Source organism: Misgurnus anguillicaudatus, chromosome 8, assembly GCF_027580225.2.
Source record: "Misgurnus anguillicaudatus chromosome 8, ASM2758022v2, whole genome shotgun sequence".
In the NCBI taxonomy this organism is placed as follows: Eukaryota; Metazoa; Chordata; class Actinopteri; order Cypriniformes; family Cobitidae; genus Misgurnus; species Misgurnus anguillicaudatus.
Genome location: NC_073344.2, coordinates 24,993,388 through 25,137,566, shown reverse-complemented (window position 1 = coordinate 25,137,566; position 144,179 = coordinate 24,993,388). Strand labels below are relative to the sequence as shown.

General features: G+C 37.5%; 8 protein-coding genes across 12 annotated transcripts in view; 6 read left to right on the top strand and 2 right to left on the bottom strand.

Moving 5' to 3' along the window:
* The window catches only part of LOC129450564 (uncharacterized), a 3,607-nt gene extending 1,195 nt beyond the window's left edge, over window positions 1–2,412 (top strand). For both annotated transcript variants that reach the window (XM_055213422.2, XM_073870535.1), the window contains exon 2: window positions 1–2,412. This exon is cut by the window's left edge. In XM_055213422.2, coding sequence (XP_055069397.2) covers window positions 1–2,232 — 2,232 coding nt within the window. In that variant the 3' untranslated portion in view covers window positions 2,233–2,412.
* Window positions 1–7,366, bottom strand: part of snta1 (syntrophin, alpha 1) — a 25,050-nt gene extending 17,684 nt beyond the window's left edge. The window contains exon 1 of the mRNA XM_073870536.1: window positions 7,000–7,366. Within this exon, the coding sequence (XP_073726637.1) occupies window positions 7,000–7,285 (286 nt within the window). The 5' untranslated portion in view covers window positions 7,286–7,366. The remainder of the gene's footprint in view (window positions 1–6,999) is intronic.
* Window positions 7,367–22,009: 14,643 nt separating this feature from the next.
* Window positions 22,010–62,409, top strand: cbfa2t2 (CBFA2/RUNX1 partner transcriptional co-repressor 2). 3 transcript variants are annotated; one of them, XM_073870533.1, is made up of 11 exons: window positions 22,010–22,116; window positions 47,037–47,180; window positions 47,800–48,041; window positions 48,128–48,217; window positions 56,696–56,877; window positions 57,015–57,259; window positions 57,337–57,422; window positions 58,703–58,910; window positions 59,332–59,400; window positions 59,567–59,763; window positions 61,116–62,409. In XM_073870533.1, the coding sequence occupies exons 1-11, from the start codon at window positions 22,089–22,091 to the stop codon at window positions 61,401–61,403; spliced, it is 1,779 nt and encodes a 592-aa protein (XP_073726634.1). In that variant the 5' UTR covers window positions 22,010–22,088; the 3' UTR covers window positions 61,404–62,409. The 3 variants fall into 3 exon arrangements, with proteins under 3 accessions (XP_073726634.1, XP_073726633.1, XP_073726635.1); XM_073870532.1 differs by having other exon boundaries at window positions 57,012–57,259; XM_073870534.1 differs by lacking the exon at window positions 22,010–22,116 and adding an exon at window positions 35,514–35,793 and having other exon boundaries at window positions 57,012–57,259.
* Window positions 62,410–65,628: 3,219 nt separating this feature from the next.
* On the bottom strand, window positions 65,629–93,167 carry necab3 (N-terminal EF-hand calcium binding protein 3). The gene is made up of 13 exons (XM_055213001.2): window positions 92,883–93,167; window positions 88,539–88,563; window positions 78,814–78,922; window positions 75,060–75,085; window positions 74,096–74,193; window positions 71,702–71,838; window positions 69,026–69,147; window positions 68,857–68,936; window positions 68,644–68,697; window positions 68,045–68,157; window positions 67,512–67,589; window positions 66,792–66,883; window positions 65,629–66,633 (listed from the first exon to the last, which is right to left on the bottom strand). The coding sequence occupies exons 1-13, from the start codon at window positions 93,012–93,014 to the stop codon at window positions 66,605–66,607; spliced, it is 1,095 nt and encodes a 364-aa protein (XP_055068976.1). The 5' UTR covers window positions 93,015–93,167; the 3' UTR covers window positions 65,629–66,604.
* A 1,163-nt stretch (window positions 93,168–94,330) lies between these two features.
* On the top strand, window positions 94,331–108,154 carry itcha (itchy E3 ubiquitin protein ligase a). Its single transcript, XM_073870531.1, has 24 exons — window positions 94,331–94,487; window positions 96,132–96,196; window positions 96,316–96,458; window positions 97,077–97,200; window positions 97,390–97,521; window positions 97,855–97,903; window positions 98,116–98,276; window positions 98,543–98,765; window positions 98,857–98,952; window positions 99,142–99,316; window positions 100,520–100,589; window positions 100,704–100,788; window positions 100,932–101,060; window positions 101,283–101,355; window positions 102,125–102,196; window positions 102,306–102,394; window positions 103,734–103,893; window positions 103,983–104,116; window positions 104,193–104,333; window positions 104,418–104,538; window positions 105,859–105,963; window positions 106,069–106,165; window positions 106,332–106,404; window positions 106,547–108,154. The coding sequence occupies exons 2-24, from the start codon at window positions 96,172–96,174 to the stop codon at window positions 106,644–106,646; spliced, it is 2,577 nt and encodes an 858-aa protein (XP_073726632.1). The 5' UTR covers window positions 94,331–94,487; window positions 96,132–96,171; the 3' UTR covers window positions 106,647–108,154.
* Window positions 108,155–108,413: 259 nt separating this feature from the next.
* Window positions 108,414–110,698, top strand: snrpb (small nuclear ribonucleoprotein polypeptides B and B1). Its single transcript, XM_055214236.2, has 7 exons — window positions 108,414–108,574; window positions 109,287–109,438; window positions 109,527–109,638; window positions 109,725–109,877; window positions 109,961–110,093; window positions 110,315–110,440; window positions 110,519–110,698. Exons 1-7 carry the CDS (start codon window positions 108,572–108,574, stop codon window positions 110,554–110,556), a joined length of 717 nt encoding a protein of 238 aa, XP_055070211.1. The 5' UTR covers window positions 108,414–108,571; the 3' UTR covers window positions 110,557–110,698.
* Window positions 110,699–112,123: 1,425 nt separating this feature from the next.
* Window positions 112,124–121,088, top strand: ddx27 (DEAD (Asp-Glu-Ala-Asp) box polypeptide 27). The gene is made up of 21 exons (XM_073870530.1): window positions 112,124–112,316; window positions 112,770–112,919; window positions 113,223–113,282; window positions 113,407–113,584; window positions 113,726–113,775; window positions 113,855–113,938; window positions 116,288–116,395; window positions 116,551–116,722; window positions 116,850–117,000; window positions 117,084–117,183; window positions 117,408–117,549; window positions 117,631–117,784; window positions 117,867–117,948; window positions 119,171–119,348; window positions 119,429–119,535; window positions 119,617–119,713; window positions 120,007–120,098; window positions 120,226–120,346; window positions 120,428–120,524; window positions 120,611–120,682; window positions 120,999–121,088. Exons 1-21 carry the CDS (start codon window positions 112,233–112,235, stop codon window positions 121,012–121,014), a joined length of 2,295 nt encoding a protein of 764 aa, XP_073726631.1. The 5' UTR covers window positions 112,124–112,232; the 3' UTR covers window positions 121,015–121,088.
* Window positions 121,089–122,236: 1,148 nt separating this feature from the next.
* On the top strand, window positions 122,237–136,500 carry znfx1 (zinc finger, NFX1-type containing 1). Of its 2 annotated transcripts, XR_012370779.1 has the most exons (16): window positions 122,237–122,391; window positions 125,193–125,272; window positions 125,347–126,827; window positions 126,908–127,194; window positions 127,593–127,839; window positions 128,167–128,281; window positions 129,545–129,693; window positions 129,889–130,032; window positions 130,832–130,940; window positions 131,041–131,291; window positions 131,451–131,590; window positions 131,849–132,149; window positions 132,296–132,406; window positions 132,495–132,590; window positions 133,145–136,324; window positions 136,356–136,500. XR_012370779.1 is itself a non-coding variant. In XM_073870529.1 (15 exons), exons 2-15 carry the CDS (start codon window positions 125,212–125,214, stop codon window positions 135,584–135,586), a joined length of 5,934 nt encoding a protein of 1,977 aa, XP_073726630.1. In that variant the 5' UTR covers window positions 122,237–122,391; window positions 125,193–125,211; the 3' UTR covers window positions 135,587–136,500. The 2 variants fall into 2 exon arrangements, 1 of the variants encoding a protein (XP_073726630.1); XM_073870529.1 differs by having other exon boundaries at window positions 133,145–136,500.
* The last annotated feature ends 7,679 nt before the right edge of the window (window positions 136,501–144,179 follow it).

Genomic DNA, 144,179 nt, shown 5'->3' with positions numbered 1-144,179 from the left:
TTGAGGATGATTAAGATAACAGAAAACATCTTTCCTAGCCTTGAGTCCATGGACTTGTCGAACTGTTTCTACCAAGGATCTTTGGAGTGGGTCGTTTCAGACAAAGCATTTCTTAACACCGTCAAGACTCTTAATTTAAGCAAAAATTATATTTCGCAGGAACAACTGGGTGGTATAATGCAGAGTTTCTCCTCTGTTACCTGGATTGGATTAGATCATCTGAAGGGCTCGAAAGTACGGCAAACTTTACAGGAGGCTTGTTCTCCGCAACTGAGAGGTCTTCACTTTGAAGAAAACAGTTTGTCGGTAATAACTAATGACATATTTAGACCATGTGCTTTCCTGAATGAGTTACACATAAGAAACAATAAAATATCAACAATGTACAGATCATCTTTTGAAGGTTTACAAAACCTGACAGAGTTACGCCTTCAAAATAACAAACTGATGCAACTGAACCAAACTCTTCAACACCTTCCCAAGTTACAAATACTCGATCTTCATCTAAACTACTTTGACAACACTCAACCAGTCAAATGTTCTGATTTTGCAAATCTAACACAATTACGGGTACTGTACCTGTATAAGAACAGAATTGTGAGGATCAAGGCATGTCTATTTAAGGATTTAAAAAATCTAGATGAGCTTGCTATGGACAGTAACAGGTTGATAACAGTCAAGAAGGTCTTTACGTTTGGCCCCCGAAATCTAAGGTACCTGGATTTGAAGAAAAACAAGTTAAGTTTTATCGAAAAAAACGCATTCAAAGCATTACGCTCCCTTCTGGTCTTAAACCTTGCAGATAATCAAATATTAAACATTCATCCACGTGGTTTCGCAGGAATGATGAATTTAGTAGAGCTTCAACTTTCATCAAACAAAATCAACAGAAAAACATTAAACAACTCGATCTTTTCTAATTTAGGCAAGCTACAGAAACTGAATTTGAACAGCAATTATCTCTCATACGAGAGTCACGACGAGCTACCAAATCCACCGTTTGTTTCTTTAAGTGAACTGAGATTGTTGCTTATTAACAGTCAGCGTCGAGGTTTACAGCACATGCCTTCGAACTTTCTGAAAGGTCTGAAACATTTACAAGTCTTTTTTTCTGGTAATCTCAATTTAGAATACTTGCATTACGACACATTTAGTCACACAACCAATCTTAACATTTTGGATTTGTCTAGTAATAATTTTGCAGACAGAAACGCCCTAACAGCCATGCTTTTTCATCCAATACCTGGACTAAGTAAACTTACACTGAGCCAAACTCATCTTCAGACGTTGGACTTCTTAATGGAAGCGAATCTCAGCAATCTTATGACTCTACAGGCCGGCGTGAACGACTTACAGCTGATAAACCGAACCGTGATCCAGTCCCTTCCTCAGTTGAAGATCCTCAATCTGCAGAACAACAGCTTCGCTTGTGAATGCAATAACGCTTGGTTCATCGACTGGGCCATCAGAAACAATGACACTCAGGTGGTTTACCTGAACAGGTACAGATGTCGTTACCCTCTTTCTTTGAGCGGTTCGACTCTGGACACTTTTGATACGGAATCTTGCAACATCAATTACGACAACATCTGCTTCATCTGCAGCTCTTCTGTCACGATTTTCACTCTGGTCGTTTTATTCATCTACCACTTCCTAAAATGGCAGGTTGTCTACGCGTATTATCTCTTCTTAGCTTTCCTCAATGACAGAAAGAGAAGGCAAACCAAAAATCAACCCCGCTTCCAATTCGACGCCTTCATTTCCTATAACGTTCGAGAGGAGCCCTGGGTTCTGGAGGAGCTCGTACCAAACCTGGAGGGTCAACATGGTCTGAAACTGTGTATACATCACAGAGATTTCCAACCGGGCAAGCCCATCATCGACAACATCGTAGACGGAATATACAACAGTCGCAAAACCGTTTGTCTGATCACACAGAACTATCTGAAAAGCGTTTGGTGCTCACACGAGATTCAGTTGGCCAGCTACAGGCTTTTTGATGAAAAGAAAGACGTTTTGATTTTAGTTTTCCTCGAGGATATTCCCATACACCAACTTTCCCCATATTACAGAATGCGGAAGCTGGTTAAGAAACAAACTTATCTGCAGTGGCCCAAACCGGGAACAGATACGAGACCCTTTTGGCAGAAACTTAAATTGGCCATCGAGACAAAAGAGACCATGGAGGAAGAAACACAGATCTTGTCTGGACAAGACAAAGGTCATTTTTAGAGATCAAAGCATGAGATGTTCTCACCATTATAACAACAGTAATGTCAATGCAAATAAAACATTATTTCAACTTAGACTAATCATCAGGTCTTGTTATGGTTTGTTGTCTGCATTCAATTTCTGTTTAATAAAACACAATTAAGTTTTTAACACAGCCCCACATTTATAATGTATGTAGACACTTTGAGCATCTATAGTGATAAAAGAGTTAATGAGATGTTAACTTAGTGAACAGTCTAACCATTTCCACCAGTTCTACAAAACCAAACTAGTTTGTGCAGGTATATCGAACAAGTCGTCAGATTGCTACATTGAGTTTTAAACATTTTAAAACAAACTAATATAATATAAAATACAGTACGTTAGTTTGGTTTGATTTACAGGCTGTATAATACAATGGGCGGGCTGTCCGTGATGTCACCCATGAGTTTCTGAGGTGCATTTATGTGAGCGAAGCTGACTGTGCCATCTTGGCAGCGCGTCATCACACGTTACTCACGGATAACCACAAATGGGCAAAGAGGCGGGGCATGGGTGGATCTAAGGTGACTGGTTGCTGAAATTATGACCACCTAGCTCGACGATAGCGACAGCAGCAGCAATCCACCTGTCACTCAAGTGGCCACGCCCTTAAAGGTGAAGTGCATGATTTTTGAAAAACACGTTGGAAAAGGGAATCGGGCTGAGTACCAAAACACACTTGTAGCAAATCAGCAGTAAGGGGCGTGTCTACTAACCAACATTGTTGCCTGGGTTGTGTATATGTGGGGCGGGTCTATCAAAAGAAGGTCCAGATTCTATTGGGGTAGGGGCATGTTTGTTAAGGTGATTTCAAATGTCAAAATTGGCTTTCGGAGATCATGCACCCCGCCTTTAATTATGCAGAACTTTAAGACTTAATATAATTTTTTTTAAAGGGTTATATTAGGGTTTTTTTTAACTTCACCCCATCACAGCTGTACAAAATTACCTATATAAACAAAAAACACTTTTTGTACCAAGCTGTAAACATATTTTTTCTATTGTCAAGTTAGGGATGCACGATATTGAGAAAATATGCAATTCTACTGTTGATTGTTTTGGTAACGGTATTTCATGCTATATATCATTCACTTTCCTAGATAAATGCTATTTTATAAGCTAATATTTTTAATCATTTAGATATGTAATTATCATACAGAAATAACCAGGTAATGCATATTCTTCTGATGTAATTAAATCTAATTTAGGCAAAAAAAAAACTATTTCAGGAGTACCGTGTTTTTTAGGCATAAGTTGGTCGCTGTTGTTTTCCTCGCTCGTCTCTGCCAAATTTATTTTACTGCTCTCTGCTTTGAGTCCTTAGGTTCAAATTTGCACCTGTGTCAATTGTTAAACAGTATAAGACCTACTTGGCGTGTATTTATTATTAAGGCCCCTAATTTGGACAATCTAAGCATGCAAACACACAAATGATATTATGCAAAATAAAGTTATTACAACTCTCTGCAATATGGATATTGCATATACTGTTATCACGATAACTATAATTTTTTTTAATATATTGTGCAACCCTATGTCGAATTGGGCATTTTAACATAAGGGGTCTATGGGATTGCCTGTCTCTAGTGGCCAGTCGATGAATTGCAATTTAAGTCACTTCCATGATGGATTCATGAGAGAGAGAGAGAAGTTGGTATTGCTGCTCATAATCTTACTCTTATATTATAGTTCAAGGGTATTAAAAAACATCCTTATAATCAAACATGCAAATATACACTGTAAAAAAATTCTGTAGAAATTACAGTATTACTGGGTATTACTGGCAACTAGCCAGTAACTTACCGTAGATTTTACATTTATGTTATTTACTGGCAACATTTTGTTCAAAGTTTAATGAACATAAAAACATTTTTAGACTTTATCTTCTACAGTAAGTTACTGGCAACCAGCTGCAAAATTACAGCAAATTTTTTACAGTGTATTAACATGACATTGTCTAATTGTCTATTTCCTTCGAAACAGGAAGTTGAGTCAAAACATGTCTAATGGTTTGGCACTCCTCACCATTAAGCTCTTTTCAGTGACCTTTGACTTTTAAGGACACATGTGTGACACACATGCGATGCGGGTGGGTGGTCGACTCCTGACAGATATTGTTGGCAACCCTTTTGGTCTTTGATTGAGTCTCAACACGTCATCAATCAATCATTTTTTACTCTTCAGCCCCTGCCGGGACATCCAACACAAACACACTAAAGCCACAATGTGCCGACCTTCAACAGATTACATCATTCATCTGCAAATACATCGCTGTGTGTCACACTTTCCATAGAAACACTCATGTGTAAAAGTCCTTACTCAGCACATTTACAATCGATCCGGTCTAACCATGATAACCAGGAGCCTACATCACACACAGGCTATTATTTCAATAATACTGCAATAATCCAGCACTACTATGTTTTGTAAACTAATGAATGAATTAAATTAAATAAATTAAATGATGATTTTAGGTTAACTGCTAAACAGCCTATTCAATATACAAATAAATAAAAGAGAAGAGATGTTGTCAAGAGTTTTTTCTAAGGGTGTTCACAAGTGAAAGGGCGACAGGCCTGAAGACTCGCACCACAGTAAATATAGACTTAGAGCAAGGTCATCTTTCTCTCTCTCGTTCCCTAAAATAAACAGCACCATACTTCTCCCTCTGCTCTCATTCTACAGCTTTCATCTTAAGCCAGTGACAGGCCGCTGAGCATGATGGGTAATTCTCTGGTCAGCTGTTGGTACAGGGGTGCAAATGCCCTCCCCCAGCACAAACCAACTAGTAAATTTCACCGCAACTGCATGTATCATAGATAAGAGGACATAAAGTATGCATTACAAATTTTAAGACTTTATGTTGTAAAATCACCTTATATTGCTTAGCAAATCACCATTTTGGAAAAAAACTGACACTAATTGTACCTGTGTTGAGGGATTATATCATTTAAATCACAAGAATCTCAGCTTTCCAAAGATATGTGACATGTTAAGCTTTTTGTTTTTGAGTTAGGGTTATTATTTGTCAAATAATTTAGTGTTCCTTCGACATTGAAACGCTAAGGGGTTAAAGTTTCTGTTGAAGTCTTTTCAACTGCTAAAAATGTCTAACAACCGTACATTATGTCGAGTTATACCACGGGTCTGTTGAATGCTTTATTCTGATTGGCTGGGAAATGTTCCATGTATGTTGATTATTTTTCAGTAAACCGCCCACCTAACTTGTCAAATGTCTTAAAAATAGGCACCAGAGCAATGTTTGTGGTAACCGAAAAGAAATAATAGACTCCAGTCCTTTAAATTATTCGAAAATAATGCACACCCACGGATACCACCTTGGGTGTGCATTATTTTTTTATAATTCAATGGCCTGTCGTCAATTATTCCTTACTTATCTCACACTTGCACACAGACATACATACATGTTGAGTTTTACATGTAATTAAACAGCTTAAAGGTGCAGTGTGTAAATTTTAGTGGCATCTAGTCGTGAGGTTACGAATTTCAACCAACGTTTCAGTCCACTGTTTACCCAAACGCATAGAGAAGCTACGGTAGGCGCCACCAGACAAACATGTCATCTTCGGAGACAACTTAGTAAAAAAAAGTTTGTCCGTTAAAGGCGGAGTCCACGATGTTTGAAAAACGCTTTGGAAAAGGAGACGGGCCGACTGCCAAAACACACTTATAGCCAATCAGCAGTAAGGAGTGTGTCTACTAACCGACATCCTTGCCGGGTTGCGTATGTGTGGGGCGGGTCTATCAACAGAAGGTCTAGATTCTATTGGGGTAGGGGCGTGTTTGTTTAGCCGATTTCAAATATCAACATTGGCTTTCAAACATCGTGGACTCCGCCTTTAAGGGCTTCTGTAGAAATGGCGAATTCCATGTTAAGGGGACCCTCGGTGTATATAGATAAAAACATCTCTTCTAAGGTAATAAAAACATAACGGTTCATAGTAAAAGGTCTTTATACACCACTGAAAATATAGCTGTGTATTTTATATTGCATTTCTGTCAAAGGATCCTTATAAAAGTTACACACTGCACCTTTAAATATCCTTAATATTTGCATGTAACAGATATGACAGAACGATTGCGTGTGTGATGGCAATGCCATGAATAACTTTTAAAATGTCATTTTTGTTTCTTGACTTAATGATATTCTTGACAATGATATGTTGACACTTAATTTGACAGCTGTTTGTGTGACAGCTGACTTTGTTGTCTGTATAGATCCTCCTGTCTGCCATACAGCACAGTTTTCTCTTACATGTACAAGTTTAAAACACTTAGAAGTCATTATTCGGAAATGTGTTTAAAAAATGCCAAACGTCACAATATTACTAAAAAACACAGAAACACATTTTTGGAAAAATCTTGGTACAGTGATAGTGTCACTTATAAATCATTTGCTATAGCCTATGGCATGATACTGAATTACTCTTTTCGTGTAGCCTGCAGCTGCTTTTACACATAGTAGCTTATGTACTCCATGTTATAAAAAGAAATACTATGGTACTCCATAAATGTCTGAAAGAAGCCATGTAATACTTCTGAATAACAATGAATAATTTTAAAGGATAGGCTACACCCTTATCATGAATGATTTGAGCTTTAACCAAACAATATGCTTGACCATTCTGTATTGTTGTACAGCGTCTGTCTGTACTGTTGTGTTACAAAGTATCACTTCAACAAAAGATTAAAGGTTAAAAGTTACAAGTTCAAAACTTTTTCCACCTTTAATACTTATTCCGAGTCCTCCGACTTCTTGTTTAGTTACTTTCACGGTTCTCTTGACGTTAGTGATGGTGTCCGGTACCAGGGAGGCGCTGAGATTCGCCGGATCCCCGTTAAGCGCCCCGCCGGGCGCGGGACCGCCGCTTCTCGCGCATTCTTCCGCATGTTCCCCGGGGCTGACGGTGAACGAGTCTCCGCTGAGAGTCGCGAGGACGCGGATCCAGTGATCGACGGTAACGCGCAGCTCCAAGAGTCCGCTCTTCACGGGCTTCACAGCGGCCGCCATGATCAACACATTCCTGAAATACCAGCGGACCGCACCGAGACACTTCACTTCAGTCACCCCCTCCTCCACTCACTAACTCTCTCTCTCTCTCTTCACTCCCTCCCTCTCTTAGTTTTACTGGCATGGATCTTTAGTCTTTACATTGCCAAAGAATAGAAACATGTTAAAGGTGCCAAAGAATGCATTGAAATAATATGATAAATTGTTCTTTGATATCTACATAGAAGGTTTGTGGCTTTATTAAAGGAATATTCCATTTTCTTAAAAGAAAAATCCAGATAATTTACTCACCACCATGTCATCCAGGGTGTTGATGTCTTTCTTTGTTCGGTCGAGAGGAAATTGTGTTTTTTGGGGAAAGCATTCCAGGATTTTTCTCGTTTTGGTGGACTTTAATGGACACCAACAATTGGCACTTGACTCAACGCGTGACAGTTTTTTTCAACAGAGTTTGAAAGGACTATAAACAATCCCAAACGAGGCACAAGTGTCCCATCCAGCAAAACGATTGCCACTTTTGACAAGAAAAATAACAAATATACACTTTTAAACCACAACTTCTCGCACAGCTGCAAATTATCAAATTTTGGCCCATTACAACCTTGGGACTTGCACTTAGATTGAAATGATCTATCATTACCTTATTTGAAAGGGTCATGAATAATAATGTTGAGCTCTGCTCTGATTGGCTGTTTCTCCTTCAGTAGCTCTGTGTGTGTGTGTAAACAGATCTTATGTTTGAGTCTGTATCAGATGAAGATACAGATTTTGAGAAATAATCAACGTTTCTGAGTGCTGAGTTTTGTTTTTTTCAGTATGGACCTGCAAAACGTAACCGTAACGTCAATAGTAGAACTTCAGCCTAAACGCTAGCATATAGCATTAACTAGCATGTAATGCTAACTCAGCAGTCTCAACTTTGTTTGTAGCATTGTAATAACATTGTACTTCATGTAATGGTTAATTTAATGTTGGGGGTACATCTTAGAGGTCTTCACGGGTACACTTAGATCCGAAAACCCGAGGTCTGACCCGAGACCCGATCAGGTTCGGGTCTTAAAGTTTCACATGTGCCTCGGACACGGTTCGGGTACAATAATAGCGACATCGGGTCTCGGGTAATTTAAAATGAATGTGTTTTTGCTAAACGGACCCGAGAAGATCCAATTTCTTTGCGTGTGTGTCCTTTTCAAACCTCTCATCTGTTTGGCAAGAGTGCTTGCGATATTGTGTGGCTGGCGGTAGGTACATTTTTCGTCGAGACAGACATGTCAGTCAATTTTAAATGTACATTTTAGAGGTTACCTTGGTGTCGTCATCAGATAAGTAAAACAAATGGAGCAGCTTCCTAAATGGTTGCTAGGCCACCGGAGTTTCTTTTTGTCTGACTGCTGCATGTGGGTCTGCAGAATGCACACACGTCAGTGTCGTTTATATTCGGGTCCAGTCGGGTTAAAATAAAATTGCCACTGGTTCGGGTCGGAATCGGGCCTTTCTTTAAAAAAAATTATTTATGCACGTCTGGTTCGGGTATAAAGTGTTTCAGGGCATTTCAGGTAGGGTACATTGGAAGACCTCTAGTACATCTCAAGATTATGTTGATTATGTTATGTTGAGATTGGTCTGTTTTCCAGCGGTCCTTTGCATGCATGAAGTTTACATAAGAAGGAGGAAACATCTGTGTTTGGACTCACTTTATTACCATATACAGAACTCTTATTATTCATCTATTCCAAAATAAATACAGTTTTACATTCTACGGCACCTTTAAAACAAGTACATGTTAAAATAGATATAGGCCTAAACAAAAATGGCAGAATCTTATCAATTTTGTTGTTGTTGTTTTCTTTATCATTCATTCTTAAATCAGCTTTAATGTTTAATCTCAAATATTTAAAATAAATATGACAAATTTCAATGCAATTGAGCTTTATTGGCATGACTAAAATTGTACATTTGTACTGCCAAAGCAGTTGCAGCTGGGCTGTGTAGTCCAAATAAACTTAAAAAAGTAGGCCTATATAGTGCCGACTTAAAAGTGAAATAGTAAGACCATAAACAAAAATCTCTTTCAATTCTCGAGTTATTTAAATTAGAAGGATGTAATGGGAAGGTTAATCCCCCCCATATTAAATTAAACCAAACTCTTACTGTAAACTCAGTGTCAATGTTTTATTCTAAAAGCACTTTACATACGAATAAAAAACTGTCAAGGGCTACCAGGTATGATGTAAAATTATATTGAAGATAAGAATTGTCTCTCAAAATACCATATTACAAAATACCATTTTAAAGTTAATGATGTTAACTATAAGAACAAGTACAGTGATGCTAGTAGATGTTAAAATGACTTGTTTTGAAGCTATAATATTTTGTTAAGAAGGATAATATTTGTGGTAAATGTTTTTATGGGTATATGTTTGCTTTAGAAGACATATGACAGGTCAGTTGCCAGAGTTTTGTTTGAGTTGAAAACAACAGAAAGCTGTAAAAGCAATCTATCTGGAAAGTTTTGGTTTTCCAGACTCCTGCTAATGTTGTGCAGGAATTTCATGTTTACAATGACACCAGTGCGAGACCATTTGACTTCATTATGAGACAGCGTCCCTAATGAGTAGATTTATGTGTGAAACTCATTCACATTCAGTCTCATTTGACACTATAATGACTTAAACACTGACCTAAATACACACGAGTAAAAGTCAAACACACACAAAGCCACTTATAAAGATCAGACTACAAAGTTTCTTTAACTTATAGAGTTTCAGTACAGATATGGATGTGTTTCTCTTGACCGGGTCAGAAACTTTGTCATTTAACCGGATAGAAATAAAGTACTAAACTTAGCACATTACTCAGTACAGGACTGACAATTAAGTCACATGAGGTTATTAACTTATATTTGAACCAATGTTTATATTATCATCATACCAACTAGCATTAAGGCACTGGATGTTTAAGATGTTTAAAAGTCAGACACGCCAACTAAACCCACAAAAACATCACACAATTCCTCAAATACGATAATAATAATTATACTACAATTAATGGTCTGATTTGTTTTATTTGACATGATTATGACAGGAACATATTAAAGCAATAATGTGACCCGACAGCCTTTCCCATACAGGGACCGTTTTATAACATCACACGGCACATTTAATACCTCACTGCCCTAATTAGTTGGCTTGAGAGTTTATGACTCAAAACCATGATTTTGTTCAACCATTTCTTCCTAAGTAGGTTGTCTCTAATCCCTTAAGAGCAAGAGATGGTAAAATACTCATTTATGGTTTACCATGTTGGCCTGCCATTGCAGCTACATTGTACTATGGTTTTACTATTGTTACTGCGAGATGGTCATATTTGTGAAGAATGGTATATTTTTGTAGCACTGAGGTATATGTATGTGATAGTAAAAAGTCTCACTGAAGTGCCTTGAAATGGGCAGCATTATTTAATGTGGTGATGTCAGTTAAATAACAGAACTATTGAGAAGACCCGCCCCCTTTTTTAAAATAACCAATAGCATTTAATTTATGACACAGTCCAGCAAAGACTTATTTGCCTGAGAAGTGTTGGTCCCTTGAAAACTTGCCTGGCTTACAGGATTTGCGTATCTATTTGGTTGATCTAAAATAGTTTTTGTAACAAAACGTAGAGGGCGGGACACTTCATCATCTAAAGAGTATTTGTTTGGAAATTTGTTGAGAAGTTGAAGTGTAAAGTGATTTAATAAAAATCAAGACTTTTTATGTGCCAAATGGTATGGTTTTGAATGCTTATATCTTATCTTATCTTTGATATACTTACATTTTGGATCATACCAATATATTTATTATTATACAAAAAAAACAGTTTCATTTAAATTTCATGGGGGCTTTAACATTTCTGTTTCAATCTGATATGAAGCATCCACTTCTGCACACTGCTTCACTTTTGTGTTTTGTAGACATCTGCTGTTTGCACTCAGATTCCTCTATTGAATATATTTGACTTTGTCTTTATCTACTGTAAAAGTTTATATATTATTTAAAGTCTGTCTATGATTTTTGGTTAATATTAATTAATATTAAACAAATCATATTATTTAGATGTTTGACAAGTACATTTTCTTTCCAGTAGATGGCACTGTCGTTTATGATCAGGTACAAAACTCTGTTGATTTCATTTCAGTTCAATTCAGTGTCAAACTGCTTTATTTGGCATGACTTATTAATAATAATTAAACTATAAGAATAAGAAAACAATAATTGTAATAAAACAGAATTTATACATAAAATATAATACAATCTGATCATGTGTAGAGTACCAGGGGTCTCCAACCTTTATTTGAGCAAGGGCTACGACATTAGATAGCTGGATAGCTACATTTTTGCTCCTCAAAATGTTTTTGTTTTACTTTTATTTATTTTATTTTATTTATTAATTTGTCTTATCATTCTTTAAATGTTAACATGAATTAAAGAAGCCAAGCTAATATAAAAAATATGTAATAAATATTTTATTATTTTATTTTAAAATTGAGCCTATTGACAGACTCTGTGCGGGCAACCATGTTGGAGGCCACTGGTATATAGACTGGTATAGATTTACACCATATGAGAACATTTTAATCATTTTAACATTTTAATCTCACCTGATGTATAAATCTTGATGCTCAAATTTGGCTTTGCTATTAATGACCAAAGACACAATTACAAGTTGAATTGTGGTGGTACTATGATACATTAACAGATAATAATACCATGGTAAAATATATACCATATACATCATATGCCACTGTTTACATGGCCTAGAAATATTATGCATATTTGCATAATTGCTTACACCATCTGTTCTTATAATCCTTTATGTCTGTCTGGCCTCTTAAACTTCTCTGTCTGCTTTTGTACATTTGTTGTGTTTTGTGTGTCTGCGTGTGTGCATGTGGTCTATTGCATTTGTATATGTGTCTAAATAATTGTTAGTCTATATTTTGGTCATTGAAATTTACACTATACACGAACCTCTTTTTTAACATTAAGATTGTATGTAAAATGTATATGATGTTATAATGGGTATAATGGGTCAATTTATCTGTTATAACACAAAACAATCCTGTGCTGTAACAAAAATGTGAACATATAAACTGCATGTATGAATATAAAAATTCTGTACTAATATGATATAACGTCGCAATGAAGGACAGGGACTTTGTGTATTTCTGTGTATGTGTGTGTGCTTGTGCATTTCCCTGATAAAATGTAAATATATGTATTTGTGTCGAAGTGCTGTTTTTAAGTGGACACCGTCACTGGCTGCCATCTGCTCATATATAATCTTAATGTGTAAGTGGCGCGTGCGTGTATGAAGATGTCTTTACCCTGGAGGGTTAACCAGGCGTCTGCCTGCTGACCTTTGTGACCTCAGCCTTTTGCTTAGATCTCAGGAGAACAGCAGGTACACAATCACACACACAACACAGAAACACAACAGCAGGAAAAGCAGTTGAACAGGCCGCAGAGGGAAGCAGACGGTCCTTTTGTTGTGATGCTGCTGCGCGCGCGCGCGTGTGTGTGTGTGTGTGCCATTCTCAAGCTGTTGCATTGTGAAAGACCTACTTGTGTGCTAAACCGACCAGTGACTACACACACACACAGACTGAGACACAAGCCCAGCTGTCACACACAAACACACGTTGCCACGAGTCATATCAGCAGGGTAACTTGTGTCACTCTGCCTAATTCATGCCTGTCTTTGTTGATGTAACACATGCTCACCCTCTCAAAAACGCTGCTTCATTTGCCCGTTACTAATTATCATGACAAAGACCTGATGGGTGTCATACAGAGGCTGTGTGTATAGACGGCACACTTACAGCTCTGTCTGTCTGCAACGGCCTTTCATTACATTTGTCTGAATCTTCAAAGTCTTGCTGATTTAAAACAATAGCAGTGAAACCGAGAATGAAACGGTGTCACTGTCTCATCTTCCCCGGACAAAATATCATTGCATTACATCACAAACTAGAATTTTACATTTATTGTCAGAGTTAAAAGGAGCTTGACCCTAAGTGTGATGAAGTCATTTTTAATTTGCATTTATTTGCATAGCGCTTTTATGATAATTGTTATTTCAAAGCATGAAATAACGCATGCTTCTACATTACAAATAAGATATTGCATTTCTCCTCAAGTAACCACAGGTGTAGTTTATCACATTAACTATTTACTAACATTTGACAACCACAATATCTGTCTTTATTTACATTTATGCATTTAGTGGATGCTTTGCAAGATATACATTTTTTATCAGTATGTGGGTGCCCTGGGTTCGAACCCATGACCTTTGGCACAACTAAGCACTATTTTTAGCACATCTATTGTTTTATTACTTAAAACAAGTTTTTGTCATTTTGCTTGCCTGATGTGTGCATGTGCTGCATTTAAAATAAACAACTTTTGCATTGATATTTATTATTTGTTATCAATGACCACGGTGTGATTTGCTGGGTGGGACGGGGGGATTAATCCCCCTCTGGTCTTTAAATCCCTTCCTCTGATGAATTATTTACAAAAAATATGTATCCTCCATGATCAATGGTCATCAAACGGCCTAAAATAAACATAATTTAATATAAGCAAAAGCACTGTCAGCGCTTCCACTCCTGTGACTAGGTGACAGTGCATCTAGGAGGTTATGTCATGATCCCTTTTAATCCATGCCCAGATTTTCCAAATGTCTCCAAGCACCAATTTCAGCGCGCAAACAGCCAAATAATACCCAGACAGCAGACAATTTCATGCTGGATTTGCACCGCAACTGCTGACTTCGGTGCAGATCTGATGCAGTTCTGGCCCAGAGTTGTCTGCTGTCTGGATAAAAGAAAAGTTATTCAAGCAGAATATCAGACATTATGATATTGACTAACCATTAGTAGACACAAATGCAGCAGGTATGAGGAAAGAGCATCATTGATAAAACGGCTCCCAGAGGAGGAGGAGGAGGAGAATCCCTCTTCACTCCAGGACGATGGGTGGGTGTTAAATTGTTCTTGCCGGTCAGCAGCTGTGTCGCACACACACGAGCAGGTGGCGACTCGTGAGGGGACGCAAGAAAAGAACGCGTGGCATGTGTGAGTGTGTGTGTGGGGGGGTGGAGAGTTTGGGGGCAGGGTATCATCCTGTTATAGACATGAACAATGTACAGACTTCATGGATGGAGACCAAGATACTGATGCTGAATGATTTAGACCTTATAGAGTCATGTTAATATAATGTGCTTTTACAGCAGCCATGTCATGACAACGTTTCTTGATACTGTATAGTCAAAATAATTATAAAAAATTATATAAATTGCATTCTTGAAATCAGGTTTAGGAAGAAGTTCCTGTAGTTCAATTGGTAGAACATTGCATTAAGTTTGTGGGTTCGATTCCCAGGGAAAACACATTGGATGCCATGTAAGTCTAACGTGTCGGCCAAACGTGTAAATGTACCATCATGTACATGTAAGAAAGGTTATTTTTTCCCTGCAGTGCCTGTTTTTTTACATGAATGGGTAATTGGGTAAATCTTACATGGATTATATGGGTCATTAACCACACATCATTGTGCAGTTACAAACACCTGCCTCTGTTTGAGTGTTTATGCAAATATCCTGTAACTATCACTCATCTGTTTGCCTCACTTCAAAATGTTGAATGTGTGATCTAGAATAAAGAAATACATCTTTTTTCAGTGTTTTCAGGGCACTGACGTATTTAAAATCTAGAGTTCTTCAACCTTTTTCAGACCAAGGACCCCTTAATGGATAGAGAGGAGGAGCAAGGACCCCAGTACATGTATCACATTAAGACTGGATTTACATTCCTTGTTATGATGGTTACTTTACAAATATATAAAATTATCTTTTTTTGTATACACAGATACATACTGTTAACATACTAAATACATTTTACATTTACTGAATAGATTTTTTAACAGGGGAACCTTCATTTAAATCAAGTTTTTTGTCATTTCTGTTATTAGTCTATTAATGCATTTCTGTTGGATGCCTAATTTCATTTTTCTCTGATCTAGACCAGGGGTCTTCAACCTTTTTGTGAGCAAGGGCTACCACAAAACAATTTGGAGGGATTTTTTTTGGGTATAGTCTACTTTCAGCTTTTTTGTTTCATTTTTTAATATGTTTTATGATTGTTTAAAAAGTTATGTTTAATGCACACAAAGCACAAAGAACACAAAGTTTACAAGCGCAGCCAAAAAGATTTGTCAAATAATTACTAGGTATCATTCCTATAAGGCAACAAATATATTTTCAATTATAATTTAAAAATAAATGTATTTTAAATAATTGGAAAACTTACAAACCTGTAAACATAATAGGTTTGAAAAGATTAAAATTAAATATATTTTCAACTGCAAAAATACACTCACCTAAAGGATTATTAGGAACACCATACTAATACTGTGTTTGACCCCCTTTCGCCTTCAGAACTACATGAAAACATCCCCCACACCATTACACCACCACCAGCAGCCTGCACAGTGGTAACAAGGCATGATGGATCCATGTTCTCATTCTGTTTACGCCAAATTCTGACTCTACCATCTGAATGTCTTAACAGAAATTGAGACTCATCAGACCAGGCAACATTTTTCCAGTCTTCAACTGTCCAATTTTGGTAAGCTCGTGCAAATTGTAGCCTCTTTTTCCTATTAGTAGTGGAGATGAGTGGTACACTGAAAAAAATGATTCATTCAATTTAATCAATTTTTTTAAGGTAAGCGGTTGCAATAAATTTATTTAAGCTACATTTAAACAAAAAAATGTGTTGAACTTAATCAATTTTATTTAGTAACCCTGGTATAAAAAAGCGTAGTAATTTCTGCCATATTTAATTATGCTACATTCTCGTATATTATTTATTTATGACTGATGAAAAAATTATTAATTGAATTTAATATTTTTTTTTAAGGTAAGTGGTTGCAATCAATTTATTTTAGCTACATTTAAATAAACACATTTCATTGACTAACTTTCAACATTTTTAAGGAAATTGTTTGCAATCACTAACCTTAAAAACAATATATAAAAATGACCCTTATGGCTTTGCAAATACACCAAGTGGTAAGTTTAATGTTATTTTTTAATGTCAGCAAATGTACAATAACAATTTCTTTGTGTGTACAAGTGTTTAAAACAAGTGCTCACTGCACATTCACAAAATATAAAATAAAAAAAACACAGATGAAAAGAGGCCACAATGTTTGTGAATCAATAAAACAGCACAAAAGTCAAAAACAGTAGTGCCGACTTCACACATTGCACAATAATTATTTAAAAAAAAGTGTTACATTTTTACAGACAACAGTTATGAATCATTAAAAGCATTATTAAAATGTTTAAAACTACGGATTCCCAGGTCTTAAATGATAAACAGAGTAGACTGTGACATCTGGACTAACATTTCATGCTGAGCATGCACATACATGTCTCCTACAAAATTTCAGTATTAAAGGTGCAGTGTGAAATTTTTAGAAGGATCTTTTGACAGAAATGCAAAATAATATACAAAACTATATTATCAGGGGTGTATAAAGACCTTTCATAATGAACCGTTAGCCGTGTTTGCACTATCGGGCTTCAAGCGGGCGTGCCAGTGCCTGCCGAGGCCTGTCGCGTTTGCATTGTCACTTCCGGGGCATGATCGTGCTTCACTGGTGCTTCGTTGGTGCTTAAGGCCCCGCTTTTCTGGCCCGCCGAAATCGTTGGGCCAAAGCGGGCTTCTCGGGGCTATGGGAGTGGTAAAGGTCTAAGGCGGAGTTTATCTGAGTCTCTGGCAAGATGCGCATCCATCTGTCTGCAGATTTAAAACTTTAAATATAACCGGGATCACCAGTAATTGACTGTTTCACAGAAGATGCCTGCTATATTTGTACTTCGGGCTGAAGAAAATGATCTGCATATGTAAAAAAAAAAAAAAAAAAACGCATTAAAACGCCGAAAACGCCATGCTAAGGATCCGGCGCACACCGCTACCGGTTCGGGAGAAGTTTATACAGTTTCGGGCACAGAACAAAGTGTTTAAAGTGCAACAGTGCTGAGAAATTAAAGATGTGTGTTGAATCATCATTTCATCGTCCATCACTCCATGTATTAAAGCGATCGAGTCACCATGGTATCTACAGTCGGTGAGTTAACATGCTACATAACGTTTGCATACAAAACACTTAAAATACAAATACAAATGCTACATTACGTTTGCATACAAAACACTTAAAATACAAATAACGATTGCAGAAGTGTCTTACATGGGTGTTTGTTGTGTTTTTTGTGTTATAGTGTCATCTCTGTTGAATTTTTAGTCAGCCCTTAGAAAAAGTAACCATGGTCTTATTATAGTCATAGCCATGCTTTCTGGTCTTTTGGAGATTAATTAAACTCTTATATGAATGTAGCAAACTTTATATGTCGGTATACTGTATGTGTGTATTTACAAACCCTTTATACAAAACGTCACATGTGCTGCTTTCTTTTGTGTCCGTTTTACAGAAAAATGGCAACGTAAAGCTTTCAGTTTGTCATCCAGGAGTTTTTATTTTGTATATGAGAGATGATACAGCAACAGATGCAAGAGCAGGAGATGAAACGAAGATGATGATGATGATGAGACGACAGGAGCCATGGATGTTGAAATCCGTCCGGAGAAGATGTCTTTAAATACACTGTTTGTGCACTGATATAAACTTCATAGGCTATGTAAATAAATTACCGCGTTATTACTACGGCTGCTTGTCAGTTTATTGAAAATGATTGCTTAATAATCACATCTGAAACACAGAAATGGTAAGATGACACAAAATGGTAAATATAACCATCATTAACTTAACCACTGTAACATAGCTTTTTAAATACATGTGAGTATATTCAGAGTTGATTCTTAACGAGTACATTTTCTAATGATTTCTCAAACGTTTTGATTTTTGAGATGCAAGTAAAGTGATTTTCAGTTCTATTCAGCTATTTGAGGCAGTTCTTTATAGACAAAAGTGTTTATAGATTGACACATTATTGAAATAGCTATTAGACAGTTACCTTGTGTTTCATGTGATGCTCAACTATTAACGTTTTCATGATTAAAGATATCACACCTCTTATAATGTATGTTTACATCGCCATAGAACTATAATTACAAACTTACGTTACATATTTAGACACACGTGCATACCTGTATTTTAAAAAAAGATTATTTTACATAAATGTAAAACTAGGACTCGTTATATTCTTTAAAATATTGTATATAATGGCACATTAGGTAGATGAACGCTTTATTTGTAATTATCCTACTTCATAAAGTTTACCCATGCTTATTGATCTGATATTGTCTTGTCGTGAGATCGCTCGTGTGCAGCCAACATAAACTTCAAGAGTAACACCGCGGATGGAGCAAACATCTCTATCTTCTCATCTTGGCTTTCACCGTGCAAACAGCCGCCTCAGTTATGTTCTTTATGTTTGTTGTATGATGATGCGATCTCACTCCCGTCTCCTGTCAGATTGAAGTGACTTCCTCACGGTAAAACAGGCGGAGTTGTGTGACGTTACATCCAGGTAGGCGTATTAAGGGCGGGGTTTTCTGAAGCGCTGCGGCGCTATTGGCTTGACAATGCAAACGCGTCGTGATTTTGGCTACACAGCTGGAGGTCTTAGGCTATTGGCTCCGTGAGGCCCGTTTGAAGCCCTGGCTCGCACAGGCCCGATAGTGCAAAAGAGGCTGTTATGTGTTTATTGCCTTAGAACAAGACCTTTTCATCTACATACACCGAGGGTCCCCTTACATGGAAGTCGCCATTTTGTGCTGCCATTTTTTTGCTAAGTTGTCTCCAACGATGACATGTTTGTCCTTCTCTATGTGTTTCAAAAGCGAGAAGTGAGCCATGGACTAAGCCGTTGGTTGCAACTCGCAACCTCACCACTAGATGCCACTTAAATTTACACACTGCACCTTTAAAACGTTTTTCAGTCCTTGAATTTTTGGGGAGAGCTTTAGAATCCATCTGCATAATGAATTTCTAAAACATGTCAAAAAAGTAGTATTTTAGTTCTTTGGGGTACGCCAAATTAAGCACATAGATTGTACCCAGCATCAATGCAGGCTTGTGCCACAGATTTGAGCTGCTCAAGAATCATCACTCCAACAACGATTCCAATATCGTCATAGTCGCCAAGAACACCTTCTTTCTTTTTGATTACACATATGTCCATGGTGATGTTTTCCAGGTCTTTCAATAAGTCATCTTGTTGACTGTCCTACATTTAAATAAAAATAAGCTGTTATTAGAGAATGTTCTGAAGTCTACAGGCAAGGGTAATTACAAAAACTATGACACCCCTGTTGCCCATATATTATACAGTGCCCTCCATTAATATTGGGACAGAGTGCACACTTTGAGCTGTATTTAGAGGGTATTCACAAATTCCAATTTGTCTTTAGGAATTACAGTCGTTTAAATGGGCCAAACGTAATGGGACAGTTGAGCTGTAATGGACATGCATTTTGTATTTGTTAAATAATTTCCTCATATATGAAGCATGTTGTGATCTAAAGTTGAAGTTTGGCATTTGGACGCTGTGGCTGTAAACACACATCATGTACACAATTCACGTCCATAAAACAACTTTTAAGCGAACTGTCCCATTATATTTGGCCCTGAAATACACTGAAATACATTTTTACATATATAATAACATATCCCAATATTTATGAAGGGCACTTTGTGTGTGTATATATACAGATATATATATATATGTGTGTGTGTGTGTGTGTGTGTGTGTAAGCAACTCCGAGAAAGCGAAAACATAGTGGAACTGCAGGTAAGCACTGCAGCTTTTAAATTTGGACAATTGATAACGAATTTATTGTGACGTGAATATTAAAACATGTTATGAGATATCGCCACTGATATATAAGCAGCATGCAAAAACATCTCTCTGACACTTTAAAAAAAACTTTTATATAGTACTGACAAGCACAAAGTCTAATAATAAGCGAGTTAATAACAGACAAGGCCAACATCAGAGCCAGGGAATTCCGTCAGAGATGTAGCCCAGAGAGGGCGGTGGTCAGCGGGGCGAGTGAACACTGACGTCCGCTCTCTGGTTCTCACGTACCGAAGCTTCCTTAAGCAAACGTTCAAACAGGCGCTCTCTTAACTTATCGACTGCATATTTGAATATTATACATATATATTCTCGACTGAACTAATCTTGAAACTACATCTTGTGACAAAGAAACGCTAATATTAAGAAACGACTTGATATGAGATTCAAAACAGCCGAGTGAAATCCGTGGCGGAAGAAAGTAGTTCCCAAACAAAGAGGCTTTTAAAATAACTCTGTTGTTGTTTTCTAGTTTTCGTTTTTCAAACATGTGCCGTCGAACTGTTGTATAAAAGCAATTTCGCTCTCGGAGTCGTGTGGTATTTGTTTAACTTATATCGTCACGCCTGGGATTGCCTCCAGCACTCTGCCTGGAGGAGCTATCTTATAAACGGCGTATTTTAAGTATATAAAAATATTCACGGTAAAAAAAAAGGTGCTGTATTACATGAAATATTACTTACTGTGCAAATAGACCGACTGAGCAAAACTCCGGGGCTGAAATATCCCGTCTTCCTTTCCCACCGTCACCGTGAACCTGACTGGAAACTCCTTTTAGCACCAGGGAAAATGGGCATTTGTGCGCATGCGCAAAGAACCAAACTATTTTTTTAAACTGAATTAAATAAATTATAATGACTTGGATTTAAAGCACATATAATTCGCTTAAAACCTATTAATATATACTAATTAAAATCAAAAACTGAAATAAAATAATTAAAACTAGCTAAATTGAATTGTGCTTCATTTAATTGGGGCCATAATCATTTTTTTCAGTGTACCCGCCTCAAGATGTTGCGTGTTGTGGCTTCACATATGCTTTGCTGCCTACCTGGGTTGTAGCGAGTGGTTATTTCAGTCAAAGTTGGTCTTCTATCAGCTTGAATCAGTCGGCTCATTCTCCTCTGACCTCTAGCATCAACAAGACATTTTCGCCCACAGGACTGCCGCATACTGAATGTTTTTCCCTTTTCACACCATTCTTTGTAAACCTTAGAAATGGTTGTGCATGAAAATCCCAGTAACTGAGGAGATTTTTAAATACTCAGACTGGCCCATCTGGCACCAACAAACATGCCATGCTCAAAATCGCTTAAATCCCCTTTCTTTCCCATTTAGGAGATTGTCTTGACCAGGACCACACCCCTAAGGTATTTAATTGCATTCAATAAATTATTTAATTGCATTTGAAATTGAACAGGTGTTCCTAATAATCTTTTAGGTGAGTGTACTTATAATTTGACATTTTATACATACTTATACATTTTATACTTTTTATACAAACTTTAATATTTTGGCCAGGAAAAATATATATTTTTTGCCATATGGGTTGTAAAATTAGAAATGTATTTGTTGCCCATGAAATACATTTTGAAATATATGCTAATATATATAAAGGTTAAAACTAAATATTTAATTAAGCCTTACTTTCTACAAAATGTATTTACCATATATTAAAACTCTTTTTTTAGGTATGGGTTGTCATGTTGTTCCATAAGAAGTCATTTGAATCAATGGTAAATTAATATATAAGCTCCACCTCCTGTGGACCCCCGGCGCACACACACACACAGAGAGAGAGAGAGAGAGAGAGAGAGAGAGAGGTGAAGAAAGAACAAACAGACACAGACACACACGTGAGCGGCGCGTGAGGAGTATGGTCGGGCTTCCAGTGTCTTCTCAGTGTAAGTGCACGAGTGTTTGTTGTTTATTTTTTATTACAGACTGATGTTGTGTGATAAGAAACAAATCTTAACAAAGCATCATGACCAACACGTGTGTCAGCTAATATAAATGCACGTGTTTGTCGAAATAACGTCAGTAGTGTTGACAGAGAAGCATCGTCACATTTTCTTTAGTATTTCATTTGAATTTAACCAACGTGCTGCTGTCATCTAAACCTTTAACCACATGCTTATGTTTACTAGTTTATTATTGACTGATAGTTTATTTAAAATGCTTTTTGAGATGTGGCATTCAGTGCAAAATCACCTTAAATTGAAACATCGTAAAGTGACAGTGTCATTGTATAGTAATTGTATCATACGATGTCTACGGTCTATGTCTGTATGGTAATATGCATGTATACTAATTTATATGTTCATAAATGTGGTGGTTATTACAAGATTACGGTCATGCGCAAGTTGTGTTGAGTTTATCTCTGAAGAAGGACAGGATCATATGATGGTTTAAGGTCGATGGTAAACTTCCTCCAGTGTTAGTTTGGTTCTTCTCTGTCTTTTAAAATAATCCGTTACTGTTTTTATTGTGATAAACTGCTGCAAACGATTCAGTCAGTAAAAGTGCGTCAGAGTGATTCAAACTGAATCGCGAACCATTCATTCACACCGTTTTGCTCGCATGTTCAACGAAAGAACCGACTTGTAAGTTTCAATTATTCGCGAATCGTGGTGATTAGTTCTGATTCTAAACAGTCGTCAGAAACCCACCTGACAGGTAACGTTCCTTATGCAAACGACTATTAAACATCTTTATGATGTTAATAATATGTGAAGAACGTCCTCAAAATTATACAATTGTTGTTCCTAACCTTTTTGTAAAATATATTTATAACGTTTCCAGAATGTTGTGTTGATAATACGTGGAAAGAAAGAATGTTGCAGGAACATCATGCTAACCTTCAAATAACGTTTTAAAGTAATCACGTTTTTAAAACATCACAAATGTTCACGCATCCAAACAGAATGTCTGAAAAACATTGTCAGATTAAACATGTGTTTGAAAACACAAGAGGAAAAATTACCATAGTACTATCATGGTATTTTTGATGATGGTTTACCTTTACTGTAGGTTTTCAAAGATCACAGTGTCATTACAGTAACGATATGAGTTTAGTAGTCATGAATGTCATTAAAAGTGCAACCATTAACCAAAAATACTGTAGCGTATTATGATATTACCAGATGGTAGGGTTGTGTTAGTGTGGTTATAATGGTAAACTGTGTGTTTTAATCTGTCTGAGGGTCCGGAGACTCACGCCTGTCTCACTGAAGGATTTAATGTCTTGTCATCAAATATTTACATAATCTGGAGTTTATTGTGTGTGTGTGTGTGTGTGTACCTGGTAATTATCACGCTGTGGGGACCAATTGTCCCCACAAAGATAGGAATACCAGTATTTTTGTGACCTTGTGGGGACATTTTGACGTCCCCATGAGGAAACAAGCTTATAAATCAAACAAAATGATGTTTATTAAAATGTGAAGTAGCAGAAGGGTTTCTGTGATGGTTGGGGTTAGGGAATGGGGTAGGTAAGGGGAATAGAATATACAGTTTGTATGGTATAAAATGCATTACGTCTAAGGAATGTCCCCACAAAACATGGAAACCTGTGTGTGTGTGTGTGTGTGTGTGTGTGTGTGTGTACAGGTTGTCTATTTGTGAGTGTCAGATGATGGTAAGCACACAGCTGATTGTACTTGTTGACTTTCTTAGTACGAAAACAAATATTCCAACTATGGATGTCAATGGTTACAATCAGTTGTGTGCTTACCATTATTTATTAAAATCTCTTCTTTTGTGATCAAAATCAGAAAAAATAAACGTATAAAGGTTTAGAACAACATGAGGATGAGAAAATGATGACAACATTTTCATTTTTGGGTGAACTATCTCTTTAATGTGATGTTGGTTTGCACCACAAGATGGCGTCACAGGCCATGTACTCTCCACTTACTCCAGTTATCATCACAATTTCTTTACACAGAACCACCACAGTGAAAATTACATTAAATAATTACTGAGTAATCACTGTATTCATGCATTTTAAGGCAGATAATTTTTTTATTTAGCTATAAAACACCTAAATATAGTCTTACATACTAATAAAAAAAGTATAGCCACTGTAATTGGATATACGTATCTGACAAATAATGTAAATATGTTTCTTTGTTGTAGCCTCTTAATGTTTTAGGCCTCACAGTGGTTAATACAGATAAACTATGGTAGCACTATCATACTTAGTTATTTATTTGTGTCAAGTAGGGCTGCATAACGCTTAATCACAACTAATCATTTGCAGAATAAAAGTTTTTGTCAGTATGTGCATGTGTACTGTGTATAATTATTTATATATAAATACACTGCACACATGCATGTATAACTTTAAGAAAGAAAATATTTATATACTAAGTATTTATATAGAAGTAATTTCTTAATATATACATGCATGTGTTTGTATTTATATATACAGAATTCTTATACACATAACACACATATATGATGTAAACAAACACTTTTATTCTGCAAATGATTAATCGTTGTGCAGCCCTAATGTCAAGGAAATTTTCTGCGTTTGTGCATCTGAACAAATTTCAACCTCTTGCATGGAGGCTTTTGGACTTTCGGCTAATTTTCCTTCAGCTTTGGCCGGTGTTCTTGAAAGAGATGAAGTTTGTGTGTTTGTTGGAGTTGGGGGTGGTTAGATTCCTATCCTCTGATTCGAAGAAAGGAAACTCAGGACAAAAGGGCCCTTCAGGTTTGAATTAGCACTTTAATTGGTCTTGGCTCTTACTGCTGGGGTCTCCAGCGCTGGCAACGCGGCGCTTGGGTCGCGTGGGAGAGTTTGTGCACGTCAGAAAGAGAGAGTATGAGAGCAGGGTATGAAGTATGGATCTCATCTCTGGTTTTAGCAGCTGTTAGCGTTTAAGCGAGCCCCAGGCAACAGCACTCATGACCCGCATCGGCTCCACGGTTCTCTCCTTAAAGCAGCAAAGATCACCGCTGTGTCCTATTAACTATTAACCAAACAACATGAGTCGCAGTCATAATAAAGTAAATGGTGACCGCACGATCCATACTGTAGCTATCCTCAAAGTACAACGTTTGCATTGGTGGAGAGTAGGTTTGTTAATAAAGTTAAACACGAAGACTCTGAATGCGATTGACCTCGTTCTTCTGTTTAGCTGCTCAGCAGGCCGCATGTTCGCAGTCCTGGGTTTGTGTGCATGTGTGTGTTGGACGGATTATCTACGAAGGCAAACACAACGCAGTAATTGTCATCAGCTCGGCCAGATGTTTCTCGTCGCCCACCGCTGTGTGGACAGACCGAGGAAGATTGAATCCAGATGTCGTGGCTCCAGAGCGAGCAGAGCTCTCACCGCCGGCGAGTGATTGTTGCCCAGAATGTCAGTTTGCTGGAGACATGGATTATTATGAGACTGGACCTCCAGGAGGCGAGTCTCTGACCCTTGTTTAAAGAAACTCCATTCCAGATTTCCATATATGCCGATGGCTGGCTCCAATCATAAAATTTGGCTTTTAGTTAACCTGATGAGCTTTGGCTCTGTTCAGATTAGGGTTGCAAAGGGACAGAAAGTTTCCAGTAAAAAACTTTCCATGGGAACTTAATCTACGGAGTTTTGGAAATATTCCGATTTGGATTTTTTTGGGGACTTATTTGAAAATTTACGGAAATTTTGAAACTGCAGCAAATGTTGTTTTAAACAAAATTATGCTGCAAGATTTTTTTAAAGTTCCCTGTATAGACAACTTTGCAATTTTTTAATAATTGCCAGTTTATTCTTGTTAATTTCCATATAGTCCCATCAATTCCCATGTATTCTCATCAATTCCCATGTATTCTGTTAATTCCCAAAAGGAAAAACAAGCCAAATGGCCCTTCCATGGGAACTTAATCTACGGAGTTTTGGAAATATTCCGAATTGGATTTTTTTGGGACTTATTTGGAAATTTACGGAAATTTTGAAACTGCAGCAAATGTTGTTTTAAACAAAATTATGCTGCAAGATTTTTTTAAAGTTCCCTGTATAGACAACTTTGCAATTTTTTAATAATTGCCAGTTTATTCTCGTTCATTTCCATATATTCCCGTTAATTCCCAAATATTCCCGTTAATTCCTGTTAACTCCCATGGAAAGTTTTCAGCCTTAAAACTTTCTGGATTTTGCAACCCAAGTTCTGATAACAAAAATGAAAATTCTTTCATCGTACTCACTAGGGCTGGGCAAAAAAAATTATTTTTCGATTAATCGTTTTTTTTCCCCGTGGTTGATTCAAAATCGATTCTCACAGGCCATGAATCGATTTTTTCCAATGTTATTTCCGCAAACACTGAACGCAAGATTAACGTTAATCTAATTAATAGTCTTCTCCACTAGATGTCACCCTTTTTTTTGCCTTGCGCGATGTTACCAAGGAACGAGAGGTGTGCCTGATTTGATAGCTTGTGAATCGAAATCGAAATGATCTGAAACATCTGAATCGATACCCAGCACATCTTGTTATTTCAAACTTGTGTGTTATATTTATAGTGGAGTATGAAAATCTCACTTTCAGGATGTGTAAAATTCCTTTAAAGGCCTTTTGGCTTGTTTTTTGTTAGCAGACGTGCCCGCAGGGTTGAAGATCCCTCGAGCGTTGATGCGTGATGTCTTTGTTTGAATTGTTCGTCAGATTGGTTCAAAGTGGCTGATGGTTATCGGCTCGGCCAGCTGAGCCTAAAAGACGCTTTGGAAACAAGAGATGAATGAGCAGAAGCATCCTGATGTTTGGAGTTTTGAGTGCGTGTGATTGGTGGGTTTGTTTCGGTACGGCTGATTGGCTCTGAACCGTCTGCTGCTTTCTCCAGCGGTGAGAGTATAAAGAAGGACAAAGACGCAGTCATGGAGTCTATCCGAGGGAGGAGAGTTTAAAAGCTTGTGAAAGAAGCTTATCACACCATCAAGCTTTTAAAGACCCCCACCATTTATACACACACACAAACCCCTTCCTCAAAACAAGACTGTATGGGTTCTATGTGGGTTAGCAATATTTACAATAAAGTTGCGTTTGTTAAAGGGATAATTCACCAAAAATGGAAATCCTAACATCATTTTCTCCCCATGAAGTTGTTACAAAGTTTTACATTTCTTTGTTCTGATAAACACAAATTAAGACCTTTTGAAAAATGTTCAAATTGATCTGGGGCACCATTCACTTCCATAGTGAATGGAAGTAAAAACAACATTTTATGCATTTACTCTGTCTCTCTCTCAATATCTATCTCTATCTCTGGTTGATGGGAAAGCCAGCTGTTTTGCTGCTGTCAGTGGTCGGTGAACTATAAAAAAGGATCAAAATGTCATTGAGTGCAGACTGTGAGAACCTCAGCAGAGCGTTGACATTGAGACCTGATGTATGTGTGTTCACAGTGTTTCCCAGGCTTCAGGCCATACAGTCACATTAAACTGAATGTCTGTCACCATTCAGTGATCCACTATAGATTGCTTATGTAAAAGAAAGTCGCCAGTTGTGCTTATGAATGAATGAATGAGATTCTCTTTTTCTGTATTTGTAGTTTAGCAGCTATCATTTTTCTCCCATGAACTTCTCTGAATATATCAGCCTTTGAAGTCATTGTTTGTCTATCATGAGAGCAGAACACTTGATCCCACAATGCAATGCGCTCAACCTGACCTTGTGACAAATGATTTTTATGTCTTTCTTGACTCATTATTTGATCAGACTGCAAGAAGTTTTTTTTTTTATTGTTTTTAAAATGCAAAATAATCACACTGTGTATAAACAACCCAAACTCAAGGCATTTTGTGTTATAGTCATGAAATTTTTGATTTATTTAGTAGTGTTCATTCATGGACATGATTATCTGCTCTTTTTCGCATCAATGAGCACAAATTTCTATAAATAGTTTTTGTGTCTGTGGCACGACTTTATTTTTTGTGTCATTTTATGTACCGTATTTTTTGGACTATAAGTCACGTTTTTTTTCATAACTTGGCTGGTGCTGCGTCTTATAGTCAGGTGCGCCTTGTAAGTCAGTATGAATTATTTTTGACATTTATGAGGCAAGAGACATCATTACTGTCTACAGCCGCAAGAGTCCGCTGTACGCTGCTTCAGTATTTATGTAATTCAATGGATTCAGTAATGTGGAATGACAAATCTGCGAACTTCATGCTAATTGGCTTGTTCGGTTAATTTAGCCTATTCAACCTTCCAGGTAAGTTCTGTATGTTATGGTTTATCGTTTAAATAACTGATAATATTACTTTAACATACAGACATTTATTTAGACTGCTGTTCTGTCTGCTATTGTTTAGTTGAATAACTCGCCTTTCCAGATTAAATGTCTGTTCTTTGGCTTGGATTTTGTGAAATACTTTTCTAAATAAACGCGACTTATAGTCCACTGCGACTTATATATGTTATTACATCTTAATGACGCATTTTTAAATGATGCGGCTTATACTCCGGTGCGGCTTTTCAGTTCCCCTAATCTAACCCCAACCCCAAGCGACAATAGTTAAACAATCGGAAGAAACATTTAGAAATCAAAATTACATCCTAACCCAAACCCCAAATCTAACCCCAACTGACAATGATTTAAAGAAAAAAAAATGAGAAAACAATACATAAAATGACATGAAAAAGAAAGTCATGAAACGGACATGAAAAACGATTTATAGAAATTTGTGCTGAGTGACACGAAAAAGACATTTGTGCTTAATGACATGAAAAAAGTGGAAAATCGTGTCCCTGAACACGAATAAATAAATCAAATATTTTTTTAAATAGCTTGGTGTGAAAGTAGTAGGCAGTATACAGTGTAGTAAGCTTCTTCCCTGACGTTACCCCGGACATCCCAACGCTAGTAAACATGCCAGAGGGATTGTGGGAATAAAAATCCCTACAAGCCAGAACAGATCCTGCAATCCAACCTCAGGGAATGCATGCCTACACACACACACACACACACACACACACGCACACACACACACACACACACACAACACAGTGATATCTCCTTTCGCTCTCTTATCTGCACAACTATAATTAAGTCCTTAGTTTACAGAGTTTAGAGCCCCGTGGGTTTGATCCCCTCTCTCTCTCTCTCTCTCTCTCTCTCTCTTTCTCTCTCTCTCTCTCTCTCTCTCTCTTTCTTTCTCTCTCTCTCTCTCTCTCTCTCTCTCTCTCTGTCTCTCTCCAGGTGTTATCTCATATAGCAAGAGAACCACCTGCAAACACAGGTGTGTATGACTCTGTGTGTGTGCCAATAACACAGCTGCTCTCTTGCCTCGAGGTCGTCCAAAAACGGATTGAGAGTTCAGAATAAAACACAGGTGTGGTGAAAGAGAGCGAGAGACATGACAAGCAACATACGCTGCCCAAAACAATCTTCACCCCCTGTTTTCAAGCAGTTTTCCCACTGAACATATTGATATTGGTTATAATCATAATATCAGGTTCCCTTTGTTTGACATTTAAAAGTATGCAGAATATATTGCACAGTATGCATCATGCACTTTTGTCGTCGTGTATTAGTTTTCCTTAAGCGTGTGACGTTCAAACACATCAAGCTCTTTGTATCTTCCCAAGTGCTTACATTGTCCTTCCTGTGTTTTGTGGGAAAAATATACCCAATACAGGCGTGTTTTCTTTCCTGTGCTTTCATCCTACTTCGATATCATCAACAAACTCCAGATTCGATTCATTCTGAAAGCACAGATAACTCGGGGGAAAGATTAAGCAACCAATGAGGCACAGGGCATTAAAAATCATCTACCATACACCTGAGCATTTGGACACCAGAGGCGCTTATTAAACTGCCTGAATGTCACGGCGTTAGATATCAACATCAAGTGATTACTTTACATTCTGTCTTCTTTAAGAACGCAGCAGGGTTTAAGGTGATATTTAGTGCATGAAGGTGTTTTGTTATGTAATCAAATGATTTTCGGACATTTCTACATGAAGTTTAAGTGTCTTCATACTTTTGGTGTCACGTATATTGATTATTTGTAAATGAAATGAGGCTGTGTGTATGTTTTGTGTTTATAACCAACAGAAAGTTTAAATATAGTCTGGAGCTTGTTTACACTTCACCAGATCTGGTTTTGGATTTGACCTCTTCGGTATGGAGCAGTGTGTGCTTCTCTCTGTCTCCTCCCCTCCTCGAAACGATCTCTCTTTACTTCCGGTCATATGGTGTGGCAGGTGGGCGGAGCTTGGGAAAAGATCGCAGCGATTAGCAACATGACCCAACTTCAGACCATCCAATCAGTTTTCAATGGACAAATTCAGGTCCACCCCTAATTTTTCACCCCATTTCATTCACCACGTGGAAAATAAGACAAGTGCCACTTCCGTTTCATGGCGATTTAATTATTTGATCAGACTTGTAAGTTTAAAGCACGGTACACACTAACCCTATTTTTTGGCTATTCACTGTTGAATCGGCAGTGGCGCTTGTATAGGAGTCGGATCATAAATGGAAATGATGAAGCAAGCAAACGACGAAGTCAGGAGGGAACGCGCAAGGATGCTCTTATTTTTGCATTTCTCATTCAAATACGTGAATATTTTAAAAAGATACGACTCATTATACAAAACAGATCTATCACAAATTCGTCTGTGGTGAGCGAGATTTATGTGAAAATGGTAAGCGAGAGCTGCTTTGTTTATGTTTTGTATCTTTGGAGTCACTTCCGTTTTGAGTAATAAATACCAACTACTGCCACCTGCTGGTACGAAAAGTTATCTCACGCAGGCGCACAACTGATGTGATATTTGTCTGCCGTACATTTGGTGTGCCAGTGCGACTCTGGACCCATACGCTGCCAACACACGGGCAATGTGAGATGCTCTACTATGTTGGCATCGGTTTGGTGTGTCACTACCCTAACATTCAGGACTAAAGCTGCGGTCACACTTTGAGCATGCAAATATTTGTCAAATACGTGAATATTTTAAAAAAGATACGACCCGTTATACAATACAGATCTATCACAAATTCGTCTGTGGTGAGTGAGATTTATGTGAAAATGGTAAGCGAGAGCTGCTTTGTTTATGTTTTGTATCACTGGAGTCACTTCCGCTTTGGAACTACTGCCACCTGCTGGTATGGAAAGTTGTCTTACGCAGCCGCACAACGACGTGATATTTTTGTCTGCCGAACATTTGGTGTGCCAGCGCAACTTTGGACTCAGACGCTGCCAACACATATGGGCAATGTAAGATGCCCTACTATGCTGGCATCGGTTTGGTGTGTCACTACCCTAACATGCAGGACTAAAGCCGCGGTCACACAGCATGCAAATATTTGTCGGACGGGATGCGGTCTTTGGCTTTGTCCATTTGTGCATTTCAGTAGAGAGAAAGATCACAACGCTCCACGCGATTGGAATTCGCACATGCAAAATATAAAAATACATGCAAAATACCGTCGCACAAGCTTGCGTTTCCGGTCTGATGCATTCGCATGCATATAAATTAAAGGCAATGGATTGAAAAGTCTAGTGTGACCGGCCCTTTAACATGAAATGCACTGCAGTAAGGTCATGTGACTTTTTCACAGTATGACTGTATTTAATTTCAAACACAGCCCTGTTATAGTTTTTGTTTACTAATTTACTCAAGGGGACAAACTTGAAGTCAAATAATAGCATTAACAAACGTGACGGTCACATCATGTTTTCGTGTCGGTAATGTGTACAGTTACTGTATTACGGTTCGCTTATATCACGGTATATATAAAGTGTTTGTGTGTGCGACGTGTCGTCTCACCTTTTGGCTCCAGTACTGGAAACTTTAGGGTAAAGTTGCCAGAGAGCTCGTGACACGACTCAAATAAATTGTAAGTACAGACTTGTGTGTACACAAACTGCACATACAGATGGACACACAAGTGTTGGGGATGAACTAACCAAGTGTAGTGATGCTAGTAAGCTCACATTAAAGTCATAGCACTTCGTCTCTGTTTATTAACGTCACAAGTCTAAATGGTTTTAATGGCTCATTTTGTGTAAATTCCTTTCAGTATTGTGTCAAAGGTACTGTGCCAGGTAAAACTGCTATCATGGGATTATAGTACCCAAAGTAAACCCCTTCCTACACACACACACACACACACACACACACGATTTCATGCACTCTCTCCCAAATCACACACAAACACACCCCGTCTGTGAGTTCATGTGTGTGTCGGGCTTTACTTAAACTAATGGCTCCCAGGCGTGCAGCGGGCCAGACACACTGGAGCCGAGAGTCGGGCCGAGGAATGCCACTACAAACACACACACACACACACACACACACACACACACACACACACACACAGAGGGAGAGACATGGAGAAGTGGTTGGAAAGAGATTTTGGTGTGGAGCAGATTGAATGTGGATTTGAAACTATAGTGAAACTATAGTTCACTATAGTTCAACAAGAGTGAAGATATTTTGAGGAATGTTTGTGAGCCCCATTCACTTCCATAGTATTCTTTTTTTCTACTATGGAAGTGAATGGGGCTTACAAATTTTCATTTTTGGGTAAACTATCCCTTTAAACATGTTTACTACAGTAATCATGGTTTAACTATGTTTTTTGATGTTTTTTTGCTAACCAAAAGAACCAGACTCTTAAAGGTGCAGTGTGTAAATTTTAGAAGAATCTCTTGACAGAAATGCAAAATAATATACAAAACTATATCATTAGGGGTGTATTAAGACCTTTTTATAATGAACCATTTTGTTTTTATTACCTTAGAATGAGACTTTTTCATCTACACCGGGGTCCCTTATGTGGAAGTCGCCATTTTGTGCCGCCACTTTCTACAGAAACTGACAAACTTTTTTACTAAGTTGTCTCCGACGATGACACGTTTTCCAGTGGGGGCTACCGTAGCCTCTCTATGTGTTTCAAAAGTGATGGGTGGGCAGTGAACTGAACCGTTGGTTGCAATTTGCAACCTCACCACTAGAAAAAACGCAAAAATTACTCACTGCACCTTTAATGGATTCTGCCTAAAAACTGTATTTCTGAATGGCCTGAGGGTGGGATTAAGCGGATTTGATGGAAAGTTTTTGATGAATGTGTATAGTACGTGTCGGGAGCATTTAGTTACAATCATTATTTCATGTTTGACGCAGGTGGCGTTTAGCAGCTTTTGCATCCGAACTCTTCATTTGGCTTGTAATGCAATGTCCCATACGCCAAAAATATATATTTTCAAATATTATTTGAATATATTTTAAAATATACAAAAAATGGCCAAAAAATACATTTTTGGCAATATTTTGTAGCTATATATTTTAAAAATAAATATATTTTAAAGCATTTATATTTACATCGCAATGGAAGAAAAATGAAATATATTTTTAACTGCAAAAATTAACTTATAATTTAATATTTCATGCATGCATATACATTTTATACAAATATTTTGGCCAGGTGAATGTATTTTTTGGAATGAGTTGAAAAATTAGGAATGTATTTGTTGCCCCTCCTGAAATACATTTCAAAATATATTCTCATATATGAAGGTTAAAACTAAATATATTAAGTTTTACTTTCTACAAATTTATTTAGCATATATAGGCCAGAAAAATTTATTTTTGGTCGTATGGGGAAACTCGCTTTGGATAAGAGCGTCAGCCAAATTTATTAATGTAAATGTAGTAAGCATTTCTATACATTACTCCTGTATAGCTCATTGGTAGAGCATTAGGTAAGCTGTGCAAAAGGTCATGGGTTTGAACCCATGCACACATACTGATAAAAATGTGTCGCTTGTAATGCACTTTGGATAAAAGTATCTGCCAGATGTGTAAATGTAGTCAACATTTCACTACTGTAGAGTCTTCTAGCGTCTCTCTGTATGTGGTGTAATGGACACTCTCACTCTTTTCACATGCGTGTAGTGTTTTTATAGATTGTATTTAAATGCAAATGAAGTTGAGCTGGTGTTCACATTCATGCACTCAGTTGGATGCAAAGCACATTCACATCACTCTTTCTACCTCTCATGTGATATTTGAGATGTTTAAACGTTCACAGTTGGTGTGATGATATTATATTGATACAGACATAAAACAATTGGACCACATTGGTTAATCGGTCAATTCCACTGTAAAATTCCTTGTTGCGCTTACATTTTTAAGTTGAATTTACAATTAATGTAAACTTTCTTGACTAGTGATAAGTTGCTATGAATTGAAAAAATATTTAAGTTACTTAAGCTAATACAACTTTATTTTTATAATTTATAGCAACTCCTGGCTAGTCAAGAAAGTTTAAAATGAATTGTAAATTCAAGATTATTAAAAAAGAAATTAAGTGTAGGATGATATATTGGTCTGTTGCTTAACATGATGAATTATCAGCAAGATTTTTTATGCATTATTTATAAGCTCACAGTTTGGCTATGGCTTCTTGGTTTCCTTTCGAGGGAACTCGCGCTGCGTCACCATAAAGACACTGTGGGAACACCTCCAGGCGTAAGTGCGTCTGAATGTGTATATCAAATTCAACCAATGATGGGGCGTGATGTCACCGGCGGGGTGCCGTGGGAGCCAGGAAGTATAAAAGGTGACCTATAAAATGCCCCCGCTATCTGAAATATTGCCGAAGACGGCTTAACAGGTACGCAGGAGGTATGCGAGGGAGACGCAGCGTCTCGTTCCCTTCTCCGGGAATAAGGGTTACATACGTAACCAGAGACGTTTTGCGTTAACAAATAAAAAATGTAATCTCACCAAATGTGTTAATTCTGTTAACTATGACTGCAGCCGTAGATCTCTTACAGTAACTGATTCACTCCTCAAATCAATGACTTTATTTAATCTAGAAAAAGGTCATTTAAACCCTTTTTTTGAGTGTATATTTTTTTTAAAGCGTTACTGAGTGGATACATAAACTGTGTGTCAGCAATTGCCTCATTTGTGTTAAATTTATTTCCCTCTTGGGATTTATGAGAAACATCTGAGACAAAGTTAGCAAAAGCATGAATGAATCTCCCGAACTATGTAAATATTCAGTAGGGATTCGAGCACCAGCACCTTAAGTTGTAAATAAGTCAGACTAGTAGCGTGAGGTGTTATGGATAACTTAATCCCTCTCAACCCATCACTTGGCATTTACTGTGTTTAGCCTTTGACTGCCAGAGCAGTTAGTTATGTTAATGAGCAACCTTCCCTGCCTCGATGCATTCAATAGCTCATCAGGTGATTGGCCAGAAGCCATAAAGTGGGCGTGACCCGGGGAGTGACATCAGTCCTGCAGACAGCACTAACAGAGAGAGCGAGAGAGAGACTATTGATATGCAGCAGACTGTGAAAGAGAGAGAGAGAGAGAGAGAGAGAGATGGAGGCGTGGAAGACTTTCTAAATCCCTGATCCCATCTGGAATCCATCTGTGTCTCACTGGCAGGAGGAAGGATTCAGACTGCACAACTCACATATGTGAGGGAGTTTAAGACACATGCCTCACATATGAGACACACAGAGAGAGAGAGAGAGAGAGAGAGAGAGAGGTACAAACAGACCAAAGGAAAGTGATTTACATTGTTTGGAATAAGACACGAGCGAGAGTGAATCGTCACTGAGAAGAGGTGAGTGAGCTTCATGTGTGTTTGAAATCTTTCAGCTCTCGGTTTGTGGAGGTTCAGGTTTCTCCGGATTTTGTCTGGATGTTTTCTGCATGCTTGTATGCAAAGCTTTGTGCATATAGACTGACTGCAGCTATGGGATCGTTGCGTTTGTACCTACACTAGTCTCTATCTATCAATGCATTTAGTGTGATTGTGTTGTTTTTAACACATTCGTTTTAAGAGAGATAGATAGATAGATAGATAGATAGATAGATAGATAGATAGATAGATAGATAGATAGATAGATAGATAGATAGATAGATAGATAGATAGATAGATAGATAAACCATGTTGAAACAACCCAGCAGTTGGGTTAAAACAACCCATTATTTGGGTCATTTTTAACACAGAAACGTGTTCTGTCCAATAACTATATCTATCTATCTATCTATCTATCTATCTATCTATCTATCTATCTATCTATCTATCTATCTATCTATCTATCTATCTATCTATCTATCTATCTATCTATCTATCTATCTATCTATCTATCTATCTATCTATCTATCTGTCTATCTATCTGTCTATCTATCTGTCTATCTATCTGTCTATCTATCTGTCTATCTATCTGTCTATCTATCTGTCTATCTGTCTGTCTATCTGTCTGTATCTATCTTAAAAGGGATGTGTTAAAAACAACAAAATCACACTAAATTTGTTGTCTTATAATACAGAAATCTCTGCGTTATTATTAAAACAACATATTTTGTGTTACTTTTAACACAACTTGTGTTTTATTTTAAGCCAAAGATGACATGTATGTTTAAAAAATGAACACATCTTTTCTTGGAGTGTGGAGGGATATTTCTGTCGATTTTTTGTGCAATACTTTTGTTTAAAAAAAATTATTTTTATAATATTTGAATATTGTATTTATGTAATAATCATGAAATATAAGAGTTAAACTTTAAAATAATGATAAATCATGATAAGGTGTGTGAACGTTCACACCAAATCCACGTGGCAAACACTTCAGAATGTAGAGCTGTGATAAGATGCCAGCTGGAGGAGAGGATGGAGAGGTTTGTGTGTGTGTGTGTGTGTGTGTGTGTGTTAGACTTTCTAACTATTGAATAAACTTGAAAATATAGAGAAATGTAGGTTTTATGAAAGAGAAACGTGAGCAATACTGTCTCTTTAAAGTGTCAGCATTGTCTGCTGGTCTTCTCATTTGTCTATTTTTATTTCTCCTAAGCAAGAACTTTGTTGACATACAGTAAAAGTATAGAAGTATAAAATGAACGTGGATAGCACAAATACTCAGATCATTCATGGTTGGATGAATTTGAGAAGAAATGTTTGAAATCATACACTTTGCAAATCTGAGAATGTGGTAAAAACGGTTGAGGTTTGTTGATGAGACCGGATCATTTTCTCTCCATATCATCTTATTGCTGTCCAGAATCAGCAGATATGAAAGAGATTTTGGTGGATTTGCTTTGGATGTCGTACTGTGTTCAGAGACTAATGTGTGTCTTTGAGTGTTGGGTGTTTCTGCAGGTCTGCTCAACATCACCTTAACACAATCTACAGCTAAGATCTGACAGACACACCAGAAAACACAACTGCACAACATCACACTGACAGTATAGCGTGTGTGGGTGTGTTTCTTCTGTAGGCTTGATCTTCTTCAGCGTTTTTTACTTCCATGGCACTTTTTATTTCAACACAGTTTTAATGGTGTACTTAAATACTTTGCCTAGTATGTTTCAACAAAAATAACTATGGAAGTACCACGTTACAGTACCATAGTACTAACATGTTTTTTTAGACATCTAGTACCATGTTTTTTTTGCGTCCGTGTAACGCCGTCTTTGGCAATATTTCAGATATACTTCCTGGCTCCCGCGTCACCCTGTCTTTGTCATTAAGCCTCACCATTGGTTGAATATTATATACACATTCAGACGCACTTAACCCTGGAGGCGTCCCCAAAGTGTCACCGCAGTGACGCAGCGCGAGTTCCCTCAAAAGTGAACTGTAACAATGTATCTTAAAAGGTAACACGATGTAACTTTGCTCTCACGGGAAATGTGTCCCCACATTGAATTTGAGGGTATTGGATCTGGAAAGTCCTTGAAAGGTCCTTGATTTTGAAGTTAACTAAGGTGTGGGAACCCTGGCTAGGTTATGATCCTTTATTAATCCATGCCCAGATTTTCCAAATAATAAATAAAAAGGATTCCAAGCAGCATATCATCGTAGTTTACAGGACCGTCACAAAACAAATCCAAGAAATATAACTGATACTATCACCATACTACAATACTGTCACAGTAGCTTTTAGCAGCCACACAGACACATCCATAGAGCAGCTGCTGAGGTCACATTCAGGAAGTTCTAGATTAGCCAAAGCTACGCTAACTGTCGTCGTGTCATCAAGACAGCGATTGATCCAAGCGATTAGCACTAAAACAACCGTTTAACTGTTTCGTCTGACGGAGGTTTGTGTGTGTGGCCCGCGCTCAATCAAACCATTGTCCCTCATTCTCCCAATGGCTTGCCGTTAAAACCTTTGACCTCCTGTGTGGCCGGGTAATAAGGGTCTGTTGGACATCATAGCACACTATGAAGTCGTAGCGATGGGTGGCTGAGGCTCAATGACCCCTGATGGCACTTTCTGGTCCTAACTGGGGTCCCATGAGAGCCCCGGAGCGTTCTAGATAGAGTCGTTTAATCTCAACATCCAGCAATTGGGGAATAAATGTGGCTCTCATGTGAAACTACTAAAGTGGTACATAGTGCTGTTGTGCTACTAAAGTACCATGGTATATACTGTACAAATTCCTCTAAGTTTTGGCACGTGTTTAATATAAGGACTGAATGCAGTTGGATGGTTTCGACTACTAAACTACACAGAGGAAAGATCAGTGTTGAGAGCTTCAGCAGCCCTGTGATCATTTCATATGAATATTTCAACAGTCTGTTATCATGTGATGCAGTCTTAATATAATGAAGCTGAATGAGCCAATCAGAGCAGCTGCTGAGTGATTGATTAGTCAGACAATCAATTATCAGTCCCACTGAGGTCAGAAGGGCAACAATTCATTGAGTGGATAAAGCTATTGATGAGCGAGACTACACACACACACACACACACACACACACATACACACACACACAGACACACACACACACACACACACACACACACCGGATATCACTTCACCGGATGTTGCTTGACCAATATTTCAGATAAATGTGGCATAAGCTTCAGTCTCTCTGACCTTTTGTTCACACAACCTGACCCAATTCACTTTACAAAGATCCCCTAATGAAGTTTGTTTGTTTGTTAATTTTGTTTTTATTTATTTAGTTTTTGTAGAGATGCACGGATGCCCATGGCTAATTATTCAGTCTGATATCTACCGATGCCGATAGTTTGGTGGATATATTTACCAAATTCTAAAGATTGAATTTTCTGAATGTTATTTATTAATAAAATGACCATAAATAATGTAGTGATGTGATGTTTCTTTACATTTTCTATACACAGAGCTCAAATTCATTGTAATTTTTTGATTGACAGGTTATATCGGCCATCATTTTTAAACTATCATCCGATACCGATTAGTGGCCGATATATCGGCGCATCTCTATTTTATTACAGTATTACAACATTACTGCGCTCTATTTATGTTACAAAAAATAAATAAATATAAGTGAAAAAACAAGCAAACAAATATCTAAAGCTGGACAAAAAACGTGGTGGATTAAAAATCGATTCTCAAAGGCCCTGAATCTATATATATTTTTAATAACCTGATCCTGTTTGATCAAGGAATGCGACTGTTTTGACTTTTTTCAGCATTCATTTTGTATTTAACAAAATTGTATGCATTTGAAAATTATAGATGGGTTCTGTTTTAATTTACCCAAGTGTACCTAAAATAAAAAAGTGTAATATACAAGTTGGTGGCTCTTAAATTATTTTTATTAATCACCCACTTGTAAACTTATGTTCACTGTTTTCTTTTTATAAATAAAGTATTTGTATTAAATCTATAGTCATTGAATTGAATTGAGCTTAAAAATCGCTCCGAGAATCGGAATCGAACCAAGAATCGAAATCGGATAGATTCGACATCTGAATCGATACCCAGCCCTACAAATATCTAAATACGTCAACCAATCTGAAGGTCACATTTTTTCAAAGCATTCTATAAATAGGACGTAAACTTAAAGGACATTAAAAGCAGTTCTTGCATGATCGTTAAGAGAGCTCTTTTAATATATTTCCAAATGGCAGACCATCTAGGGTGCCCATACGTGCCATTCTTTCCGGACACATCCTGTCCAGGATTTCAGTGAATCTTCCGGAAGTCGTATTTGATGACCGCATACGCCATTCAGTTAAAAACATAAAGACATACAATCGTAGTTTCATTCTTGCCTTAAAATGTAACGTTTTTTTTCTGTTATAATAATAATAATCCTCTATGTAGAATGCAATCGACAAATACGACTTCCAGAAGACGCACCCGAAATCCTGGACAGGACGCGTCTGGAAAGAATGGCACGTAGGTTTTGAAAAGGTAACCATGTAGTAATCTGTGAAATCCACATTTTAAGAGATTTGATTTTGTGGTGGAGACCAAAGTAACAAAATGCATTTTTTAGCTAAAGCTGCATTACGAATTACTTTTTTAAAACGTTCACGTCGTCTTAATTCTTAATCTTAATTCAATAAAAACAAAGCTGGGATCATATAAATGTTTTTATTACATGATGCATTTTCATCCAATATGCCAAAACTGTGACAACAATGAGTAAATGTAGTTTTATCTTTTGCACTTGAAGCACAGTCCTGTAGCATTGATAAACATCTTAATACGCATTGGTGTAAGGTTTATCCTAATAAAAAATTGAAAGTTGAGCTCATGGGTCTCCAGGGATGTATCCTTAGGCTACACATGATCACAAACAACCCAGTCATTTTCTTCAATGGTTTGATTGAATTGCGTTCTCGTGGACATGCTCAAAGGGTTTAACCTGTTGCTGACACACACACACACACACGCACGCGCATGCATGCACACAGTGAGAGAGGAACAGATGTGTGTGTATTGTCAGCGTGTGTTTGGACTGATAGGCACCAGGTGCAGCTTTTGTTTTGCCTTCCTTTATTTTCTCTCTCGCTCTCTCTGATTCTGTCAAAACTCTCTCTTCCTTTTCCCTTCCCAAAGGAAGATTTTATTGCTCTTTCATAGCTCAGGAGACGCAGTGGAGATGTATCAGTTATGTATAGGTTTAAGTAACTAGTTAAGCAACTTTGTCCGGGATTATTCTCATTTGCATGAATTAAAACAGACACAAACAGTAAAAGTAAAAATTTATGGTATCTTCAGTTTAAAATGCTGTTGAGAGATTTTGCTCATGAGAAAAAACAAAACATTTTTCTTTGAGATCAAAACAAATTTTGCTCTCTTTCTATGAATTTCTGGTGTCTAATTGAGATATGAAATGGATGTCATCATTTTTGTTCTGCTGTGGGTCTGGACCACAGGTGACTGTTGGAGAATCCAGCTGTCCTCTGGCACCCCATCAGCTCCATATGGTGGAGGAACAGAAGGACACAACACACATAATGATCTGATAGCTTAACCCTTTTGTATCCGTGACTCGAAGCATCTTTCTCAACCCCCACGTCGGTCTGTTTCGCTGCTGTTGTGGCCAGAGGCGGGACGATGCTTTCAATGCTTTTGTTCCCCGGCCTTCCAATGATTTCTAAACACTCAGCCGAGCTGCATTGAGCCGCTCTTAATGGAAATTCATATATCATTTTAAACAAAGACAGGCCGGGCTTTTAAATTGATCCTTTGTGCTTCAGCGTTTAATGTTTTTGGGGGGAGTAAACTTTATTCAGATGGGTTTGGTTATATAGTCAGTCACAACCAAATCAGCTCGGGTTCATTTATGTGTTTCTGGAAAAGTACAAGTAAAGGTTAATACAGTGTCGATTATCTCCACCAGTGATGTGATATTTGCCGATATATCAAACATTTCTTCGATGCAATTATGATTTGATTGATTTATCAATACTTTAATATTACAAGCCCATTTTTAATACCTCACAAATGCATCCAAAATATATAACATGAACGTAATTTTCCGAACATTTACAACAACAAACTAAGAAAAAAGACACTTATTTAAAATAAAGAAAAATAAATGAGAGAAAAAAATGTCATTATGAAATCAATCTTATGATGGCAACAGTCAAAGTCTTTATTGTTTCAGCTGGTGCTGGCAAAGGTTTTCTGCCAAACTGTTGGTCCAATCCATTTTCCAAATGCAAAATATTTCCAAACCCACAATTTGCATCCAATAGCAGTAACAATTATTATTATATTATTATTTATTTATTTATTTATTTATTATTATTATTATTATTTAGGGCTGCACGATTTGGGTAATTTTTCCCAATGCGGTTATTGATGCTAATATTGCGATGTGCGATTGCGATTATACTAAATGGTATCATGGGTCAACTTGATGGGTTTTAAGGAAAATCCACACACAGTTTAGCTAAAATGTGTATTTGTAAAACTAGAAATGTTTTCGTATTGCCACGTGATGTAGCAACTGCTCAGTGTCAGTAATCCTAAATCCAAAATACCACCATACAACAGACAGTGTTTTTTTTTAGCTACCAGATCACTGTCAACCTCCTCTGCATCCATCTTCGCTCTGGTATAAGTGACGACGCACACACGTGCACTGCCTTTTTTGTTCGTTTTTCTTTCTTTTTTTAAACAGCTAGGAAAATCATCAAACTGTTATCAGAAAGTCCACACATTTATTTATTTAATATAATTGCAACATTTGGCTGTCATATAATCGCACAGGCTGACATCGCGATTGCAATTGCGATGCGATTAATTGTGCAGCACTATTATTATTATTATTATTATTATTTGTTGCTGCATTGCATTCATTTGCTGACAATAGCAGACGAAAATAAACGAAAATGCGCACTTTAGCGGAAATACCTAGATGGGCGTTACGTCAAAGAAGAACGAGGACACGGGGAGTGTCAAAATAAAGGTACCTCACATCGATATTTTATGTGTGGCATTGATGCATCGTATCGTAAGAGAAATGTAATCAATCGATTTATTGTTACACCCCTAATTAATTTGGTTCCAGATTTTGGCAGTGATATTTTAAGCTGTCATTTCTTCGGCTTCTACACTGAATGCATACAGTATTATGGTTTTGTGACAGGTGGTGATCTTTAGGTAAGGCCGCAAGTCTGCTTCATGTCAGTAAATATCGATCTGAACAGATATCTTCTAGCTGTGCTAACAAACCTGTGTACTCTGTCTGACTCTTCAGGTTAGTGAGCACACATCGCACCTGCTCAGATTCGTGCCGCAGCTGCGTGTTTGCAACTGTGTTTACTGCGGTGCGCTCGTCTCCCAAATGTGATGGTCACAGGTGGAGAGCAAAAATGATTTTTGCCTCATGGGCCGTATTCAGTGAAGGATAACCAAGGCGTTACACCTGCCATATGTCTCCAAAAATGGTTCATTTTCATGGACATGGAAACTACAGGCTAAAATTGGTTAATTCATTCTAAAATGGCAAATGAGCATTTATTGCCCATGAATAAAACATGAATCTAACATTTAATACATGTGTGGTCGCAGCCTGGTCTCACTGGTAATACATAGTCATTTAATCGTAGCGTTATTACGTTTCTACAGCTACAAAACGTAAAACATTTACAAATCTTTCATACAAAAAAAGTTGCTGTATAATTTCCCTTTTAAGTATTTTATTTGTAATGTTACGACCCTTCCCCTTCCCCAAACCTTACCCTAAACCCAAATACAAAAATATTCTGTAGTGTAATGGACAGAAATGTATAGGAAATGTTTAGTAACAATATAGCATGTAAAAGATATTTTAGCCGCTAACAGTCTTACCCATCTCTGGAATTTGAGAAATTTTTAATAGACGGATAAGTTAATCCAGCTTCTCTTCATCAAGGCGCGCATTTCCAGCCCAGTCTAACGAAATTTTGTGATATAGTCACGTAACTTTTTGATTCTTTTTTCGTGATATTGTCACAAATTTATGTGGGTTTTTTTGTGGTCTAGGGATTAGATTTACATAAAATGACATCCTTACCCAAATCTCAACTCTAACCCTAACCCCAGGTTTAAAAATTGTTTAAAAATCAGAAAATATTTAAAAAATTCTGAATTTTTTTATAAACCAATACTTAAAGTGACATTTTAACGCAAACACCAAATCTAACCCTAAACCAAAGTGACAATGGTTTGAAAATAGGAAAAAGCAGTTGAGTAACCAATATGTGACAATTACACAGGAATAGAAATTTGTGATACGATCACCAAAAAAAAACGAAAAAAGAATCAAAAAGTTACAAGACTATATCACGAAATTTCGTGAGACTGGGTAGCTCATTTCAAATTTCAAAAGTACATTGATTGAAAGATGGCAATGTCGCAAATCTGTGATGTAGCACATGAGCTTTGATATCACTGCCATAAAGAAATGTGTCGTAAAGCTTCATGAGGCGCAATATTTAAAATTGAATTCATAACGAACGTTTACGGTCGCTGATGAATGCTTGAGGATGAAAACGTAAAAATATTTTATTGGATGTGCCTTTCGTTTACACGGCGACTGTGTTTTGGGGGCTTAAAAACGCAAAATGCACGCAGATTTCCCCCTCAAAACGCTTGTATAAACGCGGAATAAAAAGTGATAATGCAATGCCACTTTTGCGTTTTCTCTTTAGATCGTTTCCATGTAAACATAGTCTAAAACACCTTTTTTTGAATCGCAAACAAACTAAATATTACAAAATGGTTAATGATTACAGAAATGTTATTGATCTTAAGGTTTTAAAGTGTAGTCTTGTTTAATATTGTGTAATTATCTGAAAGTCATGAACATTTCATTAGGTGAATGAGTAAACTGTCTTAAATAAATAAATACGACTGAAAACATGTCATTAATATGAGTAAGAAACGCCAATGCCTGCGAGTTTAATGTTTATGAATGGGAATTCATACAAATCTGTACGTCTGCAAAGCTGTTAATATGTAAATAATTAACATATTAGTCCTTTCAACACGTCGATATTATACGTTTCAGTGTGTATGAAAACATAAGTAAATGTATGTGTGGTACAACCACACTTAACGTAAAAATACACACGTATTTTCATGAGATCAACAGTATAGCAGCTATTTTGCAAACATAACATGGCCTTTGAGTCAGATATTTCATTTCTAAAGTATGTGTTTTGATCACAAGCTTCACAATTCTGCACTTATTAGTGAATAAGTAGAAGCTGTATATTGGCTTTCTATGATAAATCTGTTGGTTGTGCTGTAGATCTCGGCAGGTTTAATCTCTGCTAACAGAAGGCGGATGGAGAGAGTTTGTGTACATCCTACGGTGTGGCATTAACCCAAATGGCTCGCTTTCCTGTCTCCACATTTCTCCTGTTTTCTCGCCGTCCGTCCGTGTTCTTCTCTTCCTGCCTCCTAGGAAGGAAACAGGTGTACATAAAAAAAGATGTCATGTGATTTTTCAGTCAGGCGTTAAGAAGGTGCGCCTGAAGGACCCAGAACAGAGGGCTCAGGTGTTACAGCCAACCACAAGATTTGTGTGTTCGTGTCTGCAAAAGTGTGTCGCACCTGTGACTGCGGCCGTTTGGGATATGAATATGATTTAATTTGGCCTTTTTGTTTGGAGTTCATAATAAGAAATATCGGTTTTGTTTATAGGTGAATCTTGCAAAACTCACCCAAATAATTTTAAAGGAAAAATAATTAGCATGGACATACAGCCTGTTTTGCATTGTGTAAATTACTGTAATGTGAAAAAACAAACATATGCATATGACTGCAATGTGAATATGTATAAAATATAAATAGAAAATGCCTTGATGCATTGAATTTGGAGGAGAAATTTGTATTTTTAATTAACACCATGCTAAAAATGTGTTTAAAATAAGCTTTTTGTTTTGTCAAAATCAATATTTTTCTTGATGTTTGGGTGAAATGATTCGGACATTTTGTCGTGAGATTAATTGTCTTCTGTCGTTGTATGCATGCCGTTTCTATCGGCTGGAATGAAACATCTCGGTCTCGGTCTGGCTGGGGCGCCTTTAACAATCCCATTAAAATCTGCCTTGCATTTCATTGTTAAGTTAAGAGGCCCATTTAAAAACTATAGGCATTAATCCCTCAAGAAGAAACACATTCACTGCATTAGCTTCCCATGAATAAACATTAAACAAAACAGGCCTTTCACCGAGAGAAGCCCGTCCGCGCATGAAAAGTCGTCCCGTAAGAAGCGTTTCATGACCTTTGACAACTCGATCTGTGTGGGTATATTAGTCGTCTTTGTAAAAGTAGTTTCGGCGGTCTGATATACTCAGAATGAGGCCGATAGTGCTCTCACGGCTCTTTTTTGAACAAAAGATCCTCTGATCTACGACTTTTGGGCCCGGTGGCCCATTCACAGGCGACGAGTATTCGTTTAGCTCTTGACGGCTTTTGTGAAGGCTAGTTAGCGAGCGTGAAATGGCCCGATTCTTCCTTCTCAAACCGGCTCAATGATGATCTATTCTTCCCAGGGACAAAACCTGCTTCATTTGCACTTCAGCTGTTTGGGAGTAGAAAACATCTGGTGTCCGGCAGAAAGGAGATGATGGGTTTAGTAAGGGAGGTCTCTACATATCGGTTAAGTCTCTGGTTTGGATAGCCTGACAATGTATGCAGATTTTAGGCTTTGGATTCAATTGGATTGTCTTGCTTTCTTTAAAGCGGAGCTGCATATCAATGCATCGATTGCATATCAATGCGAAGCGCCGTTAATTGTTTTGCCGGAGACACAATGGCGCCGTTTGTGTGCCTGCATATATCTCAATTCCATCTCTGTTTTTTGTGCTTCTGGGAAAGTTGGAAAAGATGATAACGTCATGATGCAAACACAAGATGGATCTGCTCAAGGAATTATTAGATTGTGATCACATGCACTTTTATCTGTGGCGAGGTTTCGTCAGGCTAGATGAGATCACAGATTCTTCTGCCCTGAATGTATCGCAGTTTATTCGATTTTAATGGAAATTTCCAAACAAGCAAAACGAAAACGTTCATGATTGCAAAGAAAATAAGATGTCAATCTCTATCTCCTTGTCTGGCTCTCATTTTCAGACGGCGTAGAGAAGAAGGTTCCTGCCATGCCCGGTTCCCCAGTGGATGGAAAGACTCATTCAAGACCAACGGTGTCCGTTATGCCTCCATTACCTTCAGTAAACCCCAGCGGCCCGCGACCTGCAGTGTTTTCCACCACAGCACGTGAGCATCGCACATACACGCTCATATCTGTATCCCAAAATTTATTTGAACCTTCCTATATATATATAGCGTCTGAGATTGTGAGTCTTGGACTAAACTTAAGCCCTTTCCAAAAACTGCCCCTTAGTCATTTACCAGACACAAGTTGACTTACAAACAAAGATACAGCAGGTTTCCTATATATGAGTGACATCATTTGCAGTTTTAATAGTAAACTAAAGTAGTATAAAAGCCAGTACTTTTTACTATTTTATAAAAACAAGTTGAATAATAATACAAAATAGATACAAATGTATGAATTAGGATGTAGCTAAAATATTATTCATCATCTACTTATCTTCTGCAATATAATTAGAATTTTTGCATTCCTGAATTTTAAAGAGTCATCTACTCACACACTTTAGAGTAAATTGATAAAAAATATCTTATTTTACAGAAAACTTTGTGCTCCACAACTGATCATATATATATATATATATATATTTTTAAAAAATTTCATGATGCAGTTTATGACCCACTGGCGGTTCGCAGAATGTAAGGGGTTAAATAATGTTTTTTTCTTTCTATGATCGTGCTTTTATTAGTACTCACCTTTAAACTCATTTCTTCTTTCCTGAAGTGACCCATGGGATGAATAATTCCCCGCCAACCCTTAACGCAATCCCATCCCCACCTCAACGCTACAGTAATGGACCATCATCTTCATCTTCCTCATTGCTGTCCAATCAGCAGCTCCCAGCCACCTGCGGCGCTCGACAGCTGAGCAAACTGAAGAGATTTCTCACCACGATACAACAGTTTGGCAATGACATCTCACCTGAGATCGGAGAAAGCGTTCGAAATCTTGTGCTCGCTCTGGTGGTGCGTCTCTCAGATGTTACGAGTCAAGTTCAGATGTGTAGTTTGTTCAGATTTAAGGTGAATTAATTTCTTCTTGTCATCTACAGAACTCTACAGTCACCATTGAAGAGTTTCACTCCAGACTGCATAAAGCCACAAACTTCCCATTAAGACCCTTCGTCGTTCCCTTCTTAAAGGTAAATGACTATTTATTTAGTACTCGGAGCTCTTCTTTATGACGACATTTTAAAGAAACTTATTTAGATTTTATTTGAATTGTGCTGAACAAGATCGGTAACATGAATCAGAAAGTTCATGTTTAACTTTTCATCTTCTTTCTGGATTTTTGAAGAGGTGGAAATGATATAAGTAAGCGGGTGATTCTCACGAAAATTTGGTTTTAAAAATGTCAAGCATGAAAATATAAGAATTGCTTAAATTTACTTTTTTTCCCACCACACATTGAAAAACAAAGTCTGGAGTAAATGGGAACATTAATTATAAAACTTTTACTACTTATTTAACACTTTTTGTAACATAATTTAAAAAATTTGTCCTAAAAAATCTCATTACCGCAACAGTCAGAAAACATCAACACTGACATATTTTCAAAATGACATGACAAACCTGAAAGAACATAATTTGGAGATTCTGCACATGCATTTAAAATCAAAGTATTATGCTTCTATTAATTAAATTAACATTTAATAAGCATCTGTTGCGGTAATGATAATCAAAATGTCGTGTAAGCATTCTGACAAGACAATATTTCAAATTAACTGTAAAAAATGATCTTACCTGGTAGCCATCTTGAAGTAACTGGTCCATGTGCTTGGTCACTCAAAATCAAACTTTATAAAAATTCTGTATGTGTACTTAAACTGTTTTCAAAAAGTGTTGCGGAGGATGAGAACATCAGGCATGGACACATAATTTTCCTTATTTTTCTTCATTATTATTATACATGAATATTCAGTAAATATTTTTTCTGTCATCTAAAGTAGTCTAGCAAAACATCCATTTATTTATTTTTCTTAATATTTTTGTGTTCATTTGATTAAATTACAACATAACGCATGTTCAAACACAGCCGGACACATTGCGGTAATGAGAATTTCAGCAGAAAATGAGATAAAATTTCCAATTATAAATTCTTATGTTGAAATCACACATTGTGCAAGGTAGAACACAGTATTGTGTTAATTCTGATGCTTTTTAATGTTACTATATTACACATTTTAAAGCTTAAATCATTAGTGCTGTGGTGTTTCAATGGTTTCGTGAGAATCACCCAAGCAAGCATTTTGCGTTTAAAAAACATCTAATACGCGTCCAAACACAGGCAAGATGTCTAGGCTAAAACAAGTCAAAATCTGGGCTGTCAGTAAAAATGTATTAAACGTCTAAATGTAGCCCAAAAATAAATGAAATAAACAAATAAAAGCAAACAGTTTGTAATCACTGTTAACTTTGCTTACATGATTGAAAATCAGACCGGTCATCTTAAGTTATTGTCAAAAATCACATGTAACCAAATTCAAATTTATTTTGGCTATAGATTACTCATAGCAAGACTATGAAATGGCATAAATGAAGACCTCGCTTGATTCTTGATTCACTTCTTTATTCAAGGTTATCATCTCATCATTTATTTCAGTCAGTTTGTGACGGTTATATCATGGTACAAAATGTAAAAGAGTAAAAGGAAAACATGCAGGTCATATTTCTGTCGGTAATTTATGACGGCGTGTCTGTGAAGTTTAGTGTTTCTTTTCTCAGAAACGTTCAGGCGGTCAGAAGTGTGAAACACGACTATAAACACACAAACTCTTTTATGGGTCTGTGTGAAGTCGATCACGATTAACACGGCTGTCTGGATATTCTGCAAAGTTAAAGATTGGGAATGACAGGCAACATATGTGAGAAAGAACAGGCTTAAGTTAAAACTAATAAATACTGATCAAATGCAAGACATAAAATAAAGGATACATATACATAATTTAAAAAATTTGGGGGGCATTTTCTGTATATTTTGAAATATATTTTAAAGCATTTATATTTGCATTGTATTGAAAGAAAATGTTACAAACCTTTAAACATAACAGGTTTGAAAATGTTAAAATTAAATATATTTTCAACTGCAGAAATATACTTATTTTATATTTTATACATAGGCTACTTTATACATTTTATACAAACGTTTATACTCTTTTGGCCAGGAAAAATATATTTTTTGCCGTATTGGTTGTAAAATTGAAATATATTTGTTGCCCTGAAATACATTTTGAAATCTATGTTAAGATATGAGGGTTAAAACTAAATATATTTAATTAAGCTTTACTCTCTACAAAATGTATTTGGCACATTTTTTTTCCCGTATGGGTGTTTTTATAGTTTAAAGCTCTGTTTTGAAACCATGCTATTAAATCCTGTATCCTGTAAATATCATTCATATAAATCACTGATACTAATTATTAATATGACATCAGATACACAAATAAATCAGAAGATAAATGTATCTGGATAAACAAAGTGACAGAATTTAACTAAATATTTAACTGCAAAAAATGCTTAAAAATTGAAAACTGCTTAAGGATGTCTGGCAGTACTTTTGAGCGATGACTATAAACAAATCAGTGAGTCAAGCTTCACTGAACCTGTTCAAATGAACTGATTCATTCATATGAATCAGATGTAGATTACTAAAGAGAAAGAGGTTTTAAAGGAGACTATCATTTAGATTTAACTAGGTATCAAATCACCTTTCGACAGCTTTTCTGTAACCTGTCAACTTTAGCCAAATGGTTTAACAAAACGGTCTGTTAGATGTATTATGTGTGTTATTAATGTTTAGATTCACATGTTTAAAGAAGTGACCTCTGAATCTGTTGCGTTTTAGCTTTAAGTCTTGAAAATCATTTCTCATCTCTGGCCGAATGATTTACAGACCATTTCGACGGTGATGTTAGTAAAAGCCGAAGTCTTGGATTTAATAGCAAACAGAAGATTTAGTGATGTGGAACAGATGCTTTAGGTTTGTTTGGAGTGTTCGTGTGAGTTAAAGCCTCGGTGGGTCCGTAGAGAAATGAACCCTGAGCTGTTCTTCATCTGAGCTGATATCTGAAGAATGCAAAACATGTCCTGGTCAGTCATTAGTCAACTGCATTGAGTTTAAGCCACATGATGAGTAAATCTTCCTATAGTGAATAAACGCTTGGCCACGTTCAAACCGTGCCATTTTACATTGTCAATATAAAGTACTGTATATGATAACCTATCACGCATAGCCACGAGGGGGACTGGGTGGGACTTGGCCCCCTCATTTACATGTCCGGCCCCCTTAGATTTCCAATTGCTTAAAATGAAATAAGAAAATGTTGACCAATCAAAATGCTACGCGGTAAAATGCAGCTATTTTCAAACTTGATTGGATTAGCTCATGTCACGCATTGTTGTGCGTAACTTACGCTGTCATCTTTGCATGAGAGTTCATAAAAATTCGGTGACAATGTGCCATCTACATCTTTTATATGTGTATATATATATTTGTTATATAGTTGCCCCCTCATTTTAAGATAGGACCCCCCAAAAATAAAATTTTGGCTACGCCCCTGCTATCACGTCTCCCAAAATGGTTTCAGGAAACAAGTTTCCAATGACTTAAACTTTGAAAAGAGCCGTATGGACTGACCGACTCTTAAGTGCATGTACGTGAGGATGCTATGGACATAATTATAGCAAAACTAACTAAATTTGATAAATACACAGTATGCAAATTTGAAATATTCATCACCCCAAATCAAGTCTTCCTTTTACTTCAGCGCAGATTGGTTGCATTTGTCTCATATGTTATTAAAGAAACACAAGTGTTTACACTTAGTATTTGTCCAAACTACTTTTCAATCTCAAAACACAATCTGTCTCTAACGGTACATTCACACGGGACAGAAGCGTTAACGCTTGACAGAAGGCTTGTCTTATGCGTGGCCAACAGCCAATCACAGTGACCGCTACACCAGGGGCGAAAATTTCATCTAAATGTTGGGGGGGACAATAAACATAAAATTTTTCAAGAACAATTTTTGAAGGGGACACCAATAATACAGGCAAAATTGTACTTGCAAGGAAATGTGTACAGATAGAAAACGTTTCTCTTTCTCTATAAACGGACGCAAATTTAATTTTAATGAATGCAGAGGTGAAAAGAGTAATAAAATATTCCACTTAAGCAAAAGTAAAGTTACTTTAATTATATTTTACTTAAGTAAAAGTAAAGTTACTGGTCTAAAAATCTACTCAAGTAAAAAGTAAGTCATTTTAATTTTAAGAGTAAAAGTTACTTTTTTACAGCGGGGAGAGGTTTCTAGTATAGCCTAGTTCACAAAGGAAGGATATATACATCTCAAACTATGTTTTTAATTGTAAACATCTCTACAATTAAAGTGCAATAACAAAGGTTAATAAAATAAAAAGCTTTTTTAAGAAACATTTGTGGAATTATTTAATGATTTTTACAGGTGAGTTATGCACTTTTGAAGCAAAAATAATATGAGGTCAGCAGCTAGTAAATACAATCACTATAGTAAGGTTGTAATTGATGTATTGCTGGTAACATACATTATGTTATTAAACTATATACATAAATGAGCGTATAATGAGATGAGTGCCATGGCTATACACTATACATCCTTTACACGTTTATTGTATTCTAGCTCCCAGACCTGTGTGTGTACCTGATGTCTTTCAATCTCTCTCTCTCTCTGCAATGTCTAATCATCTGCGCATTCTCGAGGACGTTCTTAACTTGTTTGACTTGACGCAAAGCTGCTAGACCTCGGAAGATAATGCGCATGTATTAAAAACGCGTCGTGCAAATTAGCGGTTAAAACCCGGTCGGCAATTCTCAAACTCCGTACTCAAGAGTAGGGATGGGCATAATTAATCGACGATCGATAATTGATTGTTAAGAATTTCGTCGATTTCGTAATTTGTTATCAATTAATCAAATGCATTTTTTTTATTTTACTCCTGTTTCACAAATACTCCGTATGCAGTGCGTTTGCGTATGTGTGCGGCGAATCCGTCAAGCACTCGTTGCAGTGCGCTGCTGACCGCTTATTCTCCATATAAAACGTTCATGTGATTGACACTTTCTGTGAACACTTTTCCGCATAAACAATAGAACAAAGCATCATTTTTTTTACAAAACAATATATTTTAGATATTATTTGACAGACTAGTAAGTGTGTATTAAGGATGTTTAAAATCTCTAGCCTGGTGGTCAGGATCTGAATGGATCAAATCAGCAGTTTTGCAATGGTTTATTTATCTCCACATATATCATAAATAAAAATAAGCAGAGTAACTTTGCAAGTCTACCCTTCCACATTATATATTTCCTACTATGTATGTATATGATTTCCAAATAATAAACGAGAGTATTCAACGACAAAAAGCGTCTCATATGGAAATAAATCCTCACAATATTATTATTTCTCAAAACTTTATGACAAAAATAAGCAACTGTATTCCTACAGTTATTCAAAGATGCACATTATTCCGCATATCATTTGAATATTATACAAAAGTATTCATATAACGGCACGTTTCATATGGCAAATAAATATCCTCACATTAACATAACAGCATAATGAAATGAATAAACAGACAATGAAACAGGATTGAAATATAAATTGTATTATTATTACCGGAAAAAAGCAATATTACTAAAATAATCTCTGAGGTAAATGCGTCAAAAACGCAGATACCCGCACAATAAGTTGAAATGAGCACTAGAAGTGAAAAAAGCAATATAAGGCCATGTCTAAAAACTTTATATGACAAAAATATATTTAAAATTATAGTTATTCAAAGATGCACACATTATTCCATATTACTCCCGTTTAGGAGCACGTTTGTCTCTGGCCTCGCTCTGTTATGTAATAGATTGACAGGTGCGCATCTCCGTCTTTCAAACATATATAATTTTGTAATTACTACCTTAGGAAAATTAGCCATGATTTTATCATTGTGAAAATGTTTTTTTTTTTTTTGCAGATTAAAAACGATTTGTATTTCCGCAATTTTACTACAAATAACATGGTTATGGTATATTGTGGAGTTGGAGACCATAGTAAATTTGTGTCTACTGTTGTTTTACAACAAATAAAAACTAAAAGACTATGTTAGTATAATTATACAATGGTAAATGGGGCTCACAAAACGCACGCTGTTTCACACATACTCTGTATGCGGAATAAGCCAAGTTAGCGCTGAGGTACCTGTGCATGCCGGTCAGTCTCCTAGGAGCGGGTGTTTTCGGGGGCGGCTGGACTGACGGTCACCATGGGTTGCGGTCCCGTCTGACCCCAAAACATGCTTTTATTTCTCAAAAAAAATCAGTAGACTGGTGCAGAAGTTTTATGCGAGTTACTAAAGTTAGTTATTTTTCACGAGGCTTTAAGTAGCCTAATTTGTTATAGCCTAATGTTAGGAAGGCTAATATCTTGCACTTTCTTCTGGCTTGAATAATTTTGAGTTACATTTTGACAAAACCTTTCAGATCTAAGTATTATTTTTTTGTTTAATTTAATGTTAAACATGAATCTGTTTTTTTTTTTTTTGGAACTAATGAGGTCTCTTTTTAAGAACGCTGGCTCGCAGCTGCAGGTTCCGCTGCTTTAGAGCACCGCACATGCACGCACATATATGTTTGAAACATAGTTTAACTGTCTGCCACAAATTGATCTTGTAATAAAGGTCTCATCGAGGAAAAACACGCTGTATATTTGTATTCATTGCATTTTTTAAGTATAAAAGTTAAATAACAAATTTTATTATAAAAATATTAATGATTAATCGATAGTCGATCGTTAATTCTCCCGACGATCGACAAAGAAAACTTAATCGAATGCCCATCCCTACTCAAGAGCATGAACCCTACCTGAATTAAAAAACAATCGCTTTGCGTCAATGGCCAGGGGTTTCTTTCGTAAGAATTGAATTGAGGGTCTGCATAAGCCCGCGCCTGTCTCGTCCCTCTCCATGGTTCTTTATGCGCGTTCCCCCGCCCATCAATCAATCATCCGACCATGGCGCGTCTTTATCACCTTACTTTTTTATTTATTTTTAATCAGTAACGGATATGATTTAACATGTAGCGAAGTAGCCTACAATACTTTAAACATACTTAAGTAAAAGTAAAGTACAGATTTTAAAAACTACTCAAAGTAAAAGTACACAAAAAAACTCAGTTACAGCAAGGTGAGTAAATGTAATTTGTTACTTTCAGCTCTGCCTCACCTCTGCATGAATGCATAAAATGTTTTCTTGATCGTTTATGCTTCTGTTCTCAGAAAACGAAATATGTTCATGTTTATATGTCAAAATAGTCCAATTTTAAAACATATGAGGATAAACTGATAAGTGATGGGAAACGTTGTATTGTAGGTATATAGCTGATTAACGCGTCGGCTCGGTACACTTCTCTACCACCGGACTGTGTGTCAGTGGTGAGGTAAAAGGGGCGCGGGCAGTGGACCAAACCATTGTGAGGCAAGGGAGGGGGAATCAAAATGTTTAAAACGTTTTTTGTTGTTGCTCCGTTTGCATTTGTATTGTTTCACTTCTTACACAACTATTTTAAGTATTATAAATCATTAAATTATTTTCAATACACATATTTTAATGATATTTTAGGGGGGACAACCCTCAGATAGGGGGGTCCTGTCCCCCCCGACCCCCCCGGGATTTCCGCCCATGCGCTACACATGCTCCGCTCTTCCATTAACCTAATTGGCTGACTCTGCCTGAGTTATTTGAATAAGGCGATCTGATTGGCTGACGCAAGCGTTTCCGCTTGAAAAGTTGAGAAATGTTCAATTTCTGCCGCGAGCAACGACAGTGATGGGGCGCCCGACGGATCCACAATTCAGTTCGGCAACGCATGACGTCACCCATTGAAAGTGAATGGGAAGTGTTAACGCTTACACCACGTGTCAACGGACCATTATTGCGTAATTGATGACGAGCCGTTGAGAAGGTGGTAATGCTGTTATACAGCGGATGTGCTTTATTTTTAAATAATTCAAAGGACCGGAGTTAATTATGCCTCTTATACCACAGTTACCGCAAACATTGCATCTGGTGGTTATTTTAAGTTATACCACGGGTTTGTTAAATGCTGTATTCTGATTGGTTGAGAAATGTTCCATGGGTATACATTATTTTTTGATAACCGCACACCTAACTTTTCAAATGTCTTAAAAATAGGCAACAGAGCAATGTTTGTGGTAACCGGGGTATAAGAGGAATAATTGACTCCGGTCCTTTGAATTATTTAAAAATAATGCACACCCGCGGTGTAATGATACTCCGCCTCGCGTCGTGCCGCATTACCACCTCGGGTGTGCATTATTTTCTTATAATTCAATGGCCCATCATCATTAATTATTCCTTACACATTTGATAGGTCAGGTGTGCGTTTACAGAAAAATAATCAACACCTTTTCTTAACCAATCAGAATGAAGCATTCAACAGCCCTGTGGTATAATAAGCAATAATGCACATGGGTACATGATGCATACAGAAAATACATAGAAAGTACACGCTGTATAAATGCTAGGATTACTATAGCGGTATAATATTCATGTATTCATTCCTTGATATTTTTCAGGCTAATCTGCCCTTACTGCAGAGGGAGCTGTTGCATTGTGCCCGGGCGGCTAAACAAACTCCAGCTCAATATCTTTCTCAACATGAACACCTCCTGCTCAGTACTACAGCACCGTCACCTCCTGACTCGACTGAACTACTGCTGGAGACCAGCGAGAGCTCAAAACGACACAGCCCAAACAGGTACAAACACATCATACACAAACATACACTCCTTCATACTGTATACTCTTACAGTAAAGTACTGAAGCTCTCCAATGATACAATGAATGTAGAAACACATGCCAAAATTCCAGTTTTGATTCCTTTCCCATCAGAAGTAAAGAAAATGGTTTTCACGAGCGACCCCCTGCCACACTCGAACCACCGGCCAAACGAATCTGCACCATTAGCCCCGCCCCCAGACACAGCCCGGCCCATCCCCTCCAGATCCCCGCCCAGATTCACCCGACTCCGCCCCCTCTCCAGCACTACGCCCTGGATGACGTCACCACACCTCACCTGTACAGAGAACCGCACCGTTTACTAGAACTGAGAGAGCTGAAGGACCGACCGCGACTGCCAGGTAAACAACAGCACATCAGATATACACACCTGTTGTGTTTGTGTTGTGTCTGACGTGTGTTGTGTTGTGGTTTTCAGGCACTAACGGCAGCTACCGGGAAGAACCTGTGGACCACAGACTCACGGAGAGAGAATGGGCCGAGGAATGGAGACACTTAGATCATGTAAGACTCAAAAGTCAAGTCAAAGTCAAGTCAAATTCCTTTATTCAGCCATGATGTCATCACAAAAACAAAACAATCACATCCAAAACAAAATAAAAACTTTCAATGCTGAATAGGAGCATGAGAAAGACATAGTTTTATATTTTATGCCCCTTTATTCATTAAACTAATATAACACAAAACAGATAGCTCACTGTTTTTTTTCTTTTATATACTTCCCTAGTTCGAAGCACAATAATACTTCACATCTAATAATTAATAAGTTCATTTTTATCAGACATTAATTCTTATGTTTCACTTTGTTCATATTTCACTAGTACATTTTTTTATACATTTTTTTAAATTGAACAATCGTGTTACATGATTTTTGCAATATGTCCAAAGAGTTCCACAAACTGATCCCAATTACCATAAACTATTTTTGTTTTTGTGAGGTGCGTGAGTATGGTACACAAAAATTGCCTTTTCTTCTATTATTACTATCCGTTATTAAAAGTCACAACACGACTGTATGCATTTACATTTAACCCTTATACTGGCGCTGTCCTGTGAGCGGGACACCTGAGTTTACTTCAATATTTTGCATGTAAATTTTAAACCTTAATGAAAAATTATATATTGTTAGAAAGGTCTAAGAATGTAGTTTTCATATTTCAAAACCTTTTTGCTGTAATAATAATAACGCAGTGACAGTAATTTATTAATTTGTGACAAGAGTATGCAGCAAACCATTGGCACCTAGTGGTCGTTGTTGGTAAAACCAGTGACAGTGTAACACACATTTTTTTGTGATAATTTTATGTATAAAATATATACTTTATTGCATTATTTTTATTTATACATTTAAATTAATTATAATAAAAATTAAATGAATAGAAAAAAAAAAAATTAATTAAATAAAAAAATATTTGTATTTATTATTTTCAGCTCCAGATACTTCTGTGAAAATCTTAAAAACTTCTTCTTTTAAACAAGACCAAGATTAGGCTTCTAGACCAAAACAATTATATTCATTTGAATTTGTACTTCACTTTTTCACCCCCCCCCCCCACCAGCTAAGGGGTTTTAAATGTATGTGTAATATGTCACGATATACAAGTAATACAGGTTTTGATTGCTATTAAAACACCATACGATTATTTTCAGTATTTTTAAATGTCTGGCACCAACATTTATAAACCATTCCAGATTATTACTATATTCACATATTTAAATGTACATAAGATTAACATGGTTAACATGTTTGTCAGAGATGTTAAAGGAGTGTTTCCTGTTCACAGGTGTTAAACTGTATTGTGGATATGGTGGAGAAGACGCGTCGATCTGTGAGCGTCTTGCGGCGCTGTCAGGAGTCCGATCGCGAGGAGCTGAATTACTGGAGGCGACGCTCCGGTCCACACGACGACGGTCGCAAGGCCGGAGCAACGTCGGGAGGCGTCCCATTCGCCAAGACGCACAGCCCGCTGTCCACAGACGCCATCCACACAGGTGAGAATATTTACATTTTTCGTTTTATAAAAAAGTGTGATTATTTTGTCCTTTTAATCTCAGTGTGTTGGGTTGGTGTGCTTCACTGAGCTGCTGCCCCCTTGTGGTGATGATTGTTATTTCCTCAGCACCACAGAGCAGAAATGTTTTTGTGTTTATACACGTGTGTGTGTTTGTTAATGTTGTGTGTGTGTGTGTGTGATTGTGAGCCTGCTGATAGAGCAGGTGTCTTGTATTTGGGTCCAGACTCCTAGAGAACGTCAGAATGTTGTTTTAAAGCCGAGCTCTGGTCGTGTTTCTCACCGCCATCTGTGTCCAAACGCTTCCCAACCCTCAAACCAAACACAGCCCATCAGTTTCTCACATGCATCCCTCTTTACATCTACATTTGCTCATAATAATATGTTTGTGTTTCTCACAGACTCTCAGAGAGAAGTCCCGCCGCGTGCCGGCTCTGGATACGTGCCTGATGAGATCTGGAGAAAAGCCGGTAAGGTGCACCCCATGAAACCTGTTTTTCTCCCGAATACCTTTTTGGTTTTTATTAATCACACTTTCGGTGATAAAAACAAGCTCTGTTAATATCAGACAGAGAATAAATGCACACAGCAGTCCAGAAAAGTAATAAATTAGTCTTTATCATGTGATCTCTGCAGAGGAAGCTGTGAATGAGGTGAAGCGTCAGGCGATGGATGAAGTGCAGAAGGCCGTGGCTGAAGCCGAGCAGAAAGCTTTTGAGATGATCACAGCTGAGCGAGCCAAGATGGAGAAGACCCTCGCTGAAGCCAAAAGAAAAGCAACGGAGGACGCCATACAGGTCATCAATGAACAGGAGGACTCCAGTGAGTGTTGTCTCTCATACACATTAACAAATACACATTAACATGAGTAAACTTTACTCTCTCTCAGACAAACATATTAACATGATTAATGTCAGTCAAAGCCACTGCGTTTGTTTATACTGTAGTATACTTCATTTACTATAGTAAATTGTACAGGGTTCCCACGGGTCCTTGAAATCATTAAAAGTTTGTGAATCTGGGGGAAAAATTCAAGGCCCTGGGAAGTTTTTGAAAATATACATACATAGATACAGGTCATTGAAAGTGCTTGAATTTATTTTATGCAAGAAGTTTTCTGGAAAAAAATCCATATTATTCCTTGTGTAGTGTAGGATAATATCATAAAAATTCTAGAATTTTAAGCACACGTGCTAAACTGTTCACTTTAAATGCTTATATCTTCTGTATGCGACTGTTGATTCATACCAAAATGCTTTTTGCATAGTTGTGTTTGACACATGAACGTCTCGGGTAATGTATGTAACTGAGAAGGGAACAAGACGCTGCGTCTTCCTTGCCATACTTCCTGCATCCCTGTAATGCCGTCTTTGGCAATATTTCAGATAGCGATATACTTCCTGGCTCCCGCGTCAGCCTGTCTTTGTCGTTAAGCCTCACTATTGGTTGAATTTGATATACACATTCAGACGCACTTACTCCTGGAAGCGTCCCCAAAGTGTCACCGCAGTGACGCAGCGTGAGTTCCCTCGAAAGTGAACTGTAACAATGTATCTTAAAAGGTAACACAATGTAACCTTGCTCTCCCTTGAAATGTGTCCCCACATTTAGTCCTTGAATTTGAGGGTATTGAACCTGGAAAGTCCTTGAAAGGTCCTTGAATTTGAAGTTAACTAAGGTGTGGGAATCCTGATTGTAGTATACTATAGTATATTATAGTAATTACTACACTTTAACCCCTAATTCGCAATGCAAACACGTCCTGTAAATGTTTTAGGATTGCTCACACAAAAAGGACCTAGAAACATTGCCGTAACATTCATGGAAAGCATTTTGTGTTTTGTGTGAGGACGTGCGTGTCATCGCAACAAGAAGTTATGGTTCAGTGTGAATCACAGACAAATCCCGGATAAATTTTCCGTATATTTTGCGTAATCTCTGTGAAAGGGCTTATGATAATGTATACCACAATATTTTCTACACTAGGATAGTAGTAAAAACTGAAGTATACTTGAAGATTTACTATGGTAAAGTTAAAAGACACTGTAGTATCTAAGAATCATATAAAAGTTTACCATAGTAAATACTAAAATATACTACAGTATTTTTGTTAGGAGCTTATTGCTTTATAACTTTGTGTCCGTTAAACATTAGCTTACGATGTCTTTCTCGTTCTCAGTGTTGTTGGAACTGCGGACGCAAGGCCAGCGAGACGTGCAGCGGATGCAACGCGGCGCGTTACTGCGGCTCTTTCTGTCAGCACAAAGACTGGGAGCGACACCATCTCATCTGCAGCCCGGGACTTCAGGCTCAGCCCAAATCCATGTCCGCCCTGAGCACCCGGATCCTGGCCAAAGCTCCGGAGAGCAGCCCGCTCCTGAGTCCCAGTCTGGAGAAAACCTCCAACACGTCCAGAGCTTCTACACCGGCAACACCTGCGTCCTCATGCACACCTGACGCCAACGGACACTAACACGATGGACCCGATAAACACTCAGATGTGAAATACTCATGAAAGACACTGGATGTGATAAAACTATGGGAAGGATATCAAGATCACAGAGAGATTGGATGCATGATGTTGTGTTTATGGAACAGTTTACCCAAAAATATAAATTGTGTCATAATTTATCAAAATTGATCTTATTTTCTCACCTTGTTTGGTGTCATATGATCAGTGTTTTTGGGTGAACTGTTTCTTTAACATTATTTCCTGTCGGCCGTCCATCAGCTGCAGTAATAAATGCGACAGACACATGAGGACGTGCTTTGGCGTCGCTTGCTTATTTGCTGCAAGTCTTCTGGTGTTGCAATCTGTTCTCTACACGCACAAACTGTTTTGTGAGCGTGTTTATGTGTACGTGTGCATGCTGGTTTCTGCGTCCATGTGGTTTCTCTCATGTAAATATCAGAGCAATACAATAACAGAAAACCAATGGATTGAAATCACCAAAGCTGTCAATGTGTGACATCTTTACTTTAATGGTTTTTGATAATCAGAGTTGAACCGGATCTTTATGGAAATGTGGCTACCAAACTCTGATCGTATGGGATCGGATTGAATCAAAGTCTGTTTGTACACCAGACAGCTTTTAAAACAGGGACAGGGTTTCCAAAAATATGCTACAAATACAGATTAGTGAAGTAGACTATTAAAAACACTTTAAATCTACCAAACACAAGCAGGTTGTGAATGTGAATGGTTCAGTTTTCTGCTATTTCTGAAATCTCAGGAGCATTGTTTTATGTATATAGTTTTATTTGTTTTCACATTTAGAGTCGAGCAGTCATAGTTTCTTCAATTTACACATCGATGTCTTCTTTGTTTCATACGGTACACTATATGTTGAATTATTTTTTCATTATAAAAGTTGATATGTGTAAAATATAAGTGAGCGAGAGAATCTTTATTTTGTTTCTTTTCAAGAATTCCTTCTGGTATGAAGTAGACATTAAAAAATAAACAGAATTTTACCTTTTTTTGGACTTTGATGGTTGTTTTAACATGCAAAATATCCAAACACTGTTTTGGCCAACAATATTTTCGAATATAATTTTAAATATATGTTAAAATATAAAAAATAGCCTAAAAATGATGTGCTGAAATATTTTTCTGAAATATCATTACAAAAACATTTTTCACACATGGCTATTTTTTTATATTTTAAAATGAAATATATTTTAAAGCATTATTCACGTTGCATTGGAAGAACTTGTATGTTACAAACCTCTAAACATAACGGGGCGGTTTCCCGGACAGGGATTAGACTAGTCCTAGACTTAAACACTTTTAAGAGCTCTCCAAACTGAAAACGACTTGCACTAACATATCTTAAAATACATCAGTGCCCTTTGTTTTACCTCAAAATGCACACAGATAATGTTTTATTAAGGAATGTTTGTTAAAACTAGTTATATTTCCTAATTAAACTAAGGCCTAGTCCTGGATTAAGCTAATCCTGGTCCGGGAAACCGCCCCATAATTACATTTATTTTAGTCTAGGACTAGTCTAATCCCTGTCCGGGAAACCGCCCCGTTATGTTTAGAGGTTTGTAACATACAAGTTCTTCCAATGCAACGTGAATAATGCTTTAAAATATATTTCATTTTAAAATATACAAAAAATGGCCATTTGTGAAAAATGTTTTTCACAAATGGCCCCACTATAGGTTTAAAAAAATTAAAATCAAATATATTTTTAACTGCAAAAATATACTTGTATTATTATACATACTTATACATTTAAAATTTTGACTAGGAAAACAAATTTTTTTTGCAGTATGGGTTGTAAAATTAGAAATGTATTTGTTGCCCGGAAATACATTTTTTTAAATATGTTATTATGTGAAGGGTAAAACTAAATATATTTTTTCATTTAAAAAAATATATTTATTAAGCTTTATTTCTACAAAATGTATTTAGCATACATTTAAAACATATTTTTGGGCCAAGGAAATTTTTTACCGTGTGGGTTCACGTGACGTCACGCACTTAGGGGAACGCCCCACTGGAGGGCACGAGAGAGCTATCTGCCGCAGTGATTTCTTTAGTTTAGCATAAATACTCAATAGTTGTTTCGCAATAAAATGCACTAACCAACTAGGAGACAATCCTGTGCTATTTTTTTAAAGAATGCCGCGAGAGAAGACAACCCAGAAAGAAGGAATTTGTGAATTTTGTGCCATTAGCGCCAATGTGCCTCTGGCTGTGAGGGGGACAACAACCATCAGTATACAGAAATTTTCCACGAAATATATAAACATCGCCAATGGAAGGTCTGGCAGGAATCTGGGGGTTTATTGCCCTCCAACGACCATAGTGGGTCACGTGACTAAAAAGTCAAGTGTTTTTCCACTTTTTACCGCCAGATGGCAGCAACATCTTTTTCTAACTTGATTATAGAGGTTTATTTTGACCCATAAAAAAACCCTAACCTGTAAGTCTAATAAGCATAAATTCTTAACTTTATATTTTATTGTCTATTACATGGTTAAGATTTAAAATATATGAATACCTTCTTTTACAAAACAGTGCTGTTGTCCCATTTAAATTATATCGGAATTCAAAAACATACTTTTTATTAAGTTTATTAGAGATATTAGAGAAGTATTTGTGCTTTCTCAGTAATGTGTCAAATGAGTTTGTGTGGATTTAATAATCTGTATTGAGGATCAGAGAAAATCACTGCATAATTCAAAATATTTCTGTCTTCTGATGGCAGTGATTACTAATACAAGGTTTACTGAAGTAACATTAACAAACATTTACCAAAACATGCCATTGTAATATCATGTGTCTTTAAACATGTGCAGTAACACCATGGTATTATCTTAGAAAAATATATAAATAGCATAATACATGACGCAATCATTCAATTAAATAATATTACCATCTAAAACTCTTATTGTACCACTCAAATACATTTTGTAGGAGTGTGATAAACAGCATTTTATTTCTCAACATTTTCATCTTCATATTTAGTTTTATATCCTGAAAGATGTCACTCATCAACCTGTAGATGGAGGATCAGTTATTATATTTTATAACTCCATCTCTACACGCTCATCACAAACATCTTTTCTATTATGATGATACTATAAAAAATTTGGCTGACATTTAAAAGTGTTTTGCAATGACACCAGTTGATTAAATGCACAAATTAAAGCTGCTATGAATTGAGTCACGGCACTGAACATAAAAACAGACAAAAATAAAACATCTGCGTAGTTAATGTCAAAACAGGAGTTTTTAAATTATTAAATCTTCCTCATGTATTTTTATATGTGCAGAAAATGTATGTCTTACTGAGTATTTTTGTCTTGTTTTCCAGTAAACTATTCTTATATTGAGATACATTTACTTGATAAGCCAAGTGGCTTAAGATTTTAAGTGTTGTTTACTGAAATAAATTATGAAATATAAGTTTAAAACAAGTAAAAATATCTGCCAGTGGGGTAAGAAAAATAAACCTTTATTGAGTTTATTGAATTAAGTTGAAACTGGAATTAAGTTTATTTTTCTTACCCCACTGACAGATGTTCGTGCTTGTTTTAAGTATAAACCTCTTGATTTTCATCATTTATTTCAATAACAAGACTTAATATCTTAAGCCACTTTGCTTACCAAGTAAATGTATCTCAATTTAAGAATTTTCAGATTTAAAACAAGACAAAAATACTAATTGAGACATTATTTAGTAGTTTTTTTTTTGTTGCTAATTTGTATGAATACATAAGTTAATCATGGAAAAACGTACAATTATTATTAAAAAAAGCCCGTCTCTAACCCCAATGTCACGAGGCAACGTCATTGTGCAAAATGTACAAATGTGGTTGTACCAATTAATGAATTAGCCATCTCGTAAAATACTTACGAATTACCATGAGATAGCGTTAGAATGCACAGATATATGTATCGACAAATAAAAGCATGTTTTACCTCTATCAAATGTTGGCCAATTGTTTAATAACAGTCGATGATCAGGGCAGATTATTAAATTATATTAAAAAGCTAAACTATAAGTATTGGTAGAAATTTTATATCAGTGCATCTCTAAAACTAACACTTGATAATCAGTAAAATATCACTAACAAACATTTTTATTATCATCATTATTTTATGTACATTCATGTGCAAAATGTTTGCCTGTTTTTTAATGAAAACAAAGCACACACAAATACAAAACTATAAAGCAAAGTATTATTTCACAATTATATCAGTTTTATTTTCATTCAATTTAGTAAAAGGCAAAAGATTTGTTAAGATGCATAAACAATACAATGTCTAATGAGTTTTTACATTAACCGAACAACATGAAGTCAAAGCAGCGTCTTATCTACAGAGTAAAAATAACATGAAAAGTTTCACACCTCCATTAACATATCTACTCTACCCCAATATTTCAGACTTAATTGTTCAGAAACGTTGTCTGTACGCAAACACTGATGTTTGAAATCATCTATCTCTTATTTGCATGCAGTTTTAAACAGCAGTCCTTACGCGACCCACAAGAGTTTGACTTGAAAGCATCTGTAGCAGATTTTGTTTTGTAAGTGTTTTTAAATTATTTACAAGAATACACAAAGTCTTGAATTTCGTTCGTTGAGTTGCATCATTCATTGCATGGAGCAAAATCTGCTTTGACATGCATGTGAGTATTATTACAACCATGCCTGTGTTAGTATCACAGATAAACTTATTTTAGGATTGAGCTTCATTTCAATTCATGAGTTTGAATTTGAATCGGCCACAGGATGTCGAATTGGAATAACAGGAAGAAGAATTTATCTAATTTATCATACACATTTTCAACTGGATGTAATAAATAACACGGCCATTAAAGCAATCGATATTTAACTTTTGCACAACTAAATAAACACCACACTGCTTTAAAGAAATTAAATATATTGAATCACATTTCAAACTATTTGATTCATACTGTTAATTGAAATACAACTTCCTTAAATTACAATTCTGCAACCTGTTTGCTACCTAAATTCAAGTTTCAAGCTGTTTACATGTTTTATCATTGAAGCAAAGTGGCAGATAAAACTCAAGGCAAAAACCGCACACGTCTGTCATCTGTATAGATGTTTCTTCAGATGTGTTTTCTAGCTAGTTATTAGTTCACACGAGGGTGGGTTTTATGACTCAGGTTCAGCTGTGAGTTGTTTTTAGTTGTTTGTCATGATCCACCAGGACGCTGTGAAAGAGAAAGAAGAAATAAAATGAGCTCCTCATTAAAGAGAAACCGGGTTCAGTTGTTGCCCCCCGGGGAGGGGTCTGTATTTCATTTCTTCTTCTCTAAAGTTAAGACCCGGGGATTTAAAACTATAAAACTAGTAAACAATAATCACTCACCTGGCATGAGCATGGTGGACACCACTTCTGGATCCTCTAGCAGGTCTATAATACAGCGCTGAAACATCTTACTGCTGTCAGACTGCAGATAACTGGGACATATTAAATAAATGAGCATCAACAACATTTACATTTATGCATTTGGCAGATGCTTTGTCATTTTTAAGATATAAAAATGCCATCCAGAAACAAAACATGATGGTTATCTAGCAGGACAACTGCAGTATTGATCAGACTATAAACATGTTTGAAAGATTTGTAAGTGAGCAAAAACACTAAAGCAGAAATTAGATTATTTGAAAGCAATGAGATGTAATTATTTAAAAAAAAAGTGAAAACAGGAGAGCGATAATAAAACCCTTTCTCCTCTTAGGCAGCTATTACAGACAGAGAGCCGCACAGGAGATAATTACATACCCGCTGTTTTATTCATTACATTATAAGGTATCATTTACATTCGATTTATTATTTACTTCATAATTAAGCTCTAAAATTAGATCGATTTTATGAAAATGAAGTATTCGAACAGAAAGTAATAGTGCTGAAGAAATAAATCTCATTAGAGATGAAATATAATCACACTTTAAACGTTTAGGGCATTTCTCTCACTAAATAAATGACACTTCTGCCCAAACGCCTGACCTCAGATCAGTTAATGCATGCTGTCGTGAGGTTTATAAACCATCTGCTCAGTAACACATGCATGACATTTATAAATACCTCATCCAGGAGATACGGTCCTGCCAAAACTCATATATGATGTAGCAGCTTTTCTCAGGCAGTTTCTGAATGGATACACTGAATGAGAGAGATAGAGAGAGAGACAGATAGATAAAGAGAGAGAGAGAGAGAGAGAGTGAGATAGAGATGTTGTTAATGTGAAGGTCATGCCATGACTCAGACACAGTTAAAGGAATAGAGGAAGAAAATTAAATATATATATATAAAATCATCACATATAATAACAATACAGATTTAATTTTCTCAGCGTTTGCTGACATCAATTCAGCGTCAACGTCTTAACATATAGATTTTATTAAAGTTTCTGTACATCATTTCAGTTGTTAACTTGTAAAAACATGTTTAAAGCATTGACTCCTATGATTAACACCTGATTGAAAATGCAAATTTGTGATCGTCACAATGTGATGCAATCAACCGTGAGGAAGGTTAATGTCATTATATCGCTGTTTTATGATCTTTATAATCACATCATCGTTTGTCATTTAAGTGCATTTAAGTGTTTGTCTCACTGTAGATTGTCATTCTGATTGGAGGTGGAATGAGCGTAAGTCTTCAAAGCCTTCTGAAACTCTTCTAGATCATTCTCCAAAACCATCATCTGCCTCTGAACCAGCAGAATGTTCTAGAGAGACAAAAAGACAAACAGTATGATGAACAAAATCAATGATAAAAGTAAGACCGATTGATAGACAGGTAAATTAAGTTCCCTTTTGAGGGAACTCGCGCTGCGTCGCTGTAGTGACGCTTTGGGAACGCCTTTAGGCGTGAGTGCATCTATATGTGTTTATAAAATTCAACCAATGGTGGGGCGTGATGTCACCGGCAGCGTGATGCGGGAGCAAGGAAGTATAAAAGGCGACCTGAAAAACGCCCTCGCTATCTGAAATATGCCAAAAAGACATAACAGGGATGCAGAAAGTATGACAAGACAGAGACACAGCGTCTCGTTCCCTTCTCAGAAAACAAGGGTTACATACGTAACCCGAGATGTTATTGGGTTCATGTTCTTAGAAATTGAAGGGCTTAACAATCATTTTTCTTTGATTTATTAAATAATAATAAAGAGGCGTTAGGTTGTACTAAAGTACTTAAATGTACACATGCTCACAGATTTATATGTGCTGGCCAATGGATCTTCCTTTAATGGCTCCAACTTTGGACTCTAGAAAGGAAAAATAAACCAAAATTCATTTGTAACAAACCTGTTGGGTTTGATAGATGGGTGATAGAAGGATGGTGGGATGTGCAATAGATGGATGGATGGATGGATGGATGGGTGATGGGTAGGTTGATTAGATTAGTTTAGATAAGTAGAGTTCACCTGGCACTCCAGTTTGTCGATGAGTTGCTGGAGTCTGTTGATTTGAGAGCACCAGTGTTCATCTGTATCTACAGTAACACCTGACACACAACACATGTCAACAGTGAACACAACTGAACATGTAAGCAACACATGTGTGCATCAATCTCTGTGTGTGTGTGTGTGTTACCTGTAGTGAGAATGCCAGAGTATGGATCAGTGGGAGACAGACACATGTTCTTCTGCACTCGACGACCACATCTTCTGTTGTTCTTCTGAATCGCCAGATGGTCTGGGACTTTAACCTCAACCCTACACACACACAAAGAGAGAGGGAGAGCGAGAAAGAGAAAAGTTAGACAGAGAAAGGTTAGACAGATAGTGGCAGACAGAGAAAGGATGACACAAGAGAAAGAGGGAGACAGAGAGCGGGGCAAAGAAAAACAGACTAAGAAAATGTTAGGCAGAGTGAGACAAAAAGACAATGAAAGAGTGAGACAAAGAGGCAGAGAAAGTGTGAGATAGTAAGACAAAGAGTGATGAATAGAGACAGATAAAAAGTGAGACAGACAATGGATAGGTGAGACAAAGAGACAATAAATGAGTGGGACAGAGAGTGAGACAAAGAAAGTGTGAGATAGAAAGACAGAGGGGTAAGACAGGGAGTTAGAGAGAAAAGAGTGAGACAAAGAGACAGACAAGAGGGGTAAGACAGGGCATGAGGCAAAGAGAAGAGTGAGACAGATAATGTGTGAGATAGTAAGACAGAGTGACAGACAAATAAAGTGAGACAAAGACATAGAGAAGAGTGAGATAGTAAGACAGAGTGACAGACAAATAAAGTGAGACAAAGAGATAGAGAAGAGTGCGATAGTAAGACAGAGTGACAGACAGAAAGTGAGACAAAGAGATAGAGAAGAGTGAGACAGATAATGTGTGAGATAGTAAGACAGAGTAACAGACAAATAAAGTGAGACAAAGAGATAGAGAAGAGTGAGATAGTAAGACAGAGTGACAGACAGAAAGTGAGACAAAGACATAGAGAAGAGTGAGATAGTACGACTGAGTGACAGACAGAAAGTGAGACAAAGAGATAGAGAAGAGTGAGACAGATAATGTGTGAGATAGTAAGACAGAGTGACAGACAAATAAAGTGAGACAAAGAGATAGAGAAGAGTGAGATAGTAAGACAGGGTGACAGACAGAAAGTGAGACAAAGAGATAGAGAAGAGTGAGACAGATAATGTGTGAGATTGAGGGGTAAGACAGGAAGTGAGACAAATAAAGGGAAAGAGTGAAGCAGAGAGACAAAAAGTGACAGACAGAAAAAGAGTGATACAGAGAGTGAGACAGAGAGACCAAAAGAGACAGAAAAAGAGTGAGACAAAGAGACCAAAAGAGACAGAAAAAAGTGCGACAGAGTAGGGCAGATAAATATATTGAGTAAAACGTTTAAAAAGGTTTCTCTTGTGAAATGTTCACCTAAAACCACATTTAACAGTTCATCTGTGGCATCATAGAAACTATAACTGTGTTTGTTCCATTTTCAATAAACAAATTGAGAAAGAAATGTATTGAAAATGACTTTTAGCTTTTACAATATCTTTAATCTTAACGTACGAGTCACTGTAATTCTTTACAGTGTACAACAAACATGAAAATCTCAGCTGCTAAAACAGAACCAATGTTAACACTTTAACTTCAATGCCAACAAATGTGCAAGAGACAAGAAAATGTGAATAATCTGTGAATCAAAGGCAGACAGAGAGAAGAACAAAATGTTTTCATGTATTGAGCCATTAGTAGCAAACAAAAACATATGAAAAGATTTTCACAGCTGCAGAATAAAACCTCATGTGAGCATAACAGCAGATGAATGTAAGGAAGACAAGACTTCATCATGAAGATAACACAGAACACAGATCTGATCTTCTCAATGTTCCTCCTGTCACTCACACAGAACACTGACAGGCGACAAATGAGACCAAGAGTCCAAGAGATAAAACAAATCTTCTCCTCTTATCAAAGACCATTTTCTCTGGAGCTCACTTTTATCCAAAGCACCTTACAAATATTTATAAGCATTGTAAACAGACACGAATGAAGTGAATAAATAGCGCTATTTGCACGTAGTTGGACGTAGTTTTACTCGCGCATGAAATCCTGACACGAATACGCTCGATTTGCCGGCTTAAGCTAGCTTGTATTCTCATATAACTCAAATTAAAGGAATAGTCTACTCATTTTCAATATTAAAATATGTTATTACCTTAACTAAGAGTCCTTCAACTCGGCGCAGTAACACCCTCCCTCTTCCATTTTGAGAGTGAGAAGGGGAGCAGACTTTTCAGGTGAGTCGAAGTACTCCCAAAAGTGCTATTACGCCATAAAATAAAGTTCCTCTTTTAAATCCGCTTAGAAAAGCGCTACGTTTTATTTTGTACCACCAAACTTGCTCGTATAACTACTCGTCTTAAATAGGAAAAACGTTGATGTGTTTGGTCACTTCTAACTTTATCTCTAAATGGTACCATTGAATGAATGGGTCCACATACAGCGACAATGATTTTGCCCTCGTTGTTTTGTATTTCTGCCTCCATTCACTAATCACATCACTAACAGAGCAAGCTCCTGATTGGTTAACGCTGTGCAAATATCCGCCAAAGTTCAGATTTTTCAACTCGCACGGTTCACACGCGTGCTAAATGCCCGAAAATCTCAATTTGCGCCAAAGGATATCTGTTTCATCTTTGCATTGACATGTAAATCACTTGCGCTTGACGCTTTATTCGCATCTGGTGTGAATGCACCATAAGACTATATTTATTGTTCTCATCATAGACAAAATATTGTGTGTGTGACTCACGGAGTGGTGCTGCTTTGCGCCTCCACAGCCTCCATTGCACACTGCAGAGACATCTGGAGAGACAACAACTGAGAAGACGTCTCACGCAACATAAAACGGGTCACAAACTGACCCAAAACCGATGATTCCTGGTACTCCTGTAGCAAGAAAGAGAGAGAGACCCACACGATTAACCCCATCAACGGATTTACTGTGCTCTTAGAAACGTTCAGTAAACAAACTTAATCCTGTACAAACACAGAATGCATACGATTACTGATGTGAGTCATGACACAATCTGAGAAAACGTTTATAATCAGTAAAACACATAGAGCACTGCTGCTGTTAGAGACAAAGAGAGAGAGAGAGATTTACATTTCTCCCATTTCCCCAATGTCAAAACACTTGTCATATCAGATACTTTACACCGAATGTATTCATCCATAATGTGGTTATCAATGTAGAGCTTTATTCTCATTCTGTCTGTCTTGTGTATTATTAATATCTCCTAACGCTGACAAGAAAACGTCACATCTGAAAAATCTTGTGTTGCCCAGGGCTACCTGTACATAGTCAAAAATAGGTCCTAATATGAATTTAGGTTACATATGCATTTAGCACCTTTGAGGTATTAATATAAACACTTTAGGTGCAAAGCCAGGGTGCAATTTGTGAACAAAATCCGGGGGGATATTCATTTTAATTTATGAATATTATGAAATTGATTAAATTATGAACCAAAGGCTTATATTGATTATTCAGGGTGTTAAAAAGGTAATCAGTCATACTCACACCCACACTGAGCGAGATTTAAACCGCTCCGGTCTGGCATGGGAGTCACCCTAATGGCGCATTCACACCAGCCGCGCTAGAGGCGGCAAAAACGCGTTATTTGTGTGTAGTTGGACGTCATTCGCGCGTGAAAGCCACGCATGAAATTCTAGTCAATCGCGAATTTCATGGGGAAATTTGCATCATGGGAGGGGCTTCTGATTGGCAAGGTCCTGACTGGTTAACGCGGCGCAGAAATCTACCAACGAACTTGCGCGTTTCCTGTGGCAATGCTAAATTTGCGCAGGACACGCCATCCGCACCACAGAATGCCTAAACGCGTCTTTGCATTGACTTAACATGTAGATCACTGGCGCTTGCCGCCTTTATATAGATGGTTTTAGCAGTAACAACATTAACAAGCGACTTTCGTGGAATACACGTAACATCCGGTAAACTCCACTAAGAATAAATAAAAACAAAGTCCTTTTAAAGTAGTTTATTTATATAACAAACTAATTAAACCACACATAGATTACCTAGGAAATCAAAAGAGTTGTTTTTTTCGACGAGGTATTTGTTCAAGAGTTCAGTTTAGCAACTAGTCAGACCTTAAACAAACAGAAACTTGAAGTAAAGTTCCAACCAGAAGCGTAATCGCATCACTGCAAATGCGTCCGATGAAACCGCCTATAATAATAAATAGGCTACAGTATATATGTCTACTCAGACAAGATGTTTGATGATGGTCTTTTGACCCCTTTTTTGTTAATCGAGTTCCCCTCGATTAACAAGTAGTTTAGTTTCTGCTGTCTCTTTCTCAATGATAATATTTTTTGGATTTGTTTTTGACAGTCCGGTAAAATACGATGATATGCTTAATTTTTTTTTATTATTATTTGGTTGTTTTGCGCTGAAATAGACTATTGGTGCTTGGCAACATTTGAAAAATCTGGTCATGGATCACAAAAGGATCATGACATAACCTAGACACGCTATTGTCAGAGGAGCGAAAGCGCTAACAGTAACACTGTTACACAAGGGGCGGCAGTGGTTGAGTGGTTTATGTAGGTTGTCTACAAATCGGAAGGTTGGTGGTTCAATCCCCGGCTCCACCTGACCAAGTGTCGAGGTGTCCTTGAGCAAGACATCTAACCCCAGAAGCTCCCGACGAGCTGGATGGCGCCTTGCATGGCTGACACCGCCGTCGGTGTATGAATGTGTGAGTGAATGGGTGAATGTGAGGCAAAATTGTAAAGCGCTTTGGATGGCCATAGGTCTGTTAAAAGCGCTATATAAATGCAGTCCATTTACCATTTACTCCTAAATTTAATGTTGGTTGCACTATTGCATTCAGCGTTTTGACTTATATTAAATTATCTTTATTATATGGCCGTTTGATGACCAATGATCATGGGGGGGGGGGATTATTCATCAGCGGCAGGGATTTAAAAACCAGAGGGAGGATAATCCCCACTCCCCCCCAACAAATTGCGCCCTGTGCAAAAGTGTACTTTCTGAAGGGGTACTGCACCAGTTACTAGTAGTGACCAGTGAAGGTAAAACTCATTGAAACTCTTTAATCTGAGTCATTCTGCTCTTTCTATATAGACACAACATATCAAATATTTTATATGTCTTTACCTCCTTCGTCTTGTCCATTGCCTTCAGAACAGCAACATTGAGCTTTTCTAATGCAGACAGAACATCCAGATATTCCCCAAGATGCTGAGAAAAGTAATCTGAAATCAACAGAGAGAAGGGATTATAAACCAGTGCGCAATATATATATATATATGTGTAACCAACCCAAGTGGGACTCGAACCGGCGATAGGTCTGGCATTTGAGATGGTCGCTCTAACAAGGAGGCTAAAGAGCATGACCTCTAGCATCTGTCGCTAGAAACTAATAGATAGCAAATGGATCAGTTCGTGCTTTTGAGCTAATATATTACCCACAAAGCTTTGCACAATAAAAGATGAGTCATGATGTAATGCTTAGATTTTACATGACTCACATATTAGTCACAAAGATATTTTATAAAAAAGTAATTATGTCTGAAATGGTTTGAAATGGTCAAACAGGTGAGAGAGACAACTATTATACACTCCTCTTCTCTCCTAACTTTAAATATTAACTTGAGAATATGAATCAATGAATTATGCATCTAGATTTCCACTTTACAGATTATTGCCTGCTGTCCAATATCAGCAAAGATTTAGGCTGCATCCCAATTTGCATACTAATACCCTAGACTATGCTTGACCGTTGATGGGAAAGTCAATACTTTTGATTACTATAATGATGCACTAACATTGGGATACACAGTCATGTCATACACGGCTGTAATTATATCATGTGAATTACTTATTATTATTTTAGTGATGTACTCCAAATAGGTAAAACTGCAAAGGTTTGTATAAACGTATACAAGAACCATTCAAAATAAAAAATAAAAACAATAAAAGCATGTAATGATTGGTCATTAAGATCCTGAGAATAAAATACTTCATTCCTCTGTTTAATTTCTGTTTAGTTCTGCAACTAGAAATCCTTTCTTCACTCTCTGTTTTTGTCCGTATAAGCAAATGAATTATTAACACCCACCTGATAGTTTGTCTGTATCGAGGTTACTGGAAAAGAAAGAGGAGAGAGAATAAAATGAGAAACAAGACAATGAAGCATTTAATTGAATTGCCAGTGCCATCAGTATGGAGGACGTTCACAGCTTTGTCTGAGTTTTAGAGAGTAAACAGTCCAATTACTCTTATTGTGTGAATATCTCAGGACTGAGGTGAAGAATTCACAGCAGATGGTAACATCCAGACATATTATGATCTTGCTAAAGAGGTAAAACAAGAGTACAACACCGTATAACAAAAATATTCCAGACTTAAAAAACCTTGAGTCATATTCAGACTTAGGCCCAATTCTATATTATACCCATACCCCTCACCCCTTTCCCTCGAAACAGAGTCTAGATACATCTTACATCAAAGTAAATGAAATGTTGCTGCCTTGACATGTAGTCCTGTAAGTTTAGTAACAGCCTAAAAATTGGCCCTGGAAGCCCAAAAGCAGGGTGCTCTCCCCCTCTGTCTATTCACGTTCCAGTTTCCCTGGTCTGTCCGCAATCACTGTTGTGGACTGGCAATCTAAAGCACTAGGAGTTTTCCCTGGTGTGCCGCCTCCAGAACGCAATAAGACTGGGGGAACCACGACATGAGCAGACCGGGGGAACCGTGACGCGATCAGACCAGGGGAACCGGGACATGAGCAGACCGGGGGAACCGGGACATGAGCAGACCGGGGGAACAGGGACATGAGCAGACCGGGGGAACAGGGACATGATCAGACCTGAGGAACCAGGACATGATCAGACCGGGGGAACCGTGACATGATCAGACCGGGGGAACCGTGACATGATCAGACCGGGGAAACAGGGACATGAGCAGACCGGGGGAACAGGGACATGATCAGACCGGGGAAACAGGGACATAAGCAGACCGGGGGAACAGGGACATGAGCAGACCGGGGGAACAGGGACATGAGAAGACCAGAGAAACAGGGACAGACCGAGGGAACCAGGATATGATCAGACCGGGGGAACCGTGACATGATCAGACCGGGGGAACCAGGAGATGAGCAGACCGGGGAAACAGGGACATGAGCAGACCGGGGAAACAGGGACATGAGCAGACCGGGGAAACAAGGACATGAGCAGACCGGGGAAACAAGGACATGAGCAGACCGTGGGAACCAGGACATGAGCAGACCGGGGGAACAGGGACATGAGCAGACCGGGAAAACCAGGACATGATCAGACTGGGGGAACCAGGACATTAGCAGACCGGGGGGAAGACTTGACTTATACTCGCGTGAGCAGCCATGATGGAAAATGTCTTACCCCATTTGAATTTGGATTGAAACAATCCAGCATAGGTTAAAGTTCAGCCCAACGGGTTCGGTTCGTCCCTTTTTGAAAATAACTCAGCATTTTTTAAAAGTATACACACTATCTAGTGGACTGCAAAATGTTCTGGTCTCAAAGTCAAACACACACATAAACTTGAGCAAGTTTAATTAGAGCAGTTATGAGAGCTGAAGAACAAAGCTTGTGAAGTAACATCTACTAGATTGCATATTTTTCTGCAGACACAAACACAACCAAAATCTCTTTGTAAGTCTATAGTCACATGCTAAAACCCAATTATAAGAACAGAAAGATTTCAAATGCATGCATTTTGTACATGAGGCAGAATCTCTTATAGTAGACTTAAAGCAATTACCAAATGTCCAATCGGCCTGATTGCAGAAAAGTGTTTTAGGGAAAAGCCTGCCAAGCGTTTGGGGAAAAATCTAAGCTGGGGACTTTATGTGTGTGTGATGAGCTCTGCATTGCGGCTCTCTGTGAAGTCAAATCTGCTGCTTTGTTCTGGCAACACGACGTCTTCCTGGTACACAGTTTTCAATTCTTTGAATCATACACGCCACTCCGGGTATCACTTTCATCTTCCTGTAAAGCGTACGCTCGGTCGCTTATTCATTTTTTTTGCAGATGCGTGAGAAAGCCACGACATGCGGTGAAATCAAATCACCTCTAAAAGAAGACTAATTAGGGAATAAAAATGTAAGGTTGCCAAGGATACAGGTCACATTAAACCAAAAGTCTAAACTGTGGGAGGAAATTCACTGAGAATAAATCAAGATCACTTTGTGCTTTGTTTAAGCACTTAATTCATTCAAGGATTCATGCAAATCAGGCAATGCATCAGACACGGCCACAAAATTTATACTGAATGCAATTTCTTCACTGGGACTCCACATCATCAGCATACATTGTAATCCATACATCTGAATCCACTTTTTAAAATGTGTGCCCTCAACTAAACAGCACATCCGGATAGATTCGGTTCATGCAGGCATATAGCAAATAAAGACTTTTTTGTACTCAATTCCCATTAATAACTAATACTATGGAAGTCACTGGGTACCGACAACTCTGTGGCTATTATCATTTATCAAAATATCTTGTTTTTGATCAGCAGAATAACTACTTTAAAACAAATAAATGACAGAATTTTAATTTTCGGATTAATTATCCTTTTAAATTTGAGCAAAAGTATGGCTGGTTCCCAAATGGCACACTTCATGTAGACTTGTAGAGGGTGATGTGTGTCTGTTAAGTCCACAAGACCGTAAGGTGTCCTTCTGATCATTTTAGGTTTGAAAAGGGTGCTCATGGGCACCCCCTTTATGGTCAATATGCACCCTTATGTGCACACTAAAGGTCTTCTCAGGTCCAAAGAAATGTAACCGACCCGAATCACTTTTTACCCAAACTCGTTATTTTTTTTTAAGAAAGACCAGCCTGAAGAGAAAATTAGACCCGAGTCTGACCTGACCAAGTGGCAATTTTTTATTTACCCGACTGGACCTGAATGTAAACGGCACAGACGTGTGTGTGCAGTCTGCAGCCGTGGAGGCACCAGTCAGACAGAAAGAAACCCCGAAGGCCTCATAACGAATTTGGCCCACTGCTGCATTTTTTTTCTTTTGTTATCTGCCGACAACACCAATATAACCGCTAAAATGTGCATGCAAAATTAATTGACAGGTCTGGCTCAATAAGAATTGACCTACTTCCAGCAACACAATGTCACAAGCGCTCTAGAGGAGGGGTTGGAAAAGGTCTCAGACATGCAATAGTTCGGGTCTTCACTGGTCGGTTCGGCAAAAACACATTCATTTTAAATGACCCGATGCCGTTAATATTATACCGACCGGTGTCTGAGGGACACATGATACTTTTAGACCCAAACCTGTTCAAGTCTCGGGTTGGATCTTGGGTTTTTGGATCTAAGTGAACCTGTAAAGACCTGTAGCGCACACCTGAGTCCGCACTTGTGCGAGCTTCGCATCAGATGTTTTCATGGCAGTCAAGCGCAGTTACATCACAAAAGTGCAGACTTCCCTAATGAAAAATCCAGCTAAGACCCGCATAAGCCGGTGAGCTGGTTTTAGCTGGTCTCCCAGCTTGGTTTTAGCTGGTAGCAAGCTGGTCTAGCTGTGTTTTGGTCATTTTTAAGCTGGTCTAGCTGGACTAAGCTGGTTAGGCTGAAAGACCAGCTTGACCAGCTTTGCCAGGCTGGGAGGACCAGCTTGACCAGCTACTGCCACCTTAAACCAGTTAAAACCAGGCACCAGCTTATGCTGGTCTTTGCTGGATTTTTCAGTAGGGTTGGAGGAGTTTTTAGGGTGCCATTTGGGACAGGGCCTATTACATATTAAACTGGACTGTGTTTGATTGGGAGATGCTGGTTTTTGGCTCAACTGATGGTTTGATGGTGATGGAAATTACTTTGTTTGTCGTCCATCGATGGAGTAGAAAAGTTCTCGTAGCTCATCGGTTGTTAAAATCCCATCAGCAAAGTAAGCTTTAAACTCCTCGAAGGACAGTTTCCCATCATCTGTAAGAAAAACAAAGAGATTATCAGACACACATCTGTGGAAATGCTGAATGCTCCTGTTTACCCTCAGCTCACAAAGACATAAAAACATCTAACACACAGCTTCAGGACAAAAACAAACATGTAAACTGAATCAGAATAAAGCAGAATATACATTAAGTAGTTTTTTCTTGTATCAAAGCCTTGGCTGCAATTTTGCTTAGTCAGTTTTGTGGTCAGACTGACTTTAGGTTTATCCTGACTGTCTTTATATCTCACAGTCTTTAGTAGGTAATTTAAAAACATGCTGAAGCATTTTACTCGTAACAAATATCAACTTTGGTACATGAACTCTGGTGTTCATTTGTCTTATTATTAGGTAGAGTTGAGATGCTGCCATCTTTCAAGTGCCCAATGAGATAAAAGGACATAACTCATATAAAACTACTGAAGAGACTCATTCACAGCTATATCACAGTTCATCTATATCACTTCATCCTTTAACACATCACAGAACATCTCTTTATCTGACATTATTCAGCCTCCTCAAAGACCTGAGGGATGTTGTATGAGATTTAAGGTTGATGCCGGTGGTAGTTTGTCTTTTTAGTACATTGAAATCCATTAAACATTAAATATGTTATTAGGGCTTCTGCAACATCACTCAACTCATTTAGTGAGGACTTAAATATGACTTGCATTAGCATTAGAATATCATATTATCAAATATCAGAGAGAAATATCTACGCTGTATCATCTGATAACTGTGTGAACTTTCATTTTGAAACAGCCAGAAATTTCAGACCTAAATCAAAGAAAGATTGCCGAGAGAAAGACTTTCTCAGGGCAAGAGACGGCGGAGATAAGATAAGATGAGTGTAATACGGTTTGCCAGTTCAATCATCTTTGAAAACACCTACAGAATAAAGAAGTTACTTAAAGCATAAAACAGAAATGACTGTTTGACATCATCTAATGAAGGTTTCTTAATTAAATACATAATAAGACTTATTATAAGTATTAATTATCACCATCATTTGTAAATAAATAAAATACTTTTACATAAAATGTATGCAACGATAAGAAAAGCTGCTTTAAATGAGCATCTCTAGGCTTTGGAAATACATTCAGTGTTGTGATGATACTGCTGTAAGTCTTCTGAGGTCATACAATAGCTTTGACAGACAGTCCAACATTTTAGACTAAAACACTTGATTTAAGCAGAACAGAACTTTTACTGACTTGAATTTTGTTCGCTCTTGCATGGATTGGATTGTAAACATGGCTGTTTAATATTTGTCATCCTCTTGACAGTTTTAGGTCAAAGTTTTCTCTGAAGTGATATCTACACTAGAGTAGGAGCTCTTATGTGGTTAATAAAGATGCTGGAGGAGAAAGGTTTGGTTCTCTGGAGACTCCGCGGCTCGGCCTTATTTAGACTCAAACTGATGTGCTATTCAGACTTAACCTCTGGAGATCAACAGACTCAAGAAGATCTCTCTACCTACTTTAAAACATGTGTGGTCATCGAGGTTGAACAACAGTGGGACGTTGCCTGGTTCAGCAGGGTTTCCCGCAGCACTTTGCAGTTCAGGCGGCCCACCTAAGCTGGAAAACCCTACCGCCTTAACTAGGTCGTCCAAAAAAAGACAATTCGCTGCACAAAAGGCCGTCAAGTGCATCTCGGAGAACTGCGCGGACGCGCTTCACACCTCGAGCGTGCACACAGCCGAAATGAGATAAAGACGTGGTCCATCACAGTCAGGAGGATAGCCACTTGATAAAACACGTGTCCGTGAGAACTGTAAGTGGCCTTATGTTTTGGGTTTATTTAAGCCTGTTATTGTATTTCGTCTATAGTTCTTGCTAATTTGAAGTAAGTAAGCTGGTGATTTTGTTGTTTGAGCAACCTGCTAGCTAGGTTTCACGTGCCTGTTGATTCAATATAATTGTTGAGCGCTCTTGCTCACTTTATTTATGTGCATTATTTACATGCTACAGTTACACTCCTTTAAGATAATGTAATTAATAGTGGGAAAAAATCTGTTTCTTCAGTTTCTGTTTATTAACCCTTTAGTTTCACTTCATCACGCAGCTATTCCCGTTAGAGGTATCTGTTAAAAACATTGAATTTATTAATAATATAGTATGTGTTTATTTTCTGTCATAGTTTCTTCAAAACTAAGTTTTATTTGAGTGTTTTTAATAAAAATATTTTCATTTTCGTCATGACGCGTACGCCCCGCCCCTTTGATTGCATGCCTCCATGGCCCCACCCACCTGCCAAACACCTTAACTAACAAATTTTCTGCGGGAAATAAACTCCCTGTTCAGGAGTTTATTTTGTTCAAGCCTGATTGGCAAAATTAAAGGTATAGCAGAGAATTTTTTTTTCTGGGTGGATCATCAAGACTATTGGTCATCCTAGTTGTCAATCATTCTGATGATATGTTGACGTAAGGCCGTCGTACATGCTCTCTGTTTCACTTTCTGCACAAGTGCACTTTTAGGTGTATATGTGTGGTGAGCTACGGTTTCAGCCATTCATTGAAGCTCGCGTTCTCACAGTGTTTTTTCAAAATGTCTGAGGTTTGCAAGAGAAAATGTGTCTACGAATTGTATGACAAGAAGAGAAAGGCCTCTGAAGAAAGAAACAAGAGCAGAGTGTTTTTGGGAGAATATTTCACATGCTGGTGTGCGCTTAAAGCACAGTTTGGGCTTCCCACTCATGCCTCACTCGTGAAGTTTCTATTCGACAGGTAAAGTTTGGCATGCTATTTGGAGAAATCCATTTAAAATCACTGCTAGTAAAAGTTGATGTAAGCTATGATTAGCGATGCTAGCCCTGGCACAAGTCACGAACCGCACAGACATCTCAATGTATGAGCCATGCCGACAACAACTTGAACTAGGCTCGTGCATGCTCTCTCATGCACACAATAGACGTTCCCTCTCAGGAGCAAGTAGAGTGTTGTGCAATTGCATTTTTTTTTATAAAGCGGAGAGGGCGGTTCTTTTAAAAAATTTGCAGTAGACGACATCCAGGGGGCAGCACTGGATCCAGAGATCTCTTCTCACTGCATTTTGATTGATCGGCAGTTTTACCAAAATACACGTCATACACTTGTTGTTGCGTTACCATCGTAACTAAATTAAGTCATTCTTTTGACAGAAAAACAAACTTTACTTATGACTACAATAAAAGTTGTGACTTTAAGGTAGAATGTAAGTGTTTTTGCTATAATGTTTTGGAGTAAAACATATCGGGTACTACGAGTAATCTTACCACATGTAGTTTAATACCTATGAATGTATACAGTATAAATATGCATAATTATTAATATGGCATATTCTTTAGAAATTAAAAAATGGAATGTTTGTCTTGTATGGACTTTGAACTTGTGCATCTTTGCTTATAGCCATTAGGAAACAGGTTTCCCCCATAGATGGTTTACTTAAAAAAAAACGTGCTAAAAGTGTTTTTATGTTTACTCGTATAGGAATAGCCGTGTAATAAGTGGGATAATGTACAGCCAACCGGATCACAAATATATCCCTTCAGTGATATCACCCTGTCGAAAACGTATTCCTTACCTCCCCTTACACCTAACTGTCATCATTACTTACTAAATTATGAATTATTTTCGACTATATTATTAATCAAACGTAGACATAAACTGATAAGAGCAAACGTTGGTGACCACAGTTTGCAGCTAATTGCGAGCTGCAACAACGCAAATATACTGGTTCATTTGGCGGAACAAAGTATATAAAGTGGGATGAGTTGGATCTAGATCCAACCTCGCCCCCTGGATGTCATCTGTAGTGAGGACCATCTCGAAATTTGGGAAAATCTTCCACTATACCATTAACTCTTTCCCCACTATTGACGAGTTATTTCGTCAATTAAGAGGAAACATTTCCCTGCCAATTATGAGTTTTAACGGTAATCTATATTTCTGCTATTATCCGCTAGGTGGCACTCTTACCCAATTTATAAAAAACTGAAGCATCAACTAATTCAACAACATTGTAAACTCTGTGTGTTTTGATCATCGTTCTGCATCTGATCTTTAACAAAAGTCCTTTACAAAAATGCAATTATTTCAACTTTTTGCTCAAAATTTTGTATTTTTAAAAAACCTACCTACCCATATTTAAGAGGTAGAACAACTGAAGATAGGATGAAATGTTTTGTTTTGTTTGTTTGAAAGCAGATGGTCTGTTCTTTCATTTGATATATTTGTATGTTTATATATTTATAGAAGAAATTTTTCCTGGAAAGTCACAAGAAATGCTTGGCAACTTTTAAAAAGGGCTGGTGAGGAATGAGTTAAAATATTGTTGTACCAGATCAGATTATTATAATGAATATTTCTAAAATTATAAATTAGCATGAGTTAAGATGAAAACCCATGAGAAATGTATTAAAGCGAGTGATGCTGTGGAAAGTCTTCAGGAGTCGATGCTGCCCTGAAGCTGAATAACAGTCAGTCTCTCTTTATTTATTCTTGCCAACTTCTGTCCTTCACAGTAAGAATTCAAAATAATAGCGCAGTGTGTCTTTGAGACAGAAACATATGTCAGGGCTGAACTTTAGAAAAGGGTAAAATCAATGGCTGAATGAAGCAAAGATAAAAATGTCTGACAAAATTGAAATGATGTAACAGACGTGCGTTTTGTACCTCTGCATGACACATCAATAGATCTGCTGTTAATAAATAAATAGCATTAAACTATTTAATACTTTAACAAGAAAACTATGGATAGCAAAAAAGTACATTTTTATCAACCAATGATAAAATACAGTTTCGAATAACTTTGCTTTGTAATCATCTAAGCCTGAGAACACATTTTAAAAGCGTGCTCTTTCCTTTGAAAAATGATGATATTGAATGTTTTAATAAAAGTTTAAAAGTATTCAAAAACCATCAAAAAGACATTTATGTTCATCATCTGTGTCTTTGAGCATTCTCAGACTGACAGGTCATAATAACATCAGTATGCAGTCTGAGTCAAATACTTCATGCTATCTAAAATGAAAAACAAAACAAAAATGTCTGGAATGAATAATGAAACATTACTGCATCATTAGAGACGGTTATTATCAGTCATAATGTAGGGAAAAGAAAAGCACATTTTCTTCTCTACATTCAGTCAGTGTTTCTCGACCTTATTTCTCTTCTCCGGTTCTGCGAGCTGCTAACTCAAGCACCAATGCTGTCAGATTGAGTCGACAGATGCAACATGAGCAGACAAACATTGAGAAGCACGACCCAATCTGTCTGTCCGTCTGAACTGGAACGCAGCGAGAGAGAAAGCATTAAAGGAGATCAGAGCAGGAGGACGAGAAAAATCGGGTGGAAGAAGGAAAACCGAATGAACATAGAGACAGACGGACAGAAGATTAGCACACAGGCTGAGATGTGGCAGAAGAACACAGAGGAACGAAGAGCACGCTGTGGGCGTTCACAACCTGTTCGGTATCTCTTAGGTTCTTCTCAATCCCATTCTCCTATACATTACAGTATTATCTCTCCTCCGTGGCAACTCGGGTATTTCTGGCCCTGCCGAAGGGGGCGTCAGATACGCTTGACGTGATGTTTGTGGTGTGACTGGCCAAAAGTGACAGGCTGAGACTGAATTGCCCTGCTTTCTGGTTCTGTTATATAACGGGTGATGGAGACAAGCAGAACCGATATCTGAACATCTGAAGCGTGCTTTGGGTTTGAGGGAGATTATCTAGGTCAGCGCGAAGAGGGACGGATTGGTTTTAGCTCATCTTCAAATAATTTCCCTTTAAATCACTGAGCTCAGAATCCTCACAGGAGAAATAAACCTCGACTAAAAAGCTCTGCTTAGTCTCCAGAGGTGAAAAGAAGCCAAATTCTGTGTTTATTTGCCACAACGTACTTAGCAGCAGATGTTCTTAAAATTGACATCACAGAAATGATCGTCCACATGCTGCCTGTAAAGTCAATCTCGAAAATTGTTTTTAAACACACAATAAATGTTAGAAATGTATTGCTTAAACATGCCACGAAGACTGTCAACTATGTACTGAATTGCAGAGTTAGATCATAAAAACAGTTTTTAACCATTTCTCAGTATTTTTAAACAGGCCACATACAGACCCGGATTAACACAGTGTAGTTCCTTAGGGTGACCACATTTGAAGTGCCCCCCCACCCCAAAATATCTATATCAATAGATTAAAATATTTAATCGCGATTAATCGCATGATTTCATGAGTTAACTCGCGATTAATCACAAATTAATCGCACATTTTTATCTGTTCTAAATTTACCTAAATGTAACACTTTTTAAGTTTTTAATGCTCTAATCAGCATGGATTTGGATAATATATATGCTATATGCAAATGTATGTCTGCAACAGCCTGTTTACATTTTCAATAGAACCATCAGCCATAGTTTTATAAATGTTTTTGCCTTTAGAAGACCTTGTTCTTTCTCCATTTCTGTTTGCTGCTGCATCATTTGTGACCTGTGCTGGCAAATTGAGTTGGGATGAGCAAATTTTCAAATGCATATATACAACATCTCTCTGTCGGCTGCTCTTCTCCATCTTTATTTTCTCAGTATTCTTCTATCTTTGGGTCTGATGACAGTATGATTGAAGTGGCAGGAAGGTAATTGTCATTTTGAACAACAGTAATGACCTCTGTAGCACCGTGCTGTCCCAGCAACAAGGTCTCATCTGTGATTTGTTTGGACAGCACATCATTTCTCTCTTCCTTCTCAAGCATGTTTTGTGTGACAGGCTGGACATGGGTTCAGGCACAGATTTATTAACGGGGTCTAGGGGTCTACAAATACATGGCAGACCCAAACTCTCAAAGATTTTCTGCATTCACCACAAACATTTCCTGCAGTATCAGTCTTCATGAAATCGTTAATCAAGTGTTGGCTTAACAAAGCCTAGTCTAAAAGTTTAAAATAGCATAAAAAGCTGTAGGTTTGAGGAATTATTATGCTCATGCTAACATGAGCTAATGTAAAGCTAGCAAGTTTTAACATAATAGCCTACTGGAATAATTTAGCATAAAGCTAGCATGATTTAACATGATGCTAGCATGATTTAGTGTAAAGCTAGCAAGTTTTAGCATGATACTGGAATGATTTAGCATGAATGATGCTAGCATGATTTAGTGTAAAGCTAGTCAGTTTTAGCATGATACTGAAATAATTTAGCATGAAGCTAGCATGATTTAACATGACGCTAGCTAGCATGATTTAGTGTAAAGCTGGCAAGTTTTAGCATGATACTGGAATGATTTAGCATGAATGATGCTAGCATGATTTAGTGTAAAGCTAGTCAGTTTTAGCATGATACTGAAATAATTTAGCATGAAGCTAGCATGATTTAGTGTAAAGCTAGCAAGTTTTAGCATGATACTGAAATAATTTAGCATGAAGCTAGCATGATTTATCATGACGCTAGCATGATTTAGTGTAAAGCTAGCAAGTTTTAGCATGATACTGAAATTATTTAGCATGAAGCTAGCATGATTTAAAGCTAGCAAGTTTTAGCATGATATTACTGAAATGATTTAGCATGAAGCTAGCATGATTTAACATGACGCTAGCATGATTTAGTGTAAAGCTAGCAAGTTTTAGCATGATACTGAAATGATTTAGCATGAATGATGCTAGCATGATTTAGTGTAAAGCTAGCAAGTTTTAGCATGATACTTAAATGATTAAGCATGAAGCTAGCATGATTTAGTGTAAAGCTAGCAAGTTTTAGCATGATACTGAAATGATTTAGCATGAAGCTAACATGATTTAGTGTAAAGCTAGCAAGTTTTAGCATGATACTGAAATGATTTAGCATGAAGCTAGCATGATTTAACATGACGTTAGCATGATTTAATGTAAAGCTAGCAAATTTTAGCATGATACTGGAATGATTTAACATGAATGATTTAGCATGATTTAGTGTAAAGCTAGCCAGTTTTAGCATGATACTGAAATGATTTAGCATGAAGCTAGCATGATTTAACATGACGTTAGCATGATTTAGTGTAAAGCTAGCAAGTTTTAGCATGATACTGAAATGATTTAGCATGAAGCTAACATGATTTAGTGTAAAGCTAGCAAGTTTTAGCATGATACTGAAATGATTTAGCATGAAGCTAGCAAGATTTAACATGACGTTAGCATGATTTAGTGTAAAGCTAGCAAGTTTTAGCATGATACTGGAATGATTTAGCATGAATGATGCTAGCATGATTTAGTGCAAAGCTAGCAAGTTTTAGCATGATACTGAAATGATTTAACATGACGCTAGCATGATTTAGTGTAAAGCTAGCAAGTTTTAGCATGATACTGAAATGATTTAGCATGAAGCTAGCATGATTCAGTGTAAAGCTAGCAAGTTTTAGCATGATACTGAAATGATTTAGCATGAAGCTAGCATGATTTAACATGACGCTAGCATGATTTAGTGCAAAGCTAGCAAGTTTTAGCATGATACTGAAATGATTTAGCATGAAGCTAGCATGATTTAACATGACGCTAGCATGATTTAGTGCAAAGCTAGCAAGTTATAGCATGATACTGAAATGATTTAACATGAAGCTAGCATGATTTAACATGACGCTAGCATGATTTAGTGTAAAGCTAGCAAGTTGTAACATGATACTGAAATGATTTAGCATGAAGCTAGCATGATTTAACATGACGCTAGCATGATTTAGTGCAAAGCTAGCAAGTTTTAGCATGATACTGAAATGATTTAGCATGAAGCTAACATGATTTAACATGACGCTAGCATGATTTAGTGTAAAGCTAGCAAGTTTTAACATGATACTGAAATGATTTAGCATGAAGCTAACATGATTTAACATGACGCTAGCATGATTTAGTGTAAAGCTAGCAAGTTTTAACATGATACTGGAATGATTTAGCATGAATGATGCTAGCATGATTTAGTGCAAAGCAAGTTTTAGCATGATACTGGAATGAATTATTATAAAGCTTTAAGTTTTAAGCTAACAAGCCAACATAATTAGAATATCTCAATAATATCTTAATATCTTAATATCTCAAAACTTTTCCTAGACAGGAATGAGTTTAAACTGAGTTTAAAATCCCATGGTTAAACCTTTCGCTTAAAAAATATTCCAGTAATCTGGGATGTATCTCACAGAAAAATTTGCATCTGTGGAAAAAATTGCATAAAGTTTGTCTAACATCAGCCTTTAAAAATCAGAGATCTAAATTCTTCAAACATCAAATACTCTGTGCTGTGCCATTCACATTCATTTATATGGCAATAAAAATAAAAAGTCCATAAAACTAAATCCTACATCAAAATTTATGAGCAATAATAAAGCAATAAAACCATTCCCTTGTTTGTTTTCTAATACTATTTTCTGAAAAACATGCAACCGCAGAGAGAAGGTCAACTGGTCAATTAGCTTTGCAAAATAATGATGCAAAGCATTTACTTATAAGCAAACAAAATATACAAAGGACAGTGATCATGACAGAAAACAATACACATTATGATTCATAAATGCATTCTGAAATCAAAATAACACAGGAAAAGGCTCGTTTAAGTAACAGAGAAATAATCCAAAGGCAAAATAAAAGATCAGGGATTCAGACTCACCATTTTTATCAGCTCGACGGAAAATCTGTGAGGGGAAAAAGAAATTCAGTTTATTAGAGCCAAGAGCTTTCCTAGTCATTGAGAGAACTGCAGTGATATTGAATATCAATTATCTCGAATGTCTATAATGAACTCTCTCTTAAGGGCTGTTAACTGTAAACACAATGATTAAAATCGGCTATAATGTCTGTTACACGCATATACACACAACCATCATTTTTTAAAACAATGATTGATTTTTCTTTTTTCCATTTTCATGAGAAATTATTTTGAGCCCTAAGCAAACCAGAGAAGATGCATTGACCTGCCTCACACTCTCTCTGTAGGTCATCTAAATGGAAAAAGGTTTTTGCTAACGGCCAGCTCGCTCTGATATTCGTGCTTTGCCTGTAGCCCTCACACATCTCATGGTGAAAGTTTGAGAGTTATTATCCACACTCATCTAAGACTCAAGGTGAGAACGTTTTCTCGACCATGACTAAGTGTTGACAATGCAATCATCCACCAGGCAAACATGCCCATTCACATCTGGACAGGGTCAACAACTATTGATTTCTCAAGTGCTTTTAACACCATCTGGCCTTTTCATTTGGAGGTTCAGGTTGAAACAGAGATGTGCAAAATGACAAATTTTCAACATCATACAGTCGGTGGGTTTCTTGAATGACTCCAATGCCAAATCAAGCATCTCTTGTAAAGTCTTGGGTTGAGATTTAAAAATAGTTTGCTGATATCTTTGTTGCCAAAACTGAATGTGTGTGTCCCGGGTGTGCCTCATAAGCCTTGAAAACTGAAGCCTCTGGCTCTTTGATTGCCCCCTGGTGGCTTGCTGCAGTACAAGTCATAACCCCGCCCTCTCTAAATAAAAAAAATATTTACACTTCCAATAAAAGTTTCCAAAAGGTGGTTTTGGTACTTTCAAGTAGATGTTTTCACGCAGATATATGTTCAAGTGTTCATTATTGTGGTAAGTGTCATTTTAGCTTGTAATTTGATGCTATAGAAACGGGGCGTGTCGTTATGAGTGGCGTGGTTGAATTGGTCGAGCGAGCGTTTAGGCGGAAGTTTGATAACGTAGCTCCGCCTTTGGCTTCACGGACGATTCCTTCTGCGCATGCCTTGGCTCCAAACTGACGTTTTTACGTAACATGGCGGCGACCATGGTCGGACATTTTTGGCTTCAATTCATTACAATGGTGGGAGGCGACGTCGCGTCGTCCATCTTTTTTTACAGTCTATGGTGTGTCCTAAAAGAAATGTGATGCTATGAACGTTTTAATAATACAATATGTAAAAAATAAAGTGTGTGTATATAAGGAACAACATCAGTTCCATTTGATAAAAAAGTCATTTAATCTCCAGTAAAGCCAAAATGTGCACTACGGCCTCAAAACCATAACTAGCCTCCAAAAGCTAAAATGTCACTCAGATGCCCGGACGCAACTAAACCAGAAGCTGCAGTCGAATGCAAACTGAATCTGGCTCAAAGCCACAAACATCCGAACCAACGTCGCCTGATCCCAGAGCAGATTCATCTCAGCATGAGAATGCAATAAAACCTTAAGTCAAAAATACAGTATATGTTTATAAATTGTTGAGCTCTATATTATTCAATACACTTTGCAAAAGCCAGAAGATATGTGTAGGATAATGTGTCATTAACAATGTCCTTTAAAGGTCACCAAAGATTCAAGCTGAGAGATCATCTCCAATGGCTCTCTGGCAGGTGTTGAGCCAGTGGGGGGACAAGGGTCCAACTGACTCCGTTCACAAGAAAGAGCAAGAGATACCGGGAGGAAAGAGATCCAATAAAGGGAACAAACGTTTGCTTTAAAGCACAATATCAATTGAGTCATGGTTTATAAATAGACCCGTCAGCATCTTAGTTATTAAAAATCTCTTTCTCCGTCTGTGGACGCAGTTTGGTCTCTGTAAGAGTCGAGAGGTCTGTGAATATTTCTGGCTTGATAAATTTTCGATATTGAGAAAAGATGATTAGCATTTATCAAATAAATAACTTTGGGAAAAGTAATCGTTTACAGAAAATGCATTATTTCCCTAACAGATAATGTTTTCCTTTTAAATCAATTTCCTCTAATGTTCTCAATTTGACGGTAAACTTTTTTATTGTTGTTTTCTGCAGCAGGCACAACTATCATTATGTTTTATTCAACTCGATTATCCTCCAGGGATTATTAAAGTACCATCTTACTCTCGCTCAACCTTATAATGATTTGAACAAAACTCGTTCTCGACCCATACGTCTATACTTATGTCATGAGATTTTCTTTTCTGAGTGTTTTGGCAAACAATAACATCTCATACACTTACATTAAGAACTTATAAAGGCCAGTAGTAAATACTCAGCAACTACATTGCCAAAACCACTCAAAAAAACTTAGTAAACAAAAAGCAAAACAGATGAATATTCAGAAGATGTAGTGATCTTTAGTTTGGTGCTGCATGAGAAATGATTTGGCACAGCCATATTTAATAACTTCCTGTATAATTTTACTTCAGGTAGAAGCAATTTTAAGACATGACCTGAACTTTGTACATTTTTGAGACAATGGATACCTTTGATTTCTTAGCATCTAGCAGCGGATTTAACAAACTGAATTTTATCCAAGCAGAACAACATGAATCATGCTATTGTCAGAAAACTGCTTTGTAATTACTAAGAAAAAGATTTTTCCCCAAGCAGCTGTTGAAGGATGAAAGCTAAAGACACAATTTTCAGTTTATTGTATCTGTCAATTTCATGTGCCGAGCTGTTATTTTCCAAACTATAAAAACAGGATGAGTCTGTGTTTCAAAGTCAACATCTAATGACATCCAGAATCTATTTTGCCATCCAAATTTATTTCTGAGCACAACACGACTTTCAGCAGAATAAAATAAAAGATGAAATCACCAGCGGCCTTTTGTGATGAGATTTTATAACCAGAATATGAAGGCTGAAGGTCATCCATCAGTGCATCTCCACAACGCTTGATCTATCATTATTTGCAATTATTGCTTAAGCACTATTATATCAGCTGGAATTAAACTACTCATTTCTTTTTTCACTATAAAGAATCTTTTGTGAAACATGTACGTTAAAGGTTCTTTATGGAACCGTACAGGCAAAAATGATTCTTCTATGCCATCATGTAGCACCTTTATTTTTATTTTTTTTTTGTATAATGTGCACTGATGATTCATGCAACATAAGAGAAGGAATAAGTATTAAGAAAGTAAACATGGTTTTATGTTTAGAGAAAGTCCCAGAGGTAAACAAGCACACATACGTGCCTACTGTCGATGTCGAACCTCCTCTGTAAAAGCTTACTAAACCCTGCTGAGAAAACATCTGCAGCTTCTTATCTCGCACTAACACTTCTGCACACAGCTCTATACAGCCCACTGAATGTGTCTTTTTCTATACAACACACACACACACACACACACACACATGGGCACACACAAACACACACACACACACACACACACACACACACACACACACACACACACACACACACACACACACACACACACACACACACACACACACACACACACACACACACACACACACACACACACACACCTGTCAATTAAACTAACTACAGGAATCATATACAGCAATTAGAAATACATGAATCATAGATTACATTGTGATATTGATTATGCAGTTAAACTGAAGTTTACAGATTATGTTTTTATTATGACTTGAACTAAAACATTTTGCATACTAGATACTTAATGATCATATATTGCTTTTAAGCTGTTCATACTTTTTGTCTCCTGGCCTGACCCAGTTGGGTGATGGCAATAAAAATACATTTCCTAAAGCCAGGCTTGTTTATCTGAGCAACAGTAGTATATTATAGCAGTTATACACACACACACACACACACACACACACACACACACACACACACACACACACAGTATATATACATGCTGTATATTGGCTATTATTTCATATAATGTACACACACACACACACACACACACACACACACACATGTTTACAGTATATGCATACATATAAAGTATAATTATTTTGAATGTAAAAATCTAAATAAGGCATCCACATAAATTACTTAAGTTATGTTGCCAAAATTCAAGACACACCAATTCAAAAGGATTTTCTCTTTGCACTTATTTTGCTTGGGCACATAAGCTCAAAACATATAGATAAATGCTTTATATTGCATAACCTTTATTTACATATGTGCATAATTAGCATCCCTGTTTTATATTCGTAATAGTGACAATGATTTATAGAGACATCAGGGTTCAAAGTGTATTGTGACCTATAGGCAGGTTGTTTGACCGAATGGAAGCTTTACTCACGTCGTGAAAGATGGACAGCCCGTGAGCCGCATCCTGTATCTTGTGCTGGTGCTGATGCTGCTGTTTGGAGCGGAGATGCTCGCGCTTCGCCGACTGGAGACACATCGTGATCATTTCAGTGCACGCCAACATCTTTAAACGACCTGTTCGTTACGAGATGATGTATGCTGACTTCTTACGAAATGAGACCGATAGATGCAGATGTCTGAATGAGATCGGAAACCGGTGTGTGAGCGGATGCAGCAGTGCGCTGTGAAATAGTGAACCCAACTGAATCATTCTTTCATTTAAATCGTTTCAGTCGAACCGATTCTCAAAGCTTTGCTGGATCACTGGCTGGAAGGAAAGATGGGATTGAACGAATCGTTCAAACGAATCTGTTTGGTCAACTGAATCATTCTTCCCCCCGCCCTTGTGGAAGTTTTGGATCTCTGTATCTCACATCTGATTGGTCAAACATAAGTTCAGTGCCTTTCCACTGGAAAAATAATGCTTCGATTCATCATCATTTTTAGAGAATCACATTCGCTCAAAACCCTGACTGGTTTTTATATGGATACGATAATGAAATACTTGTTTATGTCATCTTGCTGTTTGTCATGCTAAGTTGTTGTTGTCGGTTATAACAACAAAAAACTGGCAAGCTTTAAAATATAATATCAAATTTGTAATATCCCAGCTAACAATTTTTGTTCCCAAAACGTTCGCCTAACGTTGGTTTTAGTTTCCAGGACGTTATTTCCCAAGGTTTTGGTTAGCCGGGAAAGTTTTCTTTACGAAAATATAACGTTATTTTTAGGTTATTTAAAAATAACCACCCTGCAACGTTATGGGAACGTTATTTTATGGTTCCAAAAAATAACCACTAGAGAAAATGATGCATAATTATGTTATTTTTAGGTTATTTAAAAATGACTTAACTGCAATGTTATGGTAACGTTATTTTATGCTTCCAAAAATAACCATTAGAAAAAATTATGTTATTTTTAGGTTATTAAAAAAACATCCTGCAACGTTATCGGAACATTATTTTAAGGTTGCAAAAAAAATATAAAACCTAAAAAGAATGTTCCCAGACTTTTATTTTTGGTTCGCAAAAATAACCAAAGACTAACGTTAGGGGAACGTCCTGTGTTTGCTAGGATATTTAGATTTCTGTTACCTTCTTAAAAACAATCTAGACCTAAACTTGCACAATATAATTAAAATTGGTAAACAAATTGGTAGAGTCCTGCTTATTGTGTACTGATAAATGCCGCCATCTGGTGAACAAAGTTGAACCATCTTAACATCCAGTTATAATGAAGTTAAATTGAGATACACCCACACATTGTACCCACTGTAGTATCTAATGAGATATATTTAGGTATTTCTGTGTTTAATGAAAAAATATATGTATCCGACCCTGTACAAACATCTCTGAAGACGCATCACGATACGTCACGGGATCTCGCGCAGTGACGTCACAGCGAAATGGAGTCCGCGCTGGTGGCGGACCTTTGCTCACCCGGATGAGATGGAGCGAAGTTTGATGCATTGACGGAAAGTTTCCTTCAAACCCCCTTCAGCCCGAGGTCTACATACATTTCCAGTTACCGTAACGCGGTAAGATATAAGATTTGAGGGGAAATGTGGATGAAAAACGGTCGTGTTATGATAACGCGTTAGCACCGGTGACTATGTGACGGGTGTTTTGACAGCTCAATGGTTTATGTAGATAAACTGTCATTTTGAAACGTCTTAAACAATCGTTTTGCGGTAGTTATGTTAAGGGTTAAACAAATGTCTTGCTAGTTAAGTTGACTAATCTGCGACACTTTCGGTGAAGAACGCAATCTGACGTCACTGCCTCACAGGATTCGTCGCAACTGTGCTGCTGTTGCGTTGTTTGCGTTTATTATGGAACTCTTCATGCTGTGTTATTGTAAAGGATCTAACGTTGGTCTGTAATGGATCTTATTGAATTTACTGTGGCTGTAAAGTGGTACAGTAGTGGTATCATGTTATAAATGATTGCTATACTTCGAAGAACAAAAATGATTCTTCCTCGCCTATGGCATCACTGCAAAGATCACTGTATTTAGCACTTTTAATTATAGGTGTGTATATTTACATATTATTTACATACTGCTTTAAGGAACTTCAAAGAATAACCTAAATGATATTACTATGTACCGTGGTACTTTTTGTAAGTGAAAACCACATCCTTTCTCTGTTGTTGTCAGTGGACAACCGTTTCAAAAACTTGATCAACCTTCTTATTTCATGTAGGGAGCTGCAATGGTAATTCTGGATGTGATGCATGGTTGAATAAGTATGATAGTAATACTATGACTATTTTAACCCTATCCAATTAATCTAATAAAGTTACATTCAGTTAAAGGTGCAGTGTGTAGATTTTAGCGGCATCTAGCATTGAGATTGTGAATTGCAACCGACGGCTCTGTCCACCGTTCAACAAAATGCATAGAGAACCTACAGTAGCCAGTAACCACAGGACAAACTCGTGGTCGTCTTATGCTGCTTTTACACCAGGCGCGGTAGAGGCGGCAAAAACGTGCTATTCGCGCGTAGTTGGACGCTTGAACATTTGAGTTCACTCGCGCGTGAAAGCCGCACGTTGAATTCTAGTCATTCGAGACATTCACGCGTAAATTCGCGTCATGAGATGGGCTTCTGACACTCCGTCACTCCGCTCGCTTCCTGAAATCATGTCACTACTACAGCAAGGTCCTGATTGGTTAACGCGGCACGGAAATCTGCCGAAGTTCAGATTTTTTAACTCGTGTGTTTCCCACGGGAACGCTCAACTGCGTGTATCGCCCCGCAGGATGCCTAATCGTGTCTTTGCATTGACTTAACATGTAAATCTTCCGCGCTTGCCGCCTCTACCGTGGGTGGCATTAGACAAAATACAGTAGTCAAGATATCAGAAATCAGATTTTTCTCAACGGCGTGCTGCAGAAAAAGCACAAATGCATCTTGTGGCAGATTATATGCTTAATGGCATGTTAAAGTGTGGCACTATTCCTGATTTCATGTAATAAAAAAAAAAACAATGCGTGCATGATTAAAATCTGAAAATTCTAAATATTCTTTGTTAAAAATCTTCTCAGAATCTCAAAAGCCCCAGTAAGCTCTTTTTAACCTTGAAAATTCTGTTTCCTGTTTTAAATACCACCATTTACCACCATCTGAATGTTTTCATATGAAACTGATTGGATGATAAAACTTTCTTATTCATTTCAGATTTACCTGAGCCACAGGACGTCCTTTAAATGGCTGTATAATGAAGGCCCAACTGCAAATAACCAGTAAGCTTGTAGCAGTGTTCAAAATTAAAATCTTAATTATTTGCATTATATCATTTTGTAATGTTACCACGTCCATACCTGTAGTGAATGTATGATTATATTTATTTGTGCTTCATCAGTTTTGTCCGCCAAGCTGCGGGAGAATAAGAAAAACTGGTTTGGGCCCAGTCCATATGTGGAGGTGTGTGTGGACGGCCAATCCAAAAAGACAGAGAAATGTACCAACACAAACAGTCCCAAATGGAAGCAGTCGCTCACTGTGTAAGAATCACTGATTTATTAATATTGTAAAGTAAATTTTGGAAATATTAAAAGTTGGAAACTAATTACCGGTATATGTAATTTTGGGTAATTTATACAAACTGTATCACATGCGAACATTAGCTTCCTTAACATCTGACTCATCTTCATCTGTCACAATGTTCCCATGTAATTTCCATGGAAAGTTTCCAAAGAATTTTCCCAGAATTTTGCAACCCTAGATATAAATACAGAATCTAAAAAAGACTCATACCACGGTCACACTAGACTGTCAGCATGCAAAATGTCTTCCGTATGTGGGCAGGTACTGGAAATGAGATCACACGCTAAAGTGTTGTTTTTCACGCATCATGGATTCTGACATGCTTGCACCGTTTTATTTATTTCTTTATTTATTTTTGTACAAAACAGGATTGTACGATACTGTTATTTTCAGTTTTGAACTTGGAAACACAGCAAGATACAAAACATTTCGCGCACGCTTTGCGTTTTTGGTCTGATGCATTCTTGTGCGTTTTGTTGGTAAAACAAAAATTTCTGTGTGACCGCACCTTTAGAGTTCATTATGTTGTTTTTATGTTATTTATGCCATATGTCTTTGGTATTTATATTTCCTGTGATCGTCACACCTTTCAGCAAGTTAATTTTCCGAGTTTGGAGTCATCAGACCCTGAAGGCAGACATTCTGCTGGGTATGGCCACTTTGGAAATCAGCGAGACCCTAAAAGCCAACAACATGAAGAGTAAGTTATGTTTTCCACTTGTCTGAGTAAGATTATTCAGAGTTTGTGTTTTATTGTGTAAGCGTGCTTGCGTGCGAGACAGATGAAATGATTTGAGTCCTTTCTCTGTGGCTGTGATCATGTGAGTCCCACGTTACCCTACTTGAACTGTTTATAAGAAATATTCATGTATACAACTTTTTGTGTCAGTTTGTGAGGTTGTGCAGTCCTTGCAATTGAGCTCAGACAGAGAGAAGTCAGATGTGGTTGGAGATCTCTCGGTGTGTTTGGATGGACTGCAGGTGGATCTTGAGACGTTCGCTTCTGAAGAGCAAAAACATAGTAAGATTTTCTATTCCTTCAAAACATTTTACACTGCGCTTGGATTATTGATTCAGAATCTTCATATAATGCTATTTTGTCAATGCCCATCATTCACAATGTTAACATGATCCTGCTCCCACTCGTTCATGAGCCTTTTTGGATAATTTGATACTGATTTCACCAAGAGTAAAGTGCTTTCTGCTTGACATGTTTAACCATATTTCAATCCATCTCCAACATAATCACTGTGAAAATGTGTAAGAAGTAGGCCAATTTTGTGATCGCAAGCCATTCTGTGTGTTGATGCTGGTCTCAGATCAGAGCAGTTATAAAATGTTTCTCTAATTACAGATGCTGTTTTAAATGGAGAAACCACTTTGAATGGAAATGTAGCAGTAAGGTAAATATTACCCACGACTGTACTATGATGTTACAATTTACATAAATAGCATCATTTTTGCGTCTTTGCATTTGATGAAATTAATGCAGTTTTTTAAAAAGACTCCAAGTTTTTAAATGAATAAAAATCAGGTGCCCAATCATTGTTTTCTTTCTGCTGTTCGAAGTAATCAGACATTGACATTTGCTTTTGTCTATTTCTTGTCATTCTAGTCGAGATTCATCTCCATCCAGTGACATCATCGATGATGCGTCAGTGCCCAATGGTCATGCGTTAGGAAGTACAGGGTCTGCCTCTCTATCTACAGGGGCTCTGAGACCCCCGCGGCCCTCGAAACCCCAGCGACAACAACATATACCTGCTTCCTCCACAGGTACAGACTTCTAATCCATGATCAAAGTAGGGCTGCATAACGATTAACCGCGACTAATTGTTTGAAGAATGAAAGTTTTTGTTTACATCATTTATGCGTATGTACTCTGTATAATAATTTTCATATGTATATATAATTTATATTATATTATTATACACAATACACACGCATAAATGATGTAAACAGAAACTTTTATTCTGCAAACGATTAGTCACGATTAATCGTTATGCAGCCCTTGATCAAAGTTGACTACTGCTTTTTTCTAGCGTCCTCTGCCGGCTCCACTCCAACTCACAGCAGCAGCGCTCCCAGTCCTGAGTCGTCCCCACGAGTGTGCGTGAATGGAGAAACGGAGAGTCAGGGGTCAAGCTCTGGATCAGGCACAGGATCAGGGTCAAATCAAGCCCCCAGAGCAAGTCCAACACCCCCTAGAGCGAGTCCAACACCCCCCAGGTCATCCCTGATCAGTAACGGTCCTCTGCCGCCAGGGTAAACCACACGACAAAGTTATTATAATGCACATAAAAAAGTTGACGTTTAAATCCTGAAAGAATGTTATCTGTTTTGTTTGTGCGTTCAGCTGGGAGCAGCGAATCGATCAGAACGGCCGTGTTTACTACGTAGATCACATTGAGAAGAGAACCACATGGGAACGTCCAGAACCACTTCCACCAGGGTAACGACGTCTCCTTTACAAATTCCTTTACTTATCGCCTATTGCAGTGATTTTGAGGTAATGTATTGTTTGTCATTTCGTGCCTTAGAAATACATTTTTCCAGCTTAATCATCAAATCGTTTCAATATAGTCATATTTCGTAATGTCAATCGCATTTATTTAGTGGTTGTTGTGTGTTTGCTTGATAGTTGGGAGCGTCGCGTGGACCCGATGGGCCGTGTGTACTTCGTCGATCACATTAACAGAACCACAACATGGCAACGTCCCACGCTAGAGTCGGTCCGAAACTACGAGGAGTGGCAGAACCAGCGCAGTCAGCTGCAGGGAGCCATGCATCGCTTTAACCAGCGGTTCATCTATGGGGTCAGTTCACACACGGATCACTGAAAGTGCCTTTATGCTATGGGTTGATGATCATCAGTTTTCAAACCGGTCTGACTTTTCTTGTTTTTCTTGGAACGGGACTGAAACAAAAGGAGGCAGAGGTTTCTCCTGCTGTGCTCCAGAAATGACAAAATGTGACTAAAGCCCTATTCACACTGGATTAGTATTACCTGGTGACCTCTAGTGATTTGTAATAATTGCGGAGGTTGTCCGTGATCTTAATCCTGTGCGAATCTGCCATGTCTGTAAAAATTCCATATTTTGCAGAACACCGAGGTCCTGTGATAACATTATTGCTGTGCGAATTGGCATCTATGTAATTTGGCCAGGAATTAGCGGGGTCATATATTATTTTCAAGGCTTTTGTTACCTGTGCACATTTTTTATTTAGTTTTTTCACTTTATATCTGGAAGAAACCGAACCGGCCACACAAAACTCAGATGTAGGGAGGTAATTTCTAAATCACACGAGGTCCCCAGATATTACTAATCTTGTGCAAATAGTACTTTAGTCTATGAGACCCCAACCTTTTGCTTATTTACTGTTTTTTAAATAAAATCATCTTACATGATATAACAACATTCTGGGAAAATATAATCTTGATATCTTTTTTTATTAACAGAGTAGGATCATGTCAAAGATTGAAATCGATTGAAATAGGGCTGAATAACGATTAATCGTTTGCAAAAAGTTTTTGTTTATTTCATATATGTGTGCGTACTGTGTATAATAATTATGTTTATATAAATACACACATCCATGTACATATTTAAGAAATATAATATACATGGTACACAGACACATATGATGTATACAAAACTTTTATTCTGCAATTAGTTGCGATTAATTGCGATTAATTGTTATGCGGCCTCAGATTAAAATCAAACTTTGATGCTCCAAATCTTTTGATTACAGGGTCACAGATATTCCTGTTCCTTAAATACCAAATCTAAAGAGCTTAAGTCCCTGCTTTCTTTTATTTTTGAAAACGAGCGGCAAATGAAATATCCTACTGCCAAATAAAGTTATATGAGTTTGGAACAACACAACAGTGAGAAAATTATATTTTATTTATTTAATTTTGAGAAAACTAAGTGAAGGGTTATGAAGTTGATACACTGGGGTATTTTTCCATGTGGATTTGTTCTCTAAATTTTTTGTCCTTCTCCTCATCTCTTCAGCTCCAGGAACAGCTCGCGCCCACAGCTAATAAAGAGTTTGACCCTCTTGGACCTCTGCCGCAGGGATGGGGTGAGTCAGCACACCTTTTGTCTTCATGTTGTCCTGCAGATGGAGAATATCATATATACAGTAAAACACGTCATGTCATTCACAACCGTCTGCATGTGTGTGTTTGGTCCACAGAGAAACGGACAGACAGTAATGGCAGAATGTATTTCGTTCATCACACCACGAGATCCACTCAATGGGAGGATCCTCGTACGCAAGGGTGAGACACAGTCACATACAAAAACACAATTGTAAACGACCACAAAATTACCACTTTTTAAATATTTACCCTTATGTAGTAGCACAGCATTATGTTTGGTTATTGTTTATAGTGTTTTGAATGAAATTGTTTTTGTGTATCAGGTTGTTAAATGAGAAACCTCTGCCGGAGGGCTGGGAGATGAGATTTACTGTGGATGGGATTCCGTATTTCGTCGATCACAACAGGAGAACAACAACGTACATCGATCCTCGTACAGGGAAATCTTCTCTGTGAGTCCTCTTCTATAACGTTAATTTAATATGCAGTACATTACAAGCTGTCGACCACAGCTACATAGCATCAAAATTATCAATTTATTTTTTGTGAAACTTAAAGAAATAAATATTTAGTTTCGCTCTAGTTTATTGTTTTGTGAATGTTACTTAATGTTGCTATTGTGTGTATTGATGTTCTTGTAGTTTTACAGTGTTTGTGTTTTTGTGATGTCACAGAGAGAACGGCCCTCAGATCACATATGTGCGAGACTTCAAAGCTAAAGTGCACTACTTCCGCTTCTGGTGTCAGGTGTGACCTCACAGAGGAGTGACTTTCATTACTATCACAGTAAAAATTTTAAAGGTGCCGTAGAATGTAAAACTGTATTTATGTAGGCATTGATGAATAATAAGAACTTCTTAGTAAAAATCATGTGCATGCAAAAGACCGCTGGAAAACAGACCAATCTCAACATAACACCAACTGTGACGTTACAGTCATGATGTACGCCCCAACATTAAATTAAGTTCAATGTTGTTACAAAAAATTGTGACTGCTGAGTTAGCGTTATATGCTAGTTAATGCTATATGCTAGTTAATGCTATATGCTAGCGTTTAGGCTGGTCCATACTAAAAAAAAACTTACCGCTTAGAAATGTCCATTAACAATCTCCAAACAATTGATTATTCCTCAAAATCTGTATCTTCATCTGATACAGGCTTAAACATAAGATCTGTTTACACACACACAGAGCTACTGAAGGAGCTGCTCTGAGAAACAGCCAATCAGAGCAGAGCTCAACATTATTATTCATGACTCTTTTTAATACAGTAATAATAGACCATTTCATTCTAAAGGCAAATCCTAGGGTTGTAAATGGACATGAAAAACTGACTCTGGATCAAAATGCACTTAAAAAAGTCACACATTTTCTATGTAGATATCAGAGAACAATTTAACAGATTATTCAATGCATTCTTTGGCACCATTAAAAAACAGTGTTAGATTTTATGATTTGAAGTTTTCCGATTGTTGGCACATTTGACTTTTCTTTGTTGTTGTTTTTTTATACAAAAGCAACTAGCGATGCCTCAGCACCTTAAAATTCATGTCAGCCGTAAAACACTTTTCGAGGACTCGTTTCAACAGGTGAATTTATTCTTTGTGCACATAATGTACTTGGCATATTAATCCTGTTTTACTTGGTACTCATGAAATTAAGTGCGCATCTGAATGTTTGAAATATTTACTTTTGTAGATTATGGGTTGTCATCCTCAAGACCTGAGACGAAGACTGTGGATCATTTTCCCAGGGGAGGAGGGGCTTGACTATGGAGGCGTGGCCAGGTACATTATACAGTATACTGCTTAGAATGAGCATGGTTGAGTTCATCACAGGCAGTGTTAAATAAATAAAAAAACTGCTAATTTAAAAAGTTCAGGGCCCTCATTTATCAAACAAGATATCGTAGAAAGAATTATCATAGAAACCAGCGTACATCCAAGCAAAAAAATCTGCTTTCGACAACGCTCACGTGTGATTCATTAAACTTTCGTATGCGACAAATTCCGTCAGAGGAATGAACGGGTGTTGATAAATGTAACGGCTGAAAACAATCGTCATTTGAATATTACGCTCATATAAATGAAGCCTCACCCCTAGAGTTAAGAAACGTATCCCGGCCACGCAGAAGAACGTCTCCATGGATACTGAACTTTGACCTTTCAAGTTTAAATGAAATGGCTTGAAAAGCAAAATAAAAGTTGGGAAAATGCAGTGTGTCATTTCACTTTATTTATTATAACTCAACTTGTATACTTAAATGTTCTGATTTCAATATTTTATTTCAATTCAATATTTGGCTTGATGGCTACATACATTTTTGTGTCAATAGCCCACTTAGAAATCCCCTTATTGATAAAAATGCTAATGTGTCAAATACTTATTTCCCCCGCTGTATATTTACTATAGTAAAATGTTTAGATAATAGAGTTTTATACTTCTATTTTAGAGTAGTATAATCATTTTTTATGATAAAATATTCAGCATTAATGCATAAGAATATAAATAAATGTAAACCATGCTGTATATGTGAATTTCGTTGCAGGTTTTGCACATAACAGTGTAGATAGAATTAGTAAATTAATGACAAATCATATAAAATATGTTTTTATTTCTTTTCATATGGACTGTAAAAACTGTTGAAAGCTTGGACGGCTGTTTAAAGCTGTTGAAAGTTGTTAAAGCTTTAAAGCGCTACTATAGTATTTGCTAAAATACTGTTGTGAATATTAAAGTTACTAAAGTTTTTTCTTTAGGGAAAATTGAGCACAAATTTCTTTTCCCCATTATTTCTTTTCAGATAGGATTTCAAACATGCATTAACTCTTGACGCTAACTCAAAACTTGCCTACACAAGGTGAAACCTGGCATAAGATTTGATCGTAGCCACCGCTCACGTCCATATTGATAAATGCCAGGTCTTGCGTGGAAACAACCGTATTTTTCTGTCGTAAGCTCGCTTGATAAATGAGTGCTCTGCAGGGAAATGATGTAGTGGATATAAAAGCATTTTCACACAGCCTTAAGTAAACAACAATAGAAATGTGTTCAATAAATTACTTATTGTTAAAATTTAATGTTAAGAGTAATAGTGACTTTTGTTTGTAATATTGTGTATCAAAGGGAATGGTTCTTCCTGCTCTCTCATGAGGTGTTGAACCCCATGTACTGTCTCTTTGAATACGCCGGCAAAGACAACTACTGCCTACAGATAAACCCCGCCTCATCCATCAACCCTGACCACCTCAAATACTTCAAGTTCATTGGCCGATTCATCGCTATGGTATGACAATTCGGAAGTAAAGTTGACGTGATGGAAAACAGTTTTTAAATATACTTTAGCAAATGTAACGGTCCTGTTCTGTTTGTCAGGCCCTGTTTCATGGAAAGTTCATAGACACGGGCTTCTCTCTGCCCTTTTACAAGCGCATCCTGAATAAACCTCTGGCTCTCAAAGACCTGGAGTCCATCGACCCAGAGTTTTACAACTCTCTCATGTGGATCAAGTGAGTGGAGACCATCAATGAGTGTTTTTGATCTTGAAGTTGTTTAGATGGACATTGATCGTAATGCTTTTTTTAGGGATAATAATATAGAGGAATGTGGCCTGGAGATGTTCTTCTCAGTGGATAAAGAGATTTTGGGAGAGGTCACCACTCATGAACTTAAACCTGATGGAGGAAACATTCAAGTAACAGAAGAAAATAAAGAAGAGTATATCAGGTACCATTCAGTTTAGTTATTAGGATTTTAATTGAAATATTAATGCCAGTGAATGTTTATCAAATGTTTGTGTATGTGAGACAGGTTGGTCGCTGAGTGGAGGTTATCTCGAGGGGTTGAAGAACAGACCGTGTCATTCCTCGAGGGTTTTAATGAGGTTTTGCCACAACAATACCTGCAGTATTTTGATGCCAAAGAACTAGAGGTACAACATGCTGAAACATCTTCAATCTTTAATGTTACAATACTAGTCAGGATCATTAGTTATAAGTTTCTGTCTATTCTGTCTCATACCTATTAGGTTCCACGTGGATTAGCATAAACTTCAGATGTTGACATTTTTTTCTGATGCATTGCGATGCTAATGTGAATGATTAATGCATCGATGCATAAAAACTGATAATTGATTATTTTGTCTCTCGTGTCTCACTTGCATGTGTCTTTCTATGATGTGAATGTGCGCACCCAGGGGACTATGTAAATGAAGCACATTTTAGATTTTTGAACTTGGACCGCTGTTAAAAGTTTTTAAGAATGTAAAGTGTTCAATCAATATTGCGTCTCAAAGCAATAGGCAGCATATCAATGAAGCGCGCACCTATGGAGCAGAGTTTTAATGCGGGGCTTTGACAAGAAAGATGACAAAGAGCCGCAACAGGAAAAATGTGAGGGAGACAGACTAAAGCTAGGGCCACATTAAAAGACTTTTCAAATCTTATCAGATTTTCAAAATGTTAGAGATCGCAAACATGATGAAAAAGAAATGATTTACCCGTTTTGTTCCTATATTTGTGTGAATTGCCACTATGTGGTCATCACAGCACACCACAAATCTTCAAATTCCCTTGACAAACAACGTGAGTCTTGGCAGAGAACACAGGAAATCTTATGAAAATCTTGCGATGTCTCTCGGGGTCAAACGTGACTTAATAGTAAACAAACACGACGGGCATAAAAAATGTTACTATGGACTGCTTTTTACATCTCTAATGTCTATCTCACTTTGGAATATGACTGCGGTTGTTATGGTTTCGTCTTTTATTAGGTCGCTTTCTGATTGGACATCTTTTTGTTTCATGTGACAGTCTAACATGCGTGTGCGTATGTCCTCGAGGTTCCCCCCACACAACAGAATTTCTGATGGTAAATATTTGCATGTTTACAATCGGAGCGCTTCTGACGTGCTTCCGAGCCGATTCAGACGCTCCTAACCCACCGCGTGCCGCAGGAAAGTCTGACAAGATAATCGGTTCAACCACAAAGACGACCGGGACTTTATCTAGGATTGTCGTAAGAGTTTTCAAATTCAGCCCGATTATCTTTACCTGTGCAGTAATATAAAAAAACGAGTCACGATATTGAATCAAACCGTTGACAATAATCGTAATCGAATCGTGAGATCAGTGACGATTCACACCCCTAACATAAACAGACATGCATCTCAGCAGTTTAGACCACTGTTGGAATAAAGTCGTCTGTGTGTTGTTTTAGATATGATGTTTGTGTGTGTATAACTGTTGTGTAGGTGATGCTGTGTGGAATGCAGGAGATCGATTTAGGAGACTGGCAGAGGAACACCATCTACAGGCACTACGCTCGCAGCACCAAACAAATCGTCTGGTTCTGGCAGGTCAGTCGGACTAACTAGTGGTTATCACAATATGAACCACCACACATTAAACCCGAACGATCAGAAATGTTAAGTACATTTATCTTTCTTTGTGTGCGTGTGTAGTTTGTAAAAGAGATTGACAATGAGAAGCGTATGCGCCTGCTGCAGTTTGTGACCGGCACATGCAGACTTCCAGTTGGAGGATTCGCTGACCTCATGGGTAGGAGTTAAAGTTCACTAACTAACATCCAGACCAACTAACAATGCTTCTTGAAATCTTCCTGTGGTGTTGCTGTTATGTATCAGGTTTACTATTCTGGTGTAGTTGAACCCAAACAGACGCTAGTGGTTTACTCTACTGTGAATATTGTTTGTGTTTTCTGCAGGAAGCAATGGACCGCAGAAGTTCTGCATTGAGAAAGTTGGAAAAGAAAACTGGCTTCCCAGGAGCCACACGTGGTGAGATCAGTATGAGATTATGAGACAATTATAGATTATATAACCGATTACTGAATTCATCTTATTAATTAGTGGTCAATTTGAATGATTTACTTTATTGAATACACTGGCATTTAAAGTGTAACCTGTTTTGTCTCACTAGCTTTAACCGTCTGGATTTGCCGCCGTATAAAAGCTACGAGCAGTTAAAGGAGAAACTTCTGTTTGCCATCGAGGAAACTGAAGGTTTTGGCCAAGAGTGACGCAGAAGCGAGATAGCATCCCGAAATATGTTTCCATGACAACACACATAAAAAAGCTCCCGCTGCAGCAGCGAGGGATGAGCAGCGTTTCTCTTTCACGCTGAGGAAAGTGTCTGTCCGTGTCTGTTGGCATTGACTTCCATTTCTTGTTTTTTCGAGACCCACTTTCTGCATCATGATGCCGCTTTATTCGTTGGTCATCAACACACATGAAAGTGAAAGGACTGCAGAAACGCTTTTCTCTATGCACACTGTGTGATCATCATATAATCTAATATTGACTGCGTCCCGGCTCTACTGTAATGATGCACATGCAACAAACTCTTTTATTTGTCCTTTACAACTTGAAATGTGAATCTGCACAGTGTTTGTCAGAGTCAGAGCTCCTCTCTGTTGTGTGAAAGTGTGAGACGGTGGAAGTTTCTACCATCTGTGTTTCCTGAGATAGCTGGAAGTGCGTCATCATTTCATGAGGTTTTTATTGCCAGTCTGTACATGTAATTTAAACTGGTGCAAAAGATCGTAATAGTCCTAATTTTATGTATACTTTCATTTCTGTATTATTTCATAGCCTGTCAAAAAAACAAAACAAAAAACAAAACATCAAATGTCCACATCATCTCTGACTCTGTAAAGAGACACAAAATACTAAAGCTTTCACTAACCTGAGGTCAAACTACAGGCTTGTAAACTATGTGATGTTAAGCTTATTTTAGTTCAAACAAATCTGCAGTCAGACATCTTGACCTTTTTAAGATGAATTTTATTCTTTAAAAAAAGTTGTTGTTTCGAATAACAAACAACAAAAAATCACAAAAGAATGAACTGTGTTTTATTTGTTAATAACATGTAGATGATTTAGCCCTGACCTGTAGGATGTTCTGTATGTTTAAAAAAAATATATCTTGATACTTGAATATAAAACATGCAGGGCTAAAGGATAAAGAAACTATAAAAGCTGAATAGGTTAGAAACTGAATAAAAATTTTCAGTATACTTGTGAATACATTATTATAAGACATGGTCAGAATTTGTCCCCCCCATAAAAATGTTCATTACTATGCACTAGAAATATTTGTGTGCTCTCAAAATTATGCTAAATTTCTGAAATTTCAGTTTTTCTCCAAAGTGAATAAGTGCATATCGAACTATTCATCAAGAATACAGACATTTTAGGTTGCTGTCTGTCATGCTGTTTTTAGGGCCCTTATTTAATTAATGCTTAAATTAAACTGATCCTGAGAGATTAATAAAGGTTGTGTTGTCATGTCTTAAAACATTTTATAGCTATAAATATGTAAAGGCCAGATGGATGGCTTACCACTTTATTTTCTTAACACTGTAAATTATTTATCAATTAACCTGTAATCTATTATACATTAACATTTAGTTGGCAATGATTAATGATTTAAATTATATTTATTTTTTAAGTGAATGTGTACAGTTGGATGGTTAATATAAAGATGCCAATTTATTCTCAACTGAAGAAATAAAAAAACCATTGAAAAATATTGTTGCTTTTATTCGTATTCATTTTCATTTTATGTACTATTGGTGCAACTGTTATACAGATTTTAATGTAACACATACCAAACGGCAAAGGATTGATGTCATGTTATAAGAATAATAAACTACTGTGTTTGGGAAGGTGTGATTAGTATCTCAAAATAACATTAGACGACTAAATAACAATTTTAAAGTTAGAGTTTACCTTTTATTTAACAAATAAACTGATAAGCGGAACTGAATGTCAGCAGTAGTGGGCCGTTACTTTGTGTTTGGTGTTTCCGGTCGGACTGTGTTCGTGTCGCACTCTCTTCCGCTTTGGTGCCAATAAAGAAGACTCAGCGGTTCTTCGCGGGTCAATTTTTTTAAAACTTGTTTGGCAGAATCCGAGTAATATCGGAGCCATCCTAACAGTAATCATGGTAAGATTTCACTATTTAACACTTCTGTACGATATCAAGTGATTTTTTTTTGTAATATGTCGGATGTTTGATGAAGGTTGTGTAATAAATAGGCTACGTTCTGATTACGTTCATAAGAACAAACCGTATTTGTACTCTTTGCATTCGAGAGATAATAAACCGCGTATCGCAAGTTTTACAATATGCCTAATATGGATAAATGCATGTATGTTTGTTTTAAAGGGTTTTAATGCAAAATGTAAAGCATTTACCAAAGTTAAATCTGACTTTGTTTGTGCTAAATGCTAATGAATGCTAATGGTGTCCAGCATTTTTGCGTTTTGTAGAAGCAAGTCATGCATGAGCTTTTGATGTTTGATTTCGTTGTATGTTTGAGTTAATGCTGCTCTTATTATTTTAAATTGTAAATGCGTGTTGTTTAAGTTAGCATGTTGACTGCTAGCCTGTAAGACTTGAATGGAGTTTGTTTGTTGAGGAATCATGGACGGGTTAACTTACTTCCTTGTTAAACTCCATGTTCTTCAATCTCCAATAAAATCAGAATTTAGCATGCAGATAGTAAAATACTAAACCAATATTGGTGCATGCTTGTATAACAGAAAGTGTGCCTATAGTGGAAAAGCACAAGTTAATGCTTGTGTGTTGTGCGGATGTTGATTAATTTGATGTATCTCTAATTTGACATTAATTTTGTCTTTGTTTGTTTTTCATGACGGTCGGAAAGAGCAGTAAGATGTTGCAGCACATCGACTTTCGGATGCGCTGTATCCTGCAAGATGGGCGAATCTTTATCGGCACGTTTAAAGCTTTCGACAAGCACATGAACCTGATATTGTGTGACTGTGATGAGTTCAGAAAGATCAAGTAAGACCTTCTCAAAGTGTAAAATATTAACCAATAAACATATCTGTTGGTCAAAACCATGTTTCTATCTGACTATTTCTCTTCACAGACCCAAGAATTCCAAGCAGCCAGAACGTGAGGAAAAGCGAGTGTTGGGTTTAGTTTTGCTTAGAGGAGAAAATCTAGTTTCTATGACTGTAGAAGGACCTCCACCTAAAGATGTAAGTGGAGAATTGCAAACACTTTTGATTTAAATCCTATTTGTTTTATTGTTCTAACCTTAAATTTTGACTCTTCTTTGTTGCAGACTGGCATTGCCCGTGTACCCCTGGCAGGAGTTGCTGGAGGTCCAGGTGTCGGCAGAGCTGCGGGTAGAGGTGTACCAGCCGGCGCACCAATGGCCCAGGCTCCAGCTGGTTTGGCTGGACCTGTTAGAGGAGTTGGTGGCCCATCACAGCAGGTGAGTTCCGTATTTAAACCTTGTGCCAGTTTTCAATACCTGACTTCATTTGGGTTAAAACAATTTGTTGGATGTTTTCTCAGGTCATGACCCCTCAGGGTAGAGGCACAGTCGGCGCTGTGGCTGCAGGTGCCAGTATAGCTGGTGCCCCAACGCAGTATCCCCCGGGCCGAGGTGGACCCCCTCCACCTATGGGCAGAGGAGCTCCTCCTCCAGGTGCCGTCTTTGTTTATTGGTTTTTTGACGTTGATGTTTTGGTTCGCTGTGGCGGTTCAGCAGCTGTGATGACGACAATTTTTCTGAGTCTTATGACGAATCTACATTTTTGTAGCAGGATTACGCTGAGCTCAGAATCTCATGGCCATGCACAAATGTGCAGATATTGTTTGATGATAGCAAATGTTCACTCCTGTCCTTGTGTTTCTGCTCTGCCACAGGTATGATGGGACCTCCTCCAGGCATGCGGCCACCCATGGGACCACCGATGGGAATGCCACCTGGCCGTGGCGCTCCAATGGGAATGCCGCCTCCTGGCATGAGGCCGCCACCCCCTGGAATGAGAGGTAAGACTTATTTAAAAGATGTGTGTTGGTGTTACTTGACTGGTTGCTTCAGTGGTTTAACTTGATTTTGTTTTCCAGGACCTCCTCCTCCAGGAATGCGTCCACCCAGACCTTAAATCCCCCACACTGGATATGGATGTTTGGAATGTTTTCTTTGTATAGGAAATGTTGGCTGCAAGTTGTTGTATAGTTTCAATTTAATTTTGTATTTTGTTTTTTCTTTTTTTAATAAAGTGTCTAATCGACATTGTTTTAAAATGGCTTGTGTTTTGTCTAAGAATGATGTGTTGTGAACGTAGATGTGCATGACCCTCAAGGCTGTTTGTAAAAAATGCATTGTGCATTTCAAGAAATTTGCAACTGAGATTAATAAAAATGTAATTTGTTAATATTCGTTTAGCAGATGTTTTTATCCATGGGTAGAGACGGGGATTAAAGTTGCGACCATTTTGGTGAAATTCAATTGCCGCGACTTCAAAATATATTTGGGAGCGTTTGTTGAGTACAAATGATTGTTGTGGGCTAACCAGTTTTCATTTTTTTATGAAACGTTCGCAGATACTGTGGAATAATTGGCTAATGTTTCATTGAAAACAGATGAAACTTTTCATGGATGACGGTTTTGTGCTGATGTAGTTGATCTTCAAAGCTGCTGTCAGTTCACGTCAATTTCATTGAATGCGACCGTCAAATACACAGACAACCCATCAAATTAAGTTGACAAATTTATTTAATATTGTATAGTGAAATCTACCTTTAAAACAAAAATGTCACTTTGTATTAATCAGTCAAGAATTGTACTTTCATTTTTAGTTTTGTTATGCAGTTTTTATTTTAGAAAATTAACATTTAATTAACATGCTGTTTGATAAGTGAAGTGTAGTTAACCATTAAAGAAAATGAAAAGTGAAAATACAGAAAAAATGGGATTTGAAAATAAAAAACAGAATTTACAATAACATTAAATGTTTTTAGGGCCTCATGAATGTACATGTTTCAAGCGTAAGAACTTGTTTAAAAATGGGCCAAGCACAAGTGAAGTGTGTGGCAAATAATTTAAGATCAAGTTTGATTGTTCAAGCTTTAAATCTTCAAGGATAAAGTTGTGCCGGTGCTATACTTTTCAATGGATGTTCCTATTGTTTGCCGGTGTTCCTAACTTCAATTTGGAAGTGCTAGTGTTATCTAAAGTTAATTTTGAGCCCTGGGTTGATTAGGAAGCATTTAACTTTTATCCTTGGTTTGATAAAAATAGTTAAACATGTTATCAGACTTAAGTGAATATTTGGTGTGGTATTGTAAATGTGTGCACAAAATTACATATCATTGATTTATGTTGTTTCAGATCCTCTGCAAGTTCAAGTAGCTTCATGTTTTAAGTGTATTTCTAGCATGTATGATTGTTTTGCCAAGTTAACACACACACAGAGAGAAGACGTAGCATTGTATGCTTCGCAATATTTTAAGTTCTGTGAGTACTAGTGCAAGAAACCTCTTTAGATATATGCCTACATCTAAAATAAACAAGCCCTAAAGAGTTCTTAAGGTGGCTAGTTCAACATAAATATATCATAAATGTGTGTTTGTATTTATTTTAATGCAGCGAATGTAGATGAGAAGTTGGCGTTGTTTTTCTCCTCACCTGTAGATGGCGGTGTTCACGCTTCAGCCGTCGAGCATGAGCTGCGTAACCGATGACGTAGTTCCGCAAGCTTCGCTTCACACGTGTTTATATGCTCGTGTGGTAATGTTTTTATATTTATAACACTGTAAGATTAAATTTTGCCACAAAATGTTTTCGGATGATCTGATCAGAACTATTGATGATAACGATGACGTCCCAGAGGAGTCCGACTCAGCGTCTGATAATGAAGCTGTAAGTTTAATACTTCCACATCCACATAATAAATTAACTTAACGTTACTAAACATCTGCACCACTAGCATGTTTTTACACATTAACTTAGTCTGAATACTGGTTTCTGGTCACATTACTTACCATGGTAATGTTCTTTATAGTGATATTATTATTATTTTTCCTACTTAAAGTTAACTTCTTACCTTGTCATATAATATGTACAGTTATGTACCAGAGCTCCTGTAAAAACCACAATAAATGTATTGTTGTGCGTGTGTGTTTTAGCGAATAAACCTCATTTTGATTCTGATATGGTGTATGAAATGGTAAATGCCAAATGTAAAACCAATAATAAAACAGTACCATGGTATTACTACTATCATGTGGTACTGTCATCAGGCATGGTTTTATATTATATACGCATGTTTGTCACAGTATCAGATAAAAATGTATTAATTTTCTTGATTTTCAGGATGAGCCGATAGTGTTGAGTAAAGAAAAGCGAGCACTGAAGGGTCGAGCGACAGGAGATTTCAGTGTTGACTTTGAGTTTGGAGAGAGAGATGGACTTTACAGTGATGACTGGGCTATGGCAGATGTTATGGCTCAGCTCAAGAAGAGGGTGAGGATCAAATGTCTTCATTAAAATATGGCTTTCATCACCGGGACACAGATTTGAGCTCCAAAAAAGATTTTATTCACTACGTTGCAAAAATGTTTGTTTGCTGTGAAAAAAATAAACATTAACATCAACGCCATTATATATGAAGGGCAAACGTTTTTGGGGTGAATTGTTTAATGAATCTGTCACGACTCTTAATGTAGTGTGGTTTTAACCCATGCTTCATTAACAGTTAACTGTTAATACTGTTGATCTTGGATGTTAAAGTTGTTAACCTTCACCTTTTTCTGTTTTGTTTTTAAGAAAGCACCCACTACGCTGGACGAAAAGATCGAGAAAGTGCGGAAAAAACGCAAAATTGAGGTAAGATCATGTGTAATTTATTATAATATGATACCACTGTATGTACAGTATATAATATTATCACACATGTGTGTGTGTGTGTGTGTGTGTGTGTGTGTGTGTGTGTGTGTGTGTGTGTGTGTAGGAGAAAAATCAGAAAGACAACAAGAAAACAGAAGCTGTAGCTTCTAAAGAGGGAGATGATGAAGAGGGAGAGGAAGACGATGACGAAGAAGAAGAAAATAATGACATTGATGAAGATGAGGATGATGTTGAGGAAGATGAGTTCTCATCAGGTGATGAAGAGGTCCTTAAAAAAGCAGGTATGCATTAACAGCGTTTAATGAATAAAATGTGTTTTTAATAAACTGCAGTATTTCTGGTTTATCATCACCAACACAGTAGTATTGAATATGGTGCATTTGATTTATTAGCTCTCTGACTCTCTCGCTCTCTCTTTCTAGACACTTTGAGAGAAAAACAGAAGAAAGGCAAAAGGAAAGATGCAGAAACAGTAAGTGTGACATCAATATTAAATTCTCTCACTATATTTTGTATATTTTGTAATGTTTAGTTGTTGTAATCTGTTACAGGCTGAAGCGTTCTTTGAAGATGCATCTCATTATGATGAGAATCTCACTTTTCAGGACATGAATCTCTCCAGACCTTTACTGAAGGCGAACACATCACCACATCACTCAACCTGTGTGATCTTGAAATGGGTGATTCTCACAAAAACTTGGTTTTAAAAATGTCAAGCATGAAAATGTAAAAATTGCTTAAATTAACTTTTTTTCCCACCAGACATTAAAAAACAAAGTCTGGAGTAAATGGGAACATTAATTTAAAAACTTTTACTTATCATTTAACACTTTTTGTAACATAATTTAAAAAATTAGTCCTAAAAAATCTCATTACCGCAACAGTCAGAAAACATCAACACTGACATATTTTCAAAATGACATGACAAACCTAAAAGAACATAATTTGGAGATTCTGCACATGCATTTAAAATCAAAGTATTATGCTTCTATTAATTAAATTAACATTTAATAAGTATCTGTTGCGGTAATGATAATCAAAATGTCGTGTAAGCATTCTGACAAGACAATATTTCAAATAAACTGTAAAAAAATGATCTTACCTGGTAGCCATCTTGAAGTAACTGGTCCATGTGCTTGGTCACTCAAAATCAAACTTTATTAAAATTCTGTATGTGTGCTTAAACTGTTCTCAAAAAGTGTTGCGGAGGATGAGAACATCAGGCATGGACACATCATTTTCCTAATTTTTCTTCATTATTATTATTATACATGAATATTCAGTAAATATTTTTTCTTTCATCTAAAGTAGTCCAGCAAACATCCATTTATCCAATATTTTTGTGTTAATTTGATTAAATTACAACTTAACGCATTTTCAAACACATCCGGACACATTGCGGTAATGAGAATTTCAGCAGAAAATGAGATAAAATTTCCAATTATAAATTCTTGTGTTGAAATCACACATTGTGCAAGGTAGAACACAGTATTGTGTTAATTCTGATGCTTTTTAATGTTACTATATTACACATTTTAAAGCTATAATCATTAGTGCCGTGGTGTTCCAATGGTTTCGTGAGAATCACCCAAATATAGATAAAGATGTCATTTGCATCACAATATTGAAACAGTATATATGGTCTAGACATGAACGGGGCACAACCAGCGGGGTTAATTGTAAAACGGTTACTTTAAATATTTCTTCAGCGTTGAACATTCTGTGCTTTTGGTCTTTGTCTCTTACTGTCAGAAGATCTCCTGTGAATTTGTGAAAAGTTTTGATGTGTTTTGGTGTAGATATTGAACAAAGAGTGTTTTGGAGGCATCAAAGTACATTTCTACATCTTTTTTTTTTTTTTTTTGAGTTTTGTGTGTGTTTTATGTCACCACATAACAGCATTTTGAAATATGTCAGCAACCCTAGTAACTGATAGCTGAGATTGAAAACATGTTTACACAGCGAGGTTAGTTGTCACACAGTCTCACTGGTACAGAGGCGGACACTACTTAAGTATTTTTACTTTCTACATAAAAGTAAATTTTAAGTATTTGTATTTTATCAGTGTTTTTTTTTTTTGGAAAACATACATCCCAAAGCATATTATCATAATTTTTACTCCACTACATTTCTTAATTTCAAGTTTTTGATGTATATTTAATATTTAAGTACATTAAACATCTAGTATTTTTTACTTAAGTAAAAAGTACATTTGTACTTTTACTCAAGAAAATTAAAAGTACACAATTTGTATGTAATTATGTATTAAATCAGTTTTAATATGCAATATAAAAGGAATACACAGTATCATTCTGTTCTTTACTAAAAAAAATTCATTTTTATATTCTAAAGTAATTTTTTTCCAATGGCAAACACTCTGATGAAGCACAGATGCTTGGAAAATGTACTTAAAATACTCAAGTAGTGTCCGCCTCTGCTCAGGTAAACAATGTAATTAATATTCATTAAAATGATGACTGTTAATACGATATCAGGGGTAATAATATCAAATTAAGATTTTTTTGTCTTAAATCTATTTCTATGCGTTGCTGCATAATAGACGGATGGTTAGATGAAGGATGATGGATGGTGAATGTGTGGATATTTATCTATTATAGTCAGATATATAAACAATCTCCACCTTTAGTATATAGACAGAATTTGATTGAATTATTTGTGTTTAAACTAAATTTTCTATCAGGTGTAACAACAAACCCTCTGTTTGTTACAATGAAGCCCACATATGGGGTAACGTTTGCACTCCTGTTACTTTTGGTGTAATTGTACGATAACGGTAGATCACACAAACAAACTTTAAGTGTTCATTTGAAGCAGAGATGTGTGTGTTTTAATGTGTTATAAAATGACTAATTTAACTTATACTTATTAATGTCTTATAAATTATTAACTAACATTTTTTGAACGTTACTTTGTGCCCGTTCTCCCATACTAAGTTTGGCCGTGTTTTCCTTCTTTTTGTTCAGGCCATCACAACGATGGGATTTAAACAGCCCACACCTATCCAGAAGGCGTGTGTTCCTGTTGGACTGATGGGAAAAGACATCTGTGCGTGTGCGGCCACAGGCACCGGTGAGAATCAAACTTATATCTGTGTTTATTGATTTAAGACTGAGGCACAATAACACACAGGTTTATTAATGTTGCTTCTCTCTCATTATGTTGTAAATCCATAATCCCGCTGATGTGATATCATTTTGTATCTCTTTCTCTCTGGTGTGTCACCGGTAAAACGGCAGCGTTTATGTTGCCAGTACTTGAGCGTCTGATCTACAAGCCGAGAGAGACTCAGGTGACCCGTGTGCTGGTTTTAGTGCCAACCAGAGAGCTGGGCATCCAGGTGCACACAGTGGCCCGTCAGCTGGCACAGTTCACCAACATCAGCACATGTCTGGCTGTTGGTAAGTGTTGCCATCTTTTTATTTCTCCTTGCGTCCCACTTGTCTCAGATATGTGAATTGGAGTCTCATGCGAATCCAGCGTATTGTTTTAGGACTGCCATACATCTCATTTTGTTGTTCCTGTCAGGTGGGTTGGACTTGAAGTCTCAGGAGGCGGCGCTGAGGGCGGGGCCTGACGTTCTGATCGCCACGCCCGGACGATTGATCGACCATCTTCACAACACGCCGTCCTTCGAGCTGAGCCAGATTGAAATCCTCATCCTGGACGAGGCTGATAGGTGTGAGAGGCTTTGCCGTGAAACTGTGACATCACTTCCTGAAGATTTCTGCTGAAACTCTCTTCTGTTTCTTTTTCTTTCAGGATGCTGGACGAGTACTTTGAAGAGCAGATGAAGGAGATCATTAGGATGTGTTCATATCAGAGGCAGACTATGCTTTTTTCAGCCACCATGAGTGAAGAGGTAATGATGTCAGCACCAGGAGGATCTCAATTTAGTGTTTATTTTGTAAAGATATATGTGATGTTTTCAGTGTTGGAGGTTATAAAATTTACTGGAGGAAAATACATCATTTAAAGATGAACTAGTTAATGACTGCTGCACAGAACTACTTATTCATCCTCATGTAAAGCTGTTTCTCTCTAGATCCCAGACATTTCTGTATCTGTGAATATTTTGTCTTTCAGGTGAAAGATTTGGCCTCGGTGTCGTTGAAACAGCCCGTGAGGATCTTCGTGAACAGTAACACAGACGTGGCGCCGTACCTCAGACAGGAGTTTGTCAGGATCAGACCGGCGAGAGAAGGAGATAGAGAGGCCATTGTAGCAGGTACTGAAGTTCTTCTTCTTCCTTCAATGATCAAATATACATTTGTGAATGAAACCCTGACGTGTTGTCGTGTATCATCAGCTCTCCTAACCAGAACGTTTCAGGACCATGTGATGGTCTTCACTCAGACTAAGAAACAAGCTCATCGTATGCACATTCTGTTGGGTCTGATGGGGTTAAAGGTCGGAGAGCTTCATGGAGATTTGTCACAGACACAGAGATTGGAGAGTCTGAGGTGTGTTTCATGTTGAGATGTGGATCACTGAGTCTTTGCTTTGTGCTGGATCTAAACAAAAATGTTTGTTTGTTCGTTTCAGGCGGTTTAAAGATGAACAGATTGATATTTTGGTGGCCACAGACGTTGCCGCTCGAGGTCTGGATATAGATGGTGTAAAAACTGTAAGTTTAGATCAATTCTAACTAGGGTTGGGAAATTCTGGAATTTTTAAGGTTGGAACGAAATATATGGGAATTAATGGGAATAAACTGTGAATTTAAAAAGATTTTAAACCAGATTTAATGCAAAGATTTTAAAACGGATTTAATGCAAAGATTTTAAACCAGATTCAATGCAAAGATTTTAAACCGGATTCAATGCAAAGATTTTTTAATCGGATTCAATGCAAAGATTTTTTAATCGGATTCAATGCAAAGATTTTTTAATCGGATTCAATGCAAAGATTTTTTAATCGGATTCAATGCAAAGATTTTTTAATCGGATTCAATGCAAAGATTTTTTAATCGGATTCAATGCAAAGATTTTTTAATCGGATTCAATGCAAAGATTTTTTAATCGGATTCAATGCAAAGATTTTTTAATCGGATTCAATGCAAAGATTTTTTAATCGGATTCAATGCAAAGATTTTTTTAATCGGATTCAATGCAAAGATTTTTTAATCGGATTCAATGCAAAGATTTTTTAATCGGATTCAATGCAAAGATTTTTTAATCGGATTCAATGCAAAGATTTTTTAATCGGATTCAATGCAAAGATTTTTTAATCGGATTCAATGCAAAGATTTTTTAATCGGATTCAATGCAAAGATTTTTTAATCGGATTCAATGCAAAGATTTTTTAATCGGATTCAATGCAAAGATTTTTTAATCGGATTCAATGCAAAGCTTTTTAAACCGGATTCAATGCAAAGATTTTTAAACCGGATTCAATGCAAAGATTTTTAAACCGGATTCAATGCAAAGATTTTTAAACCGGATTCAATGCAAAGATTTAATTTAGGTGAAATCATTTAAAAAAGTATCAAAAACCACCCATTTTTAATGTTTTTAACAGAAGTCTCTTATGCTCATCAAACCTGCATTTATCCGATTAAAATAAATCCAGGCTTAATGAGCGTAATGCTACGTACACCCAAAAATTTGTAAAACCTTGCATGCATGTCTGCTTATGACCAAACGTAATGTTTATTTATGTTTGTACATGGTATACTTTATATACATTTCTAAATAATTCCCATAAATTCCCATTAAGTTCCAATTAGAAATATTTTTAACCCTAAAATATTCCAACCTCCTTTGCAACCCTAATTGTAACGATATTCTTCATATTTTTTTATGTTTTTCGTCTACCTAAACATGAATGTCTGTATAATGTGTTTGTAGGTAATAAATTTCACCATGCCCAACACTGTGAAACATTACGTGCACAGGGTGGGCCGAACGGCTCGTGCGGGCAATGTGGGCCGCTCGGTGTCACTGGTAGGTGAGACGGAGCGAAAGATGCTTAAAGAGATTGTGAAGAAAGCCAAAACTCCTGTAAAAGCTCGAGTGCTTCCTCAAGGTTTGTCTCTTTTTAAGATTTGTCTCTTTAACAGGGTCATGTCTGTCGTGTTTAATAAACTCTGTGTGTAAACTCTACAGAGGTAATTTTGAAGTTTCGTGATCTGATTGAGAAGCTGGAGAAGGACGTGTACGCCGTGTTGCGGTTAGAGAAGGAAGAGAAAGAAATGACACGATCAGAAGCACAGGTATGACTTAAGGATATAGATTATATATTTGTCAGAAACCTGATTGTTTCTATAATAATCACCACGTCCATCTGTGTTCAGATCAGCTCCGCTCAGAGGAAATTAACCCAGACGCCAGATGAGAAACAAGCTCCCAGGACGTGGTTTCAAACGCATGAGGAGAGAAAGAAAGATCGAAGTGAGTTCACTTTATTGTTTGTGACACAATACCAGCATTGCAAGTCTTGATTCTGATTGGTTGACTACTTTGACCGCATGGCTGTGAAGTTGATACAGCAGGATGCAGTCAGATATGGAAAGCTTGGAAATATCGGGGAATTTTTGGGAATGTGTGATATTTAAGTGGAAGGAAAAATTGACCCTTCTTTTTCTGGATTTCAATTATTTAACATTTCTTGATCAAATATTTCTTAAATGATATTGCTTTAGTAATTAGATGATGACATCACGTTCAATGTTTTTGTTTGACAGTGTCAAAAGCTCTGCAGGACTTTGATCTGGCGTTGAGAGGAAAGAAGAAACGGGCTCAGTTCCTTAAAGAGAACAAGAAGAAAGTGCTGACGGTATGACCGTTTACTCAGAAATGCAAATCTTACATGATCAGAAATGCTGTACGATTTGTACATTTAGTCATAAATGACAATATAAATCATTCATAATCATAAAATGTTTTAACTCTGTGTGCCCCAGGGAGAAGAACGAGCTCAGTTTGAGATCTTGAAATCACAGATGTACGCCGAACGTGCAGCTAAACGTGACCGCAAACCGAAGCGAGCGAGAGCCGTTCCTGAAGCTGAACCGGTTAAGAAAGGTCAGATCTTACCCAACGAATGTGCCCGTCTTTAGTTTTGTAAAGTTGTATTTTTAATTAAACTTTATGTTTCATTTGTAGATGTGAAACAAAACAACAGCAAATCTGGGAAGAAGTCTGTGTTTGACAAAGAGCTCACAAACACGAGCAAGAAGGCACTGAAGCAGTACAGAGCCGGGTTCGTCTCATTTCTATCATCTCGTGAATTTGAGCAGGTTTGTGTTGTCGTCTCGGAGATTAATGATTGTGAATTACTTTATCTAGACCTTCATTTGAGGACAGAAAGAGACTCGGCATTTCAAACAAGAAGGGAGGACGCTTCAAATCCAAATCCAAGTAAGATTTATGAGTCTAATATGCGATATTGTGCAACACAAATCCAAAACTACTGGAGTTCCTTTGTAGTTAATGGTTTAATTTTTTGCTTTAACATAAAGCTTAAGAGAGCAAATAAAACACAGTGAGATTTTTCTCAGAATCTTTGGTTACATAGTGGAAAAACTTGTCCAATAAACAAAGTTGAAGTGGCATTGAGAAACTGAGACTATTAAATGTTTACATGTGTTCAGTTGGGAAAATACATTTTTTTTCTCTCTTAGATAAACAGATATTTCTTGCCTGTTTGTTTTAAGTTATTTGTTCATCTTTTCAGGTTCAGAAGAAAGTGAAGCTTTGACCGATGTTATCTGCCCTCTGATTACAGCTTACATAAACCATTCAAATAAAATCCTACGAAATCCTGCTACCGTCTTTCCATTAGTTTGTTGAAATTGATTGATCAGAAATGTTTTGGGTTCATTAAAGTTAATTTATCAATACATTACAATACACATAATGATGTGAAAAGTTTTGTTTTACAAGAAAACTAAATGCAACATCAGAAACCTAAAGCAACCTCTTCACTACACGAAGCAGGAATTACAATGTTTTGTTTCAGGAAAAATAACTCTGCCTGTTATCTGTCCTTGAACTTCAGAAAGACTCAAAATAATGAGGATTAAACACATGCTGTGAAAGTCATACAGAGACATTAGACAAAATCTATCCGTTTTGTATGTAAAATATCAATGTAAATGTACATTTGCAGTGAAATAAATATATACATTTATACAGACAAATGTCAGGTGGAATTTAAACATTATGATAAACTTTTGGGATTTAAAAGTCATGACATGAAAGCATTTTTATGTTAAAATGTATTTCATTAAAAATGATGCATCTTTTATTTTAATGTGTTTATATTGTGTATTATTCATATCAGAGCTGCTGCATGAATTCAAGTGTCTTGGGACAAAATTGAAAGTTTGTTGCCCTTGTCTGCAATGCTCAGTTGGGTCGATCCCATGACATTCGTGCACAATCTTCTACAACCCATTAAATCTTGTTGATTTAAAGTTAGTTTAGGCACATAAAGATGTTTCTTTTTTGTTTATTGTGTATTAAATAATGATAACAGAAAATTCTGTGATACTAAAAATGTATTGATGAATGGAGAAACTACTAAATAATGTACTAAGAATAATACATGCATTTAGAAATAGTGTTCATGTAGAGTTTAAAAGTTAATGGTACCCATTAAATTCCATTGTGTTTTGTTTTTCCTACTATGGAAGACAATTGTTACCATCAGCTGTTTGCTTACCATCATTTATCAAAATATATTATTTTGTGTTTATCAGAATAAAGAAATTCAAACAGGTTTAGAACAACACGAGGATGAGAAAATGATGACAGAATTTTATTTTTGTGTGAACTATACCTTTAATAAAGGAAACCTAGATATGAATGACACTAAATACTGTATCGTTTTCAAAGGATGAGCAAATGATAAATATAATAATCTTCACTATAGGTGTTGTTATGGGTGAGTATTGTTGTCGTTCCCATGCAGTGTTTGTCAGTGTTGTTTTTTTTCTCCGGTTGTTTTCATTCAGTTTCGGTTCTGACGAAAGCGGCTGATTCACGGTCACGCGAGAAACGAAACTAAAGATCGGGTATTTAAACACGGGCACAGATGATTCAACAGCAGAAGACATTAAAACCCGGTGAGTTGATTTTATGAAATAAACATCGTCTTTATTGTTGTGACTCTTATATGGACGGTTGAATTGTTAGCTTGCCGTTAATTCTCTCATTTCTATTGTCGAGTTTATTTGTGACACCTCGAGTCATTTCCGGTAATATTATGCGTAATGTTTAACACAGGATACAGTGAATTATTGTCTGAAGTATTAAAGAAATAAAGAAATTATTTATTTAAAATATTAAATAATTATTAATAAAGCCAGAAGAACGTAATGTACTGTGGTTATAGATATTGGAATGTAATAATCTAAAACTGTAAATTAAATAAGGCAGTTTTACATAACAAACATTTTACAGACATCTTCTAAATTTCTAACGTTATATCTGTAATATTGCAGATGAGCACAAATACATCTTGCGGATGTAAATGCAGACATCTGCTGTAGGCTGTGTGGTTGGATCTGTGTTCTTAAATCATTACAGATTTGAAGCTATTTACTCAGTGGACTATTCATTAAAGGACAATATCGTTGTAGGTACATCATGTAAAATATTTTTAATTGAAAGATATGAGTTTGAGTTTAGCGTGTATGTGTGCGCGCGTGTGCGACTGCGTGCGGAAGGTATGAATATGTAAATATGCAAATGTAGCATATGTGGGTTTTTTTGTAAATCATTAAACTACTCTGAAAAGGTATCCGACACAATTTATGTTACAGTTTATAAAATAAAATCACATGTTGTGTAGGTAACAAGATTTCTGGCAATATAGTTTTCAAGCAAAATATTTAAATTATTATTAGTTATACCACATGCCTGTTGAATGCTTTGTTCTGATTGGTTAAGGAAATGTTTCACGGGTGTTGATAATTTTTTCGTTAACGCACACCTAACCTGTCCATTGTTTTAAAATAACCACCAGAGCAATGTTTGTGGTATTAAGCCGTGGTATAAGCGGAATGATTGACTCCGGTCCTTTGAAATATGTAAGGAATAATTGCTGTTGAACTATTTGACAATAATGTGTAGGTATGATGACAAAATTTTCAAAAACCCCAAAACTCTAAATTTATCACACGACTAGACAGAGCAGACATTCCCATTTGCAAAGAAACAAAGATTGTAAAAATTTGTTGAGTATTGAGAAAGGTATGATATTTTTAATATTAGAAATCAGAGGAAAAAGTTATATATGGATGTCTATGGAATGTGTGTAACCGAAATGCTGCTTATTCACAAGTTTTTGCTTGTAACTTTCTCATTTTATCAGATATTTGCATGAAATTTTAACAGAAGGCAGAATTTTGTTAGTACTTTCAAAATAAATTATAATCATTTTCTGTTTTAGTTGGAATGGGCATCCAACTTTAGTTGGAATGTTCATCAGACCCATGGTAACCATGATTTTTAGAACGATGCCTGCAGTGGACGTTCTGACAGAAGTCTATTAATAGATACGCGACTACCAAATTTCCGCAGTTTATTTAAATACCCTCTCCACCATAGACTCAGAGTACAATGTTTCAGGACCAAGATAAAAGATATTTATTTGTGTCCATCTACCTTTCATTAGAGATCAGAGCTTAGTGGAAGCACACCGCCCGGTTGAAAGTGACACAAATGTTTAATCAGTTGCTGTGAATAAAAACACTTCCGAGTTGAAAGTTAAAAATATCAAACGCTTCCGGTGGTCGGACTTGACCTATTTATTGTTGTATTTAGTAAAAACATACTACAACCTTGCGGCGAGAAGTGGATATTGCATGACACACATTTATGCTTTGTCCACACGAAGCCGGTGCATTCCCTATCCGATCATTTTTTCCTTGTTCTAAAAAAATAATCCGTAAACACGAAACCACTGAAACCGGCTGAAAGCGGTGTAGTATATATGCCGGACCAGTATGGGGCGCTGTAATTCTGCCACAGATACACACTATACACGAAGAAGAAGACTATGAGCATGCGCATAACCAATGTATGGTGTTGTACACACGAAACCGCAAGGGTGTTGATTTCAGATTTATCCACTTTAGGACCCGGTTTCCAAAAATAGAGGTTTCACTCTCTCAAAACGCCGGATCCGTGTGGCCGAAACGGCAATACGATAACAAATTTATACGTATACAGTGATATGCGTCTCCGTGTGAACAGCCCCTTAAAAGTACTGCGTGGGCTGAAAACAGATTCTTCGACCCAGAAATTCAACGTGCGTGCCCGCGATGTCAGCATTGCTGTAATGCGCACCCAATTGGTAATGCGGCATGACGGGAAGTGGGTGTGCATTATTTTCAAATAATTCAATGGCTCATAGTCAATTATTCCTTACATAATTCATAGCACCGGAGTCAATTATTCGGCTATCACAAACATAGCTCTGGTGGTTATTTTAAGACATTTGACAGGTCAGGTGTGTATTTTACACCCATGAAACATTAGAATTAAGCATTTAACAGGCCCTAGGTATAACTGAAAATAATGCACATCCACGTGGTAACGTGTACATTTCAAACAATTCAACGGCCCGTTGTCAACTATTTCTTTTAAAATAATATTAGATTAAATAAAATAAAATTACAGTTTGAAACACGTTTATAGTGAATTTGCTGATCTACATCTGTGTGATCTTCAGTATGGAACAGAGAGAAGCTCTATCAGCATTTGTTTGCATAACATTTGCTTTTGCATTTTGTTGACATTTGACATTCAGGCAATTTTTAGGTCTGGCTAAATAATTTTGGGTTCCACTGCATCTTTAAATATAAATTTAATACAGGTCCGTACTGATGAATGATGGCATGACAATATTTTTGTTCTACAGAGATCTGAACAGGTGTAAAATGTTCAATCCAACCAGAGGAGGAGGGCAAACAGGACGAGGAGGTGTCCAGCAACGAAGAGGTGTTCATTTTACTTCTTGTTTTGCTGATCTTATCATTCCAATTTTAAGTCAATTAATGTATTGTGTTTAACAGATGCTTCTCAGGCTGGTCAAAGACAAGAGAGTGGTTCTCCTTATCAAGGCAGAGGAAGAGGAGGTGGTCGGGGGGAGAGTAGAGGAAGAGGAGGTGGTCGAGGGGAGGGCGGAGGAAGAGGAGGTGGTCGGGGTGAGGGGGGAAGAGGAGGTGGTCGGGGAGAGGGAGGAAGAGGAGGTGGTTGGGGAGAGGGAGAAAGAAGAGGAGGTGGAGATTGGAGGAGTAGAGCACCAAGAAATGGAGAAGCCAGTGGAGATACGAATGGTCAAAGAGAGAGACATCGAAGTGGAACAAGGAAAAGTGCAAGAGGAGGTGAGCAGGGAGGACGGAGTAGAAGTACAGGAGGAAGAGGCAGAGGAGAGAGAAGAGGGCATCATTATCAGGGTCATCAACAGGGCAGGACAAATAGAAATACCATGCTGGGTATTGTGACCACAGAGAGCTATGTCCCATTATGTTTTATCCCACCCCCTCAAAACCAACAAGCCAGTGAAGATGGGACTGGCCTCAGGGTGAGTCCCCAGGGTGAACCTCAAAGAGGAAGAGGAGGTCATGGGAGAGGAAGAGATGGTGGTCCTTGGGTACCCAGACTAGGCTACAAAGCATTCGAAGCTCTTGTGGATAAAGAAGCATCTGAGGTGGCCATCACTCTTTCATCTAGCCTGGGGCTCAAAACTCTACTTGATGACAAGAGTATGAGTAATGACCTGGTCCAACTTGTCTGTCAGGTTCTCTGCAAAGCTTTTCAGTCTAGAAATGACCGCAAGATAGTGTTGCATTTAGCTGGCGTGGTCAAGAACTCTGGGTTTTTCTGTAACATCCTTGCGCGTTACGTGACCGGCGTGATGTCCGAAAACAAGCCAGATCGTAGGCAGCAATATCCCCAGCATTTGGGCAACATCATCAGTCTTCTCTCTGATGTTCTCAACATGTTTCCTTATAGCTCTGTCCAGCCTGTCTCCATGCTGGTGACTCTTCTGAAACCATCTGTCAACCAGTTGCGTGCCTCTGGCGTAGATATTCCCAATAGCGTTGACGAGGACTTGGAGAGAGTCCAAGGTTTGGTGGACCATCTCCAGGAGAAGTCTAGGGATGGAACTCTACGATCGGATAAGTACTCGTTTCTAGCAGCTGATGAAGACGTACCACCTGGGGAGGAAGACTTCAGGACAATGAGCATCTATCCAACCCCAGAAGAGTTCCACCTAGACCACAATCCTTTCCTAAGGCCCAACATAATCACTCAAAAGTTCCCTAGCTCTCGTATCTATCTGGATACACATTTCCGTCTTCTCCGTGAAGATTTCGTCAGGCCACTCAGAGAGGGAATTAGGGACATTCTGAGAAGCCAGCACAATGAGAACCTGAAAAAGAAGCGCTTTGATGACATCAGAGTCTACTTTGATACCCGATTGGTTGTGCCGCTCTGCACGCCAACAGGCATTGCTTACACAGTGCAGTTTGACCCAAGGCCTCTTCAGGTATGAGTTTATGGCGATGCTTGACTTCGACCACAACTGTTATTTTGTTGTAAACTAGCCATTATTATCTTCTCTTACAGTTTGTTCGGTGGGAAAATTCTAAGCGGCTTCTTTATGGATCTCTTGTCTGTCTGTCCATGGACAACTTTGAAAGCTTCCTTTTTGCCATTGTAAATGATCGGGATCCTAAATTACTGAAAGAAGGAAAGGTAGATCTCTGTTTTTCATCTGAGAGCAGAATCGCTCTGGCCAAAGTTGAGCCCTCGCACTCCTTTCTGATGGTGGAGACCACTGCTTACTTTGAGGCCTACCGATATGTTCTAGAAGGTCTCCAGGAGCAAGATGAAAACGATCTTCCCTTTCAAAGGTACGCTGATAAGAATCAGAAGTAGATTTTTACAATCTTGTCATCAAAGTGATAGGATGGGTGGTTACTTACTGCCCAAAAACAAATTCTCTGACATTCTTGCCTCTAGATAAGGATTGGGTTCCTCCTTTAATGTAAGTCTAGGGTTTTATCGCCCAGAAATGTTGTTAGTCTGATTGATTGCAAATCACTCCACATTGAACCTCCACATGATTTGAGGTATCATTTATGTCTGTAGTTCAAATATGCTGAATAAGTTGCCAAAGTTTAATACTCTTCAAAGTAGGAGCAAAGTATGATTCTTCTAATGATTGAATGTTTTGGGACCAAGAATTTAGAGGTAAATTAGGTTGCATACTGACTGAAAACACGCGTTCCATACATATTTGTCATTTCAGGTATATAGTGGAGTGTAATTCAGATGTTCATCCTCCAGCTTACCTTCAGATAGAGGGAAAGAGTTATGATCTGTCCAGCATTGTAGCAGAAGGACAGGAAAAGATTCCCCCTTTCAATCCTCTTATCCCAGAGGCCTGGCCTGATGAGGAGAAATTGGGTCTTGATGAAAGCCAACTTCAAGCACTAAAACTAGCCCTAACCAAGGAATTGGCCATCATACAGGGGCCACCTGGCACAGGGAAGACAATTCCTCATGTTATCATCATTTGTTAATGGAACAAGTAATTTTCTGAATTTACACTATATTACCCAAGTTGCTGCCTCTGTGATGCATACAAACACAAGAAATGTTGGGGAGAATTTATTAATTTAAGAAGTAACATCACTGTTACAATCAATTTAACCAAACTTTTGTCAAACTCCAACAGCAGGTTCTAAACCCATTATCTATTAAACTGGGACATTTCTAGGGTTGTTCGGTGATCTTAGTTGTCACAATCATATCTGGAAAAATGTTTATTTAAAAGTATTGATTTTTAGATTCTGTTTGTTTTCATCTTTGAAGGGAAGACATATGTTGGACTGAAGATTGCTCGGGCTTTGCTAGATAACCATAAAGCCTGGTCATGTGGTGGCCCTATGCTGGTGGTCTGCTATACCAATCACGCTCTGGACCAGTTTCTGGAAGGTACACCATAAATTAAATTAAATTTTATTTATATAGTGCTTTTCAAAATTGTTTAATTTTTTCAAAGCAGCTTTACATTAATGCAGGAAAAAACTCCACGCTCGCTAGTATAAAGTATAGAAGAGGGTGCTAAGTTAAGCCAATGTCAGCTGATTCCCTAGGGGTTGAAAAAACCTCCTAGGAGAAAAAACCTCCCAGCTGTTTTTAGTGAGGAGGGAAAAGTCCTAGGAGGAAAAAACCCTTGAGAGAGAGCCATACATAGCTGATTCTATAGAGAATATATTATATAATAGGTACGATTTTATAAGATAAACTAATCTAATGCATAACGAATTTATTAGACCAACACTCAATGTAGGGTTTTGTCACAGCTGTAACAGTGTCGATAACAACCAAAAAATGATCATTTTAAAGTCATTCTGTTATGTTTGTGTGTTAACCTTCTAAGACCCGAGCTTTGGTTTGGCTTGCATTTTAGATTTCTTCCAGCTATTTGGGGTTAGGAAGAACCAATAAATATATTAACCAAATATTTTTCTTTGAACATGAAGCAGTGTAATTGTCCATGTTTGTGTACAACAGGTTCCAGTTACACACAATTAATTATTATGGTGCAAAAAAAAAAAAAGTTATGTCCATGTATGTGTACACACGCGGTCTTAGGAGGTTAATCAAGTTGTATGTGTAAAATGATTAGTCGCAGTTGTATTTCTAATGCTGATATATAATTATTGTTTATAGGCCTACTACAGGAAAGGAAAAAAATGATTAAATAAGCAGAAAAATGTCAAGAAAATAATCACATTTACTTAAAAATAGGAAATCAAATATCACACTTTGGATACTTCATTATTTTGTCTTTTAATGCGTACACATCAAACACGAATTCAGCGATTTACATGAGTAGATTACATGCAAAAATGCGAATACATGCAAACTTGCACAGGGCGATGCGAAAGACACAAACTGAGTGGCGAGTGCCGCAAAACACGCACTATTCGCCTGAAACCTGTCTTCGCGCAAGTTAAAAACTTTGCATGATACAAAGTTAAATCCCACAAGAAATCTAGCGAGAAAAACGTGATGCTTCGCGTTTGGTGTGCATTAGAGCTTATGATTTAAAACTCTGACCTGATTTATGAGCTCAATGAGGATATTAATGTGTTACTAAATTAAACCTTTTGACAAAATCTGGATTTCATAATATCCGATTTTACCACTAAGCCCTGAAATGTTTTTATTTATTTATTATTTTTGTCACAGGCATTCACAGTTTTTTAAAAGAGGGCATCGTAAGAGTAGGAGGCCGAAGTAACAGTGAGATTTTGAAGCGTTTCTCTCTGAGGGAACTCACCAGGGCTGCAAACTTCCGCAAAAATTTACCGCATCACCTCAGGAGAGCCCATCATGAAGTGAGACCACATAACTCTTCTTTAATTAATAGTTTTCTGTATTTCTTGTACTTTGTTTTTTTTAGTTAGTACTTTTTCCTGAATTGTCCAACAACTGATAAACTTAAACTACTTGTGACTATCTGTTAAAATTTAAATTGATTTTTTATTATTGAATAGTTTGGGTTGAATGTATAAAAACTGTTTTGTCTTCAGATTTACACTCAAATGAAGAATGCAGAGGAGCTTTTAATGCGACAGTCTGTGCAGCTGAAATGCATCTTGAGTGGAGTCCTAAAAGTCGATTTTCTAGAAAACCAGATGTCTTCTGAGCACTGGAACAGCCTCCATCAACAGCCGGTCAGTCTACTGTTATATAAATCACCTTGTGCCATTCTTTTATGTTATTTCCTGAACATTCACTGTATTATACCCACCAGTCCGTCATGTACTGTATGTAAAATACATCATGTAACACAACCTGAATTTGCATTGTTGTGGAAAACCTAAATTGAACCTAGATCTCAGTGAAAATCAACACAGACACATGTCTTTATGGTTTTTATTGAGAGAGAAAAAGAGAGAGAGAGAGAGAGAGAGATTGCAATGATAGGACCCAAAAGCAAGTCAAAGCACAAAGAGACCCTTGTATGCCAAAAATCATGTTTAAATGTTGTAAATTTCCTTCTGTAAATATATGAAACCAGTCTTTTTCGAGGGCGCACGATGCGAAGCAATGTATTTAGCCCATCATGTGTGTGGCTCATCATGTCAAAACATGTGTTTGGCGCGTCATGTTAACCTGTGTGCATCATGTGTCATGTCAAAATACCAGCTTGCTGCACACTCGTCGAAAGGGTTTATGATAAAAGTGATGCTCGCTTTTGCCAGATACTCGGCAATGCACTAATCAGAGTTTAGTGTTAAGTGAGTATTTTGTGACATTCACATTTGTTTAATATTTTCCATAATATAATTTCCATCTCATGTTCGCAAAGACCAGACTCTCATATCTAATTCATGATTTTAAAGATGTTATATTACAGTGTCTCACGTTTGATGTGTGGAGAGCGTTCATTACAGACCCTCATGAAGTATTCAAATGTTTATGCTCAATGTTATAAGTATTCATACATGAATATCTGTGTTTGTGTCATAGATGTGGGATGGATTTGAGAGTGTAGGGAAGAAGTCTTCAATCATGGATGATTGGTTGGGCTACGGGTCTTCAATGTTTCAGCAGTGGTCACGGCAAACTGAAGGAGCAGGTGACTTAAAGCATTATGATGTTGTGTTTACGTTATGGTACATAATTATGCTTTTCTTGAATTTAACAGGACTGTCCATCTCTCTCTCTCTTTATCTCAGAGGCAGCAGATGAAGATGGGCCACCGGAAGAGGAACTGTTGAATATTGCAGAAGAAGCAGATCTGATCCAGGCTGAGAGGATTCTGGTGGATGCAGATTACCAGATCAGAAATGGACATAAGAAGCAGAGCAAGAAGCAAAATGATGAAGTGGTTGACGCCATGGCTGAATTCATGCTGTCCATGAACCTCAATGACACCGACTCCAGACAGGATCAACACGAGAGTGCGGCTGATGAAGAGGGCTGGCAGGTATGAATACTTAGAGTTGTGTGGTTTGTGTTGGAGTGCATTGAGCTGTGGTGCTCATCTGGGTAATGTGAGTTCAGATCTTGCTGTGTAATGAATAGCGTATATATGTATATTATGTGTGTTAATTGTTTCCAACCTTCTGTGCATGTGTGCATTAAGATTCAAAAGCACCAGAAGAAAAAAATAAAGCAAATGGTCAAACACGAACTAATGAAGAGTTCAGTCATGAGTGATGAAGAGGAAAGGCGTGTGCAAAATGTGTGGAACTTGGATCTGAAAGACAGATGGAGATTGTATCGGTAATAAACTTTATACTATTTGTTATACTATAAACACACACACACACACACAGGCATTATAGAGCAATGCACATCCACTAGATGGCAGCCTCATACCATTAATTCCAGGAGCAGATCTAGGGTCAGATCTTAGGCTTAGTTAGACATCTGATGCAAATGTTAAATCTGCAAGAATAGTTGTTTATTAAAAATAAAATATACTCATATAGGCTAGTCACAGTGTATTAGATTCAAACTGTAATCTGTTTTCTCCTTTAGTCTGTGGGTTTTGCGTTATCGCACTGACCTCCGTTCCAAAGCTCTCCACGCCGAGCAGATCTTTCAGGAAGCAGCGGAGCGGCTCAATGAAATTCGTCGGCGAGAGGACCTGTGCGTGCTGCGGGACGCTCGAGTCATCGGCATGACGACCACAGGAGCAGCTAAATACAGACAAGCCCTTCAGGAACTTCAGCCCAGACTGGTGGTAGTGGAGGAAGCTGCAGAAGTGATGGAGGCTCACACCATCACCACACTGAGCCGAGCCTGTAAGCATCTCATACTGATCGGAGATCACCAACAGGTAAACAGGATACATTTTATGCCACAGTAATGTGAGTAATATTTCAGTCTTGATCAGATGAAAAGGCCTGCCCCCATTGTCTTTTTCGCTCTTATATTAGCATATATTAGCATCACTTAAGTGTTTATGCATTTGTTCATAAATAGCTGAGGCCAAGCGCAACGGTGTACGATCTGGCCAGGAACTTCAATTTGGAGGTGTCCATGTTTGAGAGACTTATCAAAGTGGATGTCCCATTCGTACGGCTCAACTACCAGGTCAGTTTATGTACCATTACGTCGATTCTGTCTTTTTCATCTACCACAAAAATCACACATTTTCTGTCCTCTGGCTGTGTATCTGTAGCATCGCATGAGGCCGTGCATCGCTCGACTCTTGACACCTCACATCTACAGCGAACTGGAAAATCACCCCTCTGTCCTGGAGTATGACAATATTAAGGTGAGTAAATATACACAATACACAATAAATACATGTAAATGACCAGCATATCTGACCCGCTTTATCATTTTAACCTAGAAATGCATTAAATGCATGAATTTTATTACATGATGAGATAGTCGTTTAAATATTTGATGATACTTCTTATCAGCATTTCACACAGTACACAGCAGCCACAAGTGTCTAGTTCATTTTCAATAGGAGACGTGCAGAAAGCGGCAAAACAGGGGCGCTTACAGAGGTCAGCGCACATGCCTTGCTTGTGCACCCAAAATCCTGCCACGACTCTTTACGACAGGCGCCATTGAAGATAAATATATTTGCACAAAATGCTGCACAAAATGCTTCCACTACATGAGAAAAGCTGTAGCCACGCAGCTATTTTGCCGCTTATAGGGTATCGTGTGAAACGCCCATTACGCTGATAAACGATCCTCAACATGTTTTTGGGTTAAGGCAGCTCAAAATAATGAAGCAGATCTGGCAGATATTTATCCTGGTCTGTAAAAAGAGCCCTATGTACTTGAAACATATATGTAACGTTTGGTCTGCAGGGTCTTCTGACGAATCTTTTCTTTGTGGATCATCGTCACCTTGAAGAGGAGATTAAAGATGGGCGGAGCCACCAGAACCCTCACGAGGCTCGTTTCGTGGTCGCCCTTTGCAAGTATTTCCTGTGTCAGGGCTACAAGCCTTCCCAGATTACCATTCTCACCACTTACACTGGGCAGCTCTTCTGCCTGCGAAAGCACATGCCCACTCCTCAGTTTTCTGGCGTCAAGGTCCACGTCGTTGACAAATATCAAGGGGAGGAGAATGACATCATCATATTGTCTCTAGTGCGCAGCAACTTTGAGAGGAGAGTCGGTTTCCTCAACATATCGAATCGTGTTTGTGTTGCACTCTCCCGTGCCAAGATGGGTCTCTACTGCATTGGGAACATGGACATGCTCGGCTCGGTCAAGTTGTGGAGCAACATCCTTCACTCTCTGAGAGAAACCGAACAAGTGGGTCATGCTTTAACATTGAGCTGTGTTAACCATCCTGATAAGAAAGCCCTTGTGTCTTGTGCTGATGATTTCAAGAGTGCCCCTGAAGGTGGCTGCGATCAGCCCTGTCAGTACCGTCTGGACTGCGGCCACGTGTGCACCCGAATGTGTCACCCTTACGATGCTGAACATAAGGAATACAAGTGCATAAAGGACTGCCCTAAGCTGCTGTGTGAACTTGGACACAAATGTCATAAACGCTGTTACCAAGAATGCGGTAAGTGTCGGGTACCCATAGAAAAGGTAATACCGTCTTGCCAGCACACTCAGAAGGTGCCCTGCCACCAAGATCCAGTTGAGTTTGTGTGTCAAGAGCCCTGCCAAAAGACCCTACCGTGTGGTCACCCCTGCAAGGCAAAATGTGGAGATTCGTGCACAACTCGGTGCATGGCAAAAGTTCCTGTGGAGCTTAAATGTGGACACACCCAAAATGAGCCATGCTTTGTTTCCAGAGATCCCAGAAAAGAGATACAGTGCAGAACTAAATGTGGCACCACCCTGAAATGTGGCCATCCCTGCCCAGGAACTTGCCACGGATGTTATCAAGGTCGCTTGCACAAAGAATGTAATTATAAATGCCAACGAATCCTTGTGTGTTCCCATAAGTGTCGGGAGCCCTGTGTGAGAGATTGCCCACCATGTTCCTTTAACTGCGAGAACCGCTGTGTCCACAGCATTTGCATGAAGACCTGCGGGCACCCTTGTGCTCCTTGCAACGAACCCTGTGCATGGCAGTGCCCACACCAGCGCTGTACCAAACTATGTCACGAGCCATGCGACCGACCACCTTGTTCTATTCCCTGTAGCAAAACCTTGCCCTGCGGACATCCCTGCATAGGTCTGTGTGGAGACCCTTGTCCCGACAAGTGTCGCATCTGTCATGCAGATGAAGTCACAGAAATCTTCTTTGGCAGCGAGGATGAACAAGATGCACATTTTGTGCAGTTAGAAGGTTGCAAACACTTGTTTGAGACCACTGGAATGGATCGTTACATGAGTCTTGATGCAGACCAAGAGGCTGACCTTGATCAAATGGCCATACAACTCAAGAGTTGTCCCAGGTGTCGTACTCCCATCCGTAGGAACCTAAGGTATGGCACTCATATCAACCGCAGCCTGGCAGCGATCGAGATGGTCAAGAAGAAGATAAGTGGTCTTCCTGCTGTTATCAAACAAAAACAAGATGATCTCAACCTTGAACTGGATGGGAAGACTCATCTGATGCAATACCTTCCTGAAGAGTTTGCCTTGGTTAGCAAAAGGCTCAGCGTGGCTGACATTTCACTCCAGCGCCTTTGGGAACTTGAGAACTTGATGGACTTCCTCGAGAGGTTCGGAAAACTGGTAAAGATGCAAAAAGAGTGCACGTCTCCAGAAAACAGTGACGTTTTCTCACGGAGGATTGGTGAGTGCTTAAACGTTTTACTACATTCAGGTCAAAAGTTTTCAGACCAGCAGGTGGAAGATCTTGAACGTGAATTGAAGAGACTCAACCATCTGGCTGAGCTCAATGCCCGTTGCCATGTGGCTCGGTTCAAGGTTCTAGGAGTCCAAGTCAACATGGAGATCAGACAGTTGAGAGAGATCCTGGAGGACACTCTGCCTTTCTCCGAGGGTCTTGAACTCACAGTGAAGCGGATGTTCGCAGAGCTTGACACCAAGCTACCACGCAGCGGCCTGGGCGTCACAGATGAGGAGCGAGAGATGATAGTTAAAGCCGTCGGTTTGACTAAAGGCCACTGGTACAAATGTCCCAACGGCCATGTTTATGCAATCGGTGACTGTGGAGGCGCTATGCAACAAAGCAAATGTCCAGAATGCGATGCCACGATCGGAGGAGCTAATCACACTCTTGTTCAAGGAAATACTCTTGCGTCTGAGATGGATGGAGCCGAACATCCGGCCTGGTCAGATGGTGCCAACTTGGCAATGCCTCCTAACTTTTAAAATACCTTGAGATTTCATTTATCTGCAGATATGATCTAATTGTGCTTTTGTGTGATTGTAATTTTTAGCCAACAATAATGAATTGATGTTTTATATCAGATATGAGGTGCAGTTTTACTTTTCCGCTGATCATGCTCTAAATCAAAGATTCAGAGATCCACTTTCCTGCTGAGTTTAGCTCCAGTCCTGATCAAACGCACCTGAACAAGGTAATCAAGGTCTTCAGGAATACCAGAAAATTGCAAGCAGGTGAGTTTGATCAGGGTTGAAATGTTAAGTAAGTGCGTTTCATTTACTCACCAAAGATGCTTTTCATTCACATTAAGTGCAGGGCTCTGGTTAGAAATACCAGACTATAAACTTGAAAACTTTCGTATAGATATAGATTTCGTATAGATAGATATAGATGTTTTAATGTTGTTACTCTGAAAGCACTTGTTGTTGTTTTCTGTATTTCAGTGTTACACTGTGACTGCTAATAAGAAAGCATGGTTAATGATGAATTGCATTTAAGCATGCTAAAATGGCACAATATAGAAACAGTTATGACTTGTAACACCAATTACAAGATGCTGTTTATAAAATTGTAAGCACCCACAGAGACCAAATAATAATTGTTATCCATGAATTTTTTTATTTCTTTTTACAAGGCAAAAAAGTAAAGCACTTCATAATAGTTTTATTCAGATACTCAAAGTTATTTACTTGCAATCTGAGAGTTAAATGTGTCCAATGTAGGTATACTGTACACAAATGATGAAATGTGGAGAACTCTCTGAACAGGAAAGAGTCCACATTTAAACACTTCAGGATGCTGGATATTCGTTGAGACAAATAGGTGATGTAATGAATTTGTTAAGCACTGTATATGGCTCTTCATGAATTTACTTAATAAAATAAAGTTTTATAGAAAATTTGTGTTTGTAATATTTTTTCTAAAAACACCTTTTAACTCTTTTGTCCCGCCATTGACGAGATTACTCGTCAATTAAAGCAACACTAAAGAGTTTTTGCTCTTTGCTCCCCCTACAGGTTGGAAGCGTAATTGTCCATTATCACTGTTGTATATAATTTAGCTTACTGCAGCAAAGCTGGCTCTGATTGGATTGTAGGTCTGCCGTAAAGCAAGTTTTTGTAGTTTTCACTTGAACTACAGGACCGCGACCCGATTGTTGGAAACTTCTTTATTGCGGTTTTGGTAGATAGAGGGCTGCAAAGCGAATTTGAAAGTGCCGTTCACCCTGTTTCGAGTGGATGAACAACTGAAACTTTTTTGGTAACGTTATTTTAAGGTAAAAAAACTCTTAAGTGTTGCTTTAAGAGAAAACGCTTCCCTGCCAATAGCCAGAATTTCCCGCAATACCGCTATTATCCACCAGGTGGCACTTCCACAACACTTCACATGAAAGAGAAAGAAACTTAAAAAGAGAAACTGGCAACTTAAAAAAAACGCTGGCGGGGAAAGAGTTAAAGGGGTCATATCATGAAAATCTGGCTTTTTTCATGTTTAAATGTTATAATTGGGTGCTTAGTGCTTCTATCAACCTTGAAAATGTGAAAAAGATCAACCCGGTAACTTAGTTTTGCAAAACCATTTTCTGCAAGCATGTAAAAAAATAAGTCGTTTAGATTTTGCCTGTTTTGTTAGATAGGTAACAAGTCCAATTATAATAATACCGCCCCCTTAATCTGCACTATCCAACCACATCACTGCCATTTAGTGCCGAGAGAAAGAGAGAGAGAGAGAAAATAATTGACAGCACAATTGAGTTTCAACAAAAAACACCATTATGGTGATCAGTGTTTGCATTTCATCAGCTCATTTGCATTTTAAAGGACACTCCCAAAAACAGCACATTTTTGCTCGGACCTACAAAAGGGGAATTTTAACATGTTATAATAAATTATCTGTGGGTCACATATGCACTCTGGGGACACAAAAGATTTATTTTACATCCAAAAAAATCTCATAATATGACCCCTTTAAAGAATTAGGGCACGCTGTGACAATATTTAGCAAAACTCTCAGCCTACTATTTGAATATATTCACCTCCATCCTTTTATATTTGTATTATTGCCTTACTTCCTTTAGGGGGCAGGCATGTACTGTTCAGCAACCCAAACTGTGATAGTGTCAATAGTGTAATATTACTTATACACACACAATACATTTGGGCTCTCTCTCTTATCTCATGTACCTCAAAAAGAAACAGAACTTACTGTTATGAGGTGATGTGGATGTTGTGCAGGTCTCATTGAAAACACTGCACACAAAGAGATATTAATAAAACATGACCTGATGTGCTCTCAGCCAAAATGACCGGACCCTCCGCCAATCTGTTTGTTGCTGAGATGGCTGCTTTTCAGACTGTTTTCTAGCAGCTTACATTAGTTCATTATGTGATGAATGTCGACGTGTCATAATGTAACTCGAATGCAGACTCGGCACTTACTGTACAGAAAATATGGGTGCATGGAGTAAAGCAGAGACAACAACAACAAAAAGGGTTGTGTCAGTAGCAAAAGATGAATTTTAAGTATACTGGGTCAAATATGTATGGCCAATAGTGTAATGGCAACATGAAAGGAGTCTGACAAAGCAATTCTTGTCATCTTTGCATTACTTCAAAGCTTTACATAAAACACACACACACATTATGGTGCACCAAAGGAAGAGTTTCATCTTTTATCTTTAAAGTAGTCTGTATGATTTGAGTCTTTCAAAGCTATGCACTCTCAGAACAAAAGGTATAAAAGTTGTCATTGAGGTGATACCTTTTCAGAAACTACACTTTTGTAGCTAAAAAGTGGATGCATACTGGTACAAAGGTAGGGGAGAGCTGGGCACAAAGTAGCGTGTGCAAACGTTACCCATAGGTGGGCTTCATTGTAACAAACAGAGAGTTTGTTGTAACACCTGCTAGAAAATTTAGTTTAAACACAAATAACTCAATCAAATTCTGTCTATAAAGCTGGAGATTGTTTATATATCTGACTAAAAGATAAATATCCACACATTCATCCATCATCCTTCATCTAATCTTCCGTCTATTATATGTTGCAAGGACAAAAAATATATAATTGTGAGTTTTTCCTCTGATATTGTACTTACAGTTATCATTTTGATGAATATTATTTACATTGTTTTCATGTCATTATCATTGTATACTTGAGGCTTCATTGTAACACTGTGTGACAACTAACCCCGCTGTGTAAAAATTTTTTCAATCCCAGCTATCGTTTACTAGAAGTTGCTGACATGTTTCTATTATGTTTTAGGTAACAAGACAGTGATTAAAATAATATAAGGTTGGATTTGGTGACTTACACACAACTCAGAAATAAAAAAACATAAGATGAAGAAATTTACTTTCATGCCTCCAAAACTCTCTTTGTTCAATATCTTAACCAAAACACATCAAAACTTTTTCCTAATTCAAAGGAGATCTTCTGACAGTAAGAGAAACAGATTGCTTGGCCCTGTAGAAATATGTAAAGTAGCCGTCTTACAATTAACCCCGTGTTAGTTTTGTGCCCCTCTCACCCTGCCCATCTGTACCTAAATAGTGCATATTAGGACCTCCTTTAACCTCCTAAGATCTGGTGTGTCTACATATGTGGACATCACATTTTTTTTGTTGTTTGCACCATAATACTTAATTCTGTGTAACTGGAAGCTGTTTTAAACAAACATGGACAATTACTGCTTCATGTTCAAAGACAAATATTTGGTTCTTATATTTATTGGTTCATCTTCCTAACCCCAAATAGCTGGAAGAAATCTAAAATGCAAGCCAAACCAAAGCTCAGCTCTTAGGAGGTTAAAGGTACCGTCCCATTAAAAACTTGTACATTACTGTAATTACATTACAACATTGGTTCCCAATCATTTTCATACACAAACCAATCTCATTTTGTGTTTCCAAGAAAATAATTTCACATCTGAACAGCGAGGGTGAGTAAATTACAGTAATTTTCACTTTAAGTGAATTTTGTCCTTTAAAGTCTATAACAGCTGGTGTAAGGTTACGTGTGCGAGTATATTGGATTATCCAATCAGTTGAGTTGACTTACCAATGGCTTCACATTTGTTGGATAATTTTGGATTTATTTTCTCATTAAATTCAAGGGCAGACTGAGAGAGGACACAGGCACGACACATGATTGGGGAAGGGATTGAGCGTCTATAGACGGTTGTTCTTTACAATAAATCACTGTTATTGGGTTTAATGTAGAGCCCATATTAAGCTGTACCATTACGAAAATTAACCATGTTTTTTTTGTGTATTGATTACTATTAGAAAAAGCATGGTTATTTCGAGGTTATCATTGGTTTTTTGGTTTTAACTGTGGTATAACTATGGTTAATTTTCGTTAGCGTATAGAGTCTAGAGCAGGGGTCACCAATCCTGCTCCTGAGGGTCGGTGTCTCTGCAGAGTTTAGCTCCAACCCTAATCAAACACACCTGAAGCAGCTAATTAAGGTGCAGAAACTACTAACTAAGGCTATAGCCGTTTCTCAATACCAAGTACGCCAAACTCGGACTTGTGTCCTTCGTAGTTCGAACTTGCAAGTTCAGACTCGGAAGAACAAACTCCTGACGCGAAATGCATTCTGGGAAACTTCGCTGTCATAAGTCCGCACCCGTCTCCTCTGATGCATCCTCGATAAAATGGGCGGATCAAGAACACATCCGGGGATTTTATGTGAACTTGGGCTTGATGCGAACTTTGAATTGGAACAGTACTTGGACCGCGACTGATGACGTTTCACAAGTACGCAAGTACAGACAAGAACGCATATTGAGAAACGGCTTATGTTTACACGTACACGGTTATTTTGAAAAACTGAGACATTTACCTTCGTTTGTGCCCCTCGTTTAGAAGAACTCGCCTCTGAAACCGATTGTTTCTAAAAACTCCGGCCAGAGTGGAGATCTTGAAAATCTTCGGTTGCACGGTTGCATGTAAACTGAGACAAACGGATGTTTAAGCAGGCACGGATGTTTAAGCTCGCACCTACGTCAAAAGTGCCACCTATGTTTACATGTGACTACTACTCTGAAAGCTTCCAAGATCACATTTATGTTCATGCAATCTCGTTTCATGTGTTTGTATTTGCAAATACAGCTGCTCCATTATGTCGAGGAGCAGAGACGAGTGCACAATATTATTTTTGAAACCGGAGAGGTTGAAATGTCCGTTTCTGAAAATAGCCGCCTATGTGTAAACGTAGCCTAAGTTTGCAGAGACACCAGCTCTCCAGGAGCAGGATTGGTGACCCCCGAAACTGCACTGTGAGTGTTCATGATGTAATCATATCTCAAATTTGTATGCAAATACAGATAGACAGTCAAAACACTTAATTGTATTCAAGTTACATTTTGCACTAAACTTTTGATATTGAGTACGATGCAATATAAACTTTTAGATGCAAGTGTAACCAGAATTCTAGATTTATTTCATTTAAAGTGTAAATGATTTATTAAGTTCACTATATTCAATACTATAAGAACTACCTTGGTTTGATTATATTTGTATATATATTATTTTGGGCATGGTATTATGCTATTACCACAGCGGTATGCTTTGAAAATACCAAGCAGTCCCATAAACCTGCGGCCACAAAGAGATGCTCATAGACTAAACTAGACTAGATTACAATTATAATGCACACAAAGACCAAATAGACCAAAACACAACTGACAGTAAGTGACATTGCAAATTGAAAATAGGGCCAATGCAAACCCATCAATATCGCAAAAACTCCCATATATCGCAAGAAGATTTTATGTTCGCACGAGGTGGTTTTTCAGGCTATTCGGAAAAGGTGTATTTTGCAAAAATGTAATGGAAACAGTTTATCCGCATTTCCAGGTCACCTGATGTAAGTAAGTCACATAATTATTATTATAAAATTATAAAACCTCAATACGTGTCTTCTCCCAAGTATAAGAGGCTTTCCTTGCCAATAATGTTTGGATAACACTCCTACACATCTCTTTTGATTTAAAATAAAGTACACTGTAAAAAATACTTTGCTGCCTTAAAATTGTTTGTTGAATCGACTCAGATTTACATTTCAGCTTACTATTATTTATCTTGACTAGAGGTGAGTTGTTATAACTTATAAAATATAGTTGAAAAAAGAAACACCTATACGTTGCCGCTTCTAACTATAAGGGGCTTCCCATAGTATTAATGTTTGGATAAAACTCTTACGTCTTACAAATAATGCCTAGTGCGATGATATTAATAAAATTACCTACATCAGTCGATGTGATGTTTGGTATGACTTATCGTAAGAGGAAAAACTATGTTTCAGTCGCATATCATCGATTAATGGAAACAGATTAATGGAAAACTATTTTGCAATCATTTTTTTTCAACATTTAGAAAATAACGATAAAGTTTTGCACAAACCTGCAATAGAAACGCAGCTACTGTGAGACAGCCTTTATATCTTTTGAGGTATCACCAATGCCTCAGATATTTCTCCATATATTACTTATTTGAACAATGAAATGAAACACAAATTGTTCGACAAACTATAATAGCATAGAGCTATTGACTTAGATCTTTGTATTGGAGGAATTTAATGAGATGTTTGACTTCATATTGAGATTTCAGACTGTCTATATTTTAATTCTGCTAGGTTATTTTTAACCCAATGCTGCAGACACATGTTGGATTGTTGTTAACTCAACTGTGAGTTGAAACAACCAAGCATAGGTTTATTTAATAACTCAACATGTGTTTGGCGTGCAAACATTGTTAAGATTTTTTCATGAAACCTCCAGAGAAAACACGTGAGGTCTCAGGTGACTTAAAAGTTTGCATTTGCTCTTTATTTAATCTCACTGCTGTCTAGGTTAAACAAAGAGATCTCCTCTGGAAATGAGGGGTTTATTTATTTAACGTGTACACCTTCTTCTCACTATTAGCATGGGTTGGTTTTCCTTGATAAGAATGATATCTGTGGCTGTTTTTCCATTACATTTATCAAGTCTGCCCGCTTGAAACGAACTGATTAAAATTTCATTGGCCCTGTGGTGACCGGCCTTATGTTTTCATGAAATGATGTGCACCAGCAAATGCAAATATAGATCTGGTAGGGATAAAGCTTTGCCATAAAGTCATTTAAAAGCTCTCTCGCACTCCATCTATGTGAGATCTGCTCATTTCAACAGCATTAGCTTATATCCAGCCACTTACGTGCCCTGCAATACAGACGCTTCAATTAATGTTGGATTATGTGTCCTTTGAAGACTCATATATTCATGTTCAAAAGGAGGTTGTGTAGTTGTGCAATCAGTTGTAATCATGAGTGTCTTATGAAACTTCAAACTTTTAATCGTGTAATTACTAATGGGAACAGAAAAGAAATGATTCACCTGTTTAATGGGTTTTACCATTCCAGACCCGATGACAAACCAAACCAATAACATATTTAATCTACTTCAGCGATGAACCCAATATGAGTTTTCTTAAAATTAGGATTTCCATCAATGTTAGATTAATGCTGAGAAAAATCATATGTTGATAAGATATGATGAGATTTTTTTCTTGCTTATTGATTTATTTTGAAACGGTGGTTTCATTTAGATGGCTGATGAACATTTTGAATATTTGTAATACTTTTTTGATGCATACTCAGGCAACTACTTGCAAGATGAGCGAAGTAACATATATATATACAAAAAAAACGTATGGCTAAAATGTAAATTTCTAATTAATATATTTAAATATTTCATGAAATGGTACAAGTGTGCATATACTACCAGTCAAAAGTTTGCAATAACTAACTCATTCTTTATTCATATATATTTTTCCCAGCCTGATTTCATCAGAATTTATACACTCAGCCAAAGGATTATATTAGAAACACCATACTAATACTGTGTTTGACCCCCTTTCGCCTTTAGAACTGCTTTAATTCTACATGGCATTGATTCAACAAAGTGCTGAAAGCATTCTTTAGAAATGTTGGCCCATATTGATAGGATAGCATCTTGCAGTTGATGGAGATTTGTGGGATGCACATCCAGGGCACGAAGCTCCCGTTCCATCACATCCTAAAGATGCTCTATTGGGTTGAGATCTGGTGACTGTGGGGGCCATTTTAGTACAGTGAACTCATTGTTATGTTGAAGAAACCAATTTCAAATGATTCGTTCTTTGTGACATGGTGCATTATCCTGCTGGAAGTAGTCATCAGAGGATGAGTACATGGTGGTCATAAAGGGATGGACATGGTCAGAAACAATGCTCAGGTAGGTCGTGGCATTTAAACAATGCCCAATTGGCACTAAGGGTCATAAAGTGTGCCAAGAAAACATCCCCCACACCATTACACCACCAGCCTGCACAGTAGTAACAAGGCATGATGGTTCCATGTTCTCATTCTGTTTACGCCAAATTCTGACTCTACCATCTGAATGTCCCAACAGAAATTGAGACTCATCAGACCAGACAACATTTTTCCAGTCTTCAACTGTCCAATTTTGGTGAGCTCGTGCAAATTGTAGCCTCTTTTTTCTATTTGTAGTGGAGATGAGTGGTACCCGGTGTGGTCTTCTGCTGTTGTAGCCC

Excerpts from the sequence above, each read along its gene's own strand:
- cbfa2t2 (XM_073870532.1), top strand. The coding sequence starts at position 22,089 with ATGGTCGGGCTTCCAGTGTCTTCTCAGT. Across the intron at positions 48,042-48,127 it reads ATCTTGTGCTCGCTCTGGTG|AACTCTACAGTCACCATTGA; the intron begins GTGCGTCTCTCA and ends TGTCATCTACAG. Across the intron at positions 57,423-58,702 it reads AATGGAGACACTTAGATCAT|GTGTTAAACTGTATTGTGGA; the intron begins GTAAGACTCAAA and ends TCCTGTTCACAG.
- necab3 (XM_055213001.2), bottom strand. The coding sequence starts at position 93,014 with ATGTTGGCGTGCACTGAAATGATCACGATGTGTCTCCAGTCGGCGAAG. Across the intron at positions 74,194-75,059 it reads CGATACAGACAAACTATCAG|ATTACTTTTCTCAGCATCTT; the intron begins GTGGGTGTTAAT and ends TGTTGATTTCAG. Across the intron at positions 68,158-68,643 it reads TGGCCAGCACATATAAATCT|AACATTCTGCTGGTTCAGAG; the intron begins GTGAGCATGTGT and ends TTGTCTCTCTAG.
- itcha (XM_073870531.1), top strand. The coding sequence starts at position 96,172 with ATGAAGGCCCAACTGCAAATAACCA. Across the intron at positions 98,766-98,856 it reads AACGGTCCTCTGCCGCCAGG|CTGGGAGCAGCGAATCGATC; the intron begins GTAAACCACACG and ends TTGTGCGTTCAG. Across the intron at positions 104,539-105,858 it reads TTGATGCCAAAGAACTAGAG|GTGATGCTGTGTGGAATGCA; the intron begins GTACAACATGCT and ends ACTGTTGTGTAG.
- snrpb (XM_055214236.2), top strand. Across the intron at positions 110,094-110,314 it reads CAGAGGAGCTCCTCCTCCAG|GTATGATGGGACCTCCTCCA; the intron begins GTGCCGTCTTTG and ends GCTCTGCCACAG. Across the intron at positions 110,441-110,518 it reads GCCACCCCCTGGAATGAGAG|GACCTCCTCCTCCAGGAATG; the intron begins GTAAGACTTATT and ends TTTGTTTTCCAG.
- ddx27 (XM_073870530.1), top strand. The coding sequence starts at position 112,233 with ATGTTTTCGGATGATCTGATCAGAACTATTGATGATAACGATGACGTC. Across the intron at positions 113,283-113,406 it reads GGAAAAAACGCAAAATTGAG|GAGAAAAATCAGAAAGACAA; the intron begins GTAAGATCATGT and ends GTGTGTGTGTAG. Across the intron at positions 117,949-119,170 it reads ATATAGATGGTGTAAAAACT|GTAATAAATTTCACCATGCC; the intron begins GTAAGTTTAGAT and ends ATGTGTTTGTAG.
- znfx1 (XM_073870529.1), top strand. The coding sequence starts at position 125,212 with ATGTTCAATCCAACCAGAGGAGGAGGGCAAACAGGACGAGGAGGTGTC. Across the intron at positions 128,282-129,544 it reads TCTGGACCAGTTTCTGGAAG|GCATTCACAGTTTTTTAAAA; the intron begins GTACACCATAAA and ends TTTTTGTCACAG. Across the intron at positions 130,033-130,831 it reads ACAGCCTCCATCAACAGCCG|ATGTGGGATGGATTTGAGAG; the intron begins GTCAGTCTACTG and ends TTTGTGTCATAG.